At 44.9% G+C, this 130,123-nt stretch overlaps 1 protein-coding gene across 1 annotated transcript; it reads right to left on the bottom strand.

Annotated features, from left to right (window-relative positions):
- Nucleotides 1-17,906: 17,906 nt before the first annotated feature.
- TAF1B (TATA-box binding protein associated factor, RNA polymerase I subunit B) lies at nucleotides 17,907-116,798 on the bottom strand. The gene is made up of 15 exons (XM_038772829.1): nucleotides 116,721-116,798; nucleotides 108,864-108,962; nucleotides 107,578-107,668; nucleotides 106,087-106,184; nucleotides 104,113-104,208; nucleotides 100,113-100,260; nucleotides 81,855-82,011; nucleotides 79,886-79,985; nucleotides 39,790-39,937; nucleotides 32,759-32,936; nucleotides 31,923-31,969; nucleotides 27,595-27,685; nucleotides 23,097-23,167; nucleotides 21,561-21,783; nucleotides 17,907-18,552 (listed from the first exon to the last, which is right to left on the bottom strand). The coding sequence occupies exons 1-15, from the start codon at nucleotides 116,736-116,738 to the stop codon at nucleotides 18,345-18,347; spliced, it is 1,773 nt and encodes a 590-aa protein (XP_038628757.1). The 5' UTR covers nucleotides 116,739-116,798; the 3' UTR covers nucleotides 17,907-18,344.
- Nucleotides 116,799-130,123: the final 13,325 nt, after the last annotated feature.

Raw genomic sequence — 130,123 nt, 5'->3', positions numbered from 1 at the left:
GGGCAATGCAACAATCAACAGACACATTCCCTGCCCTCAATGAGCTTAAAGTCTGGGGGGAGGCAGATATTAATAACAATAAGGGGGAGACACTCAGACATTCATTCATTCATTCCTATTTATTGAGCGCTGACCGAGTGCAGAGCCCTGTTCTAAGTGCTTCGGAGAGGACAATACAGCAATAAACAGACATATTCCCTGCCCTCAACAAGCTTACAGTCGGGGGGGGGGGGGGGGGCAGGCATTAATGTGGTTTACACATAGTAAGAGCTTAATACCATCATTATTATTAATAATAGCAATAAGGGGGAGACATTCATTCATTCATTCATTCCATCGTACTTATTGAGCGCTGACCAAGTGCAGATCACTGGGCTAAGCACTTGGGCGAGGACACTACAACAATAAACAGACCCATTTCCTGCCCTCAACGAATTTAAGTCTGGAGGGGGAGATAGATATTAATAACAATAAGGGGGAGACATTCATTCATTCATTCATTCATTTCTTCATTCATTCCTTCAAACATATTTATTAAGCGCTGACCGAGTGCAGAGTACTGTTCTAAGTGTCTGGGAGAGCACAATATAACAAGAAACAGACACATTCCCTGCCCTCAATGAGTTTACAGTCTATGGGGGGGGGGGGCGGGGAACGACAAAGACATTAATAACAGTAAGGGGAGACATTCATTCTTTCATTCAATCACATTTAATGAGTGCTTACTGTGTGCAGAGCACTGCACTAAGCGTTTGGGAGACGACAATACAACAATAGACACATTCCCTGCCCTCAATGAGCTTACAGTTTAGAAGGGAGGCAGACATCATTAATAACAATAAGGAGGACACAGACATTCATTCATTCATTCAATCACATTTATTTATTTATTTGATGGCATTTATTCAGCGCTTACTATGTGCAAAGCACTGTTCTAAGCGCTGGGGAGGTTACAAGGTGATCGGGCTGTCCCACAGGGGGCTCACAGTCTTCATCCCCATTTTAAAGATGGGGTAACTGAGGCACAGAGAAGTTAAGTGACTTGCCCAAAGTCACACAGCTGACAATTGGTGGAGGCGGGATTTGAACCCATGACCTCTGACTCCAAAGCCCGCGCTCTTGTCCACTGAGCCATTTATTGAGCACATACTGTGTGCAGAGCACTGGGCTAAGCGCTTGGGAAGTACAATTCAGCAACTAATAATAATAATAATAATAATAATGGCATTTATTAAGCGCTTACTATGTGCAAAGCACTGTTCTAAGCGCTGGGGAATTTACAAGGTGACCAGGTTGTCCCACGTGGACACTCCCTTCCCACAATGGGTTCACAGGCTAGAAGGGGGGAGACAGACATCAAAGCAAGTAAACAGGCATCAGTAGCATTATTATAAATAAACAGAATTGTAGATATATGCACATCATTAATAAAAACAAATAGAATTATAATTATAAATATGTACATATATACACAAAAGTGCTGTGGGGAGGGGAGGGAGGTAGAGCAAAGGGAACGAGTAGGGCCGATAGGGAGGGGAAGCCGAGGAAAAGTGGGGCTTAGACATCCATAGTAATAATAATAATTATGGTACTTGTTAAGCACTTATTATGTGCGAGGCACTGTACTAAGCATTGGGGTAGATCCAAGCAAATCGGGATGGACACAGTCCTTGTCCCACGTGGGGCGCACGGTCTCAATCCCCATTTTACAGATGAGGGAACTGAGGCATAGGGAAGTGAAGTCACTTGCCCAAGGTCACACGACAGGAAAGTGGTGGAGTCGGGATTAGAACCCATGACCTTCCGACTTCCGGGCCCGTGCTCTATCTACTATGCCATGCTGTTTCTCATGAACAGATATAAATACATTTCTCGTGTATACACAAATGCATCTGCTTTCTTTAGCGTCGCTCGCGTGCTCATTCATTCATTCATTCATTCAATAATCATATTTATTGAGCTCTGACTGTGTGCAGAGCAATGTGCTAAGCGCTTGGGAGAGTACAACAATAAACAGCCACATTCCCTGCCCTCAACGAGCTTATAGTCTACAGATGGGGAGACAGGCATCAATACAAATAAACAAAATTACAGATATGTACATAAGTGCATCTTAGTGGTGCTCGCTTGCTCGTTCATTCACTCATTCATTCGTATTTATTGAGCGCTTACTCTCTGCAGAACACTGTATTAAGCGTTGGGGAGCGGACACTATGACAAGAAACATCCCGGCTCTGCCACTTGTCGTCTGCCGTGTGACCCTGGGGAAGTCACTTCACTTCTCCGGGCCTCAGTTCCATCATCTGGAAAATGGGGATTCATTCATTCATTCATTCAATCGTATTTATTGAGCGCTTACTGTGTGCAGAGCACTGTACTAAGCGTTTGGGAAGTCCAAATTGGCAACATCTAGAGACGGTCCCTACCCAACAGTGGGCTCACAGTCTAGAAGGGGGATGAAGGCTGTGAGCCCCACTTGGGACAACCTGATTACCTTGTTGCCGACTTGTACTTCCCAAGCGCTTAGTACAGTGCTCTGCACACAGTAAGCGCTCAATAAATAAGATTGATTGATTGATTGTATCTACCCCGGTGCTTAGAACAGTGCTTGGCACATAGTAAGTGCTGAACAAATAGAAACAGAGATTCCCAGCTTTAGAAACAGGCTGGAAACCCGCCCTGTGCCTCCTGTGTGACCCCGGGAAAATTGCTTAACTTCTCTGGGCCTTGGTGTCCTCATCTCTAAAACGGGGAATTTAATCCCTGTTCCCCTCAACAGTTTATACTGTGAGCCCCGGGTGGGCTCACGGGTGTGGCCAGACTACATCTGACTTGATGGTTCTGGATTTACCCCAGTGCTTAATACAGTGCTTAGTACAGTGCTTGGCACAAACTAAACCCCTAACAAATAATAATAATAATAATAATAATGGCATTTATTAAGTGCTTACTATGTGCAAAGCACTGTTCTAAGTGCTGGGGAGGTTACAAGGTGATCAGTTTGTCCCACGGGGGGCTCACAGTCTTCATCCCCGTTTTACAAATGAGGGAACTGAGGCCCAGAGAAGTGAAGTGACTTGCCCAAGGTCACAGAGCGCACAAGTGGTGGCACCGAGATTAGAACTCATGGCTTTATGACTCCCTGCTTTATGATAAAAAAGCAGCTCGTGAAGCAGCTTGGCTCAGTGGGAAAGAGGTCTTGGGTTCAAATCGCGGTTTGGCCAATTAGCTGTGTGACTTTGGGCAAGTCACTTCGCTTCTCTGGCCCTCAGTTACCTCATCGGTAAAATGGGGGTGCAGACTGTGAGCCCCCCATGGGACAACCTGATCACCTTGTAACCTCCCCAGCACTTAGAACAGTGTTTTGCACATAGTAAGCGCTTTATAAAATGCCATTATTATTATTATTATTATTGTTATTATTATTATTATTATTCCCAGGCCTGGACTCTAGTCACTACACCATGCTCCATGAGAAACATGTAAGGTTTCCCTTTCCCCTCAAGTCCAGAGATTCTGGATATGATCTTCGGATCCCTACTGAGAGCTCACCTCCTCCAGGAGGCCTTCCCAGACTGAGCCCCCTCCTTCCTCTCCCCCTCGTCCCCCTCTCCATCCCCACCATCTCACTTCCTTCCCTTCCCCACAGCACCTGTATATATGTTTGTACATATTTATTACTCTATTTATTTATTTAACTTGTACATATCTATTCTATTTATTTTATTTTGTTAATATGTTTGGTTTTGTTCTCTGTCTCCCCCTTCTAGACCCACAGTTGGGTAGGGACCGTCTCTAGATGTTGCCAACTTGGACTTCCCAAGCGCTGAGTACAGTGCTCTGCACAGAGTAAGCGCTCAATAAATATGATTGATTGATTGATTGATCCAAATCTACTCCAGGGCCAGCCTGCTTTCCCTTTCCCCACCCCTCTCCTCTTCCCCGGTGGTCTCCCACCCGGCTCCCCTCACTCCCCCTTCCTTTCCTCCAGCCTCGGTCTCCCCGCTATTCTCCAGAATTTAAAATCCAAGCCCCACGCCTGAAAAAGCCTACCTTGGGGTCTCCTCCCAGCCTCTCAGTGCTGGGGTGATGATATCCAGGGAGCTGTTGTCACCCGCTGCTCCTGGAGATAAAGTCACAAAAAAGAAAAACATTCTTATGGCACACAGTAAATAGTTTAAAGAACTCAGGATCTGCTTTAATCTACCGAGGGCAGTATTTACAAAGGCCCTATCACCTATATCTAGGCATCCCCAAGGCTGAATGCATTACCAACACAAGGGAGAAAGCCCCCTCATTTCTTCCAAGTCAAGGGCCACAATTCCCGAAAAGAGTGCTCTTTGAGGATGACAAGGATTTCTCCAGGTTAAAGCGGAGTTCTCTCCTAGGAAGAAGCATTCCCGAAAAAAGTGCTCTTTGAGGGTGACAAGGATTTCTCCAGGTTAGAGCAAAGTTCTCTCCTAGGAAGAAGCGTTCCCCAAAAAAGTGCTCTTTGAGGGTGACAAGGATTTCTCCAAGTTAGAGCGGAGTGCTCTCCTAGCAAGAAGCGTTCCTGAAAAAAGTGCTCTTTGAGGGTGACAAGGATTTCTCCAGGTTAGAGTGGAGTTCTGTCCTAGGAAGAAGTGTTCCAGAAAAGAGTGCTCCTTGAGGGTGACAAGGATTTCTCCAGGTTAGAGAGGAGTTCTCTCCTAGGAAGAAGTGTTCCCGAAAAGAGTGCTCTTTGAGGGTGACAAGGATTTCTCCAGGTTAGAGCAAAGGTCTCTCCTAGGAAGAAGTGTTCCCGAAAAGAGTGCTCCTTGAGGGTGACAAGGATTTCTCCAGGTTAGAGCGGAGTTCTCTCCTAGGAAGAAGTGTTCCCGAAAAGAGTGCTCTTTGAGGGTGACAAGGATTTCTCCAGGTTAGAGCGAGTTCTCTCCTAGGAAGAAGTGTTCCCGAAAAAAGTGCTCTTTGAGGGTGACAAGGATTTCTCCAGGTTAGAGCGGAGTTCTCTACCCAAAAAGAGTGCTCTTTGAGGGTGACAAACATTTCTCCAGGTTAGAGCGGAGTTCTCTCCTAGGAAGAAGTGTTCCCGAAAAGAGTGCTCCTTGAGGGTGACAAGGATTTCTCCAGGTTAGAGCAGAGTTCTCTCCTAGGAAGAAGTGTTCCCGAAAAAAGTGCTCTTTGAGGGTGACAAGGATTTCTCCAGGTTAGAGTGAAGTTCTCTCCTAGGAAGAAGTGTTCCCGAAAAAAGTGCTCTTTGAGGGTGACAAGGGTTTCTCCAGGTTAGAGCGGAGTTCTCTCCTAGGAAAAAGTGAAGTGACATGCAGGTAAAAGCACTCGATGGTATTTATTCATTCAATCGTATTTATTGAGCACTTACTGTGTGCAGAGCACTGCCCTAAGCGCTTGGGAAGTACAAGTCGGTGACATATAGAGACAGTCCCTACCCAACAACGGGCTTACAGTCTAGAAGGGGGAGACAGACAACAAAACAGAACATCAATCAATCAATCGTATTTATTGAGTGCTTACTGTGTGCAGAGCACTGGAATAAGCGCTTGGGAAGTACAAGTTGGCAACATCTAGAGACGGTCCCTACCCAACAGTGGGCTCACAGTCTAGAAGGGGGAGACAGACAACAAAACAAAACATATTAACAAAATAAAATAAATAGAATAGATATGTACAAGTAAAATAAAGAAAGAAAGAAAGAAGAAAGAAAGAAAGAAAGAAAAAGAAAGAAAGAAAGAAAGAAAGAGAAAGAAAGAAAGAAAGAAAGAGAAAGAAAGAAAGGAAGAAAGAAAAAGAAAGACAGAAAGACAGAAAGAGAGAGAGAGAGAAAGAAAGAAAGAAAGAGAGAGAGAAAGAAAGAAAGAAAGAGAGAGAGAGAAAGAAAGAAAGAAAGAAAGAAAGAAAGAAAGAACATGTAGACAGGTGGTGATTATTGTGTGAACGAAGGGCACTGTACTAAGCACCTTGGGAGAGTACAATAGAGTTAAGAGATGGGATCCCTGCCTTGGAGGAATTTACACTCCGGCCATTGAGGGGGCCAAAAAGCAGAGTGGACTAATTCATTCATTCATTCAATCGTCTTTCTTGAGCACTTACTGTGTGCAGAGCACTGTACTAAGCGCTTGGGAAGTCCAAGTTGGCAACATATAGAGATGGTCCCTACCCAACAGTGGGCTCACAGTCTAGAAGGGGGAGACAGACAACGAAACGAAACATATTAACAAAATAAAATAAATAGAATAAATGTGTACAAATAAAATTAAGAAATAGAGTAATAAATGTGTACAAACATATATACATATATCCAGGTGCTGTGGGGAGGGGAAGGAGGTAAGGCGGGGGGGATGAGGAGGGGGAGGAGGGGGAGAGGAAGGAGGGGACTCAGTCTGGGAAGGCCTCCTGGAGGAGGTGAGCTCTCAGTAGGGCTTTGAAGGGAATGGAAAGAGCATGGGACTGGGAGTCAAAGGATCTGGGGTCTCATCCGAGTTGTGTGACCTTGGGCAAGTCACTGAACTTCTCCATGCCTCAGTTCCCTCATCTGCAAAATGGGGATTCACTACTGTCCTCCTCCTTACTTAGACTGTGAGCCCCATTTGGGACCTGATGATCTCAAATCAACCCCAATGCGAAATATAGTGCTGGGCGCCTAGTAAGTGCTAAAACTGTATATATGTATATATGTTTGCATGCATTTATTACTCTATTTATTTCTTTATTTTATTTGTACGTATTTATTCTAGTTATTTTATTTTCTTAATATTAATCAATCAATCGTATTTATTGAGCGCTTACTGTGTGCAGAGCACTGTACTAAGTGCTTAATATGTTTTGTTCTCTGTCTCTCCCTTCTAGCCTGTGAGCCCGCTGTTGGGTAGGGACTGTCTCTAGATGTTGCCAACTTGGACTTCCCAAGTGCTCAGTACAGTGCTCTGCACACAGTAAGCGCTCAAGAAATACGATTGAATGAATGAATGAATAAACAAATGCTACAGTTATTATCATTGTACATTAATGGCTAATAGAGGATGTAAATCTAGGTGCAGCAGGTGGGGATATTCCCTCTGACCTCCACTTTTTCCGAGGGGGTTGTTGTCCCTCTGGTCTCGGTCTTCGCTTAAGGGGAAAGAGTGGAAGTAGAATTTAAGCCCGTCGCGAACAGGGAACGTGACTACCAACTCTGTTAAAGAGTGCTCTCCCAAGCTCTCAGGACAGTGCATTGCACACAGTAAGCTCTCAATAAATATTATTGGCTGATTGATCGATTAATTGAGTGGATTACTTACCGGTGGAGTAGTCTTCAGTAGCTTCTCTCCTAAAAGCGCAGTCAGAGTCCATCAACCATTGGTTCCGTGGCCCATTTTGGTGCCGCATTGGATGAATCTCCCACTTTAATGGTCTCTGTCACCATTCATTCATTCACTCATTCATTCAGTCGTATTTATTGAGCGCTTACCGTGTGCTGAGCACTCTACTAAGTGCTTGGAAAGTCCAATTTGACAACAGAGACAATCCCTACCCAACAACGGGCTCACAGTCTAGAAGGGGGAGGCAGACGGCAAAAGAAAACAAGTAGGCAGGCATCAATACCATCAAAATAGATAAATAGAATTACAGATAAATGCACATCATTAATAAAATAAATAGAATAATAGTAAATAAATAAAAAGAGGACTCCTTAAAGCACAGAGGGATTGTCCTGATTCATCCTCCTTCAGGGATGGCCCCGAACCCAGGAAATAAAATTGACAAATTAATTTATAGAATAGATTTTACTTCTGCATCTAATCCCATTTAAGGCCTGAAATACGAGAGGCTGAATTTTTATTAGCATATACTGTATTTATCCAGAGAGGATATTGGCTGATTACTGAGCTGACAGTCCATCACTAGACCGGCTATTGACCGTCACAGCCTCCACCCCTCAGAACCTGCTGCCTCTCAGCCGTCTCTGATATGTCCTATGGGACTGGAAGAATTAATAATAATAATGGCATATATTAGGCTCTTACTATGTGCAAAGCACTGTTCTAAGTACTGGGGGGGTTACAAGGTGATCAGGTTGTCCCACGGGGGCTCACAGTCTTCGTCCCCATTCATTCATTCATTCATTCAATCGCATTTATTTAGCACTTACTGTGTGCAGTGCACTGTACTAAGCGCTTGGAAAGTACAATTAGGCAACTGATAGAGACAATCCCTACCCAACAATGGGCTCACAGTCTAGAAAGGGGGAGACAGAAGACAAAATAAAACAAGTAGGCAGGCATCAACAGCATCAACATAAATAGAATAATAAATACACATCATTAATAAAATAAATAGAATAATAATAGTGAGTTCATTTCGGTGGGGGTGGGATGGGGGGGTCCGGTCCCTGAAAACATACCCAAAATAGCCGAGGATCGTAGGCGACTGGTCAAAAGATTAAGGAGATGGATAAGAAGTGGCTCCTACCCTTTCATTCAATCGTATTTATTGAGCGCTTACTGTGTGCAGAGCACTGCACCAAGCGCTTGGGAAGTACAAGTTGGCAACATATAGAGATCCCCATCTTACAGATGAGGTAACTGAGGCACAGAGGATAATAATAATAATAATAATAATAACGATGGCATTTATTAAGCGCTTACTATGTGCAAAGCACAGCACTAAGCGCTGGGGAGGTTACAAGGTGATCAGGTTGTCCCACGGGGGGCTCACAGTCTTAACCGCATTTTACAGATGCGGTAACTGAGGCCCAGAGAAGCGAAGTGACTTGCCCGAAGTCACACAGCTGACAAGTGGCAGAGCCGGGATTTGAACCCATGACCTCTGACTCCAAAGCCCGGGCTCTTTCCACTGAGCCACGCTGCTTCTCATGACCAGTCTCATTACCAATTCCCCAGTCTGTTGCTAAATCCCGTTGGCTTCTCCTCCACAGTATTTCCTGGATCTGCCTCTTTCTCCCCAACCACCACCTGGTTCAAGTTCTCATCTTTTCTGGATGACATCATCAACCTTCTCACCGGACTTCCCGACTCCACTCTTTTCCTTCTCTAATTCCTAAGTCACTCAGCTGCCCAGATCATTTTTCCAAAACCTCATTCTGCTCGCATCTCGCCTCTCCTCACAAACTTCCAAGGGAACCCATTCCTCTTCATGCCGAACAGAAACTCCTGACCACTGGTTTTAAGGCCCTCGATCTGCTCTCTCCCTCCTCCTTGACCACTCGCTTCTCTCATTACAACCGCTCGCAGTCTCCGTTCCTGTCGGGCTCTTCTAACCTATTGCTCACGACCTTCCTCTTTCCTGGAACTCCCTCCTCTTCCAAATCCATCAGTCCTCAGCTCTTCCCGTCTTCGAAGCTCTTCTGAAATCAATCTCCTCCCAGACGCTTTCCCTAATTAATTTCTCTTCTCACTAGGTCACATTTCCCAACTTCCACCTCAGCACTCCTTGGCCAATTTTGCACCGGAACACTCAAACCCACTCATAGCACTTCTCTATATATCAACTTACATGCTCGCTAGTTTATTTGTTTTGATGTCTGTCTCCTTAAACTGTGTGCCTGTTGTGGGCAGGGATTGTCTCTATTTGTTGCTGAATTTTTTTTTCAATGGCATTTATTAAGCACTTACTATGTGCAAATCACTGTTCTAAGCACTGGGGAGGTTACAAGGTGACCAGATTGTCCCACGGGGGGCTCACTGTCCTAATCCCCATTTTATAGATGAGGCAACTGAGGCACAGAGAATAATAATAATGATGGCATTTGTTAAGCGCTTACTATGTGCAAAGCACTGTTCTAAGCGCTGGGGAGGTTACAAGGTGATCAGGTTGTCCCACGGGGGGCTCACAGTCTTAACACCCATTTTACAGATGAGGGAACTGAGGCCCAGAAAAGTGGTGACTTGCCCAAAGTCACACAGCTGACAATTGGCGGAGCCGGGATTTGAACCCATGACCTCTGACTCCAATGCCCGGGCTCTTTCCACTGAGCCATGCTGCTTCTCATAAGGTAGAGAAGGATAGAAAAGGTCTTTACCTTCCCCAGTAAGTGAGGTGCCCAATTGTGTCCCTATTTTTGCGTATAATATTCTTTCCTTAACCCTACAATACCGATTCATTACCTATTATTTCTCCAACTAAAGGGGTAGAACTAGGCATTAGAGGTTAAGCTGATCTTACATTTGGCATGCATTTACTTCCCAAGCGCTTAGTACAGTGCTCTGCACACAGTAAGTGCTCAATAAATACGATTGATTGATTGATTTTTTTAAAGTGCTAACAGCTCTATTTTTCTTACCATTATAATAATACACATCTCACTTTGTATAGTGCACCGCACAAAATCACCATCAATCGTATTTATTGAGCGCTTACTGTGTGCAGATCCCTTGTCACTTCTTCATTCTGTACTTTCCAAGTGAGCGACCCTTACCTCTCCCCCTCAACTGAGTCTCTAGACTGTAAGCTCACTGTGGGCAGGGAACGTGTGTCTGTTAATAATGACGGCATTTGTTAAGCGCTTACTATGTGCAAAGCACCATCCTAAGCGCCGGGGAGGAAACAGGGTGATCAGGTTGTCCCTCGTGGGGCTCACGGTCTTAATCCCCATTTTACAGATGAGGTAACCGAGGCACAGAGAAGTGAAGTGGCTTGCCCAGAGTCACGCAGCTGACAATTGGCGGAGCCGGGATTTGAACCCATGACCCTTGACTCCCAAGCCCTCGCTCTTTCCACTGAGCCACGCTGCTTCTCACGCAAAGTCTATTAATTGTCCTACTCTCTCAAGAGCTCAGTACAGTGCTCTACGCACAGTAAGCACTCAATAAATACGATTGAATGAATGAATGAATCATCATGGAGGAGATTCAGTCTGCAGTCGGATTCACTAGGTGAAGCCGGGACAATTTTCCAGGCCGCACACCTTCTGGGGGGCTTCTGGACAGATCGGGAAGGAGTACTAGAGAAGCAGTGTGGCTCAGTGGAAAAAGCCCGGGCTTTGGAGTCAGAGGTCATGGGTTCAAATCCCGCATCCGCCAATTGTCAGCTGTGTGACTTTGGGCAAGTCACTTAACTTCTCTGGGCCCCAGCACTTAGAACAGTGCTTTGCATCCATTATCCATCAATCGTATTTATTGAGCGCTTACTGTGTGCAGAGCACTGTACTAAGCGCTTGGGAAGTACAAGTTGGCAATATATAGAGACAGAACCTACCCAACAGTGGGCTCACGGTCTAAAACTGTTCAGTTCTGCAATGGTCAGGTGAATTTTGCCTCAGGAGAGAAGAGCTCCTGTTCAGGGAGATGGGACACCCCTGGGGTTCAACTTACCTCTCAGCACATTTACAAAGCAGTGTTGATCGATGAAAATCTTGGGAATCACTCATTCATACATTCAGTCATATTTATTGAGCCCTCACTGTGTGCGGAGCACTGTACTAAGTGCTTGGAGAGCACATTACAACGATAAACAGGCGCTTTCCCTGCCTACGAAGCGTCTAGAGGGGGAGAAAACCAAGCAAATCAGTCATTCCTCTTCATTGAGCACTTACTGTGTGCAGAGCACTGTACTAAGGGCTTGGGAGAGTACGATGCAACAGAGTTGTTAAGACACGTTCCCGTCCCATTAGGCAAACTGTGACTCTTCAAAAAAAATTTTTTTTTAACTCCCCCTCTAGACTGTAAGCTTATTTTGGGCAGGGAGTATGTCTACCACCTCCTGTATCGTACTCTCCCAAGCGCTTAGTAGAGTGCTCTGTGCAAAGTAAGTGCTCAATAAATAGGATTGATTGAACTTGACTCTTTCTTCCTCTTAATATGTTGCCAACTTGTACTTCCCAAGCGCTTAGAACAGTTCTCTGCACACAGTAAGCACTCAATAAATACGATTGATTGATTGATTGATTGATCTTAATAGCCAGGAAGCCCAAACGGCCTAAAGAAGGAAGGCAAAAATCATTCACAATTTGGCTTTCTTAGAGTGACTAGAGATGGACCCTGCAGCAGGCTTTGCTTATATTTAGGACAGGTGATGCCCTCTCCATTTTTGGGATGGCCAGATCTGTGTAGGATTCAGAAGAGAAAAAAAAAAGTCCTCACCCATTTCTTTTTAATTTTGGCTTTTTATAATAATGAATGTGGTATCCGTTAAGTGCTTGCTAGGTGTCAAGCATTGTTCTATGCTCTGAAGAAGATACTTTAATGGAATTAATGGAATTAATGATGATAACGGTCCTCTAGACTGTAAGCTGGTTGTGGGCAGGGACCGTTCTACCACCTCTGTTCTATTGGACTCTCAAGCACCTTAGTACAGTGCTCTCTGCACACAGCACTCCATAAATAATGATTGATTGATTGAACGATGGGATTTATTAAGCACTACGGACCAAAGTATTCATCATCATCATCAATCATATTTATTGAGCGCTTACTATGTGCAGAGCACTGTACTAAGCGCTTGGGAAGTACAAATTGGCAACATATAGAGACCGTCCCTACCCAAAAGTGGGCTCACAGTCTAAAAAGGGGAGACAGAGAACAAAACCAAACATACTAACAAAATAAAATAAATAGAATAGATACGTACAAAATAAATAAATAAATAGAGTAATAAATATGTAATAATAATAATTTTGGTATTTGTTAAGCGCTTACTATGTGCAAAGCACTGTTCTAAGCGCTGGGGAGGATACAAGGTGATCAGGTTGTCCCCCGTGGGGCTCACACTCTTCATCCCCATTTTACAGATGAGGTCACTGAGGCCCAGAGAAGTGAAGTGACTTACCCAAAGTCACACAGCTGACAATGGGCGGAGCCAGGATTTGAACCCATGACCTCTGACTCCAAAGCCTGGGCTCTTTCCCACTGAGCCACGCTGCTTCTCTAAACATATACAAACATATACATATATATATATGTGTACAAACATATATACATATATACAGGTGCTGTGGGGAAGGGATCATTCACACACCTGATGATACTAGCATATTTCGTATGCTGTATTACTTATTTGTAATTATAGTGTCTGCCTCCCGGCCAAGACTGTAAGCTCCTTGAGAGCAGGGGGTCAAGTATACTGATTCTGTTGTACTCTTCCAAGCTCTCAGGACAGCACTTTGCACACAGTAGGTGCCTAATGAATATGATTGTTTGGACTATATATATATATATATATATAGCCAACTTGTACTTCCCAAGTGCTTAGTACAGTGCTCTGCACACAGTAAGCGCTCAATAAATACGATTGATTGATTGATTGATTGATTGATTGACTAAATGCAGGGGTAGTTACAAGATAATTCAATTTGACTCCCTCCCCGCCCACAGAAGCCTTACAATCTAAGAAGTGGGGAGAACTTCATTCACCATTTTTCGGATGAGGAAACTGTGCCACAGAGAGCTGAAATGACTTGCCCAAATTCACAAAGCATTGGCCGGGCTGGGATTAGAAGCCCGGGCTCCTAACTCATTCATTCAATTGTATTTATTGAGCGCTTACTGTTACTTATTGAGCGCACTGGACTAAGCGCTTGGGAAGTACGAGTCGGCAACATCTAGAGACGGTCCCTACCCAACAACGGGCTCACAGGCTAGAAGGGGGAGACAAACAACAGCCCCTTGCTTTTTGCCCGATGCCATTAAGAGATAATAATAATAATAATAATAATAATAATGGCATTTATTAAGTGCTTACTACATGCAAAGCACTGTTCTAAGTGCCAGGGAGGTTACAAGGTGATCAGGTTGTCCCACGGGGGGCTCACAGTCTTAATCTCCATTGTACAGATGAGGTAACTGAGGCCCAGAGAAGTTAAGTGACTTGCCCAACGTCACACAGCTGACAATTGGCAGAGCTGGGATTTGAACCCATGACTTCTGACTCCAAAGCCCGGGCTCTTTCCACTGAGCCACATTGCTTCTCTAAGATTATCGGTAGCCCTCTTGCTCTAACTGAAAAAAAAATACTGGCGCTCATAAATGTGAAATTTCACTTATTTTCCCTTCCTACCATTTTGCCCTTAGGCTCAAAGTGAATAAGACCTGCATTCCACCTCTGAAAAAACCCTCTCTCTTGCTCCTTTATCTCTCTGCCAAATTATCTTTAGGGAAGTTTGTCTGTCCACTGAAAGTTTGTCTCTACACTATCAACTTGTTATACCTAGGGAACGTTTCTGCTCATTTCTAGACTGTGAGCCCGCTGTTGGGTAGGGACCGTCTCTATACGTTGCCAACTTGTACTTCCCAAGCGCTTAGTACAGTGCTCTGCACACAGTAAGCGCTCAATAAATACGATTGAATGAATGAATGAATTTTGGGGTATGGACCGCTTCCAAGCACTTAGTACAGTGCTCTGCACTTAAGTGCCCAGTAAATAGCATTGACTGATTGATTGGGGTGACATTTCAACTATCTGAGGCCGATTTGTACTTCCCAGGCGCTTAGTACAGTGCTCTGCACACAGTAAGCACTCAATAAATATGATTGAATGAATGAATGAATGAATTTTGGAGTATGGGAGTCTTCTAAGCACTTAGTACAGTGCTCTGCATTTGTTAAGTGCCCAGTAAATAGCATTGACTGATTGACTTGTGTGACATTTCAACTATCTGAGGCCGATTTGTACTTCCCAAGCGCTTAGTACAGTTATCTGCACACAGTAAGCGCTCAATAAATACGATTGAATGAATGAATTTTGGGGTATGGAAGTCTTCCAAGCACTTAGTACAGTGCTCTGCACTTGTTAAGTGCCCAGTAAATAGCATTGACTGATTGATTGGGGTGACATTTCAACTATCTGAGGCCGATTTGTACTTCCCAAGCGCTTAGTACCGTGCTCTGCACACAGTAAGTGCTCAATAAATCCGATTGAATGAATGAACTAGCTATTGGCAACAGGGAAGAAAATTGTTCTAAAAAATGTGAATCAAGAGAAAGAACTGATACCAAACCATTCCCAAAAGGCTGGGTGAGGGAGCCTATGCCTTGATATCATCTTCCCATGTATTCCGAATCCAGAATACAACTAAATGACGTGGTGCGTCGCTCAAATGGTTGGTTCGATCAAAAATAAAAACCACGCAGGGTCATCAACCATGTGGGACGTCAACTCTTGGGATTCACCCTGGGTCATCAGCTTCATCACCAAAGCTTTATGGGCAATAGTGGATGGAGCCCGGGCTTGGGAATCAGAAGGTCGTGAGTTCTAATCCCGGCTCTGCCACTTACCTGCTGTGTGACCTTGGGTAAGTCGCTTCACTTCTCTGGGCCTCAGTTACCTCATCTGGAAAATGGGGATTAAGACTGGGAGCCCCACGTGGGACAAGGGCCGTGTCCAACCTGATGAACTTGTATCTAAACCAGTGTTGAGAACAGTGCTTAGCTCATAGTAAACCCTTAACAATTACCATAATTATGATTATTTCTCTTGCGTGACTAATCACCATTGTGCCAGCAAGGTGAGGATGCTCTCCTCTATTTTCTTCCCCTTTTCTTTTTCCACTAAGTGACCACTTAGCCGGTTTTCAGTGACACAGCACCGGACGCCTTTATTATGCCTGCCCATTGTTGGTTAGGGATCGTCTCTATTTGTTGCCAACTGCTTAGTACAGTGCTCTGCACACAGTAAGCTCTCAATAAATACGATTGAATGAATGAATGAATGAATGCCTGTCTCAGTTCCTGCCACTGAGTCCTGAAGTTTGGAAAATGACATCCTCGTTTATAAGGACCCGGGAGCAAAAGAAGAGCATTAGGTCCATACGCAGACCCGCTTGACAACTAAAAAGCTTCCTTAAACTTCGGCAAAGAACCCGTTGGGTGGGTGTCCTCGTGATGCCATTATTTCTCGACATATTTTGGGGGTCAGAAAGAGGCATCCGGCATTCTTGAGGGTCATGATTCCTTCTCCCTCTATTTCCTTTATTCTCCCTTCTGTCTGTCCTCTCCCGACCTTCCCAATTTCAGGCCACACGTCCACTTTCAGTAACTAAAACAGTGGACTGCACAAAGTAAGCACTCAATAAATACGATTGATTGATTGATTGATTGATTGATTGGACACCTTCGTCTTGTTCCTGGCCTGGCTAGGTAGCCAACGTGGTTGTTCTGAGAAACGATCAAGTGAAAGAAAAGCAGCTACAACCACTTCTCGGGACACTAGTCACTGGCCGGCAACCACTCACTGCAACTAGTTGGAAGCTATAGTTCTCATCTTACTCCATAGCATCATCATCATCATCAATCGTATTTATTGAGCGCTTACTATGTGCAGAGCACTGTACTAAGCGCTTGGGAAGTACAAATTGGCAACATACAGAGACAGTCCCTACCCAACAGTGGGCTCCCACCGCCACTCCTGGCAGGACTATTTTGTTTTTTTTAATGTTATTTGTTAAGCATTACGTGCCAGGCACTGTAGTGGATCCAAGCTCATCGGGTTGGACACGGTCCACGACCCACATGGGGCTCAGTCTTAATCTCCATTTTAAAGATGAGGATACTGAGGCACAGAGAACTGAAGTGACTTGCCCAAGGCCACACAGCAGGCAAGTGGCAGAGCCGGGATTAGAACCCAGGTCCTTCTGTCTCCCAAGTCCGTGCTACAGTGGGTCTTTGCTGGGACTTTTGGCCATCTAGCATAAATAGCAGCAGGAACAACTTTTATTTTTTTGTTTTGTCTTATTCTAGACCGTGAGCCCGTCGTTGGGTAGGGGCCGTCTCTATATGTTGCCGACTTGAACTTCCCAAGCGCTCTGCACACAGTAAGTGCTCAATAAATATGACTGAATGAATGAATTTACCTTCTCTTGTCACTGATTCAGCTTTGGTCTGCTCTGTACCAAGAGTGTTTAGTTGGTTAAATATGTTTTCATCAGTGTGTGTGTGTGAATTTGTGAGAGTAAGCCTATTTGGGGTGCTTTTCTCCTTACTTACGATGGTATTTGTTAATCAATCAATCAATTGTATTTATTGAAGCGCTTACTGTGTGCAGAGCACTTTACTAAGCGCTTGGGAAGTACAAGTTGGCAACATAACAAGTTGTTAAGCGCTTACTATGTGCAAAGCACTGTCCTAAGCGCTGGTATCTCCGCAGCCTCCCCACCGCCCAACTTCTCTTCTCTGGTTCCTGACTTCCTGTCACCCTGTGTGAAGCCTGGCTCTTTTTCTAGCCTTAATAATAATAATAATAATAATAATAATAATAATAATAATAATGGCATTTATTGAGCGCTTACTATGTGCAAAGCACATTATAATAATAATAATAATAATAATGTTGGCATTTATTAAGCGCTTACTATGTGCCAGCACTGTTCTAAGCGCTGGGGTAGATACAAGGTAATCAGGTTGTCCCACGTGGGGCTCACAGTCTTCATCCCCATTTGACAGAGGAGGGAACGGAGGCCCAGAGAAGCGAAGCGACTTGCCCAAAGTCACCCAGCTGACAAGTGGCGGAGTCGGGATTTGAACCCATGACCTCTGACTCCAAAGCCCGGGCTCTTTCCACTGAGCCACGCTGGGTGCTGATGCACCCAGCCTCATCACCGATGGCACGAAGAGGCGTTTTTCACCTGCGTTCCTTGTTGGAGCATCCTCAGTGACGCAGAATGATCGATTTCAGGCTCTCTGGAATTTCTTCACAGCTATGTACTCTGTCTCCTTTTCTGCGCTTCCCGTTCCTTCCGCCTAGATCGGGGATCGTGACCCTCGGCACGACCTCAGACTTGAAGTTCTTCTCTTGGGTCACGGACTGAACTCCACGGCTCGGGAAAGGCCCACCTAACCGCGTACGGAGCCCTTCGGGTGGGTCCCGCTGCGCTGAGCTCATTTCAAATCGGTGGGCCAACCCCAGAAAATCTCAGCTCCAAGCGGCCACCGGCTTTCTTTCAGAAACAAGTTTAATCATGTGTTAAAATAAAACGAATTCGCAGTCTCAGGCTTTCAATTCTTCCCGAAACGAGAGCTGTATTTTCAATTACAGAATGTTTTGTGAAAATGATTCGCCTGTCATTCCCCCGTATTTCAAACATACGATATTTCCCTTGGATGCCAAAAAAGGTTTCTTTCTGGCTCTGATTCAACATTCGTGAGAAAATTTCAGTAATCACCTCTAACAGTCATTCTTGGCAGTCACCTTTCCTCGCATTTCTCTCACGTACCTCTTTAGGAAGAAGCATAAAATAAATGAAAACACAATCTCATCCTATTGGCATTTTCGTCTCCTCGCATCTTTTTATTAATCTAGTTTCTGGCTTTCATGCTTTAAGCCAATTTTACACAAACACCAAGGTGAAACACACCCAGGGTAGTCTTCTGAAACACGAAGGTGGGCAATGGTAATTATCAAATACGGCGTATCTGAATTTATCACTTCAAGATCTTCCCACTTCTTCGGATTTGAGGGGTTGTCCTTTGTTTCTCATATTTTTTACTAAAAAGTCTCTGTTCAATCAAGCTCACCTCTTCATGGAGAAGAGAAGCTTTTATCCTCAACAGAAAGGAGAAAATATTTAGTACAAACTGGTAGCTCCTGGAAAAATTCGATTCTTCATAGACTGTCACATGATTACATAAGCTAAAAAGAAAAAAGAGCAAGAATTAACAATAGCATATCTTTTGAATGAATTATAAATCAGTTAAATCTGCAGTTCCAATCTTCTCAAAATAATTTACCGAACTTATTTTACTGGGCTTAATTTATAAGTCAAGGTAGAAATATTTGACATAATTTCTTCCATGCCCCATGATCAATCAGTTCTTCAATGAGAAGCGGTATGGTCTAGTGGAAAGAGTACGGGCCTGGGAGTGAGAGGACATGGGTTCTAATTCTGCCTGCTGCCACTTTGGGCACTTCCCTTCTCCGTGCCTCAGTTTCTTCAGCTGTAAAAAGTGGATTAAATCCTACTCCTTCCTACGTAGACTGTGAGCCCCATGTTGGGCAAGGGACAATGTGCAACTTGATTATCTTGTATATACGCCAGCACTTGAGAAGCAGCATGGCACAGAGGCTAGACCACGGGCCTGGGAGGTCATGAGTTCTAATCCCGGCTCCCCCACGTGTCTGCTGTGTGATCTTGGGCAGGTCACTTCACTTCTCTGGGCCTCAGTTCCCTCATCTGTAAACTGGGGATTGAGACTGTGAGTCCCAGTGCTTAGTATAGTGCCTGGCACATAGCACTTAAGTGCCATAATTATTATTATTAAGATTACAGTGCACTGCACATGATAAGCACTTAATAAATTCCACAATTAAATAATTCAATTAATTGCATGTACTGAGTGTCTTCTAAGTGCTAAACACTGTACTAAGCATTTGAGAGACTACAAATAAGACACACATCCCCGGCCCTCAAGGAGCACTAAGCACAAACACACACACACACAAATTATTTACAAATAATGGGAGCAGAAGGAAGAACAGGGACGGAGCAGGATGTAGTACAAATGTATTAGGGTGAGGGACAAGGATTGTGTCTGATCTGACTGCACTGTAAATACCCCAGTGCTTAGCACACTGTGTGGCACATAGTAAGTGTTTAACAAATACCACAGTGATGAAGATGGTAAAAGACCTGAATAAACACTCGACTATTGAAATAACAAATATTCAAAGACAAACAAAAATATGCATAAATGCTGAGGATAGAAGTCAGTTACAAATCAATCAATCAATCAATCGTATTTATTGAGCACTTACTGTGTGCAGAGCACTGTACTAAGCGCTTGGGAAGTACAAGTTGGCAACATATAGAGACAGTCCCTACCCAACAGTGGGCTCACAGTCTAAAAGGGGGAGACAGAGAACAAAACCAAACATACTAACAAAATAAAATAAATAGAATAGATATGTACAAGTAAAATAAATGAATAACTAGAGTAATAAATATGTACAAACATATATACATATAAGCAGGTGCTGTGGGGAAGGGAAGGAGGTAAGGTGGGGGGATGGAGAGGGGGACAAATTATTAAAGGTGGTGTTTAGGAGATGTGAATTAATCAGGGAAGGCTTCCAGAAGGACACGGGCTTTTAAGACAGCTCTGACAACCGTGGTCTGGCCAATTTGGGAGAGGAGGAATTTCCAGGTTCAGGGAAAAGTGTAAACGGAGGGTCAGAGGAGGGAAAATTGAAGCAAGGAAGAATAAAATGGTGACTTTGGGAGGGGTGACCAGTGTGAGCTGAGTAATGGGTGAGGGCAGTTGATTATAAGATGGAGGAAGAGAGTGGAGAGCCTTGAAGCCAGTGATACAGAGTTTCTGCTGGAGGCAGAGGAAGGTGGGGAGTCACTGGGGACTTCTGAGGAGGGATTTGGGCTGGGTGATATTTCAAGTCGATGATTCATGCAGCAGCTTCTAGCGTGGATTGAAGAGGGTGGAGGCTGGAGGCAGGGAGACCAGAGAAGAGACTGATTCACCAATCGAACCGTGACAAGAAGACTGTCTGAACCACGGTGGGGGTTGTTTGTGTGGAGGGGAAGGGGGCCGGGCGGATCCAGGAAATGTTGTCCAGCAAGAACCGGCAGGATTTAGCAGGTGTCTGTTTGGAGGAGAGAGCTGAAAGGCAGCTCTTGAGGAAGATTCTCGAGTTGCGGGACTCTGGGACGGGAAGGATTGTGGGGTTGAAGTTGGGAAGGGGAATGGGTTTAGTGGGATTTGCCAATATACCTGAATCCCAAACTGCACTATGACTTCTATTCCAGCACCGAGTCTCACTTGAACAGAACTATCATATTTTGTAGTGCAGTTTGGGGAGACGGAACTAGGGGTATGGGATTCTAGAAACACGTCACTTTTCTGCAAGGTGTCCCCTCAATCAATCAATCAATCAATCGTATTTATTGAGCGCTTACTGTGTGCAGAGCACTGTATTAAGCGCTTGGGAAGTACAAGTTGGCAACATAGAGAGACAGTCCCTACCCAACAGTGGGCTCACAGTCTAAAAGACACCACAAGTTTTGTTAGGTGCCGGTTGTTAGGTTTATCTTTCTAGACGGGCGGAAAGAAAATACGCCCAGGCATACAGGCACGGTGAAGGTTTTCATCTACTTATGTATCGTCAAGCCTTCGAAATGCACTTTTCCATCAACACTGGAACTTCTTTGTAGAACCGTTTAGCTAAAGTAAGGAAAGGTGAATGGGGAGTTCTGGTTTAATTCTACACATCCCCCCCTCTTGAGGACCAGCTCCCTTTCAGGCTCACTGAATATTTTAGTAGCAAATGTGCCATCACCCATTAGTGAACATTGTCCTTTATATTTTACTCTACTTACCATTCTAAATTTCACCCGCTTTTTTTTTATCAGAAAAATTCTTTTTTTTTAAAAAAAATGAAGAAGCATTTTAGGTTAAATCAAATATTCCACTACTTTATTACTCTGTTGCTTCCCCCTGTACAGTGAGGCTCACCTGGGACAGAGGCTTCGTCTGACTTAATTATCCGGTAGACCAGTGCTTTGCACATAGTAAGCGCTTAACAAATGCCATTATTATTATTATTATTATTATTACCCCAGCGTTTAGTACAGCGATTGACACATAATAGGCACGTAACAAATACCGCAATTATTATTAACTATTACATACCTCTTGCAGAATTTCCGGGTACTGAGCCAATACAGTGAGTTCACAGTCACCAGTGACTTGTCTTTCTGTTTCAGGACTCCTTCAAGGCTATGCCCATGAAAACAGGGCACCTCTGCATCTTCTTTAGTCCAGATGAACTGGAAGCTTGAAGGGCTAGTCTTTTCAACCCTTGGCGTTGAATCGGCAAGGGCGCTAAACTGTTTCTGAAGGTTCACTACCATTTCTGGAGTACGAGAAAACAAGGATTAAGCCGCAAAGTGCAGTCACATTCCTGACCTGGTAACAAGTTTGACGTTTCCCATATTTTCGAGAGAAAATCAGTCTGTGGTGTAGTTTACCCGGTATTTTCGCGTTTAGCAGACGTCTGCCCTGCAGAGTCCTCTGTACTGAAATTTGCCCATCTCCAAAACCATGTTGCCAACTTGTACTTCCCAAGAGCTTAGTACAGTGCTCTGCACACAGTAAGCGCTCAATAAAAAAAGATCGAATGAATGAATGTTGTTTCTACAAAGCAAGTTAAATCCTGTTTCTATAGCTGGGCATCTCTGATTGGACATTAACACGTTCAGATGGGAAAAACGACAAGAAAAAGCCATCATCTTAGATTTCTAGGGAGGAAATTGGGCTCAATGCTCAAAACAACAACCCAAACGACTTCATATGGCCCAGGGGGAGGAATACGGTCCTGGGAATCAGAGGGCTGGGTCCTGCATCTGCCACTTTCCTGCTATGAGACGCTTAATAATAATAATTGGCATTTGTTAAGTGCTTACTATGTGCAAAGCACTGTTCTAAGCGCTGGGGAGGACACAGGGTGATCAGGTTGTCCCATGTGGGGCTCACAGTCTTCATCCCCATTTTACAGATGAGGTAACTGAGGCTCAGAGAAGTTAAGTGACTTGCCCAAGATCACACAGCAGACATGTGGCGGAGCCGGGATTCAAACCCATGACCTCTGACTCCAAAGCCCGGGCTCTTTCCACCGAGCCACGCTGCCTCTCTGCTTAACTTCTCTGTACCTCAGTTTTCTTATTTATAAAAATGGGGATACCTGTCTCCCTCCCACATAGAGTAAGCGCTCCATGTGGGACAGGGACTGTGTGTGACCTGCTCTTTTTGTATCTACTCCAGTGCTTAGCACAGTGCTTGACCCATAATAAGCACTTTACAACTTCCCAAATGATTACTATTGTTCCTCTCCTCCTCCTCCCCCGTCTCCATCCACGTCGCCTTACCTCCTTCTCTTCCCCACAGCACCTGTATATATGTTTGTACGTATTTATTACTCTATTTATTTACTTATTTTACTTGTACATATTTATTCTACTTATTTTATTTTGTTAATACGTTTTGTTTTGTTCTCTGTCTCCCCGTTCTAGACGGTGAGCCCGTTGTTGGGTAGGGACCATCTCTAGATGTTGCCAGCTTGTACTTCCCAAGCGCTTAGTACAGTGCTCTGCACACAGTAAGCGCTCAATAAATACGATTGAATGAATGAATGAATGAATGAAAATTGTTGTTGTTACTGTTACTCACGTCTCCTTTTGCAAACTGTTGCTTTTTCCTTGGCTGAGTAATACAAAGGCTTTTCGCTTTTCCACTGGTACCTTCAGGTAAAAAAAGAAAAAGAAAAAAAATCAACATGATGAAAAGGGATACTAGTAGTAAGAACCGCGGCATTTGTTAAGCGCTGACTATGTGCCGAGCACTGTACTAAGCGCTGTAAGTAAGCACTAAGCACTGTACTAAGCGCTGGGGTGGGTACAAGCATATATGAAAAAGCGTGGCTCAGTGGCAAGAGCCCGGGCTTTGGAGCCAGAAGTCATGGGTTCAAATCTCCGCTCCGCCAATTGTCAGCTGTGTGACTTTGGGCAAGTCACTTAACTTCTCTCTGTCTCAGTGACCTCATCTGTAAAATGGGGATTAAGACTGTGAGCCCTCCGTGGGACAACCTGATCACCTCGTAACCTCCCCAGCACTTAGAACAGTGCCTCGCACATAGTAAGCGCTTAATAAATGCCATCACTATTATTTTTTTATATGATGTGCATATAGATATACTTGACTTGCATATAGCTATAATTGTATTTACTCTGATGGTTTTGACACCTGTCTATATGTTTTGTTTTGTTGTCTGTCTCCCCTTCTAGACTGTGAACCCATTGTTGGGATCGGAGCGGTCTCTATAATAATAATAATAATAATGATGGCATTTGTTAAGCGCTTACTATGTGCAGAGCACTGTTCTAAGCGCTGAATGACTTGCCCAGAGGCACACAGCGGCTGAGGCGGAGGCGGGATTAGAACCCACGACCTCTGACTCCCAAGTCTGCACGCTTTCCACTGCGCCACGGTGCTTCTCTACTGACTTGTACTTCCCAAATGCCTAGTACAGTGCAAACAGTAAGCGCTCACTAAATACGACTGAATGAAAAACAAATGGGGTTGGACACAGTCCCTGCCCCGCGTGGGGCTCACAGTCTCAATCCCCAGTTTACAGATGAGGTCACTGAGGCCCGGAGAAGGGAAGTGACTTCCCCAGGGTCACAAGGCTGAGAAGTGGCAGAGCCGGGATTAGAACCCACGACCTTCTGACTCGCAGGCAAGTGCTCCATCCACTACGCTTCTCTCCGTACGGCCCGCTGCTCAGCCCGACGGCATCCACCCGAACAATTTTAGGGATGATACGAGACGTGCTTAATAATGGATGCGGCGGCTCGTGCTCGGGACGGCTTTCCAGCCTCCAATCTGGCTGCTAAATCCAGGTGTGGCTCGATAAGACTCTCTGGATCCACTCCCGCCTTCGGTGTCGGCCATGTGTCCCAGCGTGGCTCAGTGGAAAGAGCCCGGGCTTTGGAGTCAGAGGTCATGGGTTCGAATCCCCACTCCGCCACATGTCTGCTGTGTGACTTAACTTCTCTGAGCCTCAGTGACCTCATCTGTAAAATGGGGATTAAGACTGTGAACCCCACATGGGACAACCTGATCACTCTGTATCCCCCCCAGCGCTTAGAACAGTGTTTTGCACACAGTAAGCGCTTAACAAATGCCAACATTATTATTATTATTATTATGTGTCGGGGGCTCAGTTAGCTGTAGATCCCCCCCACCGCTAAAAGAGCAGAGCGAGGTACGTGATCCTGCAGGTTTGGGCCTCAAACCCCAACTGCTACTCTTCAGCGAGAAGTAGTCCAACTTCCACTCTCGGGCTCGCTCACGGCTGCCCCTCGGCAAATCAATCAATGGTATTTACTGAGCGTTTATTGTGTGCAGAGCACTGTACTAAGCTGTTGGGAGAAGACAATAGAGTTGGTAGGTTCAATCCCTGCTCTCAAAGAGCTTATTTTATTGATAGGCCCTAGGCCCTCCTCACTAGTCTCCCTGCCTTCAGCCTTTCCCCTCTCAGTCCATACTCTGCAATGCTCTCTGAATCATCTTCCTGTAATGTTGCTCTCCATTCCCCAGAGATGTTCAATCAATGCCGAAGAAAACTCCCTTACCACCGGCTTTAAGGTGCTCCGCCTGTTTTCTGTGGGGCGCCGGTATCGGTGCTCTTCGCCTGCTACGTGGCTGCCTGGCATTCTTTGCTCCTCCCAAGATCATCTTCTAATTGTACCCTGCTCCCGATTCAACCACATCTTAACCCTTGCTCCCACTGTCCCCCTGGGCCTGGAACTCCTTCCCTTCCCAAATCCACCAGATCTCAGCCCTTCCCATTTTTAAAGCCCTCCGAAAATTCCATCTCCTCCAGCAAGTCTTTCCCAAATACTTTCCAATACACTAACTCAACGACCACTCCAGGGCTTTCTATATTTCTCCGCCACGTGTCTGCTGTGTGACCTTGGGCAAGTCACTTAACTTCTCTGAGCCTCAGTTCCCTCATCTGTAAAATGGGGATTAAGACTGTGAGCCCCACGTGGGACAACTTGATCACCTTGTATCCCCCCCCAGCGCTTAGAACAGTGCTTTGCATATAATTCCCCCGGGTCTGGAATGCCCTCCCTCCTTACATCCGCCAAGCTAGCTCTCTTCCTCCCTTCAAGGCCCTACTAAGAGCTCACCTCCTCCAGGAGGCCTTCCCAGACTGAGCCCCTTCCTTCCTCTCCCGCTAATCCCCCTCTCCATCCCACCCATCTTACCTCCTTCCCTTCCCTACAGCACCTGTATATATGTATATATGTTTGTACATATTTATTACTCTATGTATTTATTTATTTATTTTACTTGTACATATCTATTCTATTTATTTTATTTCGTTAGCAAGTTTGGTTTTGTTCTCCGTCTCCCCCTTTTAGACTGTGAGCCCACTGTTGGGTAGGGACTGTCTCTGTATGTTGCCAACTTGTACTTCCCAAGCACTTAGTACAGTGCTCTGCACACATTAAGTGCTCAATAAATACGACTGATTGATTGATTACCCACCCTCAGCAATTATGTGCCTATGCATATTCAGATCCTTGTTCTTCTTGCTATTCTATTTGTAAGCATCCTGTCTATTTATTTTGCAAATGATGTGCATATAGCTATAATTCTAATTGTTCTGATGATTTTGACACCTGTCTACATGTTTTGCTTTGTTGTCTGTCTCCCCCTTCTAGACTGTGAGCCCGCTGTTGGGTAGGGACCGTCTCTATATGTTGTCGACTTGTACTTCCCAAGCACTTAGTACAGTGCTCTGCACACAGTAAGCGCTCAATAAATACGATTGAATGAATCCCCCTTCTAGACTGTGAGCCCATTGTTGGGTGGGGACCGTCTCTATATGTTGCCGACTTGTACTTCCCAAGCACTTAGTACAGTGCTCTGCACATAGTAAGCACTCAATAAATACGATTGAATGAATGAATGAATGACCGTTTCTCCCGTTCGACTGTAAACTCCTCCTCGTCAGGTAACGAATCTTTTGCTCTGGCTGTACTTCCCCAGGTACTCAATAAATATTATTACTTCTACTATTTCAGATCCCCTACCTGCTGCAGTCAGGGAGATTTCACTGCAACTGTCTTAACAGTGAATTTTTCCTCCTTTCCACATCTCACCCTTCCCTGCCTCACTTTCCTCACTGCTACTGCTGAAAGGAAAGTCATCTCAGCAGTGTCGGGGAAGACAGTTATCCAAGCAGAGGTAGAGTTGAAATCCTCTCTGAGATGGGCAGAAGGAGGTGAATTTTGGCCTTAAAAAGCCCAAAAGGCTTGAGCTTTAATACGCCCCAAGGAATGTACAAGCAGGTAAACATGGAAACATAAGCACATATCCAGTCTTAGGAGGTACCAAGAAAACTCTAACTAAAAGCTGGCAGCAAACCTTTAAAAATATAAAACAGTAGGTCAAAGGTAAATTTGACACCTACTTCTATTTTTGTTTACGGAAGACCCGAAGGCAAAGTTTGTGTTTTTCTGTGGCACGGGGAGGTGAAGAAAGAGAGTGGGGGAGGAACTGACATCGGTACATGTGGATGAGGCTGATGAAAATTTTATGAGGTAAAAAGAAATATGATAAGCTAATGTTTCTGGTCAAAGGCTACTCTCCATATTAATTAAATCAATCAATCAATCAATCGTACTTATTGAGCGCTTACTGTGTGCAGAGCACTGGACTAAGCGCTTGGGAAGTACAAGTCAGCAACACATAGAGCCGGTCCCTACCCAACAGCGGGCTCACAGTCTAGAAGATTAATTAAATGTATAAAACATACAATTTTAGCATCCATATACACGACCTATATCTGTAGAGAAGCAGCGTGGCTCAGTGGAAAGAGCCCGGGCTTTGGAGTCAGAGGTCACGGGTTCAAATCCTGGCTCCACCAACTGCCTGCTGTGTGACCTCGGGCAAGTCACTTAACTTCTCTGTGCCTCAGTTCCTTCATCTGTAAAATGGGGGTTAAGACTGTGAGCCCCCCCGTGGGATAACCTGATCACCTTGTAACCTCCCCAGCGCTTAGAACAGTGCTTTGCACACAGTAAGCGCTTAATAAATGTCATTATTATTATTATTACAGAAAAACGGACAGAGTGCCTCAGAAAAGGCCACGTACCTTGCCCTGGCTTCCTCTAATTTTTTCTGCTTCTCGTCCATCGTTTTCCTCATGAGGTTGTACCACTTTCTGAAATCAAAGCAGGGCTTATCTGAAAAGAAAATACATCCCAAATCAGTGACCCGGAAATCACCACATACACAGGCCTCACGCAGTGGGAGATTCTCGGAAATGGGGCTTCCCTGCATGAAATATCCTCTCAGTGTGGCTAGTAAAAAAAAATACGGAGATCTCATGTTTATCAATTTCATGAAAGCTTCTGACTTCATGGAATGCTGTTTTCAGTGCACTCGCTGAACCTGGACTACACATCCATTCGTCTGGAGGAGAAGAGGGGCGACTGCAGAACGGGAAGCTGGAATAGCCAACGGACCCGGCTATAAAACCTTCCCAGAGAATCAAGCTGAGCACCCCAATCTCGTCAAAACACCTCTCTTTCTTGTTAATGTCAGTCAGTCAATCGTACTTATTGTGCGCTTACTGTGTGCAGAGCAATCAATCAATCAATCGATCGTATTTATTGAGCGCTTACTGCGTGCAGAGCACTGGACTAAGCGCTTGGGAAGTACAAGTGGGCAACATATCGAGACAGTCCCTACCCAACAGTGGGCTCACAGTCTAAAAGGGGGAGACAGAGAACGAAACCAAACATACTAACAAAATAAAATAAATAGAATAGATATGTACAAGTAAAATAAATAAATAAATAGAGTAATAAATATGCACAAACATATATACATTTATACAGGTGCTGTGGGGAAGGGAAGGAGGTAAGATGGGGGGGATGGAGAGAGGACACTATAACAGTACGATGAGAAGCAACGTGGCTCATTGGAAAGAGCCCGGGCTTGGGTTCTAATCCCGGCTCCGCCACTTGTCACTTTGGGCAAGTCACTTCATTTCTCTGGGCCTCAATTCCCTCATCTGTAAAATGGGGATGAAGACTGTGGGACACCCTGATCACCTTGTATCAACCCCAGCACTTAGAACAGTGCTTTGCACACTGTAAGCGCTTGACAAATGTTACTATTATTATTATTATTACAACAGACACATCCCCTGCCCACAGTGAGATTACAGTCTAGAGGGGAAGACAGACATAATATAAATAAATATGTACGTAAGTGCTGTGGGGCTGGGAGGGACGACGAATAAAGAAGCGGGAGGGAGGGCTTGTCGGGGAAGGCCTCTTGGAGGAGGTGGGCCTTTAATATAAAGGCTTTGAATCAATCAATCAATCGTATTTATTGAGCGCTTACTGTGTGCAGAGCACTGTACTAAGCGCTTAGGCGGGGAGAATAATTGTCTGTCGGATATAAAGACGGAGGGCGTTCCAGGCCAGAGGCAGGAGGTGGGCGAGGGTTCGGTGGTGAGGGGCTTTTCATGGTGTCTCTGAACCCTGCTTCTTCTGGGGACGGGGCAGACCATAAAACCGTACGCTGCTTTCTCTTTTTCCTTTCTTCCTCCTGGGAAAGGAGTGTGATTATGAGCCGGACTTGTTGGGGCTTGCGATGGGGTGGGGGGAAGGGATAGAGTATGCAAAACATCTCCCACTTCATTATTTTTATTAGTATTATTAATCATATTTGTGAGCGCTTACTGTACTAAACGCTTGGGAGAGTATGATATACCATCGGACGAGCTCACAGTCTAGAGGGGGAGACGGACAGTAATATAAATAAATGAATAGGTGAACAATTAACTGGATTTATTAAGCACTTACTGCGTGCAAAGCACTGTACTAAGCACTCGGGAGAGTACAATATAACTAGGCTGTGTTGGGTAGGGACCGTCCCCATATGTTGCCGACTTGTACTTTCCAAGCGCTCAGTACAGTGCTCTGCACACAGTAAGCGCTCGATAAATATGATTGAATGAATGAATGAAGCAGACACATTCCCCACCCACAACGAGCTCACGGTCTAGCGGCGGAGACCGACATTAAATATAAATAAATCTATAAACAAATTATTATTAATAATCAGATTTATCGAGCGCTTACTGTGTGCATTTGTTGGCAGGGTGCAGAATGGCGACCTTGCCCTAAGTGTGGAATCAGGAAGCCGTATTCAGGATCGGTTTTAGATACTATGTGAAAACCTCCTATTAATCGTCCTTCAAACTCTTAGAGAGTGAATATAAACTCTCGTAGAGATAGCCCGGTTCTAAAATGATGAGAAGCAGCGCGGCTCAGTGGAAAGAGCCCGGGCCTTGGAGCCGGAGGTCACGGGTTCAAATCCAGCCTCCGCCGATTGCCAGCTGTGTGACTTTGGGCAAGTCACCTCACTTCAGCGCTTAGAACCGTGCTTTGCACATAGTAAGCGCTTAATAAATGCCATTATTATTATTATTCTCTGTGCCTCAGTTCCCTCATCTGTAAAATGGGGATGAAGACTGTGAGCCCCCCGTGGGACAACCTGAGCCCCTTGTAACCTCCCCAGCGCTTAGAACAGTGCTTTGCACATAGTAAGTGCTTAATAAATGTCATTATTATTATTATTCTCTGTGCCTCAGTTCCCTCATCTGTAAAATGGGGATGAAGACTGTGAGCCCCCCGTGGGACAACCTGATCACCTTGTAACCTCCCCAGCGCTTAGAACAGTGCTTTGCACGTAGTAAGCGCTTAATAAATGCCATCATTAAGTCACTTCACTTCTGTGTGCCTCTCTCAGTTCCCTCATCTGTAAAATGGAGATTAAGACCGTGAGCCCTCCGTGGGACAACTTGATCACCTTGTTAAACTCCCTGGCGCTTAGAACAGTGCTTTGCACATAGTGAGCGCTTAATAAATGCTATTATTATTATTATTATTAATAATTAGGATTTCATGTGAGAAGCAGAGTGGCCTAGCGGAAAGAGCCCGGGCCTGGGAGTTGGAAGGAGCTGGGTTCTAATTCCAGCTCCGCCACTTGTCCGCTGGGTGACATTGGGCAAGTCGGGAAGCAGCATGGCTCAGTGGAAAGAGCCTGGGTTTTGGAGTCAAAGGTCATGAGTTCAAATTCCGGCTACGCCAATTTTCTTTTTTTATAGCATTTATTAAGCGTTTACTATGTGCAAAGCACTGTTCTAAGCACTGGCAATTGCCAGCTGTGTGACTTTGGGCAAGTCACTTCACTTCTCTATGCCTGTTCCCTCATCTGTAAAATGGGGATGAAGACTGTGAGCCCTCCGTGGGACAACCTGATCACCTTGTTACCTCCCCAGCGCTTAGAACAGTGCTTTGCGCATAGTAAGCGCTTAATACATGCTATCATTAAGTCACTTCATTTCTGTGTGCCTCTCTCGGTTGCCTCATCTGTAAAATGGAGATTAAGACTGTGAGCCCTCTGTGGGACAACTTGATCACCTTGTTAACCTCCCCAGCGCTTAGAACAGTGCTTTGCACATAGTAAGCGCTTAATATATGCTATTATTATTATTATTATTATTATTAATTAGGATTTCATGTGAGAAGCAGAGTGGCCTAGCGGAAAGAGCCCGGGCCTGGGAGTTGGAAGGAGCTGGGTTCTAATTCCAGCTCCGTCACTTGTCCGCTGGGTGACATTGGGCAAGTCGGGAAGCAGCATGGCTCAGTGGAAAGAGCCTGGGTTTTGGAGTCGAAGGTCATGAGTTCAAACCCCGGCTACAACAATTTTCTTTTTTTAAAGCATTTATTAAGCGCTTACTATGTGCAAAGCACTGTTCTAAGCACTGGCAATTGCCAGCTGTGTGACTTTGGGCAAGTCACTTCACTTCTCTGTGCCTCAGTTCCCTCATCTGTAAAATGGGGATTAAGACTGTGAGCCCTCCGTGGGACAACTTGATCACCTTGTTACCTCCCCAGCGCTTAGAACAGTGCTTTGCGTATAGTAAGCGCTTAATAAATGCTATCATTAAGTCACTTCTGTGTGCCTCTCTCGGTTGCCTCATCTGTAAAATGGAGATTAAGACTGTGAGCCCCCCGTGGGACAACTTGATCACCTTGTTACCTCCCCAGCGCTTAGAACAGTGCTTTGCACATAGTAAGCGCTTAATAAATGCCATCATTAAGTCACTTCACTTCTGTGTGTCTCTCTCAGTTACCTCATCTGTAAAATGGAGATTAGGACCGTGAGCCCCATGAGAGACACGGCCTGTATCCAACCTCATTGAATGAATGAATTAGCTTGAATCTACCCCACTTAGCACAAGCTTAGTACAGGGCTTAGCACAGAGTAAGCGCTCAACCAATACAGTTAAAGAAAAAAAAATAAAAGAAATCGTCAATCGTATTTATTGAGTGCTTACTATGTGCAGAGCACTGTACTAAGCGCTTGGGAAGTACAAATCCCACCAGCAAGGACCAGTACCTGTTTTGTTCTCTTCATTTCTTTTGGAAGCAATCCTGGATAGAGACCTGAAAATATATTATCATGAAATTTACCGCTCATCTGGAAAACCCAGTTTTAGAGGCTGGAGAATTCCGAAACAAAAATGCAAACCTAAAACTTCTGACACCATAACGGATAAAATGTATCTTCATTTTTGTAAAGCGTCCTTTTCTAAAATTATAACTATACATTCGAAAAGAGATTCATTCATTCAATCGGATTTGCTGAGCGCTTACTGTGTGCAGAGCACTGTACTAAGCGCTTGAAAAGAGATGCTAAAGTACTTGAATGGAGAGTACGCTGCTCGCTCTAAATACCTAAGATCGACTGCAGAGTTATTTTCTGCTTTATAGAGAAAGGATGCCTGAAATCGCTAAGCTTGAGCTCACCAGCATCTCTAATAACCAGAATCCAAATAGATACACTAGAAAGCCAAAATAAAATCTCTAACAGCCTCGACTTTGTATGGTAAATCGGATTCCCTTTTTGTCTTTTTAGCCTAAAGTGGTTTCCATTCAGTGTACATAATCAACAAAAATACATTTTAAATTAATTTAAATTTTCAAGTGTGCATGTACAGATTTAGCATGATAAAATATTACACCCAACAAAACACAGACAAAAAATAGGTGCATGCTCACCATTCAAATTTATCATTGAATAAAAGAGTATTTTCAACACTATCATAATGATGGCTACAGCTTGACCGTAGTACGTTTTCAATTAATTTAGATTTTAAAGTGTAGGTGTACAAATTTAGCATGTCAGGGCCTTACACCCAACCAAATATGAACAAAAGATAGGTGTATACTCACCATTCGGATTTATCATCCAATAAAAAGAGGATTTTCAACACGATTACAATGACGGCTACAGCTTGAACATCGTATCTCACAGTCTTGGCAATTTTTGCTATCGGATCAAACGTCAAAAAATTCACGTCTCCTATATTGGTAATCTTTACCACTTGGGAGGTCCAGTCATGCAGTTCATCTGGTAGAGAGTTAAAGAGTTTAAACGCGTTCACTTGTCTAGCACATCTGAATACGCTGAATTATAAAAACGGTATTTCAAACTTTAGGGAAAAGCTTTCTCGAAGGAAAAAAAATCAAATTTGGCATAGAACTCGCTAAAGTACCAGAACTCATTATTATAAATCAACTTTGCCTTTAATGTTGTCAACAGTGCTCCCTTCAAAGCCCTACTGAGAGCTCACCTCCTCCAGGAGGCCTTCCCAGACTGAGCCAACTTGTACTTCCCAAGCGCTTAGTCCAGTGCTCTGCACACAGTAAGCGCTCAATAAATACGATTGAATGAATGAATGAGCCCCCTCCTTCCCCTCCCCACAGCACCTGTACATATGTTTGTACAGATTTATTACTCTAGTTTACTTGTACATATTTACTATTCTACTTATTTTATTTTGTTAATATGTTTCGTTTTGTTGTCTGTCTCCCCCTTCTAGACTGTGAGCCCGCTGTTGGGTAGGGACCATCTCTATATCTTGCCCACATGTACTTCCCAAGCGCTTAGTACACTGCTCTGCACACAGTAAGCGCTCAATAAATATGATCGAATGAATGAATGAATTCTAGACTTTGAGCCCGCTGTTGGTTAGTGACTGTCTCTATATGTTTCCAACTTGTACTTCCCAAGCCCTTAGTACAGTGCTCTGCACACAGTAAACAAACGCTCAATAAATACGATTGAATGAATGAATGAATTCTAGACTGTGAGCCCACTGTTGGGTAGGGACCGTCTCTATATGTTGCCAACTTGCACTTCCCAAGCGCTTAGTACAGTGCTCTGCACACATCATCATCATCATCAATCGTATTTATTGAGCGCTTACTGTGTGCAGAGCACTGTACTAAGCGCTTGGGAAGTACAAGTTGGCAACATATAGAGACAGTCCCTACCCAACAGTGGGCTCACAGTCTAAAGGGGCTCACAGTCTAAAAAGTAAGCACTCAATAGTAAGCACTCAATAAATACAATTGAATGAATGAATGAATTCTAGACTGTGAGCTCACTGTTGGGTAGGGACCGTCTCTAGATGTTGCCAACTTGTACTTCCCAAGCGCTTAGTACAGTGCTCTGCACACAGTAAGCGCTCAATAAATACGGCTGAATGAATGAATGAATGAACACTGTGGGCAGAAAAACAAAGTACAAAAAGTAGGGGCAAAATTTTAAGAAGGATCGTAGTACTGGAAGGGCAATGCGGTGAAAGATGTTTTCCAGATTCTTAAGCTTGGTTTTCACTGGATAAAAATAAAATGTTAGATCCACTTTAAGAGATAGAACATTCACAAATAATAATCTCATAATCTCACATGAGAAATACACCACCATAAAAAAAATTCAGAGCCTTATTGTCTTTCAGCTTGGTATGGATCTTACTTGATGTTTCAGGGGAGGTAGTGTGGCCTAATGGAAAGAGCACAGCCCGGGAGTCAGAGGACCTGAATTCATTCATTCAATCGTATTTATTGAGCGCTTACCGTGTGCAGAGCACTGTGCTGAGCGCTTGGGAAGGACAAGTTGGCAACACATAGAGACGGTCCCTACCCAACGGCGTTCGAGTCTCAGGCTACTGTGTGACCTTGGGCAAGTCGCTAGACCTTTCTGGGTCACCATCATCATCATCAATCGTATTTATTGAGCGCTTACTATGTGCAGAGCACTGTACTAAGCGCTTGGTTTCCTCATTTGTAAAATGGGGATGAGCTAAGACTGTGAGCTTCATGAGCCCTGTGTCCAACCGCATTGCTTTGAATCTATTCTAGTGCTTATCACATATTAAACGCTTAATAAATGCCATAGTTAATATTTCTGCTGGAAACCAGGCTAACATTTGATGGTTTGCTACCTCTCTGCACAATTTGGCAAGCACCATGGGCAAGCTCCGCCACGGCAATCAATCAATCAATCGTATTTATTGGCGCTTACTGTGTGCAGAGCACTGGACTAAGCGCTTGGGATGTACAAGTTGGCAACATATAGAGACAGTCCCTACCCAACAGTGGGCTCACATGTCTGCTGTGTGACCTTGGGCAAGTCGCTTACCTTCTCTGAGCCTCAGTTCCCTCCTCTGTAAAATGGGGATGAAGACTGTGAGCCCCCCGTGGGACAACCTGATCACCCTGTATCATTCCCAGCGCTTAGAACAGTGCTTGGCACATAGTAAGCGCTTAACAAATACCATTATTATTATTATTACTGGGAAGAGCATGAGCCTGGGAATCAGAGGACCCGGGTTCTAATCCCGGCTCAGCCACTTCTTTGCTGTGCGGCCTTGGGTGAGTCACTTCTCGGGCCTCAGTTTCCTTACTGGTAAAATGGAGATTCAATATCTGTTCTCCCTCCAACTTTGACTGTGAGTCATAGGTTCTAAAACCGGCTCAGCCACTTGTCTGCTGGTTGTGACCCTGGGCAAGTCACTTCACTTCTCTGGGCCTCAGTTACCTCATCTGGAAAATGGGGATTAAGAGTGTGAGCCCTGTGTGGGACAGAGACTGTGTCTAACCCGACTTGCTTCTATCCACCCCAGCGCTCAGTACAGTGCCTGGCACATAGTAAGCACTTAACAAATACCATCATTACCGGGTAGGGATTGTGTCCATCTGTTGCCGAATTGTACTTTCCAATAATAATAAAAATGATGGCATTTATTAAGCGCTTACTATGTGCAAAGCACTGTTCTAAGCGCTGGGGAGGTTACAAAGTGATCTGGTTGTCCCACAGGGGGCTCACAGGCTTAATCCCCATTTTACAGATGGGGTAACTGAGGCCCAGAGAAGTGCAGTGACTTGCCCAACTGACAATTGACGGAGCCGGGATTTGATCCCGCGAACCGTGACTCTAAAGTCCAGGCTCTTTCCACTGAGCCACGCTGCTTCTCTGCTTCCAAGCATTTAGTACAGTGCTCTGCAATCAATCAATCCATCGTATTTATTGAGCGCTTACTGTGTGCAGAGCACTGTACTAAGCGCTTGGGAAGTCCAAGTTGGCAACATCTAGAGACAGTCCCTACCCAACAGCAGGCTCACGGTCTAAAAGGGGGAGACAGAGAACAAAACCAAACATACTAACAAAATAAAATAAATAGAATAGATAGGTACAAGTAAAATAAATAGAGTAATAAATATGTACAAACATATATACAGGTGCTGTGGGGAAGGGACGGAGGTAAGTGCTCAATAAATACGACTGACTGAATGAATGGAGTTGCTTCTATTCATCCTGGATTTTGCTGCGGAGTGAAGTTGGAGTAAAGCCTTTATAATAATAATTATTATATTTGTTAAGTGCTTCCGATGTGCCAGGCACTGTACTAAGCGCTGGGGTGGATAGAAGCAAATCGGGTTAGACAGAGTCTCCGTCCCACAGGGGTTTCACAGTTCACGGAGGAGGGTTTGGGCATGGAACCCCCAATAAGCGCTCAATAAATACGATTGAATGAATGAATGAATAATAGCATTTATTAAGGGCTTCCTATGTGCAAAGCACTGTTCTAAGCGCTGGGGCGGTTACAAGGTGATCAGGCTGTCCCACGGGGGGCTCGCACTCTTGATTCCCAAGCTAAGCGCTTGGGAGAGGACAATACAACAATAAACGGACACAATCCCTGCCCACAACAAGCTCACAGTCTAGAGGGAGAGATAGATGTTGAAGTGCAGCTCAGTGGAAAAAGCCCGGGCTTGGGAGTCCGAGGTCATGGGTTCAAATCCCAGCTCCGCCAACTGTCCGCTGTGTGACTTTGGGCAAGTCGCTTCACTTCTCTGGGCCCCAGTTCGCTCATCTGGAAAATGGGGATTGACTGTGAGTCCCCCGTGGGACGACCTGATCACCTTGTGACCTCCCCAGCGCTTAGAACAGCGCTTTGCACATAGTAAGCGCTTAACAAATGCCATCATCATTATTATTATTACTTCCTCCGGGCCACGTTGCTCATTTTGGCCAGCTTTTCGGGTCTTTTCAGGTCCTCCTTGACGATGGATTTTTTTCATATGCGCAGGAACCCCACTTGGGCTGGTGATGATGTGGTGGATCCACTGAACTCTTCAATGCGGCTACGGCACTTGTACGGAACCGGAGTGATTTTTCGGAGATGCTCGTCGATGATATTTATTGAGCATTTACTGTGTGCAGAGCACTGTACTAAGGGCTTGGGAGAGTAAAACACAACAGAGTTGGGAGACACATTCCCTGATCTACACAAGCTTAATGCCTAGATGTGTAAAAGCCTTTAGTTTGGTGGTGGCCCTGGATCACTTGAGCCTTGGTAACTCTCCCCTGCTTGCTGTTTTTTTTTGGTTCGATTTTTATTTTTAATGGTACGGAAGCACTTAATAATAATAATGGCATTTATTAAGCGCTTACTATGTGCAGAGCACTGTTGCGTCAGGCAATGTACTAAGAGCAGGGGTAGAGACAAGCTAATCAATTTGGACACAGTCCCTGTTCCACGTAGGGATCGCAATCTTAATCCCCCATTTTACGGCTGAGGAAACACAGAGAAGTTAAGTGACTTACCCAAGGTCACACAGCGGAGGAGTGGTGGAGTCAGGATTTGAACCCGGATCCCTCTCTCAGGCCCACGCAGTATCCACTAGGCCCTGCTGTTTGATCGCTAATCCCTAGAGAGGCTTTTGCAGGCCTTCATTTTGTTACGATCAGGAGGAGTAACGTTGATGTTGTTGACGTTTATGAGGTTTGGCCTGAAGGACCAGTTCTGTCAACCAATCAATTAATCGTATTTATTGAGCGCTTACTGTGTGCAGAGCACTGTACTAAGCGCTTAGCACTGTACCCGACAGGTTGTTGGGACTGGGGGCTAAGTTTAAATCGGAGGTGATGTTGGTTAAAACGTGGTGGGAGACCCCAGCGGAGAAGGCCTCCTGCTTTTCCTTTTACGGATTTCAAAAGAAAATCACATCTTTAAGACTGTTTATTCGGGTATCAGCGCGGTATTTTTTGCAGGTACCGAAGTCCTGAATTTCCCACATTTCCAGTTTAGCGAGAAACTCAGGAATCGATTACATCAGCGGATTCCAGCCACATTTCCTGGGTCTAGCTATATTCTGAATCAGGTCTAAAGTGAATACTTTTTAGACTGTCTCACTACACCAACCGCCTCAAAGGAGTTAATGCCATTCTTGTTAACCCTCAGTTGAGTCTGCTCTAGCCTAACAACAGAAACCTTATACGGTATCACTTTAATGTTGTTTTCTTTATTACGATTTCATGACCTGATAACCACATTTTATCATGTTTAAACTGAAAAAAAAAAAACCTTCTCTCTTCACCCATCACAAGCCATTACCGTTCTAGTAATTCGCTTAGTTTTCAGCAATCTTCTTCATTATTTAAAAAATAATAATCTCATTTCCACTACTGAAAGTTTTGGTCAGGAAGGAATACAGGTGCCTATTTTATTTTGGCCAATTAATGGTGTACTGTCAACATTTTAAAGGGACTAAGTGATCTCAATAGGAAAATGCCAACATGAGCTCGTAAGTGATAAGGGATTAGAAGCAGCGTGGCTCAGTGGAAAGAGCCAGGGCTTTGGGGTCAGAGGTCATGGGTTCGAATTCCGGCTCTGCCAGCTGTCAGCTGTGTGACTTTGGGCACGTCACTTAACTTCTCTGTGCCTCAGTTACCTCATCTGTAAAATGGGGATGAAGACTGTGAGCCTCGCGTGGGGCAACCTGATCACCTTGTAACCTCCTCAGCGCTTAGAACGGTGCTTTCCACGTAGTAAGCACTTAATAAATGCCATCATTATTATTATTACTATTATTATCAAACCACAGTACACTAATTTATCATTGTCCCTGTTTCAAAATAGTGCAGGATGGTCTATAGGTGTGAATATATCCATAGATATCTGTAATTTATTTATTTATCTATTTATATATCTAGACTGTGAGCCCACAGTTGGGTAGGGACCGTCTCTATATGTTGCCAACTTGTACTTCCCAAACACTTAGTACAGCGCTCTGCACACAGTAAGTGCTCAATAAATACGAATGAATGAATGAATGACTTTATATTAATATTTGTCTCTCCTTCTAGACTGTTAGCTCACTGTGGGCAGGAATATGTCTGCTGTTATGCTGTACTCTCCCAAGTGCTTAGTACAGTGCTTTGCTCACAGTAAGTGCTCAATAAATACGACTGAATGAATGAATAAATGTAGCAATCCACAGGCACAACAAAGTGAATTTAAGCTATCATATCCACCATAACGTTGAATTCTCTCTTCAGTACTTTAAAATTCATTCACTCAGTTGTATTTATTGAGCGCTTACTGTGCGCAGGTAATGAGATGCTAAACAAAAGAAGTGTAGCTGTATTTGATAAGGAGCAAAAATTTAAATTCGCACAAGTATAAGGCAGATTTCATCAATTCCATTCCGTGCTTTTCTCTAATATATAAACAGTTCTCTGGCCAGAACTTGGGCGCTTGGGCAGAAACATCACATTACAAGGAATGGGAGAGGCACTCAGTAAAAGTAAAAAGTAAGAGATCATTTTGAAAATTTTTCAACACTTCCATGAAGTCATTAGTGAAAAAGCGATGAAAAGCGAGATGTTCTAAAATATTCCGAATGACCTTCCCACATGAATCGAAAATTATACGTGGCTTTGGGAGAATTTGGCTGTCATAAGCTGCCTGTCTCATATCACTGAAGGAATAGGCTATAAATAATAATAATAATAATAATAATGATGGCATTTGCTAAGCGCTTACTATGGGCAAAGCACTGTTCTAAGCGCTCCCAGTGATACTATTTCAGGTTCTTGTTGCAAAATTAGCCCAAACGCAAACCAGTCTTACCAGGTAAATTGGCTTCCATCAGGTACTTCATACACAGGATGTTTGGATGGAGAAAGGAGTTTTCAGTAATATCTGGAAAACGTGGCAAATCTAAAAACGTGGCAAGTTTGATCACCTTTTGGTAGATGTTTTCGTAAGTAGGCCAAGTCTGAAAAACAAAAGAAGTTGACAAAATGTGATTTTAATTCAGCTGCTTACGACAGCCTGTTTACATCGTCCCAAACCACTGGGTTTCTAAAATCTGCTTAACAAACACCCCGATTGCTGTCATTATCCCATATAATAATAATAATGATGATGGTATTTGTTAAGCGCTTACTATGTGCAAAGCACCGTTCTAAGCGCTGGGGAGGTTACAAGGTGGTCAGGTTGTCCCACGGGGGGGTCACAGTTTTAATCCCCATTTTACAGATGAGGGAACTGAGGCCCAGAAAAGTGAAGTGACTTGCCCAAAGTCACACAGCTGACAGTTGGCGGAGCCGGGATTTGAACCCATGACCTCTGACTCCAAAGCCAGGGCTCTTTTCCACTGAGCCACGCTGCTTCTCCAAGCAACCTTCTGATAATGGGGCCCAGCTAAAATATACATTTCTCACATAAGCAATGCGTGTCCTCCTTTTCGATTGTGAGCCGCCCAAGGGACAAGGAGCCTGCCCAATTGCCAGCGCTCAGTACAGTGCTCTGCACATAGTCACTGCTTCATAAATACCACTGCTCCTCCTCCTCACTGGCAGGATCAAGCCCCAAACACAGGTGGAAATATTATTTGTTCCAATTTCTTCATAAAAACACTGAGGCAGGAGTTTTCCTCAAGAGCAGGTAGCACTGTGGTGAGGAAGAAAAAGCCACGTTTCTTACTCAGAGCACCGTACAACAGATAATAATAATAATAATGATAATGGTATTTGTTAAGCGCTTACTACGTGCAAAGCACTGTTCTAAGCACTGGGGGGGATTCAAGGTGAGCTGGTTGTCCCACGTGGGGCTCACAGTCTTAATCCCCATTTTACAGATGAGGGAACTGAGGCCCAGAGAAGTGAAGTCACTTGCCCAAAGTCACACAGCTGACAATTGGCGGAGCCGGGATTTGAACCCACGACCTCTGACTCCAAAACCCCTACTCCTTCTGCTGAGCCACGCTGCTTCTCTGATCCCACATTCTTTAAACAAATCATTGTTGAGACAACATTGAAAATTTTTCCCCAAAGCCCCTAAATACTAAAGGTAGTCTAGAATTCTTCTTATGAAGTAATTATTTAATTACTTATTCTACTTAATTACTACTACTTAATTACTACTATTTAATTACTACTAGTACCTATTACTTAATTACTAATTCTTATGTAAGTAATACGTTCATATTGGTTAAAGACAACTTAAAACAAACAACGGAAGGTTCCCACTGAAAATAGATACAGTCACATGTTAAGATGAGTAAAAATAGTCTGAAGGTATTAAAGAACATCGATTCTTTTGAAATGTGTGAGCCCACTTTTGGGTAGGGACTGTCTCTATATGTTGCCAATTTGTACTTCCCAAGCGCTTAGTACAGTGCTCTGCACATAGTAAGCGCTCAATAAATACGATTGATGATGATGATGGAGAAGGCTTTTGCGAATACCATGGATTGCCCCAAAGATAAACAAATGGATTTTAGAGCACGTTAAACCCAAGTGGTCTTTGGAAGGCCAAATGACTCGACTTAGATTAGCATATTTTGGACACTTCATCAGGAGGACTGATTCTCAAGGGAAGACACTAATGCTAGGAAAAGTCCAGGGAAAATGTGGAAGAAGCAGACCGGCAACTAGATGGATGATAAGAATAATAATAATAATAATAATAATAATAATAATAATAATAATAATAATAATAATAGTGGTATTTGTTAAGCGCTTACTATGTGCCAAGCACTGTTCTAAGTGCTGGGATAGATACAAGGTAATCAGATTGCCCCACGTGGGGCTCAAAGTCTTAATCCCCACTTTACAGATGAGGTAACTGAGGCAGGGAAGTTAAGTGACTTGCCCAAGGACACACAGCTGACGAGAGGCAGAGCTGGGATTAGAACCCATGACCTCTGACTCCCAAACCCGGGCTCTTTCCACTGAGCCACACCGCTTCTCGATTTATAGAGATCATTACAACGATAACGAAAGAAGGAAAGACTGCGGATTACGGCAGGGGATGGGACGTTCTGGAGAGAATATATCCACGGAGTCACTACGAATGGGAAACTACTGGACAGCACTTAATAATAATAATGATTAGTACCAGCAGTATTTGGACCGAGGCGTCCTGCCACGACTGTTCAAATGCATATAAAATCGTCTTTCGGGTTTCAAAGTCGATTTTACTCAAGGTAAGAATTTATCAGGATCTGCAGTTGGGACCAACCAAACGAAAACGCGACAGACACTTCCGTCTACATCCCGCATATGCAACGTACGCCTTTCCTGCCTTGTTGCATTGATTATCCTCAATGCCTGGTCCTCCTTTGGATTCTCCTTTGTGCTACTACCGATTTGAGGAAGTCCTTGAATTTTCCTAGGGCAACGAGGGCGTCACACTAGAAGATGTGACGTGAAGGGTCAAATGCCAAGGCTGTCTTCTATTTTTCATTTTCGACTATCTTCAGTCACCATTCGCGCATTAAGGGAATGAGGAGACCCAAAGCCGGGGAGCGAAGAGTGATTCATTTCTTCGAAGAGGTTTCTGCCGTGTCTAGCTCTGCTGATTATACCTCCTAAATAATAATAACAATGATGGCATTTGTTAAGCGCTTACTATGTGCAGAGCACTGTTCTAAGCGCTTGGGGGGGGATACAAGGTGATCAAGTTGTCCCACGGGGGGCTCACAGCCTTAATCCCCATTTTACAGATGAGGGAACTGAGGCTCGGAGAAGTTGACTTGTCCAAGGTCACACAGCAGACATGTGGCAGAGTCGGGATTCGAAACCATGACCTCTGACTCCAAAGCCTGTGCTCTTCCCACTGAGCCGCGCTGCTTCGCCTATCCTTCTAGATAGGATTGACTGATTGATAATTCAGGAAACCGTATAACGTCAAATCCTCAAACTCCATCCCTGTCCCAGCAGGGAAAGGGACGGTTATTCAGTGACCGCTTCCTTCCAACAACGAGGGTGGGGAAGGAGACACCCTTCCGCAAATCTTGAATATCCCGCTAGCAATCCTCTTCCCTCCTCTCCCCCTTGGTATCTCTCCCACGGCAGTTGACCCTGGATAAATATATAATCCATCGTATTTATTCATTCATTCATTCATTCAATTGTATTTATTGAGCGCTTACTGTGTGCAGAGCACTGCACTAAATGCTTGGGAAGTACAAGTTGGCAACATTCATTCATTCATTCAATCGTATTTATTGAGCGCTGTGTGCAGGGCACTGTATCAAGCGCTTGGGAAGTCCAAGTTGGCAACATTCATTCATTCATTCAATCGTATTTATTGAGCGCTGTGTGCAGGGCACTGTATTAAGCGCTTGGGAAGTCCAAGTTGGCAACATTCATTCATTCATTCAATCGTATTTATTGAGCGCTTACTGTGTGCTGAGCACTGGACTAAGCGCCTGGGAAGTCCAAGTTGGCAACATATAGAGACAGTCCCTACCCAACAACGGGCTCACAGTCTAGAAAGGGGAGAAAGTTATTCATTCATTCATTCATTCAATCGTATTTATTGAGCGCTTACTGTGTCAGAGCCCTATACCAAGCGCTTGGGAGGGTAAAATATGACAATAAGAGAGAGTTGGCCCACAGTCCAGAGGGGGGGACGGACGTGAATATAAATAAATTACAGATGTGAACGTAAGTGTCGTGGGGCTGCAAGGAGGGGTTGAAAAGGGGGGCCAATTGGGGCAAGTGGGAGAAGAGGAAAGTGGGGCTTAGCCAGGGAAGGCCTCATGGAGGAGGCGGGCCTTCATTAAGGCTTTGAAGGTAGGGAGAGTCATCGTCTGTCAGATACGAAGAGGGAGGGCGTTCAACGACAGGGGCGAGAGGTCGGCGGCAAGCTAGACAAGATCAAGGGACAGTCAGTAAGTTGGCATCAGAGGAGTAAAGTGGGTTGTAGCGGGAGAGCAGCCCCCTTTTAGACTGGGAGCCCACTGTTGGGTAGGGACTGTCTCTATATGTTGCCAATTTGTACTTCCCAAGCGCTTAGCACAGTGCTCTGCACACAGTAAGCGCTCAATAAATACGATTGATGATGATGATGATAAGGGAGGAGGGAGCAAAGTGACCGAGTGCCTTAAAGCCGACAGTAAAGGAGGTTCTGTTTGATGCGGAGGTGGATGGGCAACCGCCGGAGGAGTGGGGAAACGGGGACTGAATGTCTTTGTGGAAAACGTAGTTATTTTACTTGTACATATCTATTCTATTTATTTTATTTTGTTAGTATGTTTGGTTTTGTTCTCTGTCTCCCCCTTTTAGACTGTGAGCCCGCTGTTGGGTGGGGACTGTCTCTAGATGTTGCCAATTTGTACTTCCCAAGCGCTTAGTCCAGTGCTCTGCATATAGTAAGCGCTCAATAAATACGATTGATGATGATGATGATAAGGGAGGAGGGAGCAAGGTGACCGAGTGCCTTAAAGCCGACGGTAAAGGAGGTTCTGTTTGATGCGGAGGTGGATGGGCAACCGCCGGAGGAGTGGGGAAATGGGGACTGAACGTTTTTGTGGAAAACGTAGTTATTTTACTTGTACATATCTATTCTATTTATTTTATTTTGTTAGTATGTTTGGTTTTGTTCTCTGTCTCCCCCTTTTAGACTGTGAGCCCACTGTTGGGTAGGGACTGTCTCTAGATGTTGCCAATTTGTACTTCCCAAGCGCTTAGTCCAGTGCTCTGCACACAGTAAGCGCTCAATAAATACGATCGATGATGATGATGATAAGGGAGGAGGGAGCAAGGTGACCGAGTGCCTTAAAGCCGACGGTAAAGGAGGTTCTGTTTGATGCGGAGGTGGATGGGCAACCGCCGGAGGAGTGGGGAAACGGGGACTGAACGTTTTTGTGGAAAACGTAGTTATTTTACTTGTGCATATCTATTCTATTTATTTTATTTTGTTAGTATGTTTGGTTCTGTTCTCTGTCTCCCCCTTTTAGACTGTGAGCCCACTGTCGGGTGGGGACTGTCTCTAGATGTTGCCAATTTGTACTTCCCAAGCGCTTAGTCCAGTGCTCTGCACACAGTAAGCGCTCAATAAATACGATTGATGATGATGACGATGATGATGAAAAATGATCTAGGCGGCAGAGTGGGAAGTATGGACTGGGGCGGGGAAAGGCAGGAGGCAGGGAGGTCGGCAAGAACGCTGATACGGTAATCGAGGCAGGTCAGGATATGTGCTTGGATTAACGTGGCAGCAGTTTAGATGGAGAGAGGAGGGTGGGTTGTAGCGACGTTGTGAAGGTTGAACTGACAGGATCTGGTGATAGATATAATAAAAATAATAATAATGGCATTTATTAAGCGCTTACTATGTGCAAAGCACTGTTCTAAGCGCTGGGGAGGTTACAAGGTGATTGGGTTGCCCCACGGGGGGCTCACAGTCTCCATCCCCATTTTACAGACTGAGGCCCAGAGAAGTGAAGCGACTTGCCCAAAGTCACCCAGCCGACAGTTGGGCAGAGCCGGAATTTGAACCCATGACCTCTGATTCCAAAGCCCGGGCTCTTTCCGTTGAGTGGAATGAGCGTGATAAGGCAAGGATAACGCTAGGGACAGAAAGGAGAGTGGCGCTGTCTACAGTGATGGGAAAATCCGGGAGGACTCGGTCTGGAGGGGTAGATAGGGAGCTCTGTTTTGGACGTGTTAAGTCGAGGTGTCACCAGGATATCCGAGTATTCATTCATTCATTCATTCATTCATTCAATCGTATTTATTGAGCGCATACTGTGTGCAGAGCACTGTACTAAGCGCTTGGGAAGTTCAAGTTGGCAACATATAGAGACGGTCCCTACCCAACAGCGGGCTCACGGTCTAGAAGGGGAAGAGAGATGTCCAGAAGGCGAGAGGAAATGCGAGACCGCAGAGAGGGTGAGAGATCGGGGCTGGAGATGGACATTTGGGAACGGATCTCATAGGGGTGGTCATTGGGAGGGTAACTAGAGAAGCAGTGTGGCGCAGTGGAAAGAGCGCGGGCTTTGGAGTCAGTGGTCATGGGTTCAAATCCTGGCTCCGCCAATTGTCAGCTGTGTGACTTTGGGCAAGTCACTTCACTTCTCTGCGCCTCAGTTTCCTCATCTGTAAAATGGGGATTAAGCCCTATGTGGGACAACCTGATTACCTTGTATCCACCCCAACGCTTAGTACAGAGCTTAATACATAGTAAGTGCCTAACAAATGCCACTTAACTTTTCTGTGCCTCAATTTCCTCATCTGTAAAATGGGGATGAAGACTGTAAGCCCCATGTGGGACAACCTGATTACCTTGTATCCACCCCAACGATTAGTACAGAGCTTGATACATAGTAAGTGCCTAACAAATACCACTTAACTTTTCTGTGCCTCAGTTTCCTCATCTGTAAAATGGGGATGAAGACTGTAAGCCCCATGTGGGATAACCTGATAAGACTGTAAGCCCCATGTGGGACAACCTGATTACCTTGTATCCACCCCAACGCTTAGCACAGAGCTTAATACATAGTAAGTGCCTAACAAATACCACTTAACCTTTCTGTGCCTCAGTTTCCTCATCTGTAAAATGGGGATTAAGACTGTAAGCCCCATGTGGGACAACCTGATTACCTTGTATCCACCCCAACGCTTAGTACAGAGCTTGATACATAGTAAGTGCCTAACAAATACCACTTAACTTTTCTGTGCCTCAGTTTCCTCATCTGTAAAATGGGGATTAAGACTATAAGCCCCATGTGGGACAACCTGATTACCTTGTATCCACCCCGACGCTTAGCACAGAGCTTGATACATAGTAAGTGCCTAACAAATGCCACTTAACTTTTCTGTGCCTCAGTTTCCTCATCTGTAAAATGGGGATTAAGGCTGTAAGCCCCACGTGGGACAACCTGATTACCTTGTATCCACCCCAACGCTTAGTACAGAGCTTGATACATAGTAAGTGCCTAACAAATACCACTTAACTTTTTGTGCCTCAGTTTCCTTATCTGTAAAATGGGGATTAAGACTGTGTGCTCCACGTGGGACAACCTGATCGCCTTGTATCCACCCCAACGCTTAGTACTGAGCTTGATACATAGTAAGTGCCTAACAAATACCACTTAACTTTTTTGTGCCTCAGTTTCCTCATCTGTAAAATGGGGATTAAGACTGTAAGCCCCACGTGGGACAACCTGATTACCTTGTATCCACCCCGACGCTTAGTACAGAGCTTGATACACAGTAAGTGCCTAACAAATACCACTTAACTTTTCTGTGCCTCAGTTTCCTCATCTGTAAAATGGGGATTAAGACTGTGTGCTCCACGTGGGACAACCTGATCGCCTTGTATCCTCCCCAGCGCTCAGAACGGTGCTTTATGCATAGTAAGTGCTTTAACAAATCATCATCATCATCATCAATCGTATTTATTGAGCGCTTACTGTGTGCAGAGCACTGTACTAAGCGCTTGGGAAGTACAAATTGGCAACATAATGCGATCATCATCATTATTATTATTATTATTATTATTATTATTTGTTAAGCGCTTACTATGTGCCAGGCACTGCACTGAGCGCTGGGGTGGATACAAGCAAATCGGGTTGGACACAATCCCTCCCCATGAGGGGCTTGCAGTCTCAATCCTCATTTTACAGATGAGGTGAAGGCACGGAGAAGTGAAGTGACTAGCCCAAGGTCACACAACAGACAAGTGGCGGAGGTGGGATTAGAACCCATGACCTTCTGACTCCCAAATCCGTGCCCTTTCCACTAAGCCGCGCTGCTTGTGTCTTAAGATTGTGTGCCCCACTTCAGACAACCTGATTACCTTTTACCTACCCCAGTGCTTAGAACAGTGCTTGGCACATAGTAAGTGCTTGACAAATGCCATCATTATTATTACCCCAGTGCTTAGAACAGTGCTTGGGACAGAGTAAGCGCTTAACAAACACCACCATCATCATCATTATTATTATTATCATCAATCATATTTATTGAGCGCTTACTGTGTGCAGAGCACTGTACTAAGCGCTTGGGAAGTACAAGTTGGCAACATATAGAGACGGTCCCTACACAACAGTGGGCTCACAATCTAAAAGATGGAGAAGCAGCGTGGCTCAGTGGAAAGAGCCCGGGCTTTGGAGTCAGAGGTCATGGGTTCGAATCCCGGCTCCGCCACTTGTCAGCTGGGTGACTTTGGGCAAGTCACTTAACTTCTCTGGGCCTCAGTTCCCTCAACTGTAAAATGGGGATGAAGACTGTGAGCCCCCCGTGGGACAACCTGATCACCTTGTAACCTCCCCAGCGCTTAGAACAGTGCTTTGCACATAGTAAGCACTTAATAAATGCTATCATTATTATTATTATTATAAAAGGGGGAGACAGAGAACAAAGCCAAACATACTAACAAAATAAAATAAATAGAATAGACATGTACAAGCAAAATAGAGTAATAAATATGTACAAATATATATACATATATACAGGTGCTGTGGGGAAGGGAAGGAGGTAAGATGGGGGGATGGAGAGGGGGACGAGGGGGAGAGGATTATTATTTCATTATTATTTCATTATTATTTATTATTATTATTATTATTGTTGTTGTTAAAATTTGAGTCAGCATTTACTTTACAGCCAGTTCTTTTACAACACGAGGGTTGCAGTCTCAAGCCCATGTTAAGGAAAACTCCCACTGCAGTAATAATAATAATAATGATAATAATAATGATAATAATAATAATAATAATAATAATGGCATTTATTAAGCGCTTACTATGTGCAAAGCACTGTTCTAAGCGCTGGGAGGGTTACAAGGTGATCAGGTTGTCCCACGGGGGGCTCACAGTCTTCATCTCCATTTTAAAGATGAGGTAACTGAGGCACAGAGAAGTGAAGTGACTTGCCCAAAGTCACACAATTGGCGGAGCCGGGATTTGAACCCATGACCTCTGACGCCAAAGCTCGGGCTCTTTCCACCGAGCCATGCTGCTTCTCATCCATTACTTATCCATTCCAACACCACATATACACGCAAAGGCTAAACTGATTTAAAATAAAGATGGAAGAATGCCGAACCCAAAGAGGCTCACATTATTGGGAAGATTCATCAATCGCTGCCCAATTTTCTAACAACTTTCTAGACGAAACACGGGGTGAAAAATAACACCCATTATGGCAGAACTATGGGGATTTCTGACACCACATATACACGCAAAGGCTAAACTGATTTAAAATAAAGATGGAAGAATGCTGAACCCAAAGAGGCTCACGTTATCGGGAAGATTCACCCAATCGATGCCCAATTTTCTAACAATTTTCTAGACGAAACACAGGGTGAAAAAAAAACACCCGTTATGGCAGAACTACAGGTATTTCTGACACCAACACAACATATACACGCAAAGGCTAAACTGATTTAAAATAAAGATGGAAGAATGCTGAACCCAAAGAGGCTCACGTTATTGGGAAGATTCATCCAATCGATGCCCAATTTTCTAACAACTTTCTAGACGAAACACGGGGTGAAAAAAAACACCCGTTATGGCAGAACTACGGGGATTTCTGACACCACATATACACGCAAAGGCTAAACTGATTTAAAATAAAGATGGAAGAATGCTGAACCCAAAGTGGCTCACATTATTGGGAAGATTCATCCAATCGATGCCCAATTTTCTAACAACTTTCTAGACGAAACACGGGGTGGAAAAAAAACACCCATTATGGCAGAACTACAGGGATCTCTGACACCACATGTACACGCAAAGGCTAAACTGATTTAAAATATAGATGGAAGAATGCTGAACCCAAAGAGGCTCACATTATCGGGAAGATTAATCAATCGCTGCCCAATTTTCGAACAACTTTCTAGACGAAAGACGGGGTGAAGAAAAACACCCATTATGGCAGAACTACGGGGATTTCTGACACCACATATACACGCAAAGGCTAAACTGATTTAAAATAAAGATGGAAGAATGCTGAGCCCAAAGAGGCTCACATTATCAGGAAGATTCATCCAATCGATGCCCAATTTTCTAACAACTTTCTAGACGAAACACGAGGTGAAAAAAAAACACCCATTATGGCAGAACTACAGGGATTTCTGACACCAACACCACATATACACGCAAAGGCTAAACTGTTTTAAAATAAAGATGGAAGAATGCTGAACCCCGAAGAGGCTCACGTTATCGGGAAGATTCATCCAATCGATGTCCAATTTTCTAACAACTTTCTAGACGAAACACGGGGTGGAAACAAACCACCCGTTATGGCAGGACTACGGGGATTTCTGACACCTTGAGAAGAGCCTGGCAGTGAATCAATCAATCAATCGTATTTATTGAGCGCTTACTGTGTGCAGAGCACTGGACTAAACGCTTGGGAAGTACAAGTTGGCAACATATACAGTCCCTACCCAACAGTGGGCTCACAGTCTAAAAGGGGGAGACAATCAATCAATCAATCAATCAATCGTATTTATTGAGCTCTTACTGTGTGCAGAGCACTGTACTAAACGCTTGGGAAGTACAAGTTGGCAACATATAGAGGCAGTCCCTACCCAACAGTGGGCTCACCGTCTAAAAGGGGGAGACAGTCAATCAATCAATCAATCAATCGTATTTATTGAGCGCTTACTGTGGGCTGAGCACTGTACTAAGCGCTTGGGAAGTACAAGTTGGCCACATATAGAGACAGTTCCTACCCAACAGTGGGCTCACAGTCTAAAAGGGGGAGACGGAGAACAAAACCAAACATACTAACAAAATAAAATAAATAGAATAGATATGTACAAGTAAAATAGAGTAATAAATATGTACAAACATATATACATATATACAGGTAAGCGAAGTGAAGAGGGGCCTGTTTTCCCAAAGGGTGTAAGACGGCTTCAAGCCTAGATGAATCACCTTCCAGCGGCACATCTTTCCCTATTACTCAGTCAACGAGGAGATCAAAATGCTGCTGACCAGCGCTTGAGAAAGTCCGTGATGAATTTCTGGATGAATTTCCAGCTTCCTCCGGGATCCCTTCAGCTAGAAACGGAGCCGACGGTGACGAAATTTCTAGAGAAAGTCTGTGATGAATTTCTGGATGAATTTCCAGCTTCCTCTGGGATCCCTTCAGCTAGAAACGGAGCCGACGACGGCGGGATTTCTAGAGAAAGTCCGTGATGAATTTCTGGATGAATTTCCAGCTTCCTCTGGGATCCCTTCGGCTAGAAACGGAGCCGATGACGGCGGGATTTCTAATTATTACGAGAAGGATCTTAGGAACACTTCAACGACCCGCTCCGGAAGAGGGGTGGGCGAAATACGGTCAGGGTCTCCAATATTTCTAGCAGTTTTAGGGGCTGCGGCAGGCGGAATTACAGTCGCTTCCGCCTCTTCGGTGTGACGGGGAGAGGTTTGCATGTTGCTTAATAAGTCAGTGACTCTCCAGCCCGAATATTGCTACAGTTTTTAAGGCCTAAATGGAGTAAATGTCCCGTACCTCTTCCCTGTTTCGGGATCTAAGAGTCTGAAGAGTAATAATAGCAGGGAAAACAAGTCGTGAGGGCATTGGGGGCAAAGGACTCACTCATCCTGCAAGACCTTAGAGTTTCCAAACGGGGTTTCTGGGCCGAGAGGAAAGTAGACTGTAAGCCCACTGTTGGGTAGGGACTGTCTCTATACGTTGCCAACTTGTACTTCCCAAGCGCTTAGTACAGTGCTCTGCACACAGTAAGCGCTCAATAAATATGATTGATTGATTGGATGGGCCTGCACTTAGGGGACACGGGTTCTAATCCTGGCTCCGCCACTTTCGTTCATTCAGTCGCATTTTAGACTGCGAGCCCACAGTTGGGTAGGGACTGTCTCTATATGTTGCCAATTTGTACTTCCCAAGCGCTTAGTACAGTGCTCTGCACATAGTAAGCGCTCAATAAATACGATTGATGATGATGATTTACAGAGCACTTGCTGTGTGCAGAGCGCCAACTTGCATTTCCCACGCGCTAAGTACAGGGCTCTGCGCACAGTAAGCGCTCAATAAGCAGCAGCGTGGCTCAGGGGAAAGAGCCCGGGCTTTGGAGTCAGGGGTCGTGGGTTCAAATCCCGGCTCCGCCAATAGCCAGCTGTGTGACTTTGGGCAAGTCGCTTCACTTCTCTGGGCCTCAGTTCCCTCATCTGTAAAATGGGGATGAAGACTGGGAGCCCCCCGTGGGACAACCTGATCACCTTGTAACCTCCCCAGCGCTTAGAACAGTGCTTTGCACATAGTAAGCACTTAATAAATGCTGTCATTATTATTATTATTATTGTTAATAAATACGATTGACTGCTAAGCGCCACTTGCTTGCTGGGTGACCTGGAGCAAGTCACTTCACTTCATCTTCTAGACCGTGAGCCCGCTGTTGGGTAGGGACCGTCTCTATATGTTGCCAACTTGTACTTCCCAAGCGCTTAGTACAGTGCTCTGCACACAGTAAGCGTTCAATGAATACGATTGAATGAACGAATGAAAGAATGAATTGTGCCTCAGTTTTCTCAGCTGAAAGATGGGGATTAAATACCTAGTCTCCCTCTCCCTTAAAGTGTGAACCTCCTGTGGGAAAGGGACTTTATCTGCACTGAAACCCTTGTATCTACCCCCGCAATTAATATGTAAAAATAAATGATGGCATTTGTTAAGCGCTTACTACGTGCAAAGCACTGTTCTAAGCGCTGTAGTGTTTGGCAAATATAAGTGAGGGTTATCAAGGACGACAATTAGAATAGCAAATGGAGTGGTTTCCTGGTCTCTTGTCTCCTTGCAGCCTATCACTGCATATATGGATATATGTTTGTACTTATTTATTACTCTACTTATTTTATTTGTACATATTTATTCTATTTCTTTTATTTTGTTAATATGTTTTGTTTTGTCGTCTGTCTCCCCCTTCTAGACTGTGAGCCCACTGTTGGGCAGGGGCCGTCTCTATATGTTGCCAACTTGGACTTCCCAAGTGCTTAGTACAGTGCTCTGCACACAGTAAGCGCTCAATAAATACGATTGAATGAATGAATATCACTCCCTAGTCCTGATCACCCTTAAAAAAAGAAAAATAAGATAGATCTCCTTGTCGCCCCCGCCCTCAAAATGAATAAATTGGCACATATGCTGAATAATACTAGGATTGCTACCAGAACTGCTAACAGTGCAAACGACAGCGCAAATGAGCGTGACAAGTGCTTCTAGACTGTGAGCCCGCTGTTGTACAGTGCTAAGCGCTTAGTACAGTGCTCTGTACACCGTAAGCGCTCAATAAATACGATGGATTGATTAGGTAGGGACCGTCTCTATATGTTGCCAATTTGTACCTCCCAAGCGCTTAGTACAGTGCTCTGCACACAGTAAGCACTCAATAAATACGATTGAATGAATGAATGTAGTGCTTGAAGTGAAAAGTTGTCGATTAATTATGGTACTTATTAAGCACTTACTATGTGTCAAGCACTGTACTAAGCGCTTGGGAAGTACAAATAACATATAACAATATAGTACATATAACAGTAATAATAATAATGGCATTTATTAAGCACTTACTATGTGCCAAGCACTGTTCTAAGCGCTGGGGGGATACAAGGTGATCAGGTTGTCCCTCGTAGGGCTCACAGTCTTAACCCCCATTTTACAGATGAGGTAACTGAGGCACAGAGAAGTTACGCGACTTGCCCAAAGTCACACAGCTGACAAGGGGTGGAGCTGGGATTCGAACCCACGACCTCTGACTCCAAAGCCCGGGCTCTTTCCACTGAGCCACGCTGCTTCTCTCCCAACTCATCCCAAGATTTGTTCCGATACCACGTCGTACTGGATGAGGCAGAGCCACCGTGGGGAGGATTTTCCCTCATCGCGCCACCGCATCCTTATTCAAAAGACGGGTTCTGGCAGAAGTGAGTGTACCGGGGATGTACGGGACAGTGTCCTCGAAGCCACCACCATCATCATCACTATCATCCGTCGTATTTATTGAGCGCTTACTATGTGCAGAGCACTGTACTAAGTGCTTGGGAAGTACAAGCTGGCAACATATACAGACAGTCCCTACCCAACAGTGGGCTCACAGTCTAAAAGGGGGAGACGGAGAACAAACCAAACGTACTAACAAAATAAAATAAATAGAAGAGATATGTACAAGTAAAATAGAGTAATAAATATGTACAAACATATATACATATATACAGGTACCATTCCGAAATTGCCCAAAGGTCGGATTTCGGCTGAGAACAAGGTGGCTTCGCACGGCGTCACTGTACTCCAGAAGTCTGAGTGTCACAAGCGAAAGGCAATAAGCCTGAGGGGGGAAAACGACAGCGGTGACAGAGATGGGAGGAAATCGCTAAAACCTCAATTCCCCCTCCTGCTTCGCAGCCTGAGCGATTGCTCTTAAGCTTAATGAAAGGAGGGCTCGATCAATCAGTGGTCCTGCTTCCAAAAAGAACGGATTCCTCCAGCTCCCCAAATTTAACGATGTATATATGTTTGTACATATTTCTTACTCTATTTTACTTGTACATATCTATTCTATTTATTTTATTTTGTTAGTATGTTTGGTTTTGTTCTCTGCCTCCCCCTTTTGGACTGTGAGCCCACTGTTGGGTAGGGACTGTCTCTATGTGTTGCCAACTTGGACTTCCCAAGCGCTTAGTACAGCGCTCTGCACACAGTAAGCGCTCAGTAAATACGATTGATTGATTGATTGATTTCCATCCTCCCATCTTACCTCCTTCTCTTCCCCACAGCACCTGTATATATGTATATATGTTTGTACATATTTATTTATTTATTTATTTTACTTGTACATATCTATTCTATTTATTTTATTTTGCTAGTGTGTTTGCTTTTGTTCTCTGTCTCCCCCTTTTAGACTGTGAGCCCACTGTTGGGTAGGGACCGTCTCTATATGTTGCCCACTTGGACTTCCCAAGCGCTTAGTACAGTGCTCTGCACACAGTAAGCGCTCAATAAATACGATTGATTGATTGATTGATTGATTGTCTCCCCCTTTGAGACTGTGAGCCCACTGTCGGGTAGGGACCGTCTCTATATGTTGCCAACTTGGACTTCCCAAGCACTTAGTACAGTGCTCTGCACACAGTAAGCACTTAATAAATACAATTGATTGATTGATTGATTGTCTCCCCCTTTTAGACTGTGAGCCCACTGTTGGGTAGGGATGGTCTCTATATGTTGCCAACTTGGACTTCCCAAGCGCTTAGTCCAGTGCTCTGCACACAGTAAGCGCTCAATAAACATGATTGATTGATTGATTGACTGATTGATTGTCTCCCCCTTTTAGACTGTGAGCCCACTGTTGGGTAGGGACCGTCTCTATATGTTGCCAACTTAGACTTCCCAAAGCTTAGTACAGTGCTCTGCACACAGTAAGCGCTCAATAAATATGATTGATTGATTAAGAAGCTCGCTCAATCCATACGCTTCATGTTGGAGAGGCTGAGAATTACAATCGTATATGAAACGCTCTAATGGAAACCCAATCTCTCACCTCTAACAGAGGCTGAAAAATAGGCCTTGAGCGTTGTGAAGAAACAGAAAAAAACCTCCCCAAATCGTGCACGGATTTCTTGGATGATACAAAGCTAAACAAGCAGAAAAACAGTACCTAGCAGCCTACACACACACACAAAAAAAGCCTGCACTGGCATTATCTCCATCTCCATCTCCTCAAACAATTGCACCTTTTGTCGTATCTGGTTGGAGGTACCTGCTGCTGAAGAAGCCAAGACTTAGTGGAGAAAGCTAAGACACGGGAGGGAGGGCGGAAAATGCCCTCTTTGTTACCGAAAAGCCTTTTCCATTTAAAAGTTTCAACACAGGCCACAGAACAGTGAATGCACTTTTGTGAGCGAATGCAAAGTACACAATAAAGAATGGCTGCCTGTCACTTAAACAAACAGCGAGGTGAAGACATCCCAAACCTGTGCCCTTTTCCTGAAAAAAGAGCGAAGGGAGGGTGTGGAGGGAACATTACCACACCTGACTGAAACACGGTTTAAAAGCTCCCATGAACCCGACGCCCAAAACCAACACGAACGATGTGGCTTAGTTTAATGGCCGCGGTGAGGGTTTTTAAGCTCAGCGTGCTTAAAATCTTCGTGACGGTACTAAATTATTCCAGCAAGCGTTCCGACTGAACGCTCGGGAACCCGTTTTATTGAATTTCACGGATATTTCCGCGAGTTTATTCTCCTACGTGAAGCAATGCTTTAGGACAGGTAAGGGCAGGCTGGAGTTTCTGTTACACAACAGCACAACCCTGCGATACACCTGATGACAATGCCTCTGTCGGAGGTTAAATTCCTGCTCAGCTATTAAAACAAAAAGGCAAGCAGCTGCACCTCACCCTGGCTTGGTCTTATTGTTGTTTGGAAGTGAAGTTTCAAGGGCGAAAAATCTAATTCTACATGCACCTGCTCAGCCACCCTGACAGGAGGCTTTTAGGGAGCAAAGCAAAACGAAGAAAAGAATCAAAATCCGAGCGCCGACGGCGAACGCTCCGATACCTTTATGAGCATAGGGCAAAGTGGACGCTCCGATTCTCATCATCATCGACCGTATTTATCGAGCGCTTACTATGTGCAGAGCACTGTGTGAATCGTGACTCCGATTATGATTCACGAGACAGTCTGGGACGGTCGGCCGTGTTAAACGGGGGGCAGATTTATGACTCAGTTGATCAGCGATGACAAATACGATTGATTGATTGATTGGTTTTATGGAGGCGCATCTCGGATGTATCGTCATGCCCTCCAAGTGGAGATTTCGGAGGATTTCGAGGGGAAATCATTTCTTTTGCGCACACGGAGATTAGTCTTCTTGAGGAAAGCACACTGGACCCCAAACCAAGGGGTCCAGTCAGCCTTCGCAGACTGAGCCCCTTCCTTCCTCTCCCCCTCGTCCCCCTCTCCATCCCCCCCATCTTACCTCCTTCCCTTCCCCACAGCACCTGTATATATGTTTGTACATATTTATTACTCTATTTATTAATTTTATTTGTACATATCTATTCTATTTATTTTATTTTGTTAGTCTGTTTGGTTTTGTTCTCTGTCTCCCCCTTTTAGACTGTGAGCCCACTGTTGGGTAGGGACTGTCTCTATATGTTGCCGACTTGTACTTCCCAAGCGCTTAGTACAGTGCTCTGCACATAGTAAGCGCTCAATAAATACGATTGATGATGATGATGATGAGTGAAAATGCCTTCCTAATACGCACGGAGATTGTACGCATTCAGGCTCTCCAGCCCTTGCTGATGTTTGAAGTGGAGGAGTAGACGTTCATTCATTCAGTCGGATTTACTGAGCGCTTACTGTGTGCAGAGCACTGTACTGAGCGCTTGGGAAGCACAATTCAGCAACAAATAGAGACAATCCCTGCCCACAACGGGCTCACGGTCTAGATGTTCTGAAGTAGGATTATCGTACAAGTACTACTCAATCAATCAATCAATCAATCAATCGTATTTATTGAGCGCTTACTGTGTGCAGAGCACTGTACTGAGCGCTTGGGAAGCACAATTCAGCAACAAATAGAGACAACCCCTGCCCACAACGGGCTCACGGTCTAGATGTTCTGAAGTAGGATTACCGTACAAGTACTACTCAATCAATCAATCACTCAATCAATCGTATTTATTGAGCGCTTACTGTGTGCAGAGCACTGTACTGAGCACTTGGGAAGCACAATTCAGCAACAAATAGAGACACTCCCTGCCCACAACGGGCTCACGGTCTAGATGTTCTGAAGTAGGATTATCGTACAAGAACTACTCAATCAATCAATCATTCAATCAATTGTATTTATTGAGCGCTTACTGTGTGCAGAGCACTGTACTGAGCGCTTGGGAAGCACAATTCAGCAACAAATGGAGACAATCCCTGCCCACAACGGGCTCATGGTCTAGATGTTCTGAAGTAGGATTATCGTACAAGTACTACTCAATCAATCAATCAATCAATCGTATTTATTGAGCACTTCCTGTGTGCAGAGCACTGTACTGAGCGCTTGGGAAGTACAATTCAGCAACAAATAGAGACAATCCCTGCCCACAACGGGCTCACGGTCTAGATGTTCTGAAGTAGGATTATCGTACAAGTACTACTCAATCAATCAATCGTATTTATTGAGCGCTTACTGTGTGCAGAGCACTGTACTAAGCGCTTGGGAAGTCCAAGTTGGCAACATATAGAGGCAGTCCCTACCCAACAGTGGGCTCAGTCCAAAAGACTCCTTCTGAAAGGGTAAACTCCTTGAGGGCAGGGATCCCGTTGTGCACCTCTGCTGCTTCCCAAGCGGCCAGTAACGTCCTGCATATAGCGGGTGCTCAAGAAATACAACTGACGACGGGACAACCCCTCACCCTCGGAGGTCTTCTTCCAGTCTGCCTTCACACACGCCCATCAATCGATCGTTCGTCTTTACTGAGCGCTTACTGGGAGCAGAGCACTGTACTGAGTGCTTCGGAGAGTGATAATAATAATAATAATGATGGCATCTGTTAAGCGCTTACTATGTGCAAGGCACTGTTTTAAGTGCTGGGGGGATACAAGGCGATGAGGTTGCCCCACATGGGGCTCACAGTTTAACCCCCATTTTACAGATGAGGTAACGGAGGCTCAGAGAAGTTAAGTGACTTGCCCAAGGTCACACAGCAGACGTGGTGGAGTCAGGATTCGAACCCCTGACCCCATGCTGCTTCTCACTCTACAGAGTTGGTAGACACGTTTCCTGCCCACGATGAGCCGCTCGCATCTCTCCTTATGTAAAAATAAAATCGGTTCTCAGAACCCCCAACCCATCCTGCTACTGTCCCTAGCTCCCTTTTCCCATTCCTGCCCAAATTCCTCAAATGGGCTGATTAATAATAATAATAATAACAATGATGGCATTTATTAAGCGCTTACTATGTGCAAAGCACTGCTCTAAGCTCTGGGGAGGTTACAAGGAGATCAGGTTGTCCCACGGGGGGGGGGGGGGGGGGGGGGCTCACAGTCTTCACCCCCATTTTACAGATGAGGGAACTGAGACACAGAGAATGATAATAATAATGGCATTTGTTAAGCGCTTACTATGTGCAAAGCACTGTTCTAAGCACCGGGGAGGTTACAAGGAGATCAGGTTGTCCCACGGGGGGTGCTCACAGTCTTAATCCCCATTTTACAGATGAGGGAACTGAGGCACAGAGAAGTTAAGTGACTTGCCCAAAGTCACCCAGCGGACAGTTGGCGGAGCCGGGATTACACTTTGGCTTAGTGGATAGAGAGTGGGCTAAGGAGTCAGAAGGTCATGGGTTTATAATGATGGCATTTATTAAGCCTTGCTATGGGCAAAGCATCATCATCATCAATCGTATTTATTGAGCGCTTACTATGTGCAGAGCACTGTACTAAGCGCTTGGGAAGTACAAATTGGCAACATATAGAGATAGTCCCTACCCAGCAGTGGGCTCACAGTCTAAAAAGCACTGTTCTAAGCGCTGCTCTAATCCTGCTCCGCTACTTCTCTGCTGTGTGATCTTAGACAAGTCGCCTAACTCCTCTGTGCCTCAGTTACCTCATCTGTAAAATGGGGAATGAGACTGTGAGCCCCACCTGGGACAGGGACTGGGTCCAACTCGATTTGCTTGTATTCACCCCAGTGCTTAGTACAGTGCCTGGCACATAATAAGCGCTTAACAAATACCTTAATTGCTATTATTTATGACCTCCACTTCCTCTTTCTCAACTCCCTTCTTTTTTTTTTAATGGTACTCGTTAGTCACTACACGCCAGGTACTGTACTAAGTGCTGCGGTAGAGATACAAGATAATGGGGTTTGGTGCATAGTAAGCGCTTAGCCGATGCCATCATTACTATAAGTATTGGCGCTGAGCCACGCTGCTGCTTAACAAATCCCAACATGATCCCTTCAAGGCCCTACTGAGAGCTCACCTCCTCCAGGAAGCCTTCCCGGACTGAGCCCCTTCCTTCCTCTCCCCCTCTCCATCCCCCTCATCTTACCTCCTTCCCTTCCCCACAGCACCTGTATATAGGTATATATGTTTGTACATATTTATTACTCTATTTATTTATTTTACTTGTACATATCTATTCTATTTATTTTATTTTGTTAGTATGTTTGGTTTTGTCGTCTGTCTCTCCCTTCTAGACTGTGAGCCCACTGTTGGGTAGGGACTGTCTCTCTACGTTGCCAACTTGTACTTCCCAAGCGCTTAGATACAGTGCTCTGCACACGGTAAGCGCTCAATAAATACGACTGATGAGGATGATGACACAGTCCCCGTCCCACGATGGGCTCACAGTCTTAGTCCCCATTTTACAGATGAGGAAACTGGGGCACAGAGAAGTGAAGTGACTTGCTCAAGGTCACACAGCAGACAAACGGTAGAACCGGGATTAGAACACAGGTCCCCTGACCCGCAGGTCCGTGCGTGCTCTTTCCGGGGGGCCACGCGGCTTCGCTCTCTTTCTTGATCCTCTACAATCCAGCTTCTGCCCCCTTTGCTGAAACTGCCCTCCCCAAGGTCACGAAACACCTAGACTTTATTTGGGGTGAATCCGCCTCCTAAACTCCCGGCTGCTTCCAGCACCGAGGACCGTTTCCTTCTTCCGGAAATATTATTTACTCTTCATCGTCATCATCATCATCATCAATCGTATTTATTGAGCGCTTACTGTGTGCAGAGCACTGTACTAAGCGCTTGGGAAGTACAAATTGGCAACATATAGAGACAGTCCCTACCCAACAGTGGGCTCACAGTCTAAAAGGGGGAAAACTCTTGGTTTTTTTGCCCGTTTTCTCCCGTTTCTCTTCTACCTCTCTGGCAGAGATCCTTCTCGGTCGTTGTTGCCGATTCCTCCGTGGATTCCTGTTCTGTTAACAGTGGCTTGGTTCCTGGTCCCCTTCTCCTCTCCTCTGCTCCCCCAGCTTCAACTATCGCCTCGATGCGGATGACTGACAAATCTACCTCACTAATCCTCCCGGCTTCTCTGCAATCTCCCATTTCCTCTGGCCTCCAGGAAACTTCTTCGCGGATGTCGCACTGGCATCTCAAGTTCGGCGTGTTTAAAAGTGAACCCATCTTCCCCCAGACCCTCTCCTCCCACTACCATCCTAGTCGATAGACGCTATCGTCTCCCCCGTCTCTCAAGCCCGCAACCGTGGCGTTCTTTCTGACTCTTCCCTCTCTTTCAACGGTCACCTTCAATCCGTCACCAAATCCTGCTCTTCCAGCCCCACATCTTCAGAGTCCTTCGCTTTCTCTCCATCACGTTGGTCTCGGCACAGGCCATATCCCTGCTCGACTATTGCGTCGGCTTCCTCGCTGGCCTCCCCCCGGTCTCTCTCCTACCAATCCACACTTTTCTCCGCCGTCCGGATCACGGCGGAGATCAAACTACATCTTCCCACTTCTCAAAGACTTCCAATGGTTGCCCATTCCTCTTCCCTCACCACACAGAAACTCCTGACTACTGGCTTGAAAGCCCTCAATCAGCAATCTCCACCCCCCCTGCCCGCCAACTACTCATCCACTCTCTTCTCCCACTACACCCCAGATCGCAATCTTCATTTCTCTCAAGCTAACCTGTTCACGGTTCCAGGCTCTCACCTCTCCCATTGCCCAATTCCTGTTCACGCCTTTCCCCCAGCCTGGAATTTCTTCCCCCTTCTTATCCAGCAGTCGAGAGCTATCTCCAGCTTCCAAGCCCTTCTGAAATTACTTGAGGTCTTCCCCAAGTAATCACTAATCTTCCTACTTCATACACCCCCACCTGGCATTTCAGTCCGTCTAAATACTAAAATGCCCACAGTTCCCGCGGTGCTTACGGGCATATTTCTTATCATCAGTTACTCCTCCATCTCTCCCACTGGATTTTAAGTTTAAGAGCAGATATCACATCCTCTAACTCTACTGCATTCTCCCAATGGCTTAGCGCAGTGCTCTGAACACGAGAGGAGCTCGGTAAATAGTACTGATTAATTGACTACAACGAGTTCAACCAGTCTTTCAAAGGCTTATTAAAATCCCATCTCCTCCAAGAGTTCTTCCTCATTTCCTCTACTCCCTCTCCCTTCTGCGTCGCTCTGGTCCTTGGATTTGCATCACCCTCAACCCCACAACACTTAGGTACATAGCTGGAATTTATTCATTTATATTAATGCCTATCCCCCTCTCGACCGTAAGCTCATTGTGGGCAGGGAGCAGAACTACTAACTCTGTTATATTGTACTCTCCCAAGCGCTCAGTATAGTGCTCTGTATATATGTATATACGTTTGTACATATTTATTACTCTATTTATTTTATTTTATTTGTACATATCTATTCTATTTATTTTATTTTGTTGTATGTTTGGTTTTGTTCTCTGTCTCCCCCTTTTAGACTGTGAGCCCACTGTTGGGTAGGGACTATCTCTATATGTTGCCAATTTGTACTTCCCAAGCGCTTAGTACAGTGCTCTGCACATAGTAAGCGCTCAATAAATACGATTGATGATGATGATGATGATGCTCTGCACATAGTAAGCATTCCAAAAATAGCCCTGAATGAATGATTGATCATCCCTCCCAGATTCAGGCTCCACAATGAGTTATACAACTTTTTTTCCTAGGGAAAAAAGCAAACAGGCTTGTTTTTCTATGCTTTCCCTTCTGAGTGGGATACGTGCATTCTGTGGGTTGAATATTATGGGCACCGACACACGCATCTGTTATGTTTTGCATTGAATTTATCCCTCAAAAATCTCAGGACTGCACATGACCTCCGAGCATGACACCAAAGCTGGTGCTGCCAGGGCAGAGAAAAGACCTTGGTAAGAACTTCATTTTTTACATTTAGAATCTTTTATTGTTGATACACATTTGCGCTGCTATTTGATCGTGTAACCAGATGACGTTTTTTGTCTATTTAAAAATGTCTTTATATTGCTTTGGCTAATCTTTTGGATTTGGGGTATGATTAATGCGCTTTGCATTATTTCTTTTGGGAAACCGTATTTTGCTATCACTCTCGCTCAACACTCTTTTCATGGGACCGACTCAAATGGCAGCAGATAATATTCAATTATTTCCTTTTTCTTCTCTACTAATGTCATTCTTGGTCATTATTTTTCACTACCATTTCTTCCCCTTTCTCCAGATCCGCTATTTAACCTAGAAACAAGATCGAAGCAAGAGCCTATAGCCACTTACAAACAACATCCCAATGATTAAATAAAACATTTCTACCTAGAACTGCAAACTTTCTATTTTAAAACTTGTAAATCATATTTTAGATACAGTTTATAAGACGCGTATCAGCATCTGAAGAGGCTTTCTCCAATCCTACAGTTATCAGTAATACTTAATACAGAAGAAACTGCATTTTCCAGGAATCCATCCACTTCCTTCCACACCTGGGTGTTCCAGTGACCTGAAAATGAGTCTAACATTTGCCAACACCTGGGTGACGGCAATTTGCTCTATTCCCAACTCATAATACCTGATTATTTCTTTCTACAGTCGTTCTTACGCAAAACCCCCTAATTAGAACAGTAGAAATTCCCGTATTTTCGCAAGGCTGATCCAGAAAATTCCTGCAAAATCAGGTACAAGGAGGAGCCGTACAGAAAACGGTGAGATCGATTTCGGGGTCCCTCCCTTTATTGCTCTTCATGAACAATTCATACAGCCAAACTGGAAGGAGCCCCCATATTAAACTTGCTGCTTGATAGAAAATATAATAATAATAGTAATAATAATGGCATTTGTTAAGCGCTTACTATGTGTAAAGCACTGTTCTAAGTGCTGGGGGGGGGATACAAGGTGATCAGGTTGTCCCATGTGAGGCTCACAGTCTTAATCCCCATTTTACAGATGAGGTAACTGAGGCTCAAATATCTAGGGTTAGTCACATGAAGAGTGACTTTAAACAATCAGTGGTATTTATTGCACTTCATGAACAAATATTTCTACCCCTTTCTTCATACAGCCAAACTGGAAGGAGCCCCCATATTAAACTTGCTGCTTGATAGAAAACATAATAATAATAATAATAATGGCATTTGTTAAGCGCTTACTATGTGCAAAGCACTGTTCTAAGTGCTGGAGGGGATACAAGGCGATCAGGTTGTCCCATGTGGGGCTCACAGTCTTAATCCCCATTTTACAGATGAGGTAACTGAGGCTCAAATATCTAGGGTTAGTCACATGAAGAGTGGCTTTAAACAATCAGTGGTATTTATTGAGCACTCACTGGATGCAGAGCACTGCACTAAGCGCTTGGGAAACCATTTCTCACCCTCAGCTGAAATTTAAGAATCCTAATTACGTCTCCTTGGTTTCCAAATGCTTAAACGCAATGCTAGCATTTTACTCCCCAAATGACAATCAATCAGTCGTATTTATTGAGCGCTTACTGTGTGCAGAGCACTGTACTAAGCGCTTGGGAAGTACAAGTTGGCAACATATAGAGACAGTCCCTACCCAACAGTGGGCTCACAGTCTAAAAGACAACGAAGTGAAAGCAATATTATACACTTGGAACAGCGCTTGGCACACAGTAAGCGCTTAACAAATGCCATTATTATTCTCGTTATTATTCTCATTTTCATTTGCAAATCCGACATCGATGAAACAATGGCGAGAACGAAGCAGACGCACGGTTTTACGGGCGTGAGCGGTCTAGACGGGAAAGACGGAGCACCGCGAACGCATCCCAAACTGAAACCCTGAGTCATCTTTCACAAAAGTAGGGTATAACAGCTCTGAGGTCATTTGTGTTTTTAAAGTGGCACGAGAAAACGGGCACTTACACAACGGGGGAGACGCCAACGGAAAAAATGGAGAGGACATCTGACACTCCTGCCTATCAATTAATCAGAGGTAATAATAAGGCTAGGCTTACAAGATACTTAAGCAACGATAATTTGAGGAACTATCATTCTGAGAAGTTCTCTCAATATTCCCATTTATATGACACACCGAGTGGCTGCAATAGCTTTTGTTCGTTCGTTCATTCATTCATTCATTCATTCAATCGCATTTATTGAGCGCTTACTGTGGGCAGGGCACTGGACTAAGCGCTTGGGAAGTACAAGGTGGCAACATCTAGCGCTCACCGTGTGCCCAGCACTGATCGAAGCACTGGGAAATCAATAACAATGGTATTTGTTTAGCGCTTGCTATGTGCTAAGCACTGAGATAAGCGCTGGGGAAGACACGGGATATGCAGTATATATGTTTGTACATATTTTTTTACTCTATTTATTTATTTATTTATTTAATTTATTTGTACATATCTATTCTATTTATTTTATTTTGTTAGTATGTTTGGTTTTGTTCTCTGTCTCCCCCTTCTAGACTGTGAGCCCACTGTTGGGTAGGGACTGTCTCTATATGTTGCCAATTTGTACTTCCCAAGCGCTTAGTACACTGCTCTGCACATAGTAAGCGCTCAATAAATACGATTGATGATGACGATGATGATGCAGGGCGGACAGAGTACCCGACTGTGCCTTAACTTCTCTCGGCCTCAGTTTCCTCATCCGTAAGAGGGGGATTAAATATTCAGTTTCCTCATAATTACTTAATGCTAATTATGGTGTTGGTTAAGTTCTTACTAGCTTAACAAGGAGGAGCAGTGTGGCTCAGTGGAAAGAGCCCGGGCTTTGGAGTCAGAGGTCATGGGTTCGAATCCCGACTCCACCACACGTCTGCTGTGTGACCTTGGGCAAGTCACTTCAGAATGGCATTTATTAAGCGCTTACTACGTGCTAAGCACTGTTCTAAGCGCTGGGGAGGTTACATGGTGATCAGGTTGGCCCTCGTGGGGCTCACAGTCTTCACCCCCATTTGACAGATGAGGGAACTGAGGCCCAGAGAAGTGAAGTGACTTGCCCAAGGTCACACAGCTGACAATTGGCAGAGCCGGGATTCGAACCCAGACCTCTGACTCCCAAGCCCGTGCTCTTTCCATCGAGCCACGCTGCTTCTCTTCTCTGAGCCTCAGTTACCTCATCTATAAAATGGGGATGAAGACTGTGAGCCCCCCATGGGGCAACTTGATCACCTCGTAACCCCCCCGGCGCTTAGAACAGTGCTCTGCACATAGTAAGTGCTTAACAAATGCCATCATTATTATTATTATCATGTGCCACGCACTGTTCTAAGCACTGGGACAGACACAAGGTGGTCAGGTTGTCCCAAGAGGGGCTCACAGTCTTAATCCCCATTTTCCAGATGAGGTAACTGAGGTCCAGAGAAGTGAGGTGACTTGCCCAAAGTCACACAGCAGACAAGGGGCGGACCCGGGACTAGAACCCATGACCTTCCGACTCCGAGGGCCAGGCTCTGTCCATTATTCATTCAATCATATTTATTGAGCGCTTACTGTGTGCAGAGCACTGTACTAAGCGCTTGGGAAGTACAAGCATCCCCTAAAGCATCCATAAAAGGGGGATAGAATTCTAGAGGGAGTAGTATTTAATCCCCCTTTCACAGACAAGGACACTGAGGCAGAGGGATGTCAAGCGACTCGCCCTAAATCACACAGCGGACAAGTGGCAGAGCCGGGATTAGAACCCAGGCCCGTGCTCTTTCCACAAGCCCACACTGCTTTAGGAGTCCACCAAGTGGGCGTTAGACACAGACTTGGTCCCTCGAGGGGCTCACAATCTACGAAGCTGTACCACAGAAGCGGCGTGGCTCAGTGGAAAGAGCCCGGGCTTTGGAGTCAGAGGTCACGGGTTCAAATCCCGGCTCCGCCACTTGTCAGCTGGGTGACTTTGGGCAAGTCACGTCACTAGGTCTCAGTTCCCCCATCTGGAAAATGGGGATGAAGACTGTGAGCCCCCCCGTGGGACAACCTGATCACCCTGCATTCTCCCCAGCGCTTAGAACAGTGCTTTGCACATAGTAAGCGCTTAATAAATGCCATCATCATCATTCATTCAATCGTACTTATTGAGCACTTACTATTCATTCATTCATTCAATGCTATCTCCCCAGCGCTTAGAACAGTGCTTTGCACATAGTAAGCGCTTAATAAATGCCATCATCATCATTCATTCAATCGTATTTATTGAGCACTTACTATTCATTCATTCAATGCTATTTATTGAGCGCTTACTGTGTGCAGAGCACTGTACTAAGCGCTTGGGAAGTCCAAGTTGGCAACATGTAGAGACAGTCCCTACCCAACAGTGGGCTCACAGGCTAGAAGGGGGAGACAGAGAACAAAACAAAACATATTAATAAAATAAATAGAATAAATACGTACAAATGAAGTAGAGTAATAAATACATACAAACATATCTACATATATCAATCAATCAGAGCACTGTACTAAGCGCTCGGGAAGTACAAGTCGGCAACATAGAGAGACGGTCCCTACCCTACCACTGCAGTTCCCGAAGGAGGATGAAATCTGATTTTGTAAGAACTCATTTTTTAGAACGATTCCTTTGGTGCGCCCGCGTACTCCGATTTGGAAGCCTCCAGGAAGGGATATTCCCCAAAAGACGTGGAAAAGGACCGCTCGCCCTCCTAGGGGGTAGATGCTCAAAAATGGAGGGTTAGGACTGGTGGGATATTAAATGGCAAAAAACAAATTTTCCTGAAAATGGGACTTTATGCCCAAATTAGGCCAATTCGGGGATTTCAAAACTCTATTTCAATCGCTTTGAAATATTGCTTTTGATTCAGTAGGCCACGAGGCGGGCAGGGAAGAGACGCAACAGAGCCTGGTGGAAAGAGCACAGGCCTGAGAGTCGTCAGAGGGCCTGGGTTCTAATCCCGGCCCTGCCAACTGCTTACCGGGCGACCTTGGGCAAGTCACTTCTCTGTGCCTCGGTTTCCTCAGCTGCAAAACAGGCATTCAATCCTCCCTCCAACTCAGACTGCGAGCCCCATCTGGGACCGGGACCAACCTGAAAAACTTGTACCCACCCCACCCCAGCATCAATCAATCAATCAATCGTATTTATTGAGCGCTTACTGTGTGCAGAGCACTGTACTAAGCGCTTGGGAAGTACAAGTTGGCAACATACAGAGACGGTCCCTACCCAACAGTGGGCTCACAGTCTAAAAGAACTCAGTTCCCAGAACTGAGGGAAGCCTCATGGAGTAGTGGATAGAGCATGGGAGTGGGAATCAGAAGGTCATGGGTTCTAATCCCGGCTCCGCCACTTGTCGGCTGCGTGGCCCTGGGTAAGTCACTTCCTTTCTCGGTGCTTCAGTTGCCTCATCTGTAAAATGGGGATTAAGACTGTGCACTCTATGCGGGACAGGCACTGTGTCCAACCCAATTTCCTTGTATCCACGCCACTGTTCAGTCCAGATCCCGGCGCCTAGTAAGCGCCTAACAAATACCACACTGATTAATTATTACTATTAGCTAAAAACAGTGCTTGACATATAGTAAACGCTTAAGAGCCCGGGCTTTGGAGTCAGAGGTCATTGGTTCAAATCCCGGCTCCGCCGCTTGTCGGCTGGGTGACTTTGGGCAAGTCACTTCACTCCTCTGGGCCTCGGTTACCTCATCTGGAAAATGGGGATTAAGACTGTGAGCCCCCGCCGTGGGACAACCTGATCGCCTTGTAACCTCCCCAGCGCTTAGGACAGTGCTTTGCATCCATCATCCATCGATCGTATTTATTGGGCGCTTGCTGTGTGCAGAGCACTGTACTAAGAGCTTGGGAGGTACAAGTTGGCAACATATAGAGACGGTCCCTACCCAACAGCGCCGAAATTAGGCCATAGGAAGCCTGCTATTTGCACATAGTAAGCGCTTAATAAATGCCATTATTATCAAGAAATGCCATTGAAAAAAGAAAAATAAAAAAGAGAGCAACGTCTCTCCACCAAGGGACTTGTCACCCCGCATGTGAGCATTTTTCTGTGCGGAGCTAAACCTTGGGAAACCCTCTAACTGGACGGTCACCTGCTCCTTGAGAATCCATCGCCTCTTGGCCCCCCATCAGACGCCTCCCCCCCCCATCCCTCTTACACCCTGCTTTTATCTCTTGCCGAGCATGGCACAATTTAATTACAGGTCTCTGGCTGTGGACTCCCTTCCATCCCCCTCAGCGGTGGGGAGGGGAGGAGGATTTCGGTGCAAAATCTGACACCTCCTCACCCTCTTCACCAACTTGGCCTCCCAACTCGAGCGCTGCTTTTCGGATCTTCTGGCCGGCCGGTGCCGCGCAAGGGATGATCCCGAGGAGGGCCCGGGGGGAGCGAGGGGATTGCTGGGGATAACCGGGTCACGCGTTTCCCCGTTCCTCCGGGGACCTGCCCTCCCCGAGGTTCCTCTCCGTGTGTCCCCCCCCCAGGGGCCTGGCATCCGACCGAAATACTTCTAGGCCACAGAAGAGTCAGACCCTCCAACCCGGCCGCTCTGGAAGCCCAGAAGGTGTGGGCCCCGGTGTGGCCGAACCGGTTAAACCACAGCGGTTTCGCCCCTGTGGCTCACTGCACCCAAGCTCCTGCAATTCGCTTCGGTTCGGTTGCCATTCAGGCTTGGCGATTCCAGGGAATCGCTCGTGAATTCCCCACATTGGAAATGTCTCATTCTCCCGGCTCCCTCTTTCCCGGCTTCCCACCATCTGTCATATCGGACCCACCTTCGACATTTAGGGAAGCGGCGCGGCTCGGCGGAAAGAGCCCGGGCTTTGGAGTCGGAGGTCGTGGGTTCAAATCCCGGCCCCGCCACTTGTCAGCTCTGTGACCTTGGGCGAGTCACTTAACTTCTCTGGGCCTCAGTTCCCTCATTTGGAAAATGGGGATGAAGACTGTGAGCCCCACGTGGGACAACCTGATTATCTTGTATCTACCCCAGCGCTTAGAACAGTGCTTGGCACATAGTAAGCGCTTAACAAATACCAACATTATTATTATTATTATTATTATTATTATTATTATTATTATTATTATTTTCCTGCCTTCTTGGCTGCACAAAGTAGTCTCCGGAGCTCACCTCCTCCAGGAGGCCTTCTCAGACTGAGCCCCCTTTTTCCTCTCCTCCTCCCCATCCCCCCCCGGCCTTACCTCCTTCCCCTCCCCACAGCACCTGTATATATGTTTGTACAGATTGATTACTCTATTTATTTTACTTGTACATATTTCCTATTCTATTTATTTTGTTAATGATGTGCATGTCAAGCATTGTACTTAACACCAGGGTGGGTTCAGGACAATCAGGTGAGACACAGTCCTGTTGCACAGGGGGCTCACTGTCTAAAAGCAGGTGGCCATTGCAGAATTGTCTTCATTATTATTTGGGTATGTATCATCCTTCCTTTAGGGTCTTTTTGAAAAAAAGTGAACCACTAAATAGCAACTATTTGTGCAATATTTAAATGACAACGCAGAAGGAGATAGAAGGGGGCTCACTGTCTAAAAGCAGGTGGCCGTTGCAGAATTGTCTTCATTATTGTTTGTGTATGTATCAACCTTCCCTTAGGGTCTTTCTGAAAAAAAGCGAACCACTAAATAGTAACTATTTGTGCAATATTTAAATGACAACGCAGAAGGAAATAGAACTTTGGCACTTTAATAGCAGGGGTGTATATAGTTTTCCTAATTATAGTACTTTTCTGGGAGTGACTGATGAGTCACTGAAGTTTTTGACCATTAATTACCTATTTAGTTCTGCATAATAAAGACAAGCAAAATAATTTATTTGCCTCTCCTGTTCTGTATCTTACATTACACTTCACTGCTGAGGCGCCAAGTGTACTCAGGCCTTTATTTCTCGTATAGGTATGGTTCTGCTAGTGCTACTAGTAGGAGGGTGGAAAATTCACAGTAGCTGCTCCATAAATATCAGTAGGAACCGAGTAGAAAACTCTTAAACATCGAGCGGAAGCAGTGTGGCCTAGTGGAAAGAGCCCGGGCTTGGGAGTCGGAGGTTGTGAGTTCTAATCCCGGCTCCATCACTTGTCAACTGGGTGACTTTGGGCAAGTCACTTCACTTCCCTGGGCCTCAGTTCCCTCAACTATAAAATGGGGATAAAGACTGTGAGCCCCCCGTGGGACAACCTGATCACCTTGTAACCTCCCCAGTGCTTAGAACAGTGCTTTGCACATAGTAAGTGTTTAATAAATGCCATTATTATTATTATTATTATTATTCTCTGTGCCGCACCTGTAAAAGGGGGATTAAGACTGTGAGCCCCATATGGGCCAACCTGATTACCTTGTATCTACCCCAGTGCTTAGAACAGTGCTTGACACATAGTAAGCGCTTAACAAATGCCATCATGATCATCATCACACTCCCTATGTCCAAGGCCTTTCCTAGATATGTTAAATTGGAGGTGCTGACGTGACATCCAAGCAGGGGTGTCTTTGAGGCCCAAGAAAATGCAGTATTGTAGGCTAGGTGAGCGATTAGGTTTGGAAACCATCTGTCCTGAAACATGGACTCCTCCTTTTAGGGCTAATACAGTGCTTTATCACCTATATATTCAGATATCACTTTCATTCACTCAGTCGCATTTATTGAGGGCTTACTGTGTGCAGAGCACTGTACTAAGCACTTGGGAACTACAAGTTGGCAACATATAGAGACGGTCCCTACCCAACAGTGGGCTCACAGTCTAGAAGGGGGAGACAGAGAACAAAACATATTAACAAAATAAAATAATTAGAATAAATATGTACAAATAAAATTGAGTAATAAATACGTACCAACATATATATCACTTCAACATTCAACATGCTCTCCAAAAAGCTGATAAAATTTAATAACGGAGGAAAAAATAAATCAGCCAATGGTATTTACTGAGCAAACACGGTGTGCAGCACACTATACAAGCCCTTGGGAGGGTACACGAAAGTACGAGTCAGTGGACAAGATTCCGGCCCTCAAGAGGCTTCCAATCTAGAAGGAGATGGTGGCACGTAAAAGGATAGTGAGAGAGGAGGAAGAGAATATGTATACGAGTTGTGCGAGTACACCCATTCATAACTGGCAGGATGTAATCCGGGGAGGCCAGAAAGGAACTGGGGAAGGTCTCCTGGAGGAGACGTCATTTCAGAAGAGCTCTGACGACGAGGAAAACCTTGCGGTCCTGGTGGATCTGAAGCGGGAGAGAGCTCCAGGCAAGTGGGAGGGCCTGAGCAACAAGTGCGAGGCAGGAGACGGGCATGAGGCACAGGGAGTAGGTGAGTTTGGGACAGATGACGAATGCCCGCTGGGCCACAGTGGGAGAAGACAGTGGGTAAGGAGGCGGAAGAAAGCCGACAACAGTCAGCTGTTTCTGCTGGAGAAGAGATTGGGTAACGGCGGAAAGGCCTGGAGAAGTGGGGAGACACGTGCAGAACGATATTTTAGAAAAACAAACCTGAGGGAGATATGAGCTTGAAAGGAAAGAGACCAAAGGCTGCTATAACAGTCAAACCTGGATATGACTCCTCGCCCACATCCAGCCTCCTGGACTGGATCTCCCTCCCACTTCGTATCCGGCAGACGATCACTCTTCCCACCTTCGAGGCCGTATTAAAATCACATCTCCTTCAAGACGCCTTCCTCGCTACTCCCTCTCTTTTCTGTAACCCCTCGCCCTTGAATTTGTACCTTTTATTCACCCCACTCTCCGCTCCACCGCATTTATATACATAGCTGTAATTTATTTTAGTGTCCGTCCCCCCCTCCAGACTGCAGACTCCTTGTGGGCGGGGAATCTGTTACACTGTACCCTCCTAAGCGCTTAGCATAGTGCTCTGCACACAGTAAGTACTCAATAAAGATGATGAATTGATTGATAAGCGGCCATCTTGATGGCGAGGAAGGGTCGCATCTTGGAAATGTCACAGAGGAAAAACTGTATATATGTATATATGTTTGTACATATTTATTACTCTATTTATTTATTTTACTTGTACATAGCTATTCTGTTTATTTTATTTTGTTAGTATGTTTGGTTTTGTTCTCTGTCTCCCCCTTTTAGACTGTGAGCCCACTGTTGGGTAGGGACTGTCTCTAGATGTTGCCAATTTGTACTTCCCAAGCGCTTAGTACAGTGCTCTGCACATAGTAAGCGCTCAATAAATATGATTGATGATGATGATGATGATGACAGAAATTAGCAACAGATAGAAAATGGGGGGGGCGTTGGAAGAGAGAGAGGAATCTAGGATAATTCCAAGGGTGCAGATATCAGAGACGGGAAGGATGGTGGAATTATCAACTGGAGAGGATTTGGGAGGGAAAATCAGGAACTCCGTGTCTGAGTTTTGATTGACTCTATATGGCTGTAGTATCTACTGGTAGAGCTCGCTGTGGGCAGGGAATGTGTCTGTTTATTGTTATACCGTACTCTCCCAAGTGCTTAGTACAGTGCTCTGCACATAGTAAGTGCTCAATGAATACGACTGAATGAATAAGGAGTTTCCGATCTAAATGACAACACACAATTATCTGGACCAAGACACAGAAAGTACCGAGGCACATTATATCTACAGATGATCGGGACCCAAGAGTAAATAACCTAAATCAAGGTCTTTAATGGCCTCATTTGTGAGACCTCCACTACACTACTTAGCAATTCCAACCTCCAAACCTCTCACTGTGAAGTAATTGTGTAAAGCATTATAGATGAGGTAATCCATTACAGCCCTGAATTGTTCCATGGAAACAGAGCTAAAGAAAAGTATATTTTCCAAAAAGAAATAATGTAAAATGCATTCGTGCAACTCCCAAAGCTCCCCACAGACCAAACGATATAAAGAGTTAACAAAATGATAAATCACACAATTCGTTGATCATCTACCAGTGTATACTTGCATCGATACTATATTATGAATTCGACAGTTTGTGTTCATACGCAAATACTGAATATTCTAAGTGTTTTCTTTCACACCCTGAAGGAAAAGGGCATTTTGTACTAACACTCAAGAGATCTGCTATGATAAATAGACCTGCCATGATCTAATTTTAAACTGAAATGGGCTTTAATCACTCAATTCACGTCAGTCAAAATACTTCAAAGATTGAGGAGGAGAGGAAGGGAGGTGCTTAAAACTCATTGAGAAAGTACTAGAAGAACCAGAGGTAGTATAATTCAATAGTATTACTGGGGAAAAGACTCTAAAGGGGCATTACAGAAACATTTTAATGGCGGGCTGGCTGTACATGTATTAAATATGTTTACCTGTGAAATAACGAACTTTAAACTTTATTATGTTTTTGTCTACCGTTCGGTTTTTCCGTGCTTCGGTTCTCTTGACAGTTGCCAGTTAACGAGCTTATATGTGCTTGCAAATGTAAAGGACTGCCTTACTCATCTCTCTATTCAGAATTCCCTAAGCGCTCAATACAATGCTCTGCACACTGCGGGCATTTTTTGGGCAGCTGACCTTGAAGACTATGCCACTAATGGCAAGATTCCTATCAGAGTATGTGATCAGAAATCGATCGGGAACTTTTTTCTTTCTCTTCTTATGGTGTTTTGTTAATGCGCTTAATCCGTGCCAGGCTGAATGATAAAGCACACAATTAGATGATCATCTACCAGTGTATACTTGCATCGAAACTATATTATGAATTCGATTTTTTGTGTTCATATGCAAACACTGAATATTCTAAGTGTAAGCGCTCAATAAATACGATTGAATGGATATTAAGGGCTGAGATAGTCATTCAGTCAATCGTGTTTACTGAGCGCTTACTGCGTGCAGAGCACTGTACTAAGCGCTTGGGAAGTACAAGTTGGCAACATATAGAGACGGTCCCTGCCCAACAACAGGCTCATGGACACAAGTCGGGTCAGGTACAGTCTCACAGCCTTAGGAACTGACAAGCAGGTCCACAGGGTAAAACTTCCCCTTGCATTTGTTATCCTCAGAGCGCTTGGGACCATTTTCCACCGTGGTGCTTAGAACAGTGCTTGGCACATAGAAAGTGCTTAACAAATACCATTATTATTATTATAGTTTACTTCCCCTTCTGTCTTTTCTGCTGTGTGACTTTGGGCAAGTCACTTGACTTCTCTGGGCCTCAGTCCCCTCATCTGTAAATGGGGATTAAAACTGCGAGCCCCACGTGGGACAACCTGATCACCTTGTATCCCCCCCAGCGCTTAGAACAGTGCTTTGCACATAGTAAGCGCATAACAAATGCCATTATTATCATTATTATTAATGGTAGAACAGGTGACAGATCCCTGAGATATAGATCTAGGGATCGTTTGCTTAGAAGAAGCCCAAGAGCGTGAATGCAAAGAGAGAGAAAATCCAGTACTGGTCCGAGGGAAAGTGAAAAGAAGAAGAGGTCCCGGCAATAGAAATTGAGAAGCGAGATAGGCTCAGAATCAGGACTCTGTAGCCTGTTCTCCCTTCTGCCATATCTGAGGGTCTCTCTCTTGGTGCAATATTTATCAATCAATCAATCGTATTTATTGAGCGCTTACTGTGTGCAGAGCACTGGACTAAGCGCTTGGGAAGTACAAGTTATGTAGGCCTTGGAGTTAGTGAGGAGGAGGTGGAGAAGCTGGAGGCGACAGAAGAGAGCTAAAGACCTGGAATGGCCAGGGAGGATTACTGGCAAGGAAGCCAATGAGGGAGGCCTAATCACACTGTTTTGCCAGTGAAAGGGATGAGTCAAAACATAAAAGGGTAAATTTGCAGAGGCAGAATTTAGTTTAGTGTGTACAAGTGAGATCCCCAGCCAAAGGGCGATGGGAAAAGAGGAATGGGAGAGAGGCAGGCCTACAAGGGAAAGGGGGATTCAAATCTACAAAAGACAGGGCTGCTGGTGAGGGCAGAAGCGGGAACAGAGTTTGGGATCCCGGGAGATGGTTAGGAGACTATATTTCCAAGAGGAAGCAGACGTCTGGGCAAAACGGTGGCCTAGGAGGATGGAGCCTGAAAGGAATTTGGGGTTGGAACTGCAAAGTATAGAGTCCTGTGAAATCCGGGGTGGAGCAGCGTCTGGTAAACGTGAAGTCAGGGTACGCCCCTGTTGGGAAGTGGCCTATATGGAGTTAATCGCTAAATCAATCAATCATGTTTATTGAGCACTTTCTGTGCGTAGAGCTCTGTACTAAGCGCACGGGGGAATACAATCTAACAGAGTTGACAGACACATTTCCCTTTTAGACTGTGAACCCACTGTTGGGTAGGGACCGTCTCTATATGTTGCCAACTTGTACTTCCCAAGCGCTTAGTACAGTGCTCTGCACACAGTAAGCGCTCAATAAATACGATTGATTGATTGATTGATTTCCCGTTCAGTGTGAGCTTCCAGTGTAGAGAGGGGGCCAGACATTAATGTAAATAAATAAGTGAAATTGCCAATATGTACGTAAGTGCTACGGGGCTGAAGGAGGGGTGAATAAAGGGTGCGAGTTCTAGAGCAAGGGCGACGCAGAAGGGAATGGGACAGGAGCAGTCTTTTAGACTGTGAGCCCACTGTTGGGTAGGGACTGTCTCTATGTGTTGCCAATTTGTACTTCCCAAGCGCTTAGTACAGTGCTCTGCACATAGTAAGCGCTCAATAAATACAATTGATGATGATGAGCACATGGGGGCTTAGTTGGGGAAGGCCTCTTGGAGATGAGTTACTTATTGAGCGCTTACTATGTGCAGGGCACTATACTAAGCCCCTGGGGGAGTATAATATTATGGAGCTGATAGACACGTTCCCTGTCCATACCCTCTAGAAGGGGAGATGGACATTAATATTTATTCATTCATTCAATCATATTTATTGAGCGCTTACTGTGGGCAGAGCACTGTACTAAGCGCTTGGGTAGTACAAGTTGATAACTGAAACTGCTAACATGTACATAAGTGCTCTGGGGCTGAAGGAGGGGTGAAGAAAGGGTGCGAATCCTAGCCCCAGGGCGACGGAGAAGGGATTGGGAGAAGAGCAAAGGAGGGCTCGGTCGGGGAAGGCCTCTTAGAGGAGTTGAAAGTTGAAAGTTAAGGTTGAAAGTAAGAGATGTGCCTGGGAGGATTATTAACTTGGACGTTGAAGTCTCCAAAGGTCAGTGGAGGTGGATGGAAATGAAGTAAAAAAGGTGAAGAACTTGAGAAGTTGCAAACGTCAACTTCTTGGAAAAACGACAGAATTGGGGTTGCAAATGTTTACCGATTCTTACTCGTCTACAACCTGATTTCTTTTCAGGTCTTGGGCCTGAGGTGGAGTTAACTGCATGGCTTGTTTTGCTTGTTCCTGGAGTTTTTTTCTTACTATAAAACAAATTGTGTCAAGTCCTGCTGGGCCCGGGCCCTTAACTGCAGGGCTTGGTTTGGGCCAGGTCCTGCCCTGGCATTTCGAATCCAGCAAGGCTCGACATTAGGAGTGTCTAATTAAGTCACCGTATCCTACCTGAAAATAAGATGTTGTTTGTTTGACTAGGCAGTGCAACAGGCATACAACTTGGCACTCCTTGAAATTAAAGGGTTTCCCAAATAATAATAATAATTGGCATTTGTTAAGCGCTTACTATGTGCAAAGCACTGTTCTAAGCACTGGGGAGGATACAGGGTGATCAGGTTGTCTCACGTGGGGCTCACAGTCTTAATCCCCATTTTCCAGATGAGGTAACTGAGGCCCAGAGAAGTTAAGGGACTTGCCCAAGATCACACAGCAGACAAATCTCTTCTGAAATACCCCACAATCCTGATCTAATCGGGAAAGGTGGAAAAAAAATTAAAGGTGAACAGTGCGGTTTTAACTTCTACCCAGATCGGAGCCCCGTTTAGTTGAATTACTTGCACAATCAATTCCGAGTTTTAATAAAACACTCAATATCACCACCCTTGTACAAGCCATTCTACATATTCCACGAAAACTTATATTCAGCATTTTCCTTCAGGGTAATTGGCTATTCCTCAGACCAACACTCTCACTGATTTCATTAAACCCAACTTGACGGCAGATTTACAAAGCAAAATGGCTTTTCCTCAAGTCAGACGATACTGAATCCATTCGCCCATCACCATTTTAATGACATACCTTGATTTTACGGCAACGGCTTTAAAGAGAGTTTAGATAAATTAAGAGGTACATTGAAGAGGTCGTATTGACCGTGGACATTCGTGTTTACCTTGTGAATGACCATTTAAGTAACTGGAGTTTACAAGCAGTCAGAATGTGGAAGCGCACCAAGCTAGCTGATTACACTATGCACGGGGAATGTGGATAATTTTGGTCAGATGTCCCCAACGTACCTCCTTCCCTTCCCCACAGCATCTGTATATATGTATATATGTTTGTACGTATTTATTACTATATTTATTTATTTATTTTACTTGTACATATCTATTCTATTTATTTTATTAATATGTTTGGTTTTGTTCTTTGTCTCCCCCTTCTAGACTGTGAGCCTGCTGTTGGGTAGGGACCGTCTCTATATGTTGCCAACTTGTACTTCCCAAGCACTTACTACAGTGTTCTGCACACAGTAAGCGCTCAATAAATCATCATCATCGTCATCAATCGTATTTATCGAGCGCTTACTCTGTGCAGAGCACTGTACTAAGCGCTTGGGAAGTACAAATTGGCAACATATAGAGACAGTCCCTACCCAACGGTGGGCTCACAATACGATTGATTGATTGATTAGAACAGTGCCCTGCACATAGTAAGCGCATAATAAATGCCATCATTATAAGACAATATATAAAAGTACCTGATTGCTAAACTTCTTAATTTACTGAATCAAGAGGGAAGGGATGCATATTCTCTTCTTATTTTTCTCCCTTTGATATTTTTTTGGGAGACTTTTAAATGCGGGGGGATTCCAAACACCCGCAATAGGTAAAATTTAGAGTTACCCGACTAGACCCTCATTTCCTCTTCCCCTTCTGCATCGCCCTTGCGCTAGGATTTGAACCCTTTATTCACCCCACCCCATAATTCATTTTTTTATATTGATGTCTGTCTCTCCCGCTAGATTGGAAGCTCGTCGTACAGTCCCCCGCTCGCAGGAAGCAATTCATAAATACGATTGACTGTCTCCACTAACTGGTGAAGAACCCCAGGATTCAATATGAGTCCCTCCCTCAACAGCTGCAGGGAATTTTATTCCAAATAGCACCAAGAATGGCACTGCTAACGTGTCTCCCACCGCGGCGGACACCCCAGTCACGCACGCCGCTGCTCGGGTTGGCCGGGCGGTCCTCAGCTGCGTGACCTGCTGCTGCTTCTTTAAGCAGGGTGGCCTAATGGGTAGAGCAGCGTGGCTCAGTGGAAAGAGCCCGGGCTTTGGAGTCAGAGGTCATGGGTTCAAATCCCGGCTCCACCACTTAATCAATCAATCGTATTTATTGAGCGCTTACTGTGTGCAGAGCGCCGGACTAAGCGCTTGGGAAGTCCAAGTTGGCAACATATCGAGACGGTCCCTACCCAACAGCGGGCTCACAGTCTAGAAATACATTTATTCTTCTCCGGGGCTTAGTATGGTGCCCTGCTTATGGAAGGTGCTCAATAAATACTACCGAATGAATGCTGGAGCTAAAATACCTAAGCTCGGTAGGGGCAGGGAACGTCTGCTAATTCTGTAGTATGGTACTCTCCCAAGCGCTTAGACCAGTGCTCGACACGCAGCAAACGCTCAATAAATACCATTGATTGACTGATTGAAGGCCTTATATGAGAAGCAAAATGAGAAGCAGCGTGGCTCAGTGGAAAGAGCCCGGGCTTTGGAGTCAGAGGTCATGGGTTCAAATCCAGGCTCTGCCAATTGTCAGCTGGGTGACTTTGGGCAAGTCACTTCACTTCTCTGGGCCTCAGTTACCCCATCTGTAAAATGGGGATTAAGACTGTGAGCCCCACGTGGGACAACCTGATCACCTTGTAGCCCACCAGCGCTTAGAACAGTGCTTTGCACATAGTAAGCGCTTAACAAATACCATTATTATTATTAGTAGTAATAAGGGCTTAATAAATGCCATCATTATTATTATTAAAATTAAAATTACCTCTACAACAAAGATCTTGATGTCACAGCCATATAATTTCATCTCCTCTGGAAAATTCTGGAAGGAGTTCATGTACGGAACATGACCGTCTTCGACGAGCCTGCGTTTTAAAAAAGAATAAAGTGAGGCAAATCCCGGATTTGCCGGCGGGCTGGCAGTTGAGCCTCGGAACTGGGACTTGGCAGAGGGACGGACGGTGCGGCCGGTGGACTGCCCAGGCCCCCCTCGCGCTTCCTCGGCGCCGGTAGTCACATCCTCACCGGGGTCCGGTCGGTAGGCGGGAGGGACACAACTGCTCACTTCAGCCAAGCCGAACCGGGACTAGAACACAGGACTCGTGATTCCCAGAGCAGTGTCCACAGCAGGGCCACAAATCATGAATTCGCTTAGGTGACTACAAAGTCCGTCGTTGTGAAAATAACAATAATGATCGTGGCATTTGTTAAGCCCTTACTGTGTGCTAGGCACCGCGGTGAGTGCTGGGGAGATGCGAGCTAATCAGCTGGACACCTGGGGCCCACGGTCTTAATCCCCATTTTACAGATGAGGTAACTGTGGCCCAGCGAAGCGACTTGCCCAAGGTCACATGGCAGAAAGTTGGCAGAGCCGGGATTAGAAACCAGGTCCTTCTGACTCCCAAGCCCACGGTCTATCCGCTAGGCCATACTGCTTCTCTAAACCTGCAGTTGCAATTGCGAAGGATTTTAGCCGACGTTCACCACCTCGTACCCTCCCCAGCGCTTAGAACAGTGCTTTGCACACAGTAAGCGCTTAACAAATCCCAAAATTATTACTGACTCTATACCTGCAGCACTACCACAACCTGTTGGAAGAGACAGTGGGATTCGACGGAAGGCAGGTAACGTTCTTTAAGTACGATTTTCTTTCTTTCTATTTTAACTATTCCCTGAACTCAAACTGGCTCTCGTTCAACAGTAAATTTCTTTCAGGATTACAATTTTACAGTAGCTGCCGCAGCATTCGAGGATGCGTACGGTGCTGAGCGCTTAGTACAGTGCTCTGCACACAGTAAGCGCTCAATAAAGACGATTGAACGAATGAATGAATGTGTTGTCGGCCCGGCGGGAAACAGGGGGACGGTGGAGAGGAATGCCTACTTGCAGATTCGGAAATTTTTTCTTTACCGTTATCATTCGAGATTGAAAATATAAATAAATAAATAAATAAACAAATAAATAAATAAATAAATAAATAAATCTCTGCCCTTCACCTTACTTTATACTGGACTTCATCTAAAAATGAAACGCATCCCTCAGTGGAAGCTGTAATATCAGCCGAACCAACTGCAGCTTTCAAGAGGAAAATTTAGCAAACTAGGGCAAGGAGACATAAAAGGAAATGGGAAATATTCCAACATTCCCCCAAAGCGGGCCTGTCGTCCGATTCCTCTCTGGGGCATTCCAATATATCGCTTGGAAATCTGTTCATCCAACAAAAGTCTCTAGGGTTTGCTGGGGAAAAAAAAATGAAAGGATGACTGATCGCACAACTGGTTTTCCCAAATATTACTGTTTTAAAAGCTCATTTTGCACCAGACACGAAGATAACCTATGTTTTACTCTTTAACACAAAGTAGGACTACTAATAACCATGTACCCCATTTGAAGCCCAGCTGTTCATCTTTTCTCTGAGGAATTAATAATACTTAATAATAAGACAGCACTTAAATGGCACTTTTCATCTTCAAAGCACTTCATGCCCATTAGCTAATTTTCTCAACACCCTGATGAGGTAAGTATTATTACCTCTACTACATAAATAAAGAAACCAAGGCAGGGGAGATTAAGGGACTTGCCCGGAGGGTATCAAGTGTCAGAATTAAAATGAGAACTTAGCCCTTCCCCACCACCTTCCAATCCTCTGAAGATCAGCACGGCTGGTACTAGCTACCCCCTAATTAGTGCTGACAATCCTCAAAAACAAGTGTTTTACTTGGGATTGATTTTACCTTAAGAGATCGGAGAGGGTGATTGTTTCTCTCTGCCAAAGTAATGACATGTAGCAGAAAGCCAGTGTCATCGGAAGAGTCATCTTCACCATGGCCTTTCCCTTCCGACGTGAATAATAAATCCCATCAACCGATCCAGAACAGATAGATGCCGTTTCTTCAGTGGTTAAAAACACAAGAAAAAAAAAAATACGTAAGTTTTGTTCTGACCGATGAAAGGAGACGCACGACAGTCCATGTCGATGCTTTGTGGAAGAACTTGGTTAACGTTGTCCAAAATTGTCAGCATTGCTTCACCTACAGATAAAACAGTTCTAGAGATCACGAGCCTATTGTTGGGTAGGGACCGTTTCTATATGTTGCCAGCTTGTACTTCCCAAGCGCTTAGAACAGTGCTCTGCACACAGTAAGAGCTCAATAAAGACGATTGAATGAATGAATGAATACGATGCGATGGTGTCCCACCATAAACGACATATGGGCCTCAAACTTGTCTAAAGGCTTCTGGACTGTAAGCTCACTGTGGGCAGGGAATGTGTCTGTTGAATGTTATATTGTACTCTCCCATGCACTTAGTACAGTACAGTGCTCTGCACACAGTAAGCGCTCAATAAATACAATTGACAAGAACCTGCACGAAGGAAGTGATTACAGTGCTAGTGATTTGCCCAGTTTGCATTCTTTCATCCCTGCCTGTCATCATCATCATCATCATCAATCGTATTTATTGAGCGCTTACTATGTGCAGAGCACTGTACTAAGCGCTTGGGAAGTACAAATTGGCAACATATAGAGACAGTCCCTACCCAACAGTGGGCTCACAGTCTAAAAGGGGGAGACAGAGAACAAAACCAAACATACTAACAAAATAAAATAAATAGAATAGATATGTACAAATAAAATAAATAAATAAATAAATAGAGTAAAAAATATGTACAAACATATATACATATATACAGGTGCTGTGGGGAAGGGAAGGAGGTAAGATGGGGGGGATGGAGAGGGGGACGAGGGGGAGAGGAAGGAAGGGGCTCAGTCTGGGAAGGCCTCCTGGAGGAGGTGAGCTCTCAGCAGGGCCTTGAAGGGAGGAAGAGAGCTAGCTTGGCGGATGGGCAGAGGGATTGGGGGCATTCCAGGCCCGGGGGATGACGTGGGCCGGGGGTCGATGGCGGGACAGGCGACAAAGAGGTATGGTGAGGAGATTAGCGGCGGAGGAGCGGAGGGTGTGGGCTGGGCTGGAGAAGGAGAGAAGGGAGGTGAGGGAGGAGGGGGCGAGGTGATGGAGAGCCTTGAAGCCCAGGGTGAGGAGTTTCTGCCTGATGCGCAGATTGATTGGTAGCCACTGGAGATTTTTGAGGAGGGGAGTGATATGCCCAGAGCGTTTCTGGACAAAGATAATCCGGGCAGCAGCATGAAGTATGGATTGAAGTGGAGAGAGAAACGAGGATGGGAGATCAGAGAGAAGGCTGATGCGTGTTCTCGCCGGGGTGGTGAATGCTTACCACAGCGCTCTGCACCCAGTAAGCGCTTAATAAATACGACTGAATGAATGAACAAGCAAGTGGGCAGGGGGGTGCACCCCACTTCAAAGTGCGCTCGTGAATTTCATGTTCGATGCCCGTTTACGGCCCGTGGTCGCAGCGCAACGCTGATGCTATCGTGCGGCGTCGCAGACCAGCAGGCGGTGGCCAGCCTACCATCTCGCTAGTTGCTGCGTCTTCGCGGACCACATTAGTCAGTGGTTTTGAGGATCCCTGTTGGTGTGACGTGCCTTGCAGGACGCCTCAGATAGTTCTTCCTGAGGGCTAGTCAACGATTTAATAATGCTGCTCTCAAGAGTCTCACAGTAGTGTGGTGCAGAAATAGGATTACGGAACCTAGGAACCGTAAAAATAAGCCTTCCACGTCACTGGCGCCCTAGACATAGCTCCTCTGGGTCCAGTTTAGTGCTACACAATTTACAGTGAGGCAGTGGGTGATTTGGAAACGTTTCGGAGGACAACTGAAAATCAATCAATCGTATTTATTGAGTGCTTACTGTGTGCAGAGCACTGTACTAAGCACTTGGGAAGTACAAGCTGGCAACATATAGAGACGGTCCCTACCCAGCAGTGGGCTCACAGTCTAGAAGGGGGAGACAGAGAACAAAACCAAACATACTAACAAAATAGAATAAATAGAATAGATAGGTACAAGTAAAATAGAGTAATAAATATGTACAAACATATATACATATATACAGGTGCTGTGGGGAAGGGAAGGAGGTAAGATGGGGGGATGGAGAGGGGAACGAAGGGGAGAGGAAGGGAGGGGCTCAGTCTGGGAAGGCCTCCTGGAGGAGGTGAGCTCTCAGTAGGGCCTTGAAGGGCCTTGAAAAGACTATTGAGACCAAGAGAAAAGTCTTCAGGGAACAACAATTTTTTTCTTTGGCACGTAGAACACAAAGGGAAAACAATAACTTTTCAAATATATAAATAATTTTATACAATGGATGGTGACCCTCTTTTTTTCAATTTTCAGCGCAGACAAAACAATTAGTTTGAAGTATTCCCAAACTGATAAGTGTTAAACAATAAAAGGGTTAGGCGGTGGAATTTCCATCTTCGGGGTCAATTTAAAGGGGAGTAATCAAATCCATCAATCAATGGTATTTACTGAGTGCTTACTGTGTGCAGAGCACTAAGCACTTGGGAGCAGAGTTGGGAGAAACACTTTCTGCCCACAGTGAGCTTAAAGTCTAGAGGGGGAAGCAAATTTGTATCTGCCCGGTATGATTTAGGTGGGCTCTAGAATCAGGAGTGGGTTACTAGATCAATGAGAAAGTGCCAAGTTGTGCACCGAGTTATAATCCCAATTATAACTTCCCAACAATAGATTCAGGTTGGACACGGTTCAGAAAAGAGATCTTGGAATCCCAGCTGAGTGGTCTTTTAAATCAACAGTCATGTGTGGCAATAGCTAGAAAATATCCTAAAGCTGGTTATCAATCCATCGTGTCAGCTCGTTGTGGGCACGGAATGGGACAACCAACTCCCCTAAGCGCTTAGTACAATGCTCTGCACACAGTAAGCGCTCAATAAATACGATTGATGATAATGCTCTGCACATAGTATGCATTCAGTTAATACCACTGGTTGATTGATCGATGGTATTTATCGAGCACGTGTGGGCAGAGAATATACTAAGCACTTGATTGAGCAAGGAATACTAAAGACCGATTGACGGGAAAGTACAACAGGGTGAGATAACGCACGATCTCTGCCCTAGATCAATCAATCAATCAATCAATCGCATTTATTGAGCGCTTACTGTGTGCAGAGCACTGTACTAAGCGCTTGGGAAGTACAAGTTGGCAACATATAGAGATGGTCCCTACCCAACAGTGGGCTCACAGTCTAAAAGGGGGAGAGAACAAAACCAAACATACTAACAAAATAAAATAAATAGAATAGATATCTACAAGTAAAATAAATAAATAAATAGAGTAATAAATATGTACAAACATATATACATATATACAGGTATATACATATATACAGGTCATATATATAGAGTACCTTACAGTTGAGCAGGGAAGACACACAAAGTAATTTACAGATAAAAGAGAGGGGAAATGGGTGTGTAGATGAGTACGCACAAAAAGAGTAGATTATATAAATTGATCGACGGGTGGGAATAACTAAGTGATGCAGAAATGCTCAGTCTAGCCCTGAATACACCAACTGTGATAACTCAAATGAATGTATTCTATTATAAAACAAAATATTCCATACAAAATGGTACCTTCAACCAAAACTGCCCATTCCACTGCAACATTCTGCCTTGTTTCAGTCCATTTACTCTTTTTTCAAGCCTACAGATGAATTGAAAGTCTTGGTACTAGTAACAGTATTTACTAAGCCCTTACTGGGTTCAGAGCTCTGTACTAAGCGCTGGAGGGAATACACAGCTGAGAATTAGAATTGGTCATATGGATGGCTCTTGGCTAAAACAATGGTTTCATCGAATACACTACTGCTTATTTCATTTCTTTAAATTAAGGAAAACAAAACAATAAAAATCTGATAAATGGAGACACTGCAACAACGTAAAAGATCAATTACACATCTGAGGTATTTCATCTCTTTCTGGTCCAAAAAGTTCCAATATGACCTGCAGATGAACATTACGTACCTGTCTTCATTCGTATAAATAAGATGCTCCTCTCCTTTTAAAACGGTAGTAAGAAAAAGTCAACTTTCTACCACCACCCTCACAAGATCTGGCTGACACAGCCCTCCCCATCTTCAAGGCCCTCCATCAATCAGTCAATGGTGTTAATTGAGCTCTTACTGTGTGCGGAGAACTGTTCCAAGTGCTTGGGGGACTACAATATAACAGAGTCGGTAAACACCTTCCCCGAGCACACCGAGTTCAGGAAGCCTGCTCTAATCATTCTCAACACCCCAAACCGTAGCAATCCACAGCACTTGCATATTTAATCTATCCTTAGCACTTAATGAAGTGATCGTAGTAGAAATAATGATAGTATTTTTTAAGCACTTACTGTGTGCAGAGCACTCTATTACGTTCAGGGCAAGGATACGCAGTTGAGAGTAAGATATGGTCCCTGCCTTTCAGGAGGCTCACAGTCTTAAAACTAAAAGGGAGAGGCACTAAACTCCATAAAGACTGTAAGCTTATCCTCTAGACTGGATACTCGAAACATTTCTGCTAATTCGGGTGCATTGTACTCTCCCAAGAGCTTAGTACAGTGCTCTGCACATAGTAAACACTCAGTAAATACCACTGCTTGATAAAGACAAAAAAACAAAGATCTGTAGGAAACTGTGGCTAGAGAAGCAATTTATTTAATTATTCATTCCGTCAGTTCATCCCGCTATATTTACTGTAACTCTTCATGCTCCCATTACTTGTAAACAACTTTTACATTCAACTGTAAACTCCTTGAGGGCAGGGAATGTGTGGTTTCATCTCTTTCGTTCCTTCAGGGAACTCGTAACAGCGCTCTTCACTCGGTATACCAATAAGTACAGGCAGTCAGTCCTCTGATTTACAGCGCAATGGGCTCCTGAGAACCGCATCACACATTGAAATGTTTCAGGCGGAATGACTTTTCCTCTAGGAACAATAGCATAAATGGGATGTCGATTCTAAAGTTTGGATATTCCATTTTTTCCCAGAGTCCCGAGAATTGTATACGCAGTCGATTTAATGGGCCTCTCACCCGCATGCTTATCACGTAACCTCATGTGGTTCAGATGGAACACATGGTCTCTCCCACTTTGTGGCAAGGGACATGGATGACCTCTTCCTCCTCTTTTTTCCCCAAGCGTTTAGTACAGTGCTCTGTCCACAGGAAGTGCTCAATAAATACGATTGAATACATGAATCCTGATTCTCTTTGATGACCTCTTCCTCCTCTTTTTTCCCCAAGCACTTAGTAAGTGCTCTGTCCACAGGAAGCGCTCAATAAATACGATTGAATACATGAATCCCGATTCTCGTTGACTTCTCTGCTGCCATTGACCCCGGTGGATAACAATAATAATAATAATGGCATTTATTAAGCGTTTACTAAGTGCCAAGCACTGTTCTAAGCGCTGGGGAGGTTACAAGGTGATCAGGTTGTCCCACGGGGGGCTCACAGTCTTCATCCCCATTTTACAGATGAGGGAACTGAGGCCCAGAGGAGTGAAGTGACTTGCCCAAAGTCACACAGCTGACAAGTGGCGGAGCTGGGATTTGAACCCATGACCTCTGACTCCAAAGCCTGGGTTCTTTCCACTGAGACATGCTGCTTCTCTATCACTCTGTCCTCCTTGAAACACCCTTATACCTCCGTTTTTCTGACACTTTACTACCCGGTTCTCCTATTTCTCTGGCGGCACCTTCTCAGTTCTGCTCACTGGTTCATCTTCTGCCTCCCTTTGTCCACAAAACAACAACAACAACAACAACAACAACAACAACTCCTCCTCCTCCTCCTCCTTCCCCCCCGCCCCGAGACCCTGGTGTCACCCCTGACTCTTCACTGTCTGTCAACTCTTCAATCGACTGCCAATCCCGTTGGTTTTCCCTCCGTAACATCTTCCGTGTCTACCCCTTCCTCTAAATAGCTCCCACCCTGGAAAATATTCTAGTCTTATTGCGGCTGGTGCTGTCTACTAGTCATTCAATCGTATTTACTGAGCGCTTACTGTGTGCAGAGCACTGTACTAAGCGCTTGGGAAGTACAAGTTGGCAACATACAGAGACGGTCCCTACCCCACAGTGGGCTCACAGTCTATTAGTCTATTAGCCTCCTTGCTGGCCTCCCCACCTCCAGACTCTCATGGGTTCTAATCCCACCACTTAGCTGTGTGACTTTGGGCAAGTCACTTCTCTGTGCCTCAGTTACCTTACCTGTAAAATGGGGATGAAGCCTGTGAGCCCCCCACGGGACACCCTGATTACCTTGTATCTATCATCATCATCATCAATCGTATTTATTGAGCGCTTACTGTGTGCAGAGCACTGTACTAAGTGCTTGGGAAGTACAAGTTGGCAACATATAGAGACAGTCCCTACCCGACAGTGGGCTCACAGTCTAAAAGGGGGAGACAGAGAACAAAACCAAACATACTAACAAAATAGAATAGAAATGTACAAGTAAAATAAATAGAGTAACAAATATGTACAAACATATATACATATATACAGGTGCTGTGGGGAAGGGAAGGAGGTAAGATGGGGGGGATGGAGAGGGGGATAAATAAAATAAATAGAATAATAAATCTGTACCTATATACACAAGTGCTGTGGAGCGGGGAAGGGGGTAAAGCAAAGGGAGGGAGTCGCGGGAGGGGGAGCAGTGGAAAAGGGGGGCTCAGTCTGGGAAGGCCTCCGGGAGGAGGTGAGCTTGCCTATTCCCACCTGATTCTTCCTCCTTCTCCCAGACAGGGACCCCCACACAGGCATCCAACCCCTTTTCATCAGTTTCCCCTCCCCACGGCCACCCCACACCACCCCAACTCGCTCCCTTTTCTCTCCCCCCCCTCCCCGCCACACAGCACTTGTGTATATATGTATATATACACCTGTATGTATGTATATATGTTTGCACATATTTATTACTCTATTTATTTTACTTGTACGTATTTATTCTATTTATTTTATTTTGTTAATATGTTCTGTTTTGTTGTCTATCTTCCCCTTCTAGACTGTGAGCCCGCTGTTGGGCAGGGACCGTCTCCATATGTTGCCAACTTGGACTTCCCAAGCGCCTAGTACAGTGCTCTGTAGTACAGTACAGTACAGTATCTACCCGAGTGCTTACAAATGCTATTATTGTTATTATTATTATATATATTATTCACTGCTGCCTGAATAATTTTCTCAAAGCTTCACTCAGAACACGTCCTCTTCACTCCTCAAAATTTTCTACGGGCTTCCCAGGTCCCCAGGCTCTCCACCCCAACCTGCACATCTGCTCTATTCCCCCACTGGTCCCTGACTGGCTTCTCCTCCCTCCTCCCACACTATCTTTCTAACGGTAGCTTGCTTTTGACTCTACCACCTCCATTCTATTCTACTTATTTATTTTATTTTGTTAGTATGTTTGGTTTTGTTCTCTGTCTCCCCCTTTTAGACTGTGAGCCCACTGTTGGGTGGGGACTGTCTCCATATGTTGCCGATTTGTACTTCCCAAGCACTTAGTCCAGTGCTCTGCACATAGTAAGCGCTCAATAAATACGATTGATGATGGTGATGATTCCCTCGCTCATACTATTTCCCCAGCTTGGAGCTCCTTTCTTCCTCCTCAAATCTGATAGCCTTCAGCCCTTCCCTATATCCCGAGCCCTCCTGAAATCCCACTTCCTCCATCAAGCCTCCCCTGCTTGATTTCCAGCAACCCAAGTTGTATGGGAAAAGCGGTGTGGCTTAGAGAAAGAGCCCGGGCTTGGGGGGTCAGAGGTCGTGGGTTCTAATTCCGGCTCCGCCACTGGTCAGCTGTGTGATTTGGGGCAAGTCGCTTCACTTCTCTGTGCCTCAGTTCCCTCATCTGTAAAACGGGGATGAAGACTGTGAGCCCCACGTGGGACAACCTGATTACCTTGTATCTACTCCAGTGCTTAGATCAGTTAAGCAAATGCTTAACAAATACCATTATTATTATTATTATTATTAATCTCCCTAAAACCTCCTCTGTAACAATAATGATGGTATTTGTTAAGCTCTCTGTAACATTTTAGAGAAGCAGTGTGGCCTAGTAGAACGAGTCCAGGCCTGGGAACCAGAAGGTCATGGGTTCTAATCCCGGCTCTGCCACTTTGCTGTGTGACCTTGGGCAAGTCACTTCTCTGTGCCTCTCAGTTGCCTCATCTGCAAAATGGGGATTCAATGCCTGTTCACTCATTCAAACGTATTTATTGAGCACTTACTGCCTGCAGAGCACTGTACTGAGCGCTTGGAAGAGTACAACAATAAACACATTCCCCCAAATTTACAGTGTCGATGAGCTTATAGTCTACAGCCTGTTCACTCATTCAAACGTATTTATTGAGCACTTACTGCCTGCAGAGCACTGTACTGAGCACTTGGAAGAGTACAATACAACAATAAACAGACACATTCCCCCAAATTTACAGTCTTGATGAGCTTATAGTCTACAGCCTGTTCTCCTACTTAGGCTGAGCACCTCATGTGGGTCCTGATTATCTTGTACCTATCGCAGTGCTTAGTACAGTGTTTGGCACGTAGTAAGCGCTTTACACAAACCACATTACTTTTTTTCACTTTCAATCATATTTATTGAGCGCTTCCTGTGTGCAGAGCATACTACTACTAATATAAACCCTTCAGCCATCTCCAGCACTCAGGTGCTTATCTACCTTCACCCTCAGCACTAATGCATACATGTTTATTCAGCTGCACCTTCAACTATTTATTATGACTTCTCAATTGGAAAATATTTTCACGTCTGTCTCCCCCATTAGAATGTAAACACCTTATGGGCGCGGAACTTGTCGTTTCTTTATTTGGTATTTCTCAAGTGCTTAGTACAGTGCACCGTACCAGTGGCGGTGCCACAAAACCTACTTCCCCTTCTAGTCCATTGATGAATTTGTATTCAGCCCGATAGACTCCATTTCCTTAAGCGCCCAATAAATACAATTGACTGATTGATTGATTTCACTGGAAGTCACTGGAAGTGAAAGGGCCATGTTGCTCCTCCCTGGGGACTCTGTCTGGCAATTAGACAACCACTTCACTCCCTGCCTCTCCCATTCTTCCCCATGCCATCTTTAACCTTTCCACCCATTTTTCTCCCCCTAACGCGGCTTTTAAAATCATTTCCCCGTTTTTGTTGTGGGCAGGGAACGTGTCTTTCAACTCTGTTGTACTGTACTCTCCCGAGAGCTCAGTACGATGCCCTGCACGCAGTAAGTGCTCAATACGTACCACTGATTTAATTGATTCCCGGAACCTCCCTACTGCCATGCATGCCTCCGGACCTATCAATCGATGATATTTAGAACAGTGCGTTGCACGTAGTAAGTGCTTGATAAATGCCATTATTATTATTATTATTTATTGAGGGCATACCTCAAGCACTAAGCGCTTGGGAGAGTACAATATGACAGAGTTGCTAGATGTGTTTCCTGCATAAAGGGAATGTCTTAACTTCTGCATCTGCCTCCTTGTCTATTTTCCGGCCCCCCGTCTCGCCCCACTCCAGTCCGTTCTTCACTCTGCTGCACGGATCCATTTTCCAACGAAAACGTTCAGTTCAGGTCGTCCAACTCCTCAAGAACCTCCAGTGGTTGCCCATCCACCTCCGTGTCAAACAGAAACTCGTTACCATTGGCTTTAAAGCATTCATTCAGCTCACCCCACCCTACCTCTAATCTCACTGGTCTCCTATTGCAGTCCAATGCCAATTTACTCACGGTGCCCCCAATCTTGTCCACCTTGCTGCCGATTCCCTTCCCATGTCCTCCCCCCAGCCCGAAACTCCCTCTCCCTCTCCTTCCATATCCACCAAACGACCACTCTCTCCACCTTCAAAACATTATTTAGGTCACATCTCCTCCAAGAGGCCTTCCCTGATTAAGGCCTCTTTTCCTCAGCTCGCTGTCCCTTCTGCATCACCAATAAACTTGGATCTGTGACTCCGATAGTCGCCCCCACCAACCCCACGGCACTTATATATATCATATACTTATCATATATATATATATCATATATATTTATATGATAAATGACTTATTTATTCATATGAATGCCTGTCTCCCCCTCTAGACCGTAAGCTTTTTACGGCAGGGCGTTAGTCTGCTAATTCTGTTGTACTGAACTCTCCTAAGCTCTTAGTACAGTGCTCTGCACACAGTAAGCACTCTTTTAGACTGGGAGCCCACTGTTGGGTAGGGACTGTCTCTATATGTTGCCAATTTGTACTTCCCAAGCGCTTAGTACGGTGCTCTGCACACAGTAAGCGCTCAATAAATACGATCAATGATAAATACCACTGATTAGAAGCAGCGTGGCTCCGTGGAAAAGAGCCTGGGCTTTGGAGTCAGAGGTCATGGGTTCAAATCCCGGCTCCGCCAATTGTCAGCTGTGTGACTTCGGGCAAGTCACTTCACTTCTCTGGGCCTCAGTTCCCTCCTCATCTGTAAAATGGGGATGAAAACTGTGAGCCCCACGTGGGACAACCTGATCACCTTGTAACCTCCCCAGCGCTTAGAACGGTGCTTTGCACATAGTAAGCGCTTAATAAATGCCATCATTATTATTATTATTATTAATTGATCGACTGGGCTACTGTTGTAGAGACAAAAAGCCGTGTCTTGTACAGCTGAAACCAGATGGAGTTTTAGAAATGTTCGAAACGTCTTCATTTCCGGCCCACCCGCGAGCCGATTGATGGTGGAGTCGGGACCTTGGCAGAAACGCCTTCACCTACTGCATACACAACCCTAAGAAATATTTCACTGTGTTTCCTGTCTCTTTCTGAAACGGTTGCCAGTTTATCTTCAGAGATTAAAAGGCAGAAAACCATCAGGGCAGAAGGGACTATCAAATCTGTAACTTGTAGAACTTCCGGGCTTTTATGCCACCTGCTGTTTTAGAGGCAATGTAATCAGAGCAACTGAACATGCAGTTATATAATAATAATAATAATAATGATGGCATTTATTAAGCGCTTACTATGTGCAAAGCACCGCTCTAAGCGCTAGGTCCATGTAAACCAACTGCTTCCGAGGCATTTACCGTTAGCCCTATCCTAAAGTAACTATAGAAGACGCGTGGACTTGGGAGACAAATACATTACTTAGTAATGTATTACAGGAGAAGCAGCGTGGCTCAGTGGAAAGAGCCCGGGCTTTGGAGTCAAAGCTCACGGGTTCAAATCCCAGCTCCGCCAATTGTCAGCTGTGTGACTTTGGGCAAGTCACTTCACTTCTCCGTGCCTCAGTTACCTCGTCAGTAAAATGGGGGTGAAGACTGTGAGCCCCCCCGTGGGACAACCGGATTACTTTGTAACCTCCCCAGCGCTTAGAACAGTGCTTTGCACATAGTAAGCGCTTAATAAATGCCATCATTATTATTACTAAGTGCCTGCAATCGTCTTGCCATTTGAAATTAATCCAAATGGAGGCCTTGACGTGCGGGCTACGTTGCTCACTTTACTTCCAACGTTTAGACGAATCCTTTTTCTGGATCAAATCCACACGTCGGCTTGCTCCCGTTCACCTAGCCACCCCAAACTCATCCCCTTCGCTCCTCCCGAACAAATCTTCTGACTGAATTTTGCCCTCCACCACGCATCATATGCCTCACTCCCAAACTGGAATGCCAATTTACAGTCTTCCTTTCTTTCAAAGTTCTCTTAAAAATCACAAAGCTCCCTTCCAAAATCACCTCCCTTATAAGGTATTCCACGAGTAACATCCAACATTTCTTCTTTATGCCATCCCCCTCGGTCACTTTTTATTTTTAACGGTATCTGTTAAGCGCTTAGTAGGTGCCTGTCACTGTACTAAGCACGTAGCTACATGATAATCAGGTTGGACAAAGCCCATGTCCCATGGGGGCATCACAATCTTAACCCCCATTTTACAGTCGAGGTAACCGAGGCACAGAGAAGTGAGGTGACTTGCCCAAAGTCACACAGCAGGCTAGGGGCAGAGCCGGGATTAGAACCCAGGTCCTTCTGACTCTCAGGCCTGGGCCCTAGCCACTAAGCCACGATACTTCAGCTTTCATTTACCTTCCATTTACTATTTGTTTTGTTCAGTCTTTATATCGAATCTCTCTTGATTTTGGTATATTTATTCATTTATTTCTGTCTCCCTTTATCATCATCATCATCATCATTAATCGTATTTATTGAGCGCTTACTATGTGCAGAGCACTGTACTAAGCGCTTGGGAAGTACAAATTTGCAATATATAGAGACAGTCCCTACCCAACAGTGGGCTCACAGTCTAAAAGGGGAGACAGAGAACAAAACCAAACATACTAACAAAATAAAATAAATAGAATAGATATTACACTGTAAACGTCACACAATTATGTTCAAAAAAGACTACCGATACTAGTAAATGAAAGAGTTGACTGCCTTAGACAGTTTATACAGAACAGCCAGTTTGCTAGGACACAATAGTAGGTGTTTCTGAAAACCTCGTCAACACGGAAAAATGCTTCAGTGGGAAATAAGTAATAATACTAACAATGGCATTTCATTCATTCATTCATTCGATCGTAGTTATTGAGCGCTCACTGTGTGCACAGCACTGTACTAAGCGCTTGGGAAGTACAAGTTGGCAGCATATAGAGACGGTCCCTACCCAACAGCGGGCTCACAGTCTAGAAGGGGGGGACAGACAACAAAACTAAACATATTAACAGAATAAAATAAATAGAATACGTACAAGCAAAATAAATAGAGTAATAAATCTGTACAAACATATATACAGGTGCTGTGGGGAGGGGAAGGAGGTAAGGCGGGGGATGGGGAGGGGGAGAGGAAGGAGAGGGCTCATAATAATAATAATGATGGTATTTGTTAAGCGCTTACTATGTGCCAAGCACTGTTCTAAGCGCTGGGGGGATACAAGGTGATCAGGTTGTCCCTTGTAGGGCTCACAGTCTTAACCCCCATTTTACAGATGAGGGAACTGAGGCCCGGAGAAGTGAAGTGACTTGCCCAAAGTCACACAGCTGACAAGTGGCGGAGCTGGGATTTGAACCCATGACCTCTGACTCCAAAGCCCGGGCTCTTTCCACCGAGCCACGCTGCTTCTCTAGCATTACTATGGTCACACACTGTTTTAAGCGTTGGGGTGGAGACAAGTTAATCAGGTTGGACATAGTCCCTTGTCCCACACGGGGCTCACGCTCTTAATCCCCTTTTACAGATGAAGTAACTGAGGCGCAGAGAAGTGACTTGCCCGAGGTCCCACAGCAGAAAAGTGGCGGGGGCAGGATTAGAACCCAGGTCCTTCTGATTCCCGGGCCCGTGTTCTATCCACTAGGCCGGGCTGCTCCTCTGTGGAAGTGTATGCGGGGGTAGGGGGAGAATGGATGGGGCAATCGATCAATCAATCGTATTTATTGAGCGCTTACTGTGTGCAGAGCACTGTACTAAGCGCTTGGGAAGTACAAGTTGGCAACATATAGAGACAGTCCCTACCCAACAGTGGGCTCACAGTCTAAAAGGGGGGCAGCCTTTACTTGAGGGGATAGTGGTGAAGAAGCAGCGTGGCCCAGTGGAAAGAGCCCGGGCTTGGGAGTCAGAGGTCAAGGCTTCTAATCAATCAGTCGTATTTATTGAGTGCTTACTGTGTGCAGAACACTGCACTAAGCGCTTGGGAAGTCCAAGTAGGCAACATCTAGAGACGGTCCCTGCCCAAAAACGGGCTCACAGTCTAGAAGGGGGAGACAGACGACAAAATAAAACATGGAGACAGGTGTCTGGCACAGTTACCCCATCAACGGGGGGATTACATTCACTGGAAACTTGAAGGGGCTTTACAAAGTTAAAATAATAATAATAATGGCATTTATTAAGCGCTTACTATGTGCAAAGCACTGTTCTAAGCGCTGGGGGGGGGGTACAAGGTGATCAGGCTGTCCCACGGGGGGCTCACGGTCAATCCCCATTTTACAGATGAGGTAACTGAGGCTCAGAGAAGTTAAGTGACTTGCCCAAGGTCACACAGCAGGGGTGGCGGAGCCGGAATTCGAACCCATGACCTCTGACGTCTGGCTGACTTAAAAGGAGCTTTTAAGGCCCCAAACCCAATTCCGCTTTGCCACCCATAACGACCTCAACAGATCTCAAGCGCTTAGTCCAGTGCTCTGCACACAGTAAGCGCTCAATAAATACGATTGATGATGATGATGATCTCGGACCTAAGCTGCTGGGAACGCGAGCTTTTTGGCACAGAATGGGTTCCTCCTCAAGTCCCCCCGCAAGGTATCTGACCGGGCAATGAGCCAGCCCAGACCTTGGGCAAGTCACTTAACTTCTCTGAGCCTCAGTCACCTCATCTGTCAAATGGGGATTAAGACCGTGAGCCCCACATGAGACAACCTTGAGACAATCAGCGCTTAGAACAGTGCTTTGCACATAGTAAGCACTTAATAAATGCCATTATTATTATTACAACCTGATCACCTTGTATCCCCCCAGCGCTTAGAACAGTGCTTTGCACATAGTAAGCGCTTAACAAATGCTATCATTATTATTATAAGTGGTTAAGTAAACGCTTAATAAATATGAATGATTCATTGATTGCAGGGAAACAGCATGGTACGGTGGATATGTGTGGCCCTGGGCACGTCACTTCTCTGGGCCTCAGTTACCCTATCTGCAAAATTCATCATCATCATCATCATCATCATCATTCGTATTTATTGAGCGCTTACTGTGTGCAGAGCACTGTCCTAAGCGCTTGGGAAGTGCAAGTTGGCAACATACAGAGACGGTTCTGGGGATTAAGACTGTGAGCCTCATGTGGGACCGGGGACTGTGTCCAATCCGATTGGCTTGTATCCACCCCAGTGCCTAGTACAGTGCTCTGCACACAGTAAGCGCCCAATAAATACGATTGATTAATTAGAACAGTGCTTTGCACATAGTAAGCACTTAATAAATGCTATCATTATTATTATTATTATTAATTCTGTTTATTTATATCAATGCTATTGATGCCCATTTGCTTGTTTTGATGTCTCTGTCCCTCCCCTTCTAGACTGTAAGCCCACTGTGGGCAGGGATTGTCTCTCTTTATTGCCGAACTGTACTTTCCAAGCGCTTAGTATAGGGCTCTGCACACAGTAAGCGCTCGATAAACACGATTGACTGAATTATTACTATGAATCAGTCGGTGTGGCCCCAAAGCCTGGCTCAGGCGTCCCGACCATTTCCACGGCGCCGGAGTCTGGAGCTCCCGGGATCACACGGCTGTGGCGGGAGTGACAGGCGACCGCTTTGGGCCTGGTGCCATCAGCCAACCGATCTGGTCCCTGGCCCATTTATAAAAAAACCCAAAGGCGTCTAATTACTTAAAGGGTCTGGCATGAGTGATGGTGGTTGCGACACGGCGGCCCTCTCCTTCTCAGGCGCTCGCTCTCTGGTCCCGCCCTCCCTTCTACTCCCCGCCACCATGGTTCGGTTCGCGGCCCACCGCGACGAGAAGGGCCCTGAGGCTTCGGGTGACGCGCTTGCCCGCGGGGTCTGACAACCGATTCCCCACCGTGGCATGTGGCGGCTCTGTTCCCCTTCCCCTCCATCGCGTTTAACCCGATTCTGTAAGGAAACCCGTGTTAGCACAGAAATGGTTGTACATGGACTCCTTATATTCATTAGCATTCATTCATTCATTCATATTTATTCATCATCATCATCAATCGTATTTATTGAGCGCTTACTGTGTGCAGAGCACTGTACTGGGCGCTTGGGAAGTACAAGTTGGCAACACATAGAGACGCTCCACAAAATGGTTGTGGAAATGGAGGCGGCCCCGGCTGAGATGTCCGGTCCTGGGTCATCAACATCATCATCATCAATCGTATTTATTGAGCGCTTACTATGTGCAGAGCACTGGACTAAGCGCTTGGGGAGTACAAATTGGCAACACATAGAGACAGTCCCTACCCAACAGTGGGCTCACAGTCTAAAAGGGGGAGACGGAACAAAACCAAACGTACTAACAAAATAAAATAAATAGAATAGACATGTACAAGTAAAATAGAGTAATAAATATGTACAAACATATATACATATATACAGGTGCTGTGGGGAAGGGAAGGAGGTAAGATGGTGGGGATGGAGAGGGGGACGAGGGGGAGAGGAAGGAAGGGGCTCAGTGTGGGAAGGCCTCCTGGAGGAGGTGAGCTCTCAGCAGGGCCTTGAAGGGAGGAAGAGAGCTAGCTTGGCGGATGGGCAGAGGGCCATCGCTTCTCTCCTAATCAGTCAATCAAAAGCATTTATTGAGCACTTGCTACGTGCGGGGCACTGTACTAAGCACTTGGGAGAGAACAACACATCTGAATTAGCAGACGTGACGATAAAGTCACCTGTTCGCCTCCTTCCCAACTCTCCTCCTCCTCCTCCTCTTTCACTCTCTACTGGGCTCGTCGAAAATTTTATCTTCTTTTTATCCAGTTCAGTTAGGTCACAGGTATCACTAAATCTCCCCATGATAATACAACCGACCTACATTTCTACTGAAATGATTCTATCCCTGTTCCCCTGTTGGACATTTTACAGCCAGCAGAACTACATGGGTCGCATTTCCCATTTCCGCCCCGGTAGTAATTGGACTAGAAATTGTTGAGTTAGGAACTTGATACACAATATAATTACCCAAGAATCTGCGCTCACCAAAAACCTTTTCAACCATTTGGCAGGATTATTTTCACTTTCACACAACTTTTAGGCAGTGCTGTTTTTAATAACGTTGAGAGAGCCCTGGATGGTTATGTGAAAAGTAGAGAAAATCGGGCTTTTTTGCCTTCTCCTCATAGCAAGAGCCTCAGACAATAGGGGCCGTACCTTATCTGAGGGGCTTCGAGAAAGGAAAATGGAATATCACGCAGGTGTGATCTGGGGGGAAATTGTGGCAGGGAAGTCGGAGAGTGGGAGGAGTGCGGTGGGGTGAGTGGAAAAGCGTCATTTACCCAGCTAGCCTCTCTCCCAGCGATTCCCATCTTATATCTCTTCCATTCTCCCAGGGTGTTAGATCCTAATGCGGTAGAAGAGAGCCACAACTCAAGGGAATAAACCCCATCACTGTGGCACTGATCTTCTCCTCATCATAATAATAATAATGACGACGGCACGTATTAAGCGCTTACTGCGTGCAAAGGTGTGCAGAGCTAATATTAATAATGACTGTGGCATTTGTTAAGCGCTTACTATGTGTGAGGGACCGTTCTAAGCGCTGGGGTGGATCCAAATAAATCAAGTTAGACACAGCCTCTGTCCTCCATGGAGCTCACAGTCTCAATCCCCATTTTACAGATGGGATAACTGAAGCTCAGAGGAGTGAAGTGACTTGCCCAAGGTCACACAGCAAACAATGGATTAGAACCCATGACCTTCTTACTCTCAGGCCAGGGCTCTATCCACTAAGCTAAGCGAAAGAAGCACACAGGCAGCGCTCAATAAATACGGCTGAAAGAACACAAGGACTAGGACCAGTTGGGTCAAATTCTGCTACACACTCAGTCCAATCAATGGTATTTACTGAGCGCTTACTGTGTTCCCTGCCTACAGTGGGCTTGCAATTTCGAGGGGGAGACCGACTTGGATGAACAAGTGATTTAGAGTACCCAATTTAAAGATATGGGCGTAAATACTGTGGGATCCCAGGCCACGGATGTAAAACCCCGGCTGACGTGGCCTGAATCCACCGTGAAACACAGCCATAGTCCAGAAATTCAAATTGCGTGCCGGATCCCCGAGGGGGTGGTCTGAGGCGGAGGAGGGGGATCTAATCCAATCACTAAAGCAAGCGCAGGGCCCAAGGCTGCAAACGACACCAGATGGAAGAAAAACGGCTGGAATGAGAGCAACAGACGCCGGACGGAATCACAAGTGTCTGCCCGTTTTTATCAATTCCTTTGGAGGACTCCTCGAGGGTTGGAATTAAATTTAGTCCATGACTCCCAACTCCACACAGCAAATTCACCCATTCCACTCAGCATTTTCAAAGGCTCGTCTGAACCGTGATGGGCAGAATCGTTTTCCTTTTCTCCTACCTGCTATCGCGGTCGTTTCGTTGGAAAGAAACTGACTGATGCTGACTTCAGGGGGGATTTCCGATTCACTTCTGGAGGAAAGAAGGGAAGGTTCGCTAAACAGTTCGGGTTCGCTGTCCCAGTCTGAGAACCCTTCACTGTCAGATACCTAGGTTTGAAAACAAAAACAAAAAACCAAAACCACGGTCAAGCATTAACGAAGAGTATGAACAGTAATTCCTTCGACTATTAAACCTGTATATATGTATATATGTTTGTACATATTTATTACTCTATTTATTGATTTATTTATTTTACTTGTACCTATCTATTCTATTTATTTTATTTTGTTAGTATGTTTGGTTTTGTTCTCTGTCTCCCCCTTCTAGACTGTGAGCCCACTGTTGGGTAGGGACTGTCTCTACATGTTGCCAGCTTGTACTTCCCAAGCGTTTAGTACAGTGCTCTGCACACAGTAAGCGCTCAATAAATACGATTGACTGATTGATTGATTAAAGGAGTTCGCCTCATTGATTGGAATGAGCGTGTAGCAGAATTTGACCCAATTGGTCCTAGTCCCTGTGTTCATTTGTTCGCGTTCCAAATGAGTGTACTCCAAAAAACTTTAAGGAACTCATTTTCAAATACTAACACTTGTCTGTTCTTTTTGGGTTAGTATTAAGTTGGACAGGTGAAAAAACCTGATTGTCACCTGGGTTATTCTTTTATTCTTCCTAATTCGAAGTTATTTTTCTTTTTTGTAAACAAAAAATTGTCTTGGTGTGTGTATGTGTGTGTGTGTGTACATATACACCCTCACACTCCCAGATACACACACGCATTCACGTGTTCACCATAGGTCTTGGGAGAGGGGGAGGGAGAAGCGGGAATACAGGAGCTAAAGCAGAGCAAGGGAAAGCATGAAATCCCACCTCCTCCACTTGCCTGCTGTGTGACCCCGGGCAAGTCACTCAACTTTTCTGTGCCTCGATTTCCTCATCTGTAAAATGGGGACTCAATACCCGCTCTCCCGACTTCCTAGACTGCAAGCCCCTTGTAAGACAGGGACTGTTCCCAATATGACGATCCGGTATCTAACCCACCCCTTGCTACAATTCTTCACACAGAGTTCAAAGTTTAGCAAATAACACCATTATTATCATTAAGGCTTCTAGACTGTGGGCAGGGAACGTGTCTATCGACTCTGCTTTACTGTACTCTCCCAAGAGCTTAGTACAGTGCTCGGCACACAGTAAGTGCTCAATAAATACCATGGATCCCGGCTCCGCCACGTGTCTGCTGTGCGACCTTGGGCAAGTCACTTAACTTCTCTGAGCCTCAGTTCCCTCATCTGTAAAATGGGGATTAAGACTGTGAGCCCCACGTGGGACAACTTGATCACCCTGTATCCCCCCATTGCTTAGAACAGTGCTTTGCACATAGTAAGTGCTTAATAAATGCCATCATTATTATTATTATTGAGCCCCACTTTAGTCCCAGTGGGGCTAAGCAGCGATTCCACTGAGGCTCTCACAAGAGTCAACAAAGTAGGGGGGCTTCGAGGCACCATAAATGCATTTTACAAACACCCTAATTCACAAGTAAAAACAGTTGACAGAACTCCTCTTCTGCCTGCCTTTCCTGGCACACACACACACACAGTCTGGCTATTCTCTCTCTGAAATACCCTCATGTCTACATGAAATAAAATTTAAAAAAGAGAAAGAGCGGAGGCAACTAATGTATAGCACAGGTCCCCAACTCTCTTTTTGGCTACCGAACTGTGAAAATGATCACTTAAAAAGTCCGACTAGACAATCAATTTTTAATTCCGAGATTTGTAAGTTGGACTCCTAAGGATAGTGTCTGAGACTCTGCAGCACGGCTGTTAAAGGCCTTTTTTACATCCTGCGGGGAGGTGAGATCGACATTATGAAACAACAAATGGGGATGTCTCTTGCGGTTTGAGCTATACGCATTTTAGATTTGATTGTCGGTTAGGGACCGTCTCTATATGTTGCCGACTTGTACTTCCCAAGCGCTTAGTACAGTGCTCCGTACACAGTAAGCACTCAATAAATATGATTGAATGAATAAAATGGTAGTGGAAGCAGAGTGGGGATGGAATTTGAAAGCCCCCTTCCAAACACAGAATAACGGTGGGGATGCTCTTTGCTGAAAAGGAGAATGGAGATGGGAGAAACTCCAGGAGACTATAGTAGAGAAATTGCCAAAATAATCATTCAGTGAGAATCAATCAATCAATCAATCAATCGTATTTATTGAGCGCTTACTATGTGCAGAGCACTGTACTAAGCGCTTGGGAAGTACATATTGGCAACATATAGAGACAGTCCCTACCCAACAGTGGGCTCACAGTCTAAAAGGGGGAGACAGAGAACAGAACCAAACATACCAACAAAATAAAATAAATAGGATAGAAATGTACAAGTAAAATAAATAAATAAATAAATAGAGTAATAAATATGTACAACCATATATACATATATACAGGTGCTGTGGGGAAGGGAAGGAGGTAAGATGGGGGATGGAGAGGGGGACGAGGGGGAGAGGAAGGAAGGGGCTCAGTCTGGGAAGGCCTCCTGGAGGAGGTGAGCTCTCAGCAGGGCCTTGAAGGGAGGAAGAGAGCTAGCTTGGCGGATGGGCAGAGGGACTGGGGGCATTCCAGGCCCGGGGGATGACGTGGGCCGGGGGTCGATGGCGGGACAGGCGAGAACGAGGTACGGTGAGGAGATTAGCGGTGGAGGAGCGGAGGTTGCGGGCTGGGCAGTAGAAGGAGAGAAGGGAGGTGAGGTAGGAGGGGGCAAGGGGATGGACAGCCTGGAAGCCCAGGGTGAGGAGTTTCTGCCTGATGCGCAGATTGATTGGTAGCCACTGGAGATTTTTGAGGAGGGGAGTAATATGCCCAGAGCGTTTCTGGACAAAGATAATCCGGGCAGCGGCATGAAGTATGGATTGAAGTGGGGAGAGACACGAGGATGGGAGATCAGAGAGAAGGCTGGTGCAGTAGTCCAGACGGGATAGGATGAGAGCTTGAATGAGCAGGGTAGCAGTTGGGATGGAGAGGAAAGGGCGGATCTTGGCAATGTTGTGGAGCTGAGACTGGCAGGTTTTGGTGACGGCTTGGATGTGAGGGGTGAATGAGAGAGCGGAGTCGAGGATGACACCAAGGTTGCGGGCTTGTGAGACGGGAAGGATGGTAGTGCCGTCAACAGAGATGGGAAAGTCAGGGAGAGGGCAAGGTTTGGGAGGGAAGACAAGGAGCTCAGTCTTCGACATGTTGAGCTTTAGGTGGCGGGTGGACATCCAGATGGAGATGTCCTGAAGGCAGGAGGAGATGCGAGCCTGGAGGGAGGGGGAGAGAGCAGGGGCAGAGATGTAGATCTGGGTGTCATCAGCGTAGAGATGATAGTTGAAGCCGTGGGAGTGAATGAGGTCACCAAGGGAGTGAGTGTAGATTGAGAACAGAAGGGGACCAAGCACTGAACCTTGGGGAACCCCCACAGTAAGGGGATGGGAGGGGGAGGAGGAGCCTGCAAAAGAGACTGAGAAAGAACGACCGGAGAGATAAGAGGAGAACCAGGAGAGGACGGAGTCTGTGAAGCCAAGGTCAGATAGCGTGTTGAGGAGAAGGGGGTGGTCCACAGTGTGGACTGTGTGGAGAAATACTGACGACTGACCTTGAGCAAGAAGATTTTTACATACAAAATCGTAAAGAAACAGTGACATCAGGTCCACTGAAGAGGATTTACATAAGGAGAAACCGAGAAATGTTTTCAAATGTGAACAAGTGAAACTTGGGCAGTAAACAGAAAAGCATGGCCTGTCTTTTTCTTTGAAACAAACCAATCGCAAAATGCAACTTCCTGATAATGGTAGGCATTTTGGGGGTGTTAACTCTTTCAGACCCGCAGGGGACCACTTAATACGCTATTGTAGCAATGGTTCTAAAGGTCAAGTGGTCCAAAAGAGTAAAGGTTCAAGAGAGCTTCAGACTTACTATATTTGTCTGTCTATTGGCCTTCCTTGGTTGCTTGCAGTAAGCTTGGTTGCTCTTTTGAAGGTAGCGCCTCCAAAAGTTGTATAAAACATCATCCTGAGAAGAATAAAAAATTAGCTATTAGTCCTGACAATTATTAATATACACTGGCAGTGCAGCACTTTTGGAGAGAGTGAAAAAATACCATGAAATAGACTACAGGGGAACTGACTCAAGTCTTCCTGAACTACGCTTCAATGTTTAATTCCCCCTCTACACCGTAAGCTTGTTACGGGCAGTGTACGTGTCTGTTAACTCTGTTGCACTGTACTCTCCCAAGTACAGTGCTCTGCCCATAGTACGCGCTCAATAAATACGATTGACTGGTTAAATAGAGCCGACGTTCGTCATAGGAACTAATGTTAATGTCATATGGTGCTTTATGAGCTTAATGAAATGTCTTTTGGGTTAACTATAATACTTCCACACAATTTATTAATGAGAGGCAGGGTCAAAGTTCACCCCGCCATTCTTCCTGTCCCAGAAGCTTGCAACCTAGACGTCACTGTCAATTCCTCCCTGCTTTTTATTCATTCCGTCGTATTTATTGAGCGTTTACCGTGTGCGGAGCATTGTATTAAAAGCTTGGGATAGTACAATGTAACAATAAACAGACACTCTCCCTTCCCACAAGTTGGTCCTCTCACAGTATTTCAAGGATCCGCTCCTTTCTCTCCACTCTAACAACCACCGTATTGGTTCAAGCTCTCGCCTCCTCCTAATTAGACTGCTGAATCCGCCTCCTCCCTGGTCTATCCTTCTCCACCTCCTCTTCCCTTTGGTCTACCATCCCCTCGGCTGCCCCGATCACCTTCCTAGAACTTTTTTTGGCACACACCGAGGCACTTCCCCAAAATTTCCGGTGACTATTTTGTTAATATGTTTGGTTTTGTTCTCTGTCTCCCCCTCCTAGACTGTGAGCCCACTGTTGGGTAGGGACCGTCTCTATATGTTGCCAACTTGTATACTTCCCAAGCGCTTAGTACAGTGCTCTGCACACAGTAAGAGCTCAATAAATACAATTGATTGATTGACTAACCCATTTCTCTCCCCATCAATCGATGAATCAATGGTATTTACTGAGCGCTCGCTATGAGCAGAGCACTGTTCTAAGCGATTGGGAGAGTACAAGAGAATAAGTGGACACATTCCCTGCCCATTTCGAGCTTATCAAGCAATCCTCCCGGCCGCCGGCTTCACGGTTCTCTCCCTCTTACATGCTTCTCTCCACCGCCTTCTTTACTCCTCCCAAGCTAAATTTCTTACTGGGCCTCCCTCTCTCTCCTCTCTGCACTTTATCCACTTTCTTATGGCCTTCTCCCTGACTGAAATTCCATCCCCCGGACATCAGCTCTCTCCATATTCTCCAGGAAGCACGATTCACTTCTCCCACCCCAGGTTGTGTCATTCCAACATCCACCCTTACCGCTTAGGGATAAGCAGTCGACCTTAATTCTCGACAGGAGGCTCCATCATCCTAATCATAAAGTGAGTCATGTACTCTCCTGATTTACTCAATTACCTATCTTTCCACACTCTGGCTATTTCCAGCTGCAACTCTGTCTCCACCCCTGCTCCCACTGTCTGTAAATAATTTGGTGGGGTTCCAGTCTCCCCCAGTAGATTTTACGCTCCTTGAGGGCAAGGAATGGGTCTTTTACCTCTATTCTACTCTCCCAAATGCTTAGTACAGTGCTCTGCACACAGAAAGTGCTCAAACATGCTACTAGAGATTATGACGACAATGCTTTCACTCTAATCAGGTGCGAACTTCTTATTTCCACCTTCCCAACAATGGGTTGGTTATGCAACAGTTTTTTTTTATTAAACTAATTTCACGTCACGCAAGGCAAGGAAAGCACAAATCCTTCTCAACTTTTTAATTCCCCGCATGGCAAACAAAAATCTGAAAATAATTCATGTAACAGGATTTACCTTCAATTCTGGACAAACACCCAGGGCAAGAAGAGCTTCTGCTTGCTGAAGGAGTATGTACTGAAAACCTTCACAGATGTACCACTCCCAGCCTTTTTCTGAGGGGCAACAAATAATATTTTTTAATAACTTGTTTTCCCAACTAACACTTGGTAATAAATATTCTTACATATATAACAGTATAATTTATAGTTGTTTCATCTCAGGTTTGGATCCTTTCTACCTTCAAACAGGTCTTCTTTTCCCCAAATTCTCTACCTTTCTTTTAGGCAGGGTGCCCAAAGAAACTTTTTTTTCATTCCAGAATTGCTTTTATTCATGGCTACTTAACGTCAGGAAAAATATATATATATCTTTTCTCCCCAATGGGAGAATTAATTTCTCTCAAACAGCAGACTGAAGAAAGACTGGGGGAAAAGAATGCTTTACAGATAAAATGAAGACGGAACGAAAAGGTATTTGTCGATCAGTTTTTAGATGGTTACACAAAATAAAGCCATTTAAGTATCTGCTTCACCCTCTATTCCACTTCTGTTACAACTGGCAATGAATTGAGCAATGCTAAGGCTGGGTAGGGGATGTTAGGAAATACAAGAGGAGGCCAGGAATAGACTAACAAGCGTGGAATTGCACTATTCCTCTGGAATTGTTCTTGAAAGCCTGGGGATAGCAACAATAGAAAAGCAGGCCCTGCCCAGCGGCATACAAACCTGGGGTAGCTTTATGGAATTAGAGATGACAGATCTGAATATTAAAAACATGAAGAAAAAATGGATAGTGAAGTATTACCGAAGATATTAAAATGTATACATAAACGCTGGGAATCAAAATATACACATACTCTTGAAAATGGCTATTTAAAGGTATTTTTTCAGAAATTAACAAATCAAACCTCAAAATTCCCCTCTGCGGTACAGAAGACACTAATTATTTACTAGTTTTAAATTGGGGGAGACTTGGGCTACTGTTAATTGATACCACAGCAAAAAAAACAGTATCATTCTTATTTGATCCTCTTTCCTGCCGAAATATGTGGTAGGTTTCAAAGACCTTAACCCAGTGGTGTAATTCTATATTAAGCCCTTCCTCCCTAGGCCTTTTCTTAGGAACCTCTTTTTTTTTCATATTTTAGCAAAGTTTGTTGGAAATTCAGTGTTAGGACTTTTAAAGCCTGGTATTTTGTCTGACTTGATACACATTATAATACATCTAAATACAGGAAATGACAGCTCTTAAAATTACTAAAATTAAAAGAATAGGAGAAACAGTATAGAATCATCTCCACTATGTGCATACTCAACTGCTAATTGAAAATTAAAATAATGATCTACGGAACCAAGCTTAGCAGGAACTATCTCAGGCCAGGAACTTCTAGCCATACAATCGACATAATTTTGATTTTACGTTATTTGGTAAAAATAACGGCATTCCACTAGGAAAAAAAAAACCTGTGAGAAAAAAGTAAAGGTGGATATGAGAAAAACAGCATACCAAATTTTCTTCTTTTTCTAAGCCCTCTGGAGATGGCCTGAATCTTGGTTTTAGGAGTAAAGGTCTCAGAAGTATCGACTTCCTTGGACTTCTGTAAGGCACAGATGGATAAGAAGATGAGTTCACCTCTCCAGGTCTACCAGGTGATCAAATAACTATTCCAAAGTATATTTTGAACAATTTGTTCTATACTATTGTTCTATACTATTTGTTGTTATATATAACGCTATAACAGAATTAGGAGGATTGAAGCTCTAAGTGGAAGCTAGGACTACCCTGATTTTGAATGAACTACATACACACACACGGTTGAAGAAAGACAAAAATGAATAGCAAAAGGAAAGTGGCAAATATAACTCCGGATAAATGATAAATTCCACGAAATTTCAAATAAAAAACAATGGGGGGGGGGTGGATCAAAAGAGAAGCACTCAAGTAAAGAGGGGTAGAAGGACTGCCCTTTAGTAAAATCAATAGAGTCGGATATTAAGATCTAATAATCTTAACTACACATTAGAATCCCCGTATTAAGAGTTAAAACATGCTTGTGTGTCATGTTTGAGTGGAAATGGCTTGAAGGATTCTTTATATGATAAATGACATCATTTCGAGTTACTGTGAACACCAAATGGTTTGGGTGTGGACCATAATCATCATAGACAGGGAACGTGTCTGACAACTCTGTCGTACTGTACTCTCCCAAGAGCTTAGTCCAGTGCTCTGCACATAGTCAGCGCTCCATAAATACCACTGATGATAATAACAGCTTACTGAAACCTCTGAAACTCCTCCAGTCCAAATAATTGCCTATCCCTTTCTTAGCGAACAGAAGGGGGAAAATCAGTTAAAACTCTCAGAAGTCCTGTTCCCAGTTCAGTCTGACACTTGTAACTATCCCGGAAGAGTCATCGTATAGCCTGAAGTTAGTGGCTGTGTCTCCATGGAGAAAAATATATTTCTTGGAAAGGAATTTCTCTGTGAAAAGTCCCGGTCCCGTTATCCTGGGAAGCCTCGGAGAAGGAGAATCCGCAGTGTGGGGCAGCCGTCAGGAAGACTGCTCTGAGTCAGTCAGGAGAAAAACCGTGTGAAAAATCCAGGTTTATCTGACAAACGACTTGAATCGGCCTAAATGTGTCTGTCAATCGACCTTTAGGTCTCTTACTCATAATGTAAATAAAATGAATGAAATTCCCCAAGGGTTCAGTACAGTGCTCTGTACACAGTAAGCACTCAATAAATAACACGGATTGAATGATTTTTTAAATAAGCCAACTCGTGCTACTTACCTCTATAACATTATGGCAGGATTTACAGTAGTATTTGCCCTCCTCCGTAATGCCCCAGGCGACGGCGGCACATTGTGTGCACGACTCAGTGTAGTCTCTCTAGAGAAGACAGAATGAAGAATGTTAATATTCAATCACATCTAGTTCCCTGAACTTAAAAACTGCATTTCTCTTAGAAAAGGAGGTATCGGCCGGCGGACGGGGAATCCATGCCTTCCTCATATGACGGGGTTGAAGAAAGACAAAAACGAATAGGAAAAGGAAAGTGGCGAATATAACGCCGGATAAATCCATCAATCAATCAATCGTATTTATTGAGCGCTTACTTTGTGCAGAGCACTGTACTAAGCGCTTGGGAAGTACAAGTTGGCAACATATAGAGACAGTCCCTACCCACCAGTGGGCTCACAGTCTAAAAGGATAAATGATAAATTCCACGAAACTTCAAAAAAAAAAACCAACGGGGGGTGGATCAAAAGAGAAGCACCCAAGTAAAGAAGGACTGCCCTTTGGTAAAATCAATAGAATCGGATTATCACGGGGACATTTTCTAACTTTTTGGCATATTTTACAGTTCAGTTATCAATTCTACGAACGGGAAGTAGTCGGCATGTGGTCCATTCGCCATATGATGGCCTCTACGTCTCTATTATCTATCTCTGCCCTCTCTCTTTTTATTGTCTAAGCAACAATTATAATACCGCAGTTTCTTGTATCTCTGATAAACGCTCCTCCTATCCTCACATCCAGGAGATAAGGACACTGCAGCATCCGGGCGAAAGGAGGGGAGGAAAGGGAGTTTTCAATGTACGCTCCTTGTGGGGAGGGAACAGGTCTACCAACTCTGTTGCATTCTACCAAGCGCTTAGTACAGTGCTCTGCCCACGGTCGGTGCTCAATGATTGATTGATCGGTGGGTGATGGGGAAATCAATGCTCAATAAATACCATTGACTGATTGATCGGTGGGTGACGGGGAAATGGAGGTGGGAAAGGGGCGGATGGGGATGGATGGGAAGAGCTGGAGTACATTTTTAAAAGGGTAGGCGGATGAGAGAAAGAGGGTGCAAAACGGAAACAAATGAGAAGACGGGGAGGCGGAAAGAGAAAGGGGATGGGGAAATCAATCAATCAATCAATCAATCGTATTTATTGAGCGCTTACTATGTGCAGAGCACTGTACTAAGCGCTTGGGAAATACAAATTGGCAACATATAGAGACAGTCCCTACCCAACAGTGGGCTCACAGTCTAAAAAAGAGAGAAAGAGAGAGTTACAGACCAACCGGGTGTTGGTAAAGAGTAGAGATAAAATGCCGTTTCGGTTGGATACAATTCATTCATCCATTCATTCAATCGTATTTATTGAGCGCTTACTGTGTGCGGAGCACTGTACTAAGCGCTTGGGAAGTACAAGTTGGCAACGTATAGAGACGGTCCCTACCCAACAGTGGCTCACAGTCTAGAAGGGGGAGACGTTCATTCATTCATTCATTCATTCAATCGTATTTATTGAGCACTTACTGGGTGCAAAGCACTGTACTAAGCGCTTGGGAAGTACAAGTTGGCAACATATAGAGACGGTCCCTACCCACTAGCAGGCTCACAGTCCAGAAGGGGGAGACGGACAACAAAACAAAACATATTCACAAAATAAAATAAATAGAATAAATATGTACAAGTAAAATAGAGTAATAATAATAACAACAATAATCATCATCATCAATCGTATTTATTGAGCACTTACTATGTGCACAGCACTGTACTAAGCGCTTGGGAAGTACAAATTGGTAACAAATAGAGACAGTCCCTACCCGACAGTGGGCTCACACTCTAAAAGGGGGAGACAGAGAACAAAACCAAACATACTAACAAAATAAAATAGAATAGATATGTACAAATAAAATAAATAAATAAATAAATAGAGTAAAAAATATGTACAAACATATATACATATATACAGGTGCTGTGGGGAAGGGAAGGAGGTAAGATGGGGGGATGGAGAGGGGGACGAGGGGGAGAGGAAGGAAGGGGCTCAGTCTGGGAAGGCCTCCTGGAGGAGGTGAGGTGGAGGTGAGGAGGTGAATAATAATAATAATGGTATTTATTAAGCGCTTACTATGTGCAAAGCACCGTTCAGCCCCCGGCGGACCACTCACATACAAGAATTAAGGAAAGGGCCAAGAGGGGAGAGAAAGCTAGAAGCCAGGCATAGCTGTTCCGGAAAGATACTGCTGCCTCAGTTGTCTTCCAAGTCTCGGCTGGAAAAAGGTAGTTAATCGATGGCAAAAGTTCTGCGACGTCTTCATTCAGGTTGGCACCAAACAGCTCCGTAAGCTCCTTGAGGGCGAAGACCGTGTCCACCGTCTCTTATCGCGCTGCACTCTACCAAGTGCTTCATCATCAATGGTAGTTATCATTTTTTTAAAAAATGGTATTTGTTAAGCGCTTACTACGCGTCAGGCACTGTTCTGAGTGCCCGGGAAGATACAAGGTCATCAGGTTGGTCACAGTCCCTGCCCCACGTGGGGCTCACGGCTTTAATTCCCATTTTATAGGTGAAGGGAACTGAGGCGCAGAGACGTGAAGTGATTTAATAATAAAATAATAATAATAATAATAATGGTATTAAGTGCTTACTATGTGCCATGCACTGTTCTAAGCGCTGGGGTAGATTCATTCATTCATTCAATCACATTTATTGAGTACTTACTGTGTGCAGAGCACTGTATTAAGAGCTTGGAAAGTACAAGTTGGCAACATATAGAGACGGTCCCTACCCAACAGTGGGCTCACGGTATAGAAGGGGGAGACAGACAACAAAACAAAACATAATTAAAAATTAAAATAAATAAAATAAAATGTACAAATAAAATAAATAAATAGAGTAATAACTACGTACAAACATATATACATATATACAGATGCTGTGGGGAGGGGAAGGAGGTAAGGTGGAGGGGATAGGGAGGGGAAGGAGGGGGTGAGCTGTGAGCCCCACATGGGGCTCACAGCTTTAATTCCCATTTTACAGATGAAGGGAACTGAAGCGCAGAGACGTGAAGTGATTTAATAATAAAATAATAATAATAACGGTATTTGTGAAGCGCTTACTATGCGCCAGGCACTGTTCTAAGCGCTGGGGAAGATACAAGATCATCAGGTTGGTCACAGTCCCTGCCCCACGTGCGGCTCACGGCTTAAATTCCCATTTTGCAGATGAAGGGAACTGAGGCGCAGAGACGTGAAGTGATTTAATAATGAAATAATAATAATAACGGTATTTGTTAAGCACTTACTATGTGCCGTGCACTGTTCTAAGCGCTGGCGAAGATACAAGGTCACCAGGTTGGTCACAGTCCCTGCCCCACGTGCGGCTCGCGGCTTTAATTCCCATTTTACAGGTGAAGGGAACTGAGGCGCAGAGATGTGAAGTGATTTAATAATGAAATAATAATAATAATGGTATTTGTTAAGCGCTTACTATGTGCCAGGCACTGTTCTAAGCGCTGGGGAAGATACAAGGTCATCAGGTTGGTCACAGTCCCTGCCCCACGTGGGGCTCACGGCTTTAATTCCCATTTTACAGGTGAAGGGAACTGAGGCGCAGAGACGTGAAGTGATTTAATAATAAAATAATAATAATAATGGTATTTGTTAAGTGCTTACTATGTGCCGTGCACTCTTCTAAGCACTGGGGAAGATACAAGGTCATCAGGTTGGTCACAGTCCCTGACCCACGTGCGGCTTGCGGCTTTAATTCCCATTTTACAGATGTAGGGAACGGAGTCGCAGAGACGTGAAGTGATTTAATAATGAAATAATAATAATAATGGTATTTGTTAAGCGTTTACTACGTGCCGTGCACTGTTCTAAGTGCTGGGGAAGATACAAGGTCATCAGGTTGGTCACAGTCCCTGCCCCACGTGGGGCCCGCGGCTTTAATTCCCATTTTACAGGTGAAGGGAACTGAGGCGCAGAGACGTGAAGTGATTTAATAATAAAATAATGATAATAACGGTATTTGTTAAGCACTTACTATGTGCCGTGCACTGTTCTAAGCGCTGGGGAAGATACAAGGTCAACAGGTTGGTCACAGTCCCTGCCCCACGTGCGGCTCGCAGCTTTAATTCCCATTTTACAGGTGAAGGGAACTGAGGTGCAGAGATGTGAAGTGATTTAATAATGAAATAATAATAATAATGGTATTTGTTAAGCGTATAACAGTGGGACAGGGACTGTGTCCACCCTGATTTGCTTGTATCCACCCTAGCGCTTAGTACAGTGCATATACATAGATATGTTTGTGCGTATTTATTACTCTCTTTCATTTGTACATATTTATTGTATTTATTTTATTTGGTTAATATGATTTGTTTTGTCGTCCGTCTCCCCCTTCTAGACTGGGAGCCCGCTGTCGGGTAAGGACGGTCTCTATATGTTGCCAGCCTGTACTTCCCAAGCGCTTAGTACAGTGCTCTGCACACAGTAAGCGCTCAATAAATACGATTGATTGAATGACTGGATGAATCTGATTAAATGAACGGATACGATTGAATGAATGAATATGATTAACAGTGCTCTGCACATAGTAAGCGCTCAATAAATACGATTGATGATTACATGAATGAATGAATGTGATTGACTGAATGAATGGATACGATTGAATGAATGAATGAATATGATTACATGAATGAATGAATGCCTGGCACATAGTAAGCGCCTAACAAATACCACAATTATTACTATTATTATTGCCACTAAGCCACGAGGACCCCAGCAGGCAGCCGGAATTAGCGGGCAGTTTCTTCTGCCTCGCAGCTCTGTGTTCCATCCAATAATAATAATAATAATGATAATAATAATAATAATGGTATTTGTTAAGCGCTCACTGTATCATAATAATAATGTTGGCATTTGTTAAGCACTAACTATGTGCCAAGCACTGTTCTAAGCGCTGGGGTAATAATAATAATAATAATAATAATGGCATTTGTTAAGCGCTTACTACGTGCAAAGCACTGTTCTAAGCGCTGGGGGGGATACAAGGTGATCAAGTTGTCCCACGTGGGGCTCACAGTCTTAATCCCCATTTTACAGATGAGGTGACTGAGGCTCAGAGAAGTTAAGTGACTTGCCCAAGGTCACACAGCAGACTTGTGGCGGAGCCAGGATTCGAACCCATGACCTCTGACTCCAAAGCCCGGGCTCTTTCCACTGAGCCACGCTGCTTCTCGTATCTCGGGGTAGATACAAGGTAAGCAGGTTGTCCCATGTGGGGCTCACAGTCTTCATCCCCATTTTACAGATAAGGGAACTGAGGCCCAGAGAAGTGAAGTGACTTGCCCAAAGTCACACAGCGGACAAGTGGCGGAGCCGGGATTCGAACCCACAACCTCTGACTCCAAAGCCCGGGCTCTTTCCACTGAGCCACGCTGCTTCTCCTATAGCACACAGTAGTGCATAGTAAGTGCTTAACAAACACCATAATTCATATTAATTATTATTATTGTGTGCCAAGCACTGTTCTAAGCACCGGGGCAGATCCAAGGTAATTAGGTACAGAAGCAGCGTGGCTCAGAGAGAGTCAGAGGTCATGGGTTCTAATCCCGGCTCTGCCACTTGTCAGCTGTGTGACTTTGGACAAGTCACTTCGCTTCTCTGGGCCTCAGTTACCTCATCTGGAAAATGGGAATGAAGACTAAGCCCCATGTGGGACAACCGATCACCTTGTATCTACCCCAGCGCTTAGAACAGTGCTTGGCACATAGTAAGCGCTTAACAAATGCCATCATTATTACTATTGTAAAACGGGGGTGAAGACTGTGAGCCCCATGTGGGCCAACCTGATGACCTTGTATCTACCCCAGCACTTAGAACAGTGCTTGGCACATAGTAAGCGCTTAGCAAATACCATTATTATTATTATTATTATTATTATTGTCATTATTATTAGCTTCTCTGAGCCTCAGTTCCCTCATCTGTCAAATGGGGATTAAGACTGAGGCCCACATGGGACAATCTGATGTCCTTGTATCTATCCCAGTGCTTGGAACAGTGCTTGGCACATAGTAAACGCTTAACAAATACCATTATTATTATTATCATTATCATTATGATTAACCTCTCTGAGCCTCAGTTCCCTCATCTGTCAAATGGGGATTAAGACTGAGGCTCACGTGGGACAACCTGATTACCCTGTACGTATCCCAGTGCTTAGAATAGTGCTTGGCACATAGTAAGCACTTAACAAATATCATTATTATTATTATTATTGTCATTATGATTAACCTCTCTGAGCCTCAGTTCCCTCATCTGTCAAATGGGGATTAAGACTGAGGCCCACGTGGGACAACCTGATTACCCTGTACATATCCCAGCGCTTAGAACAGTGCTTGGCACATAGTAAATGTTTAACAAATACCATTATTATTATCATTTTGAGCACTTAATACCATTATTATTATTATTATTATTATTATTAACTTCCCTGAGCCTCAGTTCCCTCATCTGTAAAACGGGGATTAAGACTAGGAGCCCCACGTGGTACAACCTGATGACCCTGTATGTATCCCAGCGCTTAGAACAGTGCTTGGCACATAGTAAATGTTTAACAAATACCATTATCATTATTATTATTATAACAATTAACTTCTCTGAGCCTCAGTTCCCTCATCTGTAAAATGGGGATTAAGATTGAGGCCCACGTGGGACAACCTGATGTCCTTGGATCTCCCCCGGTGCTTAGAACAGTGCTTGGCACATAGTAAGCGCTTAACAAATATCATTATCATCATTATTATCATTATGATGAACTTGTCTGAGCCTCAGTTCCCTCATCTGTCAAATGGGGATGAAGACTGGGAGCCCCACGGGGGACAACCTGATGACCCTGTATGTATCCCAGCGTTTAGAACAGTGCTTGGCACATGGTAAGCGCTTAACAAATCAATCAATCAATTGTATTTCTTGAGCGCTTACTGTGTGCAGAGCACTGGCCTTAGCGGTTATAATAATAGAATAATTGTTTGTTATTATGATTATGATCAACTTGTCTGAGCCTCAGTTCCCTCATCTGTCAAATGGGGATGAAGACTGGGAGCCCAACGGGGGACAACCCGATGACCCTGTATGTACCCCAGCGTTTAGAACAGTGCTCAGCACATGGTAAGCGCTTAACAAACAAATCAATCAATCGTATTTATTGAGCGCTTACTGTGTGCAGAGCACTGGACTAAGCAGTTATAATAATAGAATAATTGTTTGTTATTATGATTATGATTAACTTGTCTGAGCCTCAGTTCCCTCATCTGTCAAATGGGGATGAAGGCTGGGAGCCCCACGGGGGACAACCCGATGACCCTGTACGTACCCCAGCGTTTAGAACAGTGCTTGGCACATAGTAAGCGCTTAACAAACCAATCAATCAATCGTATTTATTGGGCGCTTACTGTGTGCACACCACTGGACTAAGCACTTATAATAATAGAATAATTGTTTGTTATCATAATATGATCATTGTTTGTTATAATAATAAGGTATCATAATAATATGATAATTATTCGTATATTAATAACAAGTATTATTATGATTATGACGGTGATGATTATGAGGCGTCGTGCGTGGTGGTGTGAGGTGTGAGGGGGAGTGAGGGGCCTGTAGGGGGGGAGGGGGTAGCGCGCGTGCGCAGTCCCGGAGCGGAAGGGAGCGTGCGGGCGGTGCGCAGGTCCCCCGGATGTGCAGGCCCAGCCCGCCCTGGCGGTAGGGGCTCCCGGCCTGGGCGGTCCGCCGGGCCCCCCCCCCCCCCCGGGCCCCCTCCACCCCGGGCCCCCCCCGGGCCCCCTCCCGCACGGGCAGCTCACCGTCTCCTCCTCATCCATGCCAACGCCGGGACCGCCGGACCCGCCGCTTAACGCCGCCGAACGACGCTTCCGGGGGCGCCGCCCACACAGCGCCCGGCCCTCCGGGAAACGAGGCGCTGCCGCACGAAGTTCCGGCCGACACCAACGTTCCCCCCGCCCCGCCCCTGGCCGTCATCGGCGCTCCGTTCGTTCAGTCAGTCAGTCAGTCAGTCAGTCAGTCAGTCAGCCAGTCCGTCATTCATTCATTCATTCATTCGTTCGTTCATTCATTCATTCAATCGTATTCATTAATTCAATCAATCAATCGCATTCATTCATTCATTCAATCAATCGTATTCATTCATTCAATCGCATTCATTCATTCATTCATTCATTCAATCGTATTCATTCATTCAATCACATTCATTCATTCATTCAATCATATCAATTCATTCATTCAATCGCATTCATTCAATCATATCCATTCATTCATTCAATCGCATTCATTCATTCAATTCATTCATTCATTCATTCATTCATTCAATCAATCGTATTCATTTATTCAATCTCATTCATTCATTCATTCATTCAATCGTATTCATTCATTCAATCGTATTCATTCATTCAATCGCATTCATTCATTCATTCAATCATATCCATTCATTCATTCAAGCGCATTCATTCATTCATTCAATCATATCCATTCATTCATTCATTCAAAAGTATCCATTCATTCAATCACATTCATTCATTCAAGCTTATCCATTCATTCAATCAATCGTATCCATTCATTCATTCATTCAATTATATTCATTCAATCAATCATATCCATTTATTCATTCATTCAATCAATCACATTCATTCATTCACATTCATTCATTCAACTTCATTCATTCAATCGCATTCATTCATTCATTCGTTCATTCATTCATTCAATCACATGCATTCATTCATTCAATTTCAGTCATTCAATCGTATCCGTTCATTCATTCAATCAATCACATTCATTCATGTAATCATATTCATTCATTCAATCGTATCATTCATTCAATCAATCACATTCATTCATTCATGTAATCATATTCATTCACTCATTCAATCGTATCATTCATTCAATCAATCACATTCATTCATTCACGTAATCATATTCATTCATTCATTCAATCGTATCCATTCATTTAATCATATTCATCCAGTCATTCAATCAATCAATCAATCAATCGTATTCATTGAGCGCTTACTGTGTGCAGAGCACTGTTCTAAGCGCTTGGGAAGTACAAGTTGGCAACATATAGAGACGGTCCCTACCCAACAGTGGGCTCACAGTCTAAAAGAGTCAAAAGTCAAAACGAGACTCTCCCAAGTGCTTAGTACAGTGCTGTGCACACAGTAAGCGCTCGATAAATACAATTGAATGAATGAATGAATGACGTGGACTGTGTCCAGCGTGATTAGCTTCTCTCTGCCCCAGGGCTTAGTCCAATGCCTGACACATAGTAAGGGCCTAACAAATACCATAAATAAACAAATAAACAAACAAAAAACCACCCTTTCCCCTCTAGCTGGAGGTCCCAGCCCTAGATGTGACCAAGAGCTCAGATAAGCAAAGCCCCCTCATTTATTAAAATAAATGTGATGAAATCAGCATTTGTTTGAAGCGTAAATAAGGTCTGCTCTGCAAATGTGGCAAGAACTCAATCAATCCTTCTGTGTGAAGAGCAGTGGTCCTTGTTGTTTATTGTTGTATTGCCATTCATTCAATCGTATTTATCATCATCATCAATCGTATTTATTGAGCACTTAATGTGTGCAGAGCACTGGACTAAGCGCTTGGGAAGTACAAGTCGGCAACATATAGAGACGGTCCCCACCCAACAGCGGGCTCACAGTCTTGTCCTCTCCCAAGCGCTTAGTACAGTGCTCTGCACACAGTAAGCGCTCAATAAATATGACTGAATGAATGAGTGGAGCACAGCAGGAGAAGCAGCGGGGCCTAAAGGAGAAAGCACAGAGGACAGAGGTTCTAATCCCAGTTCTGCCACATAATCATAATGGCATTTGCTAAGCACTTACTATGTGCCAAGCACTGTTCTAAGCACTGGGGTAGATAAAAGGTAATCAGGTCATCCCACAGTCTTAATCCCCATTTTACAGATGAGGTAACTGAGGCACAGGCATCTCCATCTGGATGTCTGCCCGCCATCTAAAACCCAACATGTCCAAGACTGAACTCCTTATCTTCCCCCCCAAACCCTGCCCTCTCCCTGACTTTCCCATCACCGTTGACGGCCCTACCAGAGGAGCAGCGTGGCTCAGTGGAAAGAGCCCGGGCTTCGGAGTCAGAGGTCGTGGGTTCAAATCCCGGCTCCGCCACTTGTCAGCTGTGTGACTTTGGGCAAGTCTCTTCACTTCTGTGGGCCTCAGGTCCCTCGTCTGGAAAATGGGGATGAAGACTGTGAGCCCCACGTGGGACAAGCTGATTACCTTGTATCTCCTCCAGTGCTTAGAACGGTGCTTGGCACATAGTAAGCGCTTAACAAATACCAATATTATTATTATTATTACCATCCTTCCCGTGTCACAAGCCCGCAACCTTGGTGTCATCCTCGACTCCGCTCTTGTCATCCTCGACTTCGCTCAGATGAGGTCACTGAGGCACGGGGAAGTGAAGTGATTTGCCCAAAGTCACACAGGCTGGGATGAGGAGATGGGAGAATCACCGGGGATGGGCTGGGGTGGATATGCCAGATGATTGTTGGAAAGCAGAAGGGAAGGAGCCATGGGTAAGAGGGAAGGATAGGGGAGGGAAGAAGAGTAGGTGAAAGTGTTTTGAAGAGAGGGGTTGGGAAGGATGAGGCCTCGTTCTCGCCCGTCCCGCCGTCGACCCCCAGCCCACGTCCTCCCCCGAGCCTGGAATTCCCTCCCTTCGCACACCCACCAAGCTAATTCTCTTCCATCTTCAAAGCCCTACTGAGAGCTCACCTCCTCCAGGAGGCCTTCCCACACTGAGCCCCCTTTTCCCTCTCTTTGGTTTTGAGACCAAAACCTGCCGGTCTCACCTCCGCAACATCGCCAAGATCCGCCCTTTCCTCTCCATCCAAACTGCTACCCTGCCCGTTCAATCTCTCCTCCTATCCCAACTGGATTACTGCATCGGCCTCCTCTCTGATCTCCCATCCTCCTGTCTCTCCCCACTTCAATCCATACTTCATGCGCATAGGAAGTGCTTAACAAGCTGTTGTTGTTGTCTTAGAACAGTGCTCTGCACATAGTAAGTGCTTAACAAATGCTATCATTATTATTATGTTGTCGACTCATAGCGATGCCATGGAGGCATCTCTCCCAGAACGCCCCATTCCCACTTGCAATCATTCCGACAGCATATCCAAAGTTTTCTTGGTAAAGTACCATAATACTTCAAAGCCCTACTGGGAACTCACCTCATTCATTCAATCGTATTTATTGAGAGCTTACTGTGTGCAGAGCACCGTACTAAGCGCTTGGGAAGTACAAGTTGGCACCATATGGAGACGGTCCTACCCAACAGCAGGCTCCCAGACTGAGCCCCCTTTTTCCTCTCCTCCTCCCCATCCCCCCGGCCCTCCACAGCACCTGTATATATATTTGTCCAGATTTATTTTACTTGTACGTATTAACTATTCTATTTATTTTGCTAATGATGCGCGTCTAGCTTTAATTCTATTGACACCTGTCCACGTGTTTTGTTTTGCGGTCTGTCTCTAAACTGCGAGCCCGTTGTTGGGTAGGGACCGTCTATGTTGCCAACTTGTATTTCCCAAGCGCTTAGTCCAGTGCTCTGCACATGGTAAGCGCTCAATAAATCCGATTGAATGATAATGATCATCATAATTATTAGCCATAGCCAGCTACAGATTTCTACAAACGCACACGTGTTCCGGTTGGACCTGCCACGGTTTGGACACTGCACGTGTTTTGGCCCCGTGTATGAGGAGGGCAATCATCAGCCCCTCATTAAAAGCAATTAAGTTGGCGGAAACAGAGGCCAACTTACTATTGGATTTCCTCCCCGTCGGCTTTAAATCCTGAAGTTTCAGGAAGAAGAGACCTCCTTCCTCTTGGAGTTGGGCACGACTATCCAACCCCAAAGCGACGCACCCCGTTGTGACGCACCTTGAAGGGTTAGATCGGAGATGATTTTCGTGTTTTGATCGGCCGCCAGCTCTGCTACCCCTTGATCAGGCCTGTCGGCCTCCCCGAAGGGGCACCGACTGTGCTCGCCCTCCTGCAACTCGCCCTTAATAATTCGGGACTGACATGAGCGACGGTTGACAGTTCTTCCAACACGCAAAATAATCAGCAAAGCCTGTTTGTAATCAATAGCAACAACAACAACGATGATGACGGCATTTGTTAAGCACTTACTATGTGCAAAGCACCGTTCCGAGCACTGGGGACAAGGTGATCAGATTGTCCCACGGGGGGCTCACAGTCTTCATCCCCATTTTACAGATGAGGTCACTGAGGCCCAGAGGAGTGAAGTGACTTGTCCAAAGTCACACAGCTGACCACTGGTTTAGCCGGGATTTGAACCCATGACCACGTCATCGCCGGCCACCTGAGCTGAGCGAGACGCTGACAGGAGCTCGGTAGTTTCAGGGAGACGTACGCTTCGGGCTTGAGTCGTTTTCTCTAATTAAGAGCGGTCGACAGAGAGACCAGGTTGATATTGGGGTCTGAGCGATGGGGAAGGAGAATCTGATAAACCTTATAAGGATGAATAACAATAATAATGATGGCATTCGTTAAGCGCTTCTTATGTATCCAGCACTGTTCTAAGCGCTGGGGTAGATCCAAGCTAATCAGGTTGGGCACAGTCCATGTCCCACATGGAACTCACAGCATTAATCCCCGTTTTCCAGATAATAATAATAATAATAATTCTATTTATTTTACTTTGTTAGCTATTCTATTTATTTTATTTTGTTAGTATGTTTGGTTTTGTCTCCCCCTTTTAGACTGTGAGCCCACTGTTGGGTAGGGACTGTTTCTATGTGTTGCCAATTTGTACTTCCCAAGCGCTTAGTACAGTGCTGTGCACACAGTAAGCGCTCAATAAATACGATTGATGATGATGATGATAATAATAATGGCATTTGTTAAGCGCTTACTATGTGCAGAGCACTGTTCTAAGCGCTGGGGGTGGATGCAAGGTGATCAAGTTGTCCCACATGGGGCTCACAGTCTTAATCCCCATTTTACTGATGAGGTAACTGAGGCACAGAGAAGTTGTGACTTGCCCAAGGTCACCCAGCCGACAAGTGGCGGAGCCAGGATTGGAACACGGATCCTTCTGACTCCAAGGTTCGTGCTCTATCCGTTAGGCCACGCTGATTCTCATGGTAGATAAAAAATGGTAGATAGGAGGCATTAGCTATTCATTCATTTAATCGTATTTATTGAGCACTTACTGTGTGCAGAGCACTGTATTAAGTGCTTGGGAAGTACAATAATAATAATAATAATGGTATTTATTAAGCGCTTACTATGTGCAAAGCACTGTTCTAAGCACTGGGGAGGTTACAAGGTGATCAAATTGTCCCACGGGACTCACAGTCTTAATCCCCATTTTACAGATGAGAGAACTGAGGCACAGAGAAGTTAAGTAACTTGCCCAAAGTCACACAGCTGACAATTGGCGGAGCCGGAGTTTGAACCCATGACCTCTGAGTCCAAAGCCCGGGCTCTTTCCACTGAGCCACACTGCTTTTCAGCAACATATAGAGACATATAGGTTTAGACTGTGAGCCCGCTGTTGGGTAGGGAATGCCTCTATATGTTGCCAACTTGTACTTCCCAAGCGCTTAGTACAGTGCTCTGCACACAGTAAGTGCTCAATAAATACGATTGAATGAATGAATTGAAATGCAGTCCACTTTATCCGTTATAGCTCCTCCAGAATAATAATAACTGTGGTATTTGTTAAGCGCGTACTGCGTGACAAGCATCCTACAAAGTGCTGGGATAGACACAGAGCCCACTGTTGGGTAGGGACCGTCTCTATATGTTGCCAACTTGTACTTCCCAAGCGCTTAGTACAGTGCTCTGCACACAGTGAGCGCTCAATAAATACGATTGAATGAATGAATTGAAATGCAGTCCACTTTATCCGTTATAGCTCCTCCAGAATAATAATAAATGGTATTTGTTAAGTGCATACTGCGTGCCAAGCATTCTACAAAGTGCTGGGGTAGACACAGAGCCCACTGTTGGGAAGGGACCGTCTCTATATGTTGCCAACTTGTACTTCCCAAGCGCTTAATACAGTGCTCTGCACACAGTAAGCGCTCAATAAATACGATTGATTGATTGATCAGGTCTCACATGGGACTCACAGTCTAAAGAGACACCTTAGTCTCACTCCATCCCAAAACCATGACTAGCAAATGATGCTCAATGGCGGATATAAGACTTACAAAATTGGTGTTCTTTCCCCTCCAACTCACCTCAATCAATCAATCAATCAATCAATCAATCGTATTTATTGAGCGCTTACTGTGTGCAGAGCACTGTACTAAGCGCTTGGGAAGTACAAGTTGGCAACATATAGAGACGGCCCCTACCCAACAGTGGGCTCACAGTCTAAAAGGGGGAGACAGAGAACAAAACCAAACATACTAACAAAATGAAAGAAATAGAATAGATATGTACAAGTAAAAATAAATAAATAGAGTAATAAATATGTATCCATCGATGGTATTTATCAAGTGCTTACTATGTGCAGAGCACCTCAACAGAATTTGCACCTCAAAAATTCTACCTGTGTTTTCTCTCTCGGTATCCCCCTGCCCGGCCCCCAAAAAGTGACTGGTGATTGTTCAGAGGACATCTGAAAACTGGACTGTCTGTGCAAAACCAGACGATTTAGGGTCCCCTCTCCCACAGCCCTTTTAAAATCATTTTTTAATGGTATTTGTGAAGCGCTTACTATGTGCCAAGCACTGTTCTAAGCGCTGGGGTAAATCCAACTTAATTAGGTTAGGCACAGACCAGATGGGGAGTTGTTTTGGGGAAGCAGCATGGCTTAGTGGCGAGAGCCCTGGCTTGGGAGTCAGAGGTCGTGGGTTCTAATCCCGCCTCCACCCCTTGTCAGCTGTGTGACCTTGGGCGAGTCACTTCACTTCCCTGAGCCTCAGTTCCCTCATCTGGAAAATGGGGATTAAGTCTGTGAGCCCCACGTGGGACAACCTCATCACCTTGTATTCCCCCTCCAGCGCTAAGAACAGTGCTTTGCACATAGTAAGCGCTTAACAAATTCCAACATTATTATTATTATTGGGAGTCAGAGGTCGTGGGTTCTAATCCCGCCTCCACCACTTGTCAGCTGTGTGACCTTGGGCGAGTCACTTCACTTCCCTGAGCCTCAGTTCCCTCATCTGGAAAATGGGGATTATGTCTGTGAGCCCCACGTGGGACAACCTGATTACCTTGTATCTACCCCAGTGTTTAGAACAGTGCTTGGCACATAGTAAGCGCTTAACAAATACCAAAATTATTATTATTATTACAGTAAGCGCTTAACAGATACCATCATTATTATGGGGTTTACGGTTTAAGTAGGAGGGAGAACAGGTATGGAATCCCCATTGTGGATAACGAGGCTCAAGTAGACTATGAGCCTGCTGTTGGGTGGGGACCGTCTCTATATGTTGCCAACTTGGACTTCCCAAGCGCTTAGTACAGTGCTCTGAACACAGTAAGTGCTCAATAAATACGATTGAACGAATGGCTTGCCTAAGGTCACACAACAGACAGGCGGTGGAGCTGGGATTGACCCTACTGAGAACTCACCTCCTCCAGGAGGCCTTCCCACACTGAGCCCCTTCCTTCCTCTCCCCTTCATCCCCCTCTCCATCCCCCCCATCTTACCTCCTTCCCTTCCCCACAGCACCTGTATATATGTATATATGTTTGTACATATTTATTACTCTATTTATTGATTTATTTTACTTGTACATATCTCTTCTATCTATTTTATTTTGTTAGTATGTTTGGTTTTGTTCTCTGTCTCCTACTTTTAGACTGTGAGCCCACTGTTGGGTAGGGACTGTCTCTAAATGTTGCCAACTTGTACTTCCCAAGCACTTAGTACAGTGCTCTGCACACAGCAAGTGCTCAATAAATACGATTGATTGATTGATTAGAGTTAGAATCCAGCTCTGGGTTCTTTCCACTTGACCACACTGCTTCTCAAATTCCTCTACAAATCCTGTACAGGTTTCCCTGGCCAACCAGTTTCCCATCACGATATCCACTCGCTCACTTCGGCTGCGGCAGAAAATGGTAGACAATACATGTCATTTCAAGCCCATTGAATTGGGGATCGCATTGTGCTTTTCTGACAACGCGCCCGTAGTCCACAAGCAATGCACAGACAATTTAATTGCAACTGTTTACAGTATAAAGTTACCACCATGATACTATGTCATAAGTGTGGCAACCTTGAACTTCAAAGGGCTACTATTAAGTCCCTCTGTAATGCTAATGAGCTATGGCTAGAGTGGCAGAGAAACACAGTGCATTCCCAATCAATCAATCAATCAATCAATCGTATTTATTTATTTATTTTGATAGGATTTATTAAGTGCTTACTATGTGCCAAGCACTGCTCTAAGCGCTGGGGAGGTTACAAGGTGATCAGGTTGTCCCACGGGGGGCTCACAGTCAATCCCCATTTTACAGATGACGGAACTGAGGCCCAGAGAAGTGAAGTGACTTGCCCAAGGTCACACAGCTGACAATTGGCGCTTGTATTGAGCGCTTACTGTGTGCAGAGCACTGTACTAAGCGCTTGGGAAGTCCAAGTTGGCCACATATAGAGACGGTCCTTTGCCCAACAGCGGGCTCACAGTCTAGAAGGGGGAGACATAGAAAGAGCTTAACAAATACCATTACTGTTATTATTCATTCAGTCGTATTTATTGAGCGCTTACTGTGTGCAGAGCACTAGACTAGTTGCTTGGAAATCATTCAATCAATCAATCATATTTATTAGAGAATTCGTATTAGAGAAACAGTGTGGCTCAGTGGAAAAGAGCACGGGCTTTGGAGTCAGAGGTCATGGGCTCAAATTCCGACTCCACCACATGTCTGCTGTGTGACCTTGGGCAAGTCACTTAACTTCTCTGAGCCTCAGTTACCTCATCTGTAAAATGGGGATTAAGACTGTGAGCCCCACGTGGGACAACTTGATCATCTTGTATCCCCCAAGCACTTAGAACAGTGCTCTGCACATAGTAAGCGCTTAATAAATGCTATTATTATTATTATTATTATTATTATTATTATTATTATTAAGCGCTTACTGTGTGCAGAGCACTGTACTAAGTGCTTGGGAAGTACAAGTCGGCAACACATAGAGACAGTCCCTACCCAACAGCGGGCTCACAGTCTAGAAGGGGGAGACAGACAACAAAACCAAACATATTAACAAAATAAAATAAAAGAGGTGGCAAATCTAGACTGTGAGCCCACTGTTGGGTAGGGACCGTCTCTATATGTTGCCAACTTGTACTTCCCAAGCGCTCAGTACAGTGCTCTGCACACAGTAAGCGCTCAATAAATACGATTGAATGAGTGAATGAATGGAAATCAGCGATCAGCCGATAGATACTAAGCAGGTTTAGAACGAATTATTGTTTATTGTTTTCCACATGCCTTGAAATTCACCTAGTGAGACGGAAGTCGGGCAGTCCCTTTTAAATGATTACTCCTTGGTTTGACCAACTGTGGTTTTGCCAACCTCAAGAGCCCGTAGTATCGTTATACTGTGCTCCGCCAAGCACGTAGTACAGTGCTCTGCACACAGTAAGCGCTCAATAAATACAACTGACTGACTGAACAGGAGGCAAGAGAAATCTGTACATGTGACCCCATCTGTCCCTCACCTTGCAAAAAATACTTGGAAACTCTTATCTTTTTATATGCACCACAGTATTCATTCATTCATTCGATCGTTTGATTGAGTTCTTCAGGGGGAGAGTACAATACAACAATAAACTATGAGCCCCAAATGGGACAATCTGATTAACTTGTGTCCAGCCTAGCACTTAGAACACATAGTAAGCACTCAACAGGCATATCTCTGTTTTCATGCTTGATTCCTCACCACCCTTTCTGGCCTAGTGGATTCAGCCCGAGCCTGGGAGCCAGAAGGACCTGCGTTCTAATCCTGCCACATCTGTTGCTATGGGACGTTGGGCAAGTCACTTAACTTCCCAACTTGCCCCCACTTGCCAACTTGTACTTCCCAAGCTCTTAGTACAGTGCTCTGCACACAGTAAGCGCTCAATAAATATGATTAATTGATTCCCTGTGCCTCAGTTCCCTCATCTGTAAAATGAGGATTAAGACTGTGAGCCCCACGTGGGACAATCTGATTACCTTGTATCTACCCCCACAGTTAGAACAGTGCTTGGAACATAGTAAGTGCTTAACAAACACCTACATTATTATTATTATGTTTCCTTTTGAATCTCCCAGTTGGGGTTCCCCCCACCCCAGTGGACCTACTTCAGTTCTCCAGCTCCAAGCTGGGCCAGGGAGGGCAATTATTTTGGATTACTGCATCAGCCTCCTCTCCGATCTCCCATCCTCCTGTCTCTCCCCACTTCAAGCTATACTTCACGCTGCTGCCCAGATTGTCTTTGTGCAGAAACGCTCTGGGCATGTTACTCCCCTCCTCAAAAATCTCCAGTGGCTACCAATCTATCTGCGCATCAGGCAGAAACTCCTCACCCTGGGCTTCAAGGCTCTCCATCCCCTCGCCCCCTCCTACCTCACCTCCCTTCTCTCCTTCTCCAGCCCAGCCTGCATCCTCCACTCCTCTGTCACCACTAACCTCCTCACCATTAGACCTCGTTCTCGCCTGTCCCACCATCGACCCCCGGCCCACGTCCTCCCCCTGGCCCGGAATTCCCTCCCTCCACACATCCGCCAAGCTCACTCTCTTCCTCCCTTCAAAGCCCTCCTGAAAGCTCACCTCCTCCAGGAGGCCTTCCCAGACTGAACCCCCTTTTCCCTCTCCTCCTCCCCATCCTCCCCCCACCCTACCTCCTTCCCCTCCCCACAGCACTTGTATATATTTGTACAGACTCATTACTCCATTTATTTTACTTGTACATATTTACTATCCTATTTATTTTATTAATGATGTGCATATAGCTTTAGTTCTATTTGTTCTGACGATTTTGACACCTGTCTCCATGTTTTGTTTTGTTGTCTGTCCCCCCTTTCTAGAGTGTGAGCCCGTTGTTGGGACTGTCTCTATATGTTGCCAACTTGTACTTCCCAAGCACTTAGTACAGTGCTCTGCACACAGTAAGCGCTCAATATGATTGAATGAATGAATGCAGACCGGCGCAGAACAAAATGAGTGGGACGCAATGGGGAAACAGGATTTGAACTCTGGAATGTGCAATCGCTTCTGGCTGTGGTGGCTCCTTTCTGACTCTAAACCCGCTCCCGAGCCAGCTGCTCTGAGGATTTGGGGGTTGCAACATGTGGAGAGTCTGCGTCTTTGAAGACTGGAGCACAGTTGAGTAGAAGACACCGCAGGTCAAAGCGGCCAACTCACCGACTGAATAAAACTCCTCAGAGGGTCAGAAACTTGTACTTCCCAAGCGCTTAGTACAGTGCTCTGCACACAGTAAGCGTTCAAAAAATACGATTGATTGACCCAGCCTGGAGGCTGGGTTCTATTCTCTCCTGCCCTAGGCCTTCTTTCATCGTGACCATCATCACCGTCGCCTTTTTTATTGAGCCCTAACTTTGTTAAGACCGTGGGAATGGGGGGGACGCGGCCGGGGTTTAATCAGCCTTGAACCCCAATAATCAATCCACTAATCGATAATATCGTCATGAATCGTTCTTATGGAGCGTGGCCCGGCTTTAACCGGCCCCAGTAATCAATCCGCTAATCGATAATACCGTCATCAATCGCTCTTATTGAGCGCGGCCCGGCTTTAGCCAGCCCCGAATCCCAATAATCAATCCACCAATTGATAATGTCATCATCAATCATACTTACTGAGTGAGGCCCGACTTTAGCCAGCCCCGAACCCCAATAAGCAATCCGCTAATCGATATGTTCCCAACTTGTACTTCCCAAGCACTTAATACAGTGCTCTGTACACAGTAAGCGCTCAATAAAGCAGCATGGCTCAGTGGAAAGAGCACGGACTTTGGAGTCAGAGGTCATGGGTTCGAGTCCCGGCTCCGCCATATGTCTGCTGTGTGACCTTGGGCAAGTCACTTAACTTCTCGTAGCCTCAGTTACCTCATCTGTAAAATGGGGATGATGACTGTAAGCCCCACGTGGGACAACCTGATGACCTTGTAACCCCCCACCGCTTAGAACAGTGCTTTGCACATAGTAAGCGCTTAACAAATGCCATTATTATTATTATTATTATTAATAAATACGATTGAATGAATGAATGAATAATATCATCGTCAATCATACTTACTGAGCGCGGCCCGGCTTTAGCCAGCCCCGAACCCCAATAATCAATCCGCTAATTGATATGTTCCCGACTTGTACTTCCCAAGCACTTAGTACAGTGCTCTGCACACAGTAAGCGCTCGATAAATACGATTGAATGAATGAATGAATGAATGAATAATATCATCGTCAATCATACTTATCGAGCGCGGCCCAGCTTTAGCCAGCCCCAAACCCCAGTAATCAATCCGCTAATCGATATGTTGCTGACTTGTACTTCCCAAGCGCTTAGTCCAGTGCTCTGCACACAGTAAGCGCTCCATAAATACGATTGAATGACTGAATAAAGGTTGGAAGACACAACCCCTTCTCCCCCTTCCAGACTGTGAGCCTATTGTTGGGTAGGGATCGTCTCTATATATGTTGCCGACTTGTACTTCCCAAGCGCTTATTACAGTGCTCTGCACACTGTAAGCGCTTAATGAATACGATTGAATGAATGAATAAAGACACAAGAAGCTAGCCCCGCTCCCAAGCTGATGACTGCTTCTTGGCTTCAAATGCTCAACGTCTTTTCCCAAGGAGCTTCCCTAGTTTTCTTTCTTTCATTCATTCATTCAATTGTATTTATTGAGCGCTTACTGTGTGCAGAGCACTGGACTAAGCGCTTGGGAAGTACAAGTTGGCAACATATAGAAACGGTCCCTACCCAACATTGGGCTCACAGTCTAGAAGGGGGAGACAGACAACAAAACAAAACATATTAACAAAATAAAATAAATACAATATGTACAAGTAAAATAAATACATAGAGTAATAGATACGTACAAACATATATCAATCAATCAATCAATCAATCGTATTCATTGAGTGCTTACTGTGTGCAGAGCACTGTACTAAGCGCTTGGGAAGTACAAGTTGGCAACATATGGAGACGGTCCCT

Source organism: Tachyglossus aculeatus, chromosome X1 (assembly GCF_015852505.1).
Source record: "Tachyglossus aculeatus isolate mTacAcu1 chromosome X1, mTacAcu1.pri, whole genome shotgun sequence".
Classification (NCBI taxonomy): domain Eukaryota; kingdom Metazoa; phylum Chordata; class Mammalia; order Monotremata; family Tachyglossidae; genus Tachyglossus; species Tachyglossus aculeatus.
Note: the sequence above shows the minus strand (reverse complement) of the source record. Positions and strands in the feature narration are given on the sequence as shown.

Excerpts from the sequence above, each read along its gene's own strand:
- TAF1B (XM_038772829.1), bottom strand. Across the intron at positions 39,938-79,885 it reads TCAAGATCTTTGTTGTAGAG|ACTTGGCCTACTTACGAAAA; the intron begins GTAATTTTAATT and ends TTTGTTTTTCAG. Across the intron at positions 31,970-32,758 it reads TTGGATGATAAATCCGAATG|GTCTCTATCCAGGATTGCTT; the intron begins GTGAGTATACAC and ends ATATATTTTCAG.